The sequence below is a fragment of the Nipponia nippon genome, unplaced genomic scaffold (genome assembly GCF_047370975.1).
Source record: "Nipponia nippon isolate SJK-2023a ecotype South Korea unplaced genomic scaffold, ASM4737097v1 scaffold_5, whole genome shotgun sequence".
Taxonomy (NCBI): domain Eukaryota; kingdom Metazoa; phylum Chordata; class Aves; order Pelecaniformes; family Threskiornithidae; genus Nipponia; species Nipponia nippon.
In genome coordinates, this window is record NW_028262369.1 from 66,054,579 (window position 1) to 66,171,147 (window position 116,569).

The 116,569-nt window shown below is 40.6% G+C and overlaps 2 protein-coding genes across 13 annotated transcripts; one reads left to right on the top strand and one right to left on the bottom strand.

Moving 5' to 3' along the window:
- Positions 1-17,149: 17,149 nt before the first annotated feature.
- Positions 17,150-85,991, top strand: GLS (glutaminase). Of its 10 annotated transcripts, XM_087731950.1 has the most exons (18): positions 17,151-17,518; positions 25,918-26,014; positions 26,504-26,625; positions 32,317-32,446; positions 33,182-33,261; positions 35,252-35,415; positions 42,375-42,433; positions 50,106-50,138; positions 50,412-50,470; positions 51,592-51,658; positions 52,203-52,253; positions 54,664-54,840; positions 55,982-56,113; positions 58,466-58,558; positions 80,964-81,025; positions 82,003-82,079; positions 82,256-82,319; positions 82,667-85,991. In XM_087731950.1, exons 1-18 carry the CDS (start codon positions 17,178-17,180, stop codon positions 82,821-82,823), a joined length of 1,965 nt encoding a protein of 654 aa, XP_087588076.1. In that variant the 5' UTR covers positions 17,151-17,177; the 3' UTR covers positions 82,824-85,991. The 10 variants fall into 10 exon arrangements, with proteins under 10 accessions (XP_087588077.1, XP_087588079.1, XP_087588076.1 ...); XM_087731951.1 differs by lacking the exon at positions 54,664-54,840 and having other exon boundaries at positions 17,150-17,518; XM_087731954.1 differs by lacking the exons at positions 17,151-17,518; positions 35,252-35,415.
- Positions 85,992-86,889: 898 nt separating this feature from the next.
- On the bottom strand, positions 86,890-114,461 carry STAT1 (signal transducer and activator of transcription 1). Of its 3 annotated transcripts, XM_087731947.1 has the most exons (25): positions 114,306-114,420; positions 113,739-113,873; positions 110,757-110,885; positions 109,966-110,110; positions 108,596-108,694; positions 106,592-106,687; positions 105,773-105,851; positions 104,499-104,590; positions 103,719-103,870; positions 103,285-103,443; positions 102,096-102,188; positions 101,543-101,602; positions 100,635-100,664; positions 100,457-100,550; positions 99,524-99,565; positions 98,929-99,012; positions 98,287-98,385; positions 97,657-97,792; positions 95,639-95,694; positions 94,422-94,516; positions 91,961-92,100; positions 90,422-90,607; positions 89,722-89,797; positions 89,156-89,258; positions 86,890-88,567 (listed from the first exon to the last, which is right to left on the bottom strand). In XM_087731947.1, exons 3-25 carry the CDS (start codon positions 110,882-110,884, stop codon positions 88,544-88,546), a joined length of 2,268 nt encoding a protein of 755 aa, XP_087588073.1. In that variant the 5' UTR covers position 110,885; positions 113,739-113,873; positions 114,306-114,420; the 3' UTR covers positions 86,890-88,543. The 3 variants fall into 3 exon arrangements, with proteins under 3 accessions (XP_087588073.1, XP_087588074.1, XP_087588075.1); XM_087731948.1 differs by lacking the exon at positions 113,739-113,873 and having other exon boundaries at positions 114,306-114,461; XM_087731949.1 differs by lacking the exons at positions 113,739-113,873; positions 114,306-114,420 and adding an exon at positions 113,413-113,565.
- Between the last annotated feature and the right edge of the window lie 2,108 nt (positions 114,462-116,569).

Here is a 116,569-nt window from a genome sequence, read left to right on the forward strand (position 1 = left end):
GGGGTGTGGGGTGGGGTTTTTTAAATGGTGAAGTCAGCTGCCATTTAGCAAAGGAAAAGAGAGGAATTCTGTTTTTTTTCTTTCCAGTTTGATACTGGTACAATGGATACTAGAGCGCAGGTCTATTTTCGCAATGAAGACTAAAGACTAAGGGAATAGCTAAGCCCAGCTGAGCCCGGAGCTTTGCCTTATAAGGGAACTGCCAGAAAGCACAGTTCTCCGGCAAGCCTCTCCTCGGCAGAGAAATCCAGAAAGCAACGCGGTGATGTGTCAGAAAGGAGGTTGCAGGGATGGCCAGAAAAACAACGCTCCTTTAAATAACTTTGCAAAACTTCAGCGTGAAGGGAGCCAGTGGCTTCCTTCTGAAGAGTGGTGTGTGCAGTCATGCCAAAGAAACATCCACAAGTTTGCCTGAACAGGAGCCTCCTTTGTAACAGCCAGTGCAGAGAGTCTCTGTTGCAGACTGGCACTTCAGCTGACTTCTCCTCAGCTGGAAGCTATAAACAACTTCTGGACTACCAGGCACTTTCAGCTGGATGGAGAGAGCTCCTTCCCCTGGTTTAGGAAACGTTCCTGGCTGTAGCTCCTGGTTGTCACCCTGTCCCCCACTCCGAGCTGTCCTCTCTGATTCCTGGGGCAGATCATTCACGCTGCGGTTCATAAGAGCCTCGTCAGTCTGCGTGCGTGCCCGAGCAGCCCGCAGGTTTTGACAGGGGAAATCGGGCCAATAGGTCCTCTTTTTGTGCCACAGGTCCCTTCCTGAGTTAATGTGGTGCTAGAGAGACAGCAGACGTGCTTTGCAAAGACTGCTGGCTTAGCAACGAAGGTAATACGTTTTTCTAATTAAAAGGATAAGTGGTTATGAAATGTTCCTGAAACCTCAATGTAAATAGACATCGACAGTACCGGTTTTGTTTGAAGTGTAATCAATCTAAATAGATCTGCTAATGTCTGCCACGTCAGCCATGTGACTCCCCTGGGTTTTGGCATCTCGGCTGCGAGGCAGCGGTTGCAGAGGGCTCGCTGGGACGGGGCAGGATGAAATGCAGCCTTGGTGGGAAAGTATAAGGTCTTCTTTGTACAGAAGGCAGTCTCCCAAAGCAGAGCATCGTGGCAATACTCCAGCCCCCAGCTCTGCTCGTGCTTCCTCCAGTGCAGTGACTGCAGGCTAGTAAAAATGTACTATCAGACAGAAACTGAATTTGCAAACAAGCAGATGTGGGGAAGTTCCCTTGCTCGTTTTAGAAAAGAAGGGCCAAAACTGAGAAACCGCCCCCAGCTTGCCGTGTGGGGACTGTCACCCAACAGAAGAGCTTCTCCTTATCATACCTGGTGTTGAGCCCAACTTTGAAGACCGCAGCGCAGAGACCTCCCAACGCTTTGGGAATTCAGCAGTTACCCTGAATGCTTCAAACACTCAATCGGTCCCTCTGCTTTGGAGTTAAACGGATCCTTCCTGAAGGGGAGAGGCACCTCTGAGGAAGGTGTTTATTGCAGATCATCAGAGATGCTCCGAACCTGGTTACGACTTTTGAGGGAGCAGGTTCAGCTCCCGAATACACCTTGAGGGCAAGTGGTCGTGTAACTACGTGAAACCTGCTTGTGAGAGCACTCGCGTACCACCTGCTGCCGCTGCTGTTACTGAGTATGGGTGATGTTGCTGTGTCACATAGCCATAAAGCTGGGATAATTTTTAGGTGGTAATGATAAAAAGCTGGTGTTATTAAATGAAAGCTACAGCTCCCCTCACTAAAGGATCGACAGTATAAAATGGTAAAAAAATATATATATACTGCTGTGCATGGAAAAACTTTATTTGTGCAGAAACATCTGATATCCAAGAGCTCAATTAGGTCTGATGAATGAGCTTAAAGTTACACTTCAAGAGCGGTCTTCAGAAGCGCAAGGATGTTTCCCCGTGTTAAATACGCACATACGTAAGTGGCTTTGCAGAGGTCTGAAACATCACCCGCTGAGCACAGGTGCCAGAATATTACACCTTGCCAAAAACTCTTAACAAGTTTTAGCAAAAACCTAAACCCTAGGAATAATTAAGAATAATAAATCCTTTTTCACAATGTTGCTTCTATTAGCACTGTACAAATTTGAATTTAAGTAAGTTAAATCAATCCCTATCTTATCCCCCTCAGTACTTAGTGCAGTGTCCTTTCTCCCAGTGGCCCTGCTTCACTGTGTGCTGGTATTTAACCTCCTGAGTGGGAGCAAACCACACCAGAGCCTGTCAGATCTAGAAACACGATGAGGTACCTGTCCCTCAGGAAAGTTAAACCTGTGCACTTCCATCTCAGGCTGGAGTTAATAATTGATCTTCCTCAGATGTAAGCTACATGCTTCTGAGAAAATAAAACCAAACATACATTCCTGTCCCTGTGTGTGAACGTGAACTGCTAATGAGTAACTTCAGCACATAGTTCAGGAAACAGGGTATAAGCTCTTTTGTATGGGCCTTGGTTAAAACCCCTCAGCTTTGCCTCTTGAAAGTATTGCAGCGTCTAGAAGAGTATTCTTGAGCATCTTTTTTCTAACCTGTGATTTTGTGTGTGCTTTTCCTAACCACTCTTCTTTACCTGGCGTCTATCCCTAAATGCATAATGTAGCTTTTTGGAGTGGATGTGGTCATACAGATGTCTTGTTCCAGGCGTACAGTATGACTTGCCTGTGACTCACAGGCTCGTCTGGGCTGATTTTCCACTCACCTCGTGCTCTTTCAAACAGCAGCCTCTGCCAGGGTGATGGTGGCAGCCGTTTGTGCTGTCCTTTCGAGTGTCGCAGCTGTGCGGGCTGGGATCTGCTAGCTGCATTGCTGGCAGAAAGCAACAGCCGATGTGCCTCTGGTGCCCACCAGAGATGCTAAATGCCTCAGGCAGCAAGCTCCTCGGTGTGCTGGTCTCTAAACACTTGGAAAACACTTAGCAGGTAGCGCTGCTGCTGCTTGCAGCAGGCCCAGGGCAGCCACTGCACCGGCTGCAGCACTAACCTGATAGCGAGGATGGTCAAAAGGTCCTGCTGGTAGCACCGCTCCTGCAGCCGGCCTCAAAACCGACCAGGGTTTGCAGCATGTAGTGAGCACTATGTCCGGTAGCCTCATGGCTTAGCATCTCTCTTGGCTTAACACAGCCTTCATAGGCATGCATGACCTCTGCAATGGTATGAAACAGCCCTGGCATTTTGCAGCGCTTTATCCAGCGTGATGGGATGACAGCTTTTAGCTAGAAGTTGAAATGTGTGATATATTTTCTTTCACGGCAGAAGAAAAACCCCAGCTGTTCTTGAGCTGCTGGTCATCAGAACCTAATGCTGTAGAATACACCTTACCCTGACACAGAAAACGTTAAGACTATTTCTTGCTCTGTTCTTCATGAAAAAAAAATTATTTTTGAGCACCCATCTTAAACATCTGTCTGTATGGTCAACAGACTTCTCAACCACAGTGGCAATTCCTTTTTGCATCTGGAAAGATGTACTGTGCGTGATCTGTGCCACTGTACTCTCATTATAGCTACCTGCCCATTAGCATAATCCTTTCGTTGTCATTACATTGACAAATTACAGGCTGGGTGCTGTTGCACACTCCAGCGAGGCAGTTTTCCTTCCAGACATGGCATTTGTTCCTCCAGGTTAACTGGCAGCGCCTGTTTGGAAGGGACAGAGGCACGCCTGGCAAGCTGGGGGGATTCCTGTCCCACCTTGCTTCTGCTTCTTTCATCTGTCAGTTCCATGTCCTTGTTCCTGAAACAGCGTGTCTTCCCTCTGGTGGTTTTTTCATGTTTAAGTTTAGCCAAAATTCAGAGGGCTCAGGCCTGACTTTAGTCTGAGGACTATAATTTTCACATGTACTTGCATGGTTTCTTTTTCGTTGCTTTCTTTTTCCCCTGCTCATGAACCCCTCTGCTCCATCTCCTGCCAGAAGATCTACTGCATCTGAATTTTCTGCCTGCCTTTCTCTCTGATTAATGTACCCCATCACTTTTATGTGTGTCTTCAGTGCCTGCTTTCCCAGCTGACTCCAGGCAGCTGCTGCAGGCTGTGGCTTTAGCTCCGGTACCTGCCAGCCTGAGCAGAAATGGTGGCTGTGAATGAGAATGGTGGCTTTGACTGAGCACCCATTTGATGGAGTGACGCTCGGCAATATCCTCGTGCTGTCAGGGTGCCAGTCATGTCTCCAGTGCTTTGACTGTCTGTTCAAGCAGTAGATTCAGAGGGTGTAATGGTACAGATCGTGAATGAAATCTGTATTACCTGATGGGCCTGACTCCACAGTGCTGTGTCGATCACGCATTTATCTTAGTGTTTCGTGAATACATCTGTTGTCTAAGTCTAGCTAAGATCTGCACACATACCGGTATTTAAGCAGGGACTTGAGAGAGTATAGGTCAGTTAGCTGACCTGGGTCATAAGTCTTTATTTTTGGTGTAGGTAGGTGTATTTTGGCTGTGTTGATACAGACTTCTCCATCTGGACAGCTTTGCAAGTGATGTTTGTGATATAAATCTTGTCCAGTGCTGCCACTCTAGGAGGTGATGACGAATGGCAAGATGGGCAAGCTGCTGCACATATGTCTTCTGGTGGCTTTACTGTCTTATATGTTCTGTAGGGCAACACTGACTCTGGGCAGCAAGAAAGCAGAAGGAACCTCCCTCGATGCTGCCAAACCACATGAGTTATGCCGGACACACGCAGTATCAGGGGGTGACTCACAGGATGATATGTCAGCTATGTGACCTTCTGAGCTGGGGCTCGGAGCCAACTGGAGAGCACGAACTAGCTTGCTCAAGATAACTCGTGCTTGCTTTGTTATTGTCGTCCACTCTTCAGTACTGTGGCTGATGTCGCCTGCATGCCCCAAAGCGGCTGATGAAGCACTTGACCGCTGGTAGTCCTCTCAGCAGGGCTCCGGTAGCGAAAGAAACACGGGGGGTGAGGGGGCATTCACCTCCAGATGAACAAAAAAGGATCTCTTCCACTTGCCCTGCGTCAGAGCTCTTGTGATGATTTAGCATACCCAAAAATGCAAGTGGTTAGTAACACCATCCGTATTATTGCAAACACTTTCCAGACAGAAGACATTGCATTTGTGGTGCTCCGGCTATAGTATTATAGTCTCTTTTATCATGCGCCTTTATTGGGGCAGGGAAAGCTTGCTTTGTATGGTTGCAGCACTACTGGATTGATGAAAGCCCCCACTTCATTCATCTTCAGCTCCTTGCAAGTGCTGATGGCTGTCGGCCAGGGTGCAAAAGATGGCTGCAAGGTGAGAGCAATTGCAGCGCTCTTTGCCGGCAGCATCTAGGAAGGATGTTTTTGTGGTGAGGAGGAGCCAGGCACAGGTATATGGACCCTGGCTGTGCACACCTCAGAACATGGAGGGGAAGCCTTGCATGGGTCTGTTTTAATCCTTAGGGTTTAGAGCCAAATAGCTGCATGGGTTTGCAACAAGCCTGTCAGTCCTGTATGCAGGAAGGCTGCCCAGAAGTGCGGAAACATGCCAGTAACTCTTATTTCAAGTGCCTGGATAGGTCATGTCCATGGTGTAACTGACTGAGGCGTGCTCCCGCTCGCTTGCGTATCCTCCCTGTGTCCGACCGAACACTGCCGTGGGCATCTGGGAAATCCTTTCCACTGAGTCAGAGAAGGGACCCTGTTGTGTAATACGGGGTTTGCACTGTACCATGGCTTCCACACGGGATTAGGACAGCATCTGCACTTTCCCTGAATTAATCTCCAAGTATGCTAGTGGGGCTGCGGCAGCCAGCCTTCATCGGGGTGTCCCTGACAGTGTAAAATGAATTAAAGGGACACCGAAGCCCCGCTTTGCAGGGACGTGCAAGGGCCACAGAACTCGCCAGGGAGAGGCAGCAGGCTCCAGCTTACAGCTGCTACCAATCATCTCCATTTCCTGGATAATGGGTGTTCATTTCCTTCCAGATTTTACTTGCCTGGGAACGCAGTAACATCTGTTCCTCCAGGTTTCATGAAAGACGAACTTCTTCATGGCAGAAAAGGCTTTTAAAGGCCTTTCCCCCCGCCCCCCCCCCCCCCCCGAATAGTTGCTTTAAGCAAGGTTTAGGTCTAAAAGACAATTATAAAAATGATTAGCTTGCCTCTGTGTTTGGCCATTTACTACACAATTTCTGCTCCTCCTTGCTCACAACACCAGCCCCAGCTCCAAAAGCCCATCTTCCCCGGTGTTCAGTGCAGCACGCAGAGCACCGATGGCTGCATCTGTGCCAGGAGCAGTCCTCCCATGCGCTGCCTCTTGTCGCACAAAAGCTGAACAGATTGGCAGTGCCGCTAAAATGTACTCTGTTGTAGCCAGTTCTGCTGAGGATGCATAAAATGCTACGGAAAGAAACCTTTCCCATGCAAAGGTACATTCAATCCGCTGCACTAATATGATTAGAATCTGAAAACATTCACAACAGTGAGAGTAAAGAGATTATTTGCTTAGTAAAAAATATCTCTTTAAGTGGTCGTTCTTCTGTGTAAGCTTGCACTTAGAGTTCTGGATTTTACAGGACCGCTTATGGAACATAGATTCCCCCCCCCCCAATAAAACCAAAACTAATTAGCTTCCTTAAAAATACTACATACCTCATGGCTACCATTAACCTCATTCCTGATCACTTTTCTCCTCTCGTCACTTTATTACTATATGGTAAAAAAGTATGTAACTCTTTAGGGAGGAAGAGTGAAGTAGTTAAGAATAATTTAGTCTCGTGCAGCCCAATTCTAAAGACTTTCAAGCACCTAGCTCTCTTACTGTCTTCAGTGGAAGCCTAGCATCTCCTGCAGCTTCTTGACACTTTGAGGAAGGTATTGTACAAACGACCTCTCTCTTTGGGCATCACCTGGCGTTTCAACAACCTTTCCCAGACCTCTGCACACACACAAGCCGTGACCCAGTGGTCTGACTGTTTCCTAGATCATCCCCTCCTGCTCGAGACAGAGCGCCCTGCCATCCCTCTGCCCACTCCACTTCGAGATAATGTGTAACAGGCTGCCAGACCGTTTGGAAATAATCTTCTCCATCCATTTGCAGCTCCAATCTGAAAGCTTCTGAGAGTTGAAGGTTAAGCAGTTCAAGTTCCAGCTGGAATAAGCAGGCTGACTTTATACATGAACTCTGAAAAACGCATTCAAAAGTTACACCTGTAACTTTTGCGGCACAGCTGCCTATTACCCATGCCCTTGAACTCAGAAGACCAGTAGGTAACAGAGGTAGAGAGAAACTAGCTTTGTCCTGCTATGGGCAGGCTGAAGCCAGCCTGCTCTGCTGCTGCTCTTTTTGGAGCACAAAGTTGCCAATGTTGAGTTTCAGCAGTACTCAACAGGCTCACGACTGTCCGTCTGGGTGACACCATCTGGTGACTACACTGCTTCTACCCTTCATCTCATGCGTGCAATGCTCTTCTGATTTTTAAGATGAAAGTCCCAACATGCCAATACATGTTGCCTAAACATTAGAAGCGTACAGGGGACAGAAATAAGCAAGTGAGAAAGCACAGCCATAGCACTATTAAAGGTGCTCACTTTCTTTCTCCTCCATGTAATGTTTCAAAGACTGCGTTGGAGCCAATTGTGTGCCATCTATTCAGGGATGCAAAAAAATGCTAGCAATCTTTTTTTAGATCTCCTGTGTGGGAAGAGCACCGTTCCTCGTGGTTTTCCCAAACAATCGCTTAAGCTCATGGTAATCCTGAGCAGGGCTGAATGCCATTCGGCTGGGGTGTGTCGGGCATCCAGAACTGGGCCAAATCCTTGGGAAACCATCAACAGCGTTCCACCGCACACATCCCTCAGCTTTTCCCAGAAGTACAAGGTCATTGGACTGAGCTGGTGGATGTATCAGTTCATTAACTTCATAAGTTAATGGTTCTCGTTATGCGAATTAGTATTGAGACGTAAATTAACCTTTTCCCTGTTAGCTGTTAAAATAAAGGGTATAATCTCTATATTCAGGATGTTTGTAGAAGTTTATTACTCACTAGCATGTGGATTTTGAATTATTATTTCCAGTTCTAGTAATCATTAACAACTACTGGTAGTTTAAGAATTACTTTTTATTTCAAAGGGTAGAATTTATTTGGCTTTACACCAAGGTAGATTAAGTAAGCCACACCGAGCAGTTATTACCTTTCCCTTCAATCATACTGCTGTATGAAGAGGCAATACATTCTACTGCTTGTGCTTTTTCAACTCTGAATTTCACCTTTAATATTAATAAAATATGTTGGCATATCAAACAATGTAACTAATAGGTAAAGCAGAACAAAATGAGTCACTATTGAAACTATTATTTTAGATCTTGCTTTCTTTAATAAAGTGCAGCAGTCAGAAGACAAAGAGGTGCAACTTAGAAGATAGACAACCAGCGGAAAAACTTGCAGAAATGTACAAGGTGAGATAAACTGGAGCTGAATGAAAGAACTGCATCAGAATACACATAATGAAAGTCCAAGAAATAAACCAAATTAACTTCTTGATTAAACATGACTAATAGGAAGACAGGTGCCCTGTCTTGAGAGTTTGTAATTCTGCCGCAGACACGATGCAGTAAGTCAAAGCTGGGGAGGAAACAGAAAGGTGTCTGGGTGATGTTTTCCTAACCATAGATACGTGAATAATTACATCTGTCTGTTCTGCATGCCTTCTGGCCCAAAATACTCGACATAGTTCATTTTTCATTCATCCTCCCTAACACAGCTTGATTCTGGTCTTGTTTCTCAGACTTTGTTTTAGCAGAGCTGATCCTCAAGTGTCTAATGAGAGTTTAGTCTAACGCAGCATATATAGCAAAGAGCCTGAAGACCAAAAAAAAAAAAATTGTGTCAAATGGGCTACTGGTAGGGTCTATTAGATTTGTTCTCAAATTGGGCCCATGATGTCTTGGGTGACTACTGTAGGGTATTACAAGGTTATTTTGTGTGCAAGTATGTGAATAAGGGATGTTCTAGTAATTCCAGAACTGCTTATATTTCCTCCTAAAATCAATATAACTATATTATCCAGACAGACAACTGGTTTGGCGTCATGCTTTATTATAGGGATATCTAATTGCCTGAAGGTCTGCTTGTTGATCGAGCTACCAAATGAAACTTTATCTAAATATTCAAAATATTCAAGCACTTGGTCATCGTTTAAAAATTGCCTGTGACAGGAAGGCTGTGAAGTCTGTTGTCCGACAACATCCCTTTCCTGTGGTACAAGGCCAAGTATACAGAGAGAAACAAAATGATCAAAATTTCCTGGCTACTGCTCTTCCTTTGAGCCATCCTATGGCACATCTAATTCAAAGCTCCTCAAGACGCGTTTCACAGATTTATTATGTTAAACTCCTTTCTCAAAGAGACTTATCACTCATCAATTTTTAACCCAGGTTGTCTCACTCACGCAGTTTACAGCATGACCCAATTCAATAGCTGTCTCAGAACAACTGTGAGGGGGTGACAAGCCACGGCATGTGCGTGGGAACGACTGACTTTGCCACCAGAGATCATGTAATGTTAGAAACGCTCCAAATTTCAACAGCACACCCCAGTCAGTCGAGGCAAAATCCCACATAATTGGGTCTAATACTGCTATGGAAACTATGCTGAGGGCTAAAAATACTATTTAAAAAGCAGAGTTTCTTTTCTTGTGAGTTTTTCCATCAACTCCTGACTTCAGTGAGAGTTGTTTCAAGCCCTCTCTGAAAAGATGGAGCATTATGGAGCAGTTAAAGATGATGTGAAGATGTTGTGTGACAGCAGTTAACTCTAAAGAAGCACAAATCTTGTGCTTTCACAAATGTTTACAATGCCCAAAAAATACCTTACAAGAATTTTGAATGTTTGTCTTCTTGGAAGTTAGGATGAACATACGCATATTTAAGCACTTAACTAGCTATTAGAAAAACACATGCTTAATCCAGGATAATTTACAACCTTGATTGCTCTATTTTTTTAATCTTTGAATCCAGTTTCGCAAATCTCCAGTCCCCACTGGCCTACTGTTGTGGAACTGTTCAAAAGTCCTTGTCTAAATACTAAATACCCTTGGAGTGTGATGGTACATTGTGTGCTACTGGAAGTGCTGCTGGTAGCATGTCCGCAATCACCAGCAACACGTAGGCTCGCCCACTGGTACCAAGAGTATCTGCTTTTGTTATGCTCCCTTGTCTCCTTCCTTTCACCTCCTGAAGAAAGTTAGGTGTTTATAAAGAGAGAATTAGATAGGGCAGGGGAAAAAAAAATCTTTCAAGGCTACATCCTTCAAGAATTAAAAAACATTGGATGTTTTCCCATTAGTCTTTATGGGACCGTTTGGTTTTAAGTCAACAGGAGACTTAAACAGTCTTGCAACTTGCAAGGAGACTTGCAACTCATGGTGGTTGCAAAGGAAGGCCGAGCCCTAAATCACCTGAAGCGTCCATTCCTCTCCCCTCAGTGCAGCAACAGAAATGAGAAGGTGCCAAAAATATCCGGACAGAAAGAAACACGTGGTTTTGCTGATTAGTTTGCCATTTCAGAGGTAGTGGGGTTTTGTTGGTGCTAGCATTATTCCCTATGCTAGATCGGAGTGGTTTCTCTGTAGTCCAGAGGAGCCTTCTGGAGGTCAGAGACTTTTAAACTGTTTGGATTACCACTTCTGATGAGACAGTTTACATTGCAGTCTGACTGCTTGTTTTGCTTATTGATTTTACCTTGTTTTGCTTTGTTGTTCTCCAGGATCAGTAGCCCTGCTCCTAAGCCTGGGTGTCCCTGTAAGCTTAAGCTTCTACATGGCCACAAGTAATTTCAACCTCAATCCATGAAAGGGCAAAACCAGACGTGTGAGAGAGGGTTTTTCCTGCATGGGACCATTAAATGGGATTCACTTGTGTGTCTTTGCCTGAAAGACTGCATCTCTCTAAGTGCCTTTTTGAAAGGCGCTGGAATTCAGAGGTGAAAGCAACCAGCTTGGGAGGAGGTGTGGCTGCAGCGCACTGTTATCTCCACCACTTCAGGGCTGGGGTGGCACATGCAGATGTTAACCATCAGCCAGCAAGCGCCCAGCACTGCGTAGCTTTTTATGGGACGAGCCAGCTTGTGTTCAGCCTAAGTGCTCTGCAGGCAGCAATTTTACGTGTCCGTTCTCAAAAGCAGATGGAAGTGAGTTCATGGACTCACCCGAGCTCCCAGGCTCTCTTATGCACGCTCAGCGCAGACATCTGGGCTACAACGGCACAGCCAGATGATGTTGTTGCTTGTTTCTATTTGCTAGCACAAGGTTACCATGGCTAATATTTGAGGATCGGGAACATGAACAGAAGATCCAAGTTTGCTCCCACTCCCTGGCCTGCTGTAGTATCAAGACCTGGACTGCAGTTTCGCAGGTGTCATCAGAATTAAGCATTAAATATAATTGTGGGTGGAATGCGTGAGGTTTGTAACGCTATGATTTAGTTATATTATAGCACAAATAATATGCAGTGTGCTGGATGCAGCGGGGGATGCTTCTCTGGTAGGTAAGCTGTTGGCTTCTGAAGGTGAATGTTCTGATGTGTAAAGAATTTTGCATCTGAAAAGCCCTATAACTGGTAATGTGCATGAGGAACGATGGTGCTCTCTCACTGGTGAAGATGAAAGAAAACGTGTTAACAAATAGAGTAACAGGAAAAAATTGTGACTAGCACACTGAACAATTAAGACCATAATTCAGAAATTGCAACGCAATTTGTCCATGTAGTTGCGAAAGAAGTTTTGTCCCCCATCTGTCTGGTAACATGGGTGCAACATATGAATGCAGAAGAATCAAGGTTACCTGCAGGTTGAATTTTAATATTAGAGCTAGCGTCACTTTATTATTTGGGCATATAGAATGCACATATTCAACTGGTTTCCCTTTGGAAGTTACAGACAGAAAAGGCCTAGCAATTGATGGTTTTAGTGCATAATTGCACGCCATAGAACATAAGTGCATTGTTCATTTGTATTTTAAATAAATCTAGTTCCTTTTTTCCCCCTTTAATACTCATCTCTCTTCATAATTTAATTTCAAGGCAGTTAACAAAGGAAGCCGATACTGAAAACAAAGCCATGGGGTAAGGAAGTGACCAAGACACCCCATCAATGCCAAGAGTGGGGAATAAACTTTGTTTCCCGAGACTCTATTCCCGTGCAGTGATTTTCAGTGGCAGCCAATCTTCCCCAATACTCAGGTTAGGAAATGAGTCAAAAGAGAAGGATTTTAAATATTATTGTTTTGCAAAGATTTGGTTTTGCATTTTAACCATCTTCGTTTCCGTTTATTCAAAATCAAATGGCAATTCTATGACTTTTATGGATTTCTTTGACTTCATCCCTTGACTTGGTATGAATCTTTGCATTCTCAAGAAAACTACTTCTCTTATTTGCTTACTCTGTCATGTACACTAAAAAACATAATATATCGTCTCTTAATCATGCTAGGAATGTTCCAGGCCCTTGTCGTCTCTCTTCATGCCAGTCTCAGCAAATCCTCCAAATATTTTTATTGCTTTCCTTTGAATTAATTTCTCTCTGCCCATATTCACCTGGAATGAGAGTGATGAGAAATGAGCTATGGTCTCACTAATGCACTATACAGGGAAGATTATTTTGAATTTTTGCGATTGCTTGTCACTTGAGGTCACTCCCTCAACTATTACCTTCCAGGTAAATAATTCCTCTGAATATTCTCCTCCTCGCTGGATTTCTGAGCTATTACGCCTAAACATTTAAACCTTCATTTTCTTAGATTAAATAGTAACTTTATTTACTGCTTATGCTTCTGTGCTCAGAGGAAGCTGTTCCCTATCCTCTGTGTAATCCAGCGGGGAATGTTTTTTGTGACTGAGCACCTTTCATTTGCATTGATATCAAAATGTTACCCAAATGTGCAGCAAGTTAGCCTCACAAAAGAAAAAACTATTTTTAGGAGCTGCGGCTAGAATCAGTAGGAATACTCGAATAGAGTCAAAATTGCAGTGTCTGGTCCTCAGTTCTCTTTTGGAAAGCATTGCCCAGCAACAAATGAAATGGAGCCAACATAACCATTTAAAATAGCAAAGTAAACAGTTCATGTCGTAGTCAAGATAATCCTTAATTTCTGCTGCTTATCTGAGATCTGCCCTGCCGATCTGATGGGAGGATTTAGCCTTCCTGAAAGCTGTTATCAGTGTATCTGCTTGAACTGGGAAGACCTCTTTCCACCTGCTTTTCAGAGCTCTTTCTCCTAGAAGATTAACACTGCTATGCCCCTTTTAGAAAGAAAAACCTCTGAAATATGGATTATTTTTAGAGGGTTACACTAGGAGTATTTTGCTACAATTCAGCTTAAGGGAAATACTTAAAAAATAATGCCTATTTAAAAGACCCACTTTTTTTTTCTTTACTGAAGAACCATGTTGTCTTAAATTCTTAATTTTTGTCTTACAAAAATACATGTGTAGTTGTGGAAATTAAAAAGAGAATCATTGCCCTATGGTTACTGCCAGTTGTGTAACAAATATCAAATAAAAGCTATGGGGAATTTTAATTTCAAAGTTCTTTGCGCTATGTTGGAAACCATTTTTGTAATTTTCTGTTTCTCTTGGGATACTGGGTGAAACGCAGAATGGCAGAGCAGATGGCCTGTCTTTTATTTCCAAAGAGATGAGTAATATCACTCTGTTCAAGAGGGAAGTCTAAAGGGGGTTTCACTGAGGTATGGGAAAGGGGAAAGCCCAGTCTAACACCTGGATCAAAACAAAAATCAGTTTAACAGGTTTAATGTGTAACACTTTTCACAAGCAAATGGATGTATTTCTGATGTTATCTTTACTGCATGTCTTCTGGCTTATTTTAAAAGTAAAAAAAAAAATCGTCTTTAAATTAAGACTCTCTGGTATACCTGTGCCTTTGGGAGGAGGGGAGAGAATCGCTGGGTGAAACTTCTCAGGCTTAGTCATAGTAGGAGCAAGGAGTGATGGCCTGAAATATGCAGCAAAAGTTCTCAGAATAGGGAATGAGTCACTATTGCCCTTGAACTTTGTGAATCCGAAACTATATTTATCATTTTGCATTGTTCCTGAGCTGTATATTTGTAGTTCCACGCGCAGAGCAACTTGCCTTTTCTGCCCTCAAGAGCTAAAACGCACAGAAGGGAATTTTCAGGGAGAGAAGCTGAGGATTAATTTCTTGTGGTGAGTTTTAAGACACAGCTTTATTGAAGAATACTTGTGTTGGGAGATTACTGACGCGAAGGTGATACTAAAAGGTTAAATAAAGGAATAAGGCAATAGCATACAAAGTAAAAAAAAAAAAAAGGAAATGAGTAAAATTAAAGAGTTCATGTAGGGTCGAGAGTATGTAACACGGGGTACTGTCATAAGAGGCAAATATTTTTGTTAACGTAGTACTTTTTGCTTTTCCTTCTCACCACCTTATTTGCAACGTTTTGAACAGAAACCAGACTGCTAAAAGGAAAGATCCAGATCATTACGTTTTGCATTCTTCCTCTTCTTCCCCCTCTGCAGTGTAAGGGATGAATTAGACAAGTTTTTGAACCGGGTCAGTTGCTAAACAGCTGGCTTGTGAAAGATAAAATACCACCTTGGCACCAAAAATCAGCGGGGAATCTTGTAAGTGTCTGCAGAACTGTGTGCTCAATTAGTGACCGACGAATGCACATACTGGAAACGCACTTGCTGTCTCTGGTCTTATAGCAGCCGCCCCTCCAGAGAGCATGGAAAAGGTGCTTGAGAGACTTCTATCTTTAGAGTATTTTATATAACAGAATTCAAAAAATGAGAAATATTGAGTGGCAGGATAAAAGGGGCAGTTATCGGCTTGCCAAAAAGACTTAGCAAATGGAAATCCAGAATCAGTTCCAGGAAATATAATAGGTAACGTAATAAGTATGTGAGAACTGTAAGTACTTTGCATTTTTGTATGTGAAGTAACTGTAGCCCAGGATTACACATCCCACACTGATATTTCAAGTTCCTTGTTCAGTGGGAAGGAAAACCACTGGTGTGGCGAGGCTCGTTTTATAGGCATAGATCCTCAGCTATCTTTAAATCGCCTTCCAAAAACTCTCATGGTTGTTGTGGCAATTCATTAGCAAAAGGAACTCCTGTGGGCATTTGTGCTGTGGTATAAGTATAAGCAAAGGCTACTCTCAATGTCTATTTGTAGTGATTATCTCAAACTCGGAGCGCATGGAAAACAGGTAACAAAAACCCCTCTGTTTTACGTGGTTCTTTAAGAGCAATTTACTATGCCTAGACAGCTGAAACTTCCAATCTAGGGGGTGGTGGAAAATAAAATATCAGTATCTTCAGGGTAAAACATTTCCAATAAAGTGTGCAGCAAGATCGTTCTAACTCAGAACTATTTCTCCACCCCCACCTCCCACAAACATAATAAACATACCAAAAGAAATAAACCTCGATGCATGGGGAAATTGTTCAGAAGGAAATTTAGCAGTAATAGACTCAGAACTCCAGAAGTATTTACGTTTTTGCTCAGAAAATTACGATTCCTGAAGTGAGAAAGCTAGCGGCAATTTAAATACTGGTTTCCATGTTGGCATTACCGATGAAGTAGGATGACAACAGTTCTCCTCTTCCACTGTTACCCATAATGGATACAATTTACTAATATAGATTTGTACTCATCTAGGACAAATTTAGCAATTGGTTACGTGAGCGAAGAGCGGCACCAAGTAACTGCAAAATCCCTGACTTCCAAGATGCTGTATACGGGCAAGCAGCATGTCGGGATGTTGTGACAGAAGCTTAAGTATACGTAAGGAGCGACATTTACACCTTGCGCTTGAAGCCCTACAGTTATTCTCTGCTACTCCTTCCACTTTGGCCTTTAGCATTGCATTCCCATGGGTTGCTGGTTCCCAAACCCAGACCTGTAGATAAGCAGTAGCAACATTTTCACACTCTGATTAAATGTTTGATGATGTGACCATGAAGAACAGCCGCGCCCAATTCACATAGGCATCCAGGTGTTTTACTTCTTGTGCCTTTTTTTTTTTTTTGTTTTTTTATAAGTTGTACACTTTGGCCTCCGCAGCAAGTTCTGGCAGCGAGCCGCGCAGTTACATTTTTATTGCAAGTGCACGGAAACCCACGAGCAGACCTGCGCGTTAACAGCAGCATTTGGCCCAAAGACTTTGGGGACCGCTCTTCCCGTTAAGGGTATACCTAACGCGCTTTCGTCTCCCGAGGCCTCTCCTACAGTGGAACGGGAGGTGGCTAACGCAGGCCCGGGGGTGGCTAACGCAGGCCCGGGGGCGGCCGTACCGCCCGGGCGGCTCCGAGGCGGGAGCACCCTGCCCGCACCGCTCCAGCCCGCATCCGCGACCGATTTCATAGTTAAAAACATGAAATTTTTAAAAAAAAAAAAAAAAAAAAAAAAAAAGAACTCGCCTGTATCCATGGCAACCTAAACCCGACACCGCCGAAGCCCAACCCGTTTCTAACCCCTCCACAGGTCGCAGAGGGAGGGGAGCGCCGCCGGCAGCGTTTCTACCGCCCCGGGGCCCGCGGGGACCCCCGGGCGCGCCCGGCGCCGCCCCGCAGGTGCCAGCCTCGCCCCGCGCCCCCTCCCCGCCGCCGCCGGGCCACGGCCCGGGCCCTCCCGCGCTGCCGGCCCGGGGGCGCCGCTCACTCAAGCTTTCCCCCCGCAGGAGCCGGGGCCGACAGAAAATGGAGGCGGCGGGAAGGGCGGGGTGACCTCGCTGCGGACGGCGGCCCCGGCCCGCTACGTGCCGCCGCCCCGCCGCTCCCCTCAGCCCGCCGCCGCCCGGCCCTGCGGCGGATCCGCCCGCGGGGGGCGCTGCTCGGCGCCGCTCGCGCCCCGCCGCCGGCGGGTGGTACCGGTACCGGTACCGGCCCCCCGGCCTCGCCCGCCCCCGCCGCCCGCGGGCCCCCGCGCGCACCCCCCTCCCCCCCCGCTGCGCCGCCGGCCTCGCGCGCCGAGACCCCAGCGGCCCGCGGGCGGCTCGTCCCGCGCCGGGGGCGTGGCCCGGCAGAAGTGGCGTCCCTGCTGGCCAATGAACACGCCGCGTGCCTGACAGTTACGCGGCCGCCGCCAATCGGGCGTGGGGGGGCGGGCGCGGCGGGGCGCGAGCGGCGCCGCAGGCCGCCGGCTGGGGCAGTCGGCGGAGGGAAGTGGCGCAGCATGATGCGGCTGTGGCGCTCGGCGCTGCTGCGGGAGCTGCTGCTGCTCGGCCCGCCGGGGGCGGCCGGCGGCGGCGGCCCGGGTCCCGGCGCCGGCCCCAGGCGCCTCCCGCCGCCGCTGGCCGCCTTCGGCGTGAGCCCGTCCGCCTCCCGCCGCGGCCCGGGGCTGCCGCCGCCTTCGGCGCGGGGTTTGTGCACTCGCTCGGAGGGAGCCTTGGAGGAGCCGGGGAAGGGGGCGCAGGCGCCGCCGCCGCCCCCCGGCGAGCCCCCCGCCGACAGCGGCCACAACAATAACCACGGCGGCGGCAAGGAGCTGGCCGGAGGCGGCGGCGGGGGGGAGAAGTGAGTGCGAGGGGGGCGGCGGGGGCGTGCCGGGGCGCGGGCGGCGGCGGCGGGGCCGGGCCGGGCCGGGTTGCGCCGGGCGGCGGGGGATGCGGAGGCGCCATGTGAGCGCCGCCTTCCCCTTCGCACGCGTGGTGCCTGCGGAAGGGGGCCGGGCCGGGCCGCCCCGGGCGGGGCGCGGGGGCCGCCGGGCCGCTTCCCCGGCAGGTGCGAGGGCCGGGCCGCTGCTCGGTGCAGGCATCGCCGCTCCCGGGGGCGAGGGGGCTCCGGCGGCGGCGAGCTGGGGTCTGTCACGGCCGCGCCCCGGGCGCGGGGCGGGGCGCGCTGCGGGCCCGGCGGCCGCCTACCCCCGGCTGGGTGCGCGGGGCGCCCGGCCGGTGCCGCGGGTGGTGAAAGGCGGGCTGGAGAGGGGGAGGGGAGCGCAGACGCGAGGCGTGGGGAGCTCGTGTGCCTCGGGGCTGCCCGCGCCGCTGCCGGCGTCCCCTCCGCGCCTTGAGCTGCCGCTTGGCTCGGGGTCCCTCCCACGTCAGGCTGCGTGCGTGTGGGGGGGGCTTGTGTTGTGGCTCAGAGGAGGCAGCCTGCACTAGTGTGTCTTTTCTAGCGCTGCTACTTGCATAAAACATTTTCCAAGAGAAGTGGAGGCTGTGTCATCTTACATTAATTATTAAAGGCAACGTACGTGGTGTATAGTTCTGCCTTGGAAGTTTTGCGGCACTGTCTTCTCCACGTCTCTATCTAGTGCAGTTAGCGATAGATGTTACCACCAGTTAGTGGTGTGTACAAATGTTCATAGGTGCTGCGGGATGTGTCCCTGTGCCAGGAGGTCCTGGTTTGTGCCAGAGCGACAAAGGTACCTGCAGGTAATAGAATGATAAGACTGTATATGCGTAGGAAGTTAACACTGCTTCACTTAGAACCTGAAATATTCTTAAAAGACTTGGTCAGGGACAGGTGTATCAGCTCCAGTCTGTGTCCCTGGTAATGACTAGTAACGGATGCCAGGGATAGAGTGTAATGACGAGGTAAATGGATTGATGGTTCTCCTTAGCACTCTGCTCTGTTAGGCCCCAGCTTTATGCAGGTCTTGAAAAAGCCTTGTTCATTTCCCACCTCCCCATCTGACAGTTTCCCCATTGCTTGTTTAAACCTGGGTATGCTTAGTATCTGTGATAGCCTTTTATGAGAAGTTTGACAGCTTAACTGCAAGCCCCATGAAGATCCATCTCCTTTGCATGTGTTCGGAACATGCCCTTTGGCTTTCCTGTAGGCAGCCTCTCTGTCTTCTTTGCGCTCCTTATGGGGCAGTATAATTAAAATCTAAAGCCAAGCTGCTTTCCCAGGCTTTGCCATGCTTATTACCTAGATGAAAAAAAGCAAAAGACAAAGGAAATAAGGCCAAGAAAGGAGTACCTTGCTTTAACACTGAGCAAAGTCTTTGTTAGCCTAATGCCAAGTGGAAGCTTGGAGAAGATTCTACAAGGCCAGTCATGAAGGCTTCAGCCCTTAGCTTGTTAATAGTTCTGCTTTTGAGTTGTGGTTTTTGTTGTGTTTTGTTTTTTTAGCATGAACTTGTACTCCTTTGACATGGCACATGGGGAAAGAAGCTGTCGTCTTGTTCTTCTCCCCTTTCTCCCACCAAGTGTCTTAGCTGCTCAGCTTGGTTCACACCTTTTGTTCCAATGGGATATAGTCTTCCTTAAAGGCATCACTTAAATTTCTTCTGTCAAACGCCTTAAAAAATGCATGCATGTCAAGCTATATAACCATATACAATATAATACACAATCATGTGTGTATTATTATTATATTTATACTATTGTTCAATCATGTGTGTATTATTATTATATTTATACTATTGTTCAACATATATGAAGTCTCCTCTTTGAATTAGCTCTATACATAATGTTTTGGAACAAAATATTATTCAGCTGTGGCTCAAGAGGTGTGGTTTATAAAGGTTGTACTTCCGTTTTCAATGAGAAATACAGACAGTACCATTAAAAACTTCGGAAAAAGCAGTATGCCAACTGTGAGGGGTTTTTCAGGATGTTGAAAAGGTGATTTAGTAAAGAGGTAATATTTTCTTAAACTGGGCTTTTATAACAACTTCCTACAGCTAGCATCAGTTAGGGAAATCCTGTAATTTCTAATATGTCTGGTAAGGCTATGTAGTCACAAACCAGTTGTATGCTTTTAATAATTCTTGGCTTTTGACGAAAGGATGTATTTGAAAGTCGGATGCTCTTTGAGCCTTACTGCAAAATGAACAAGGAACAATTATATAAAACATACAGCATACAGTTATGAACGAGGAAAAAGCTAGAAACAGTTTCTTTTCAGCTCAGGCTGTGCAGGAATTCCTGGTGGCACATTAGCCAGGCTGCTGGATGCTTTCGTTCTTATTTTTCTTAATGCAGAATTATGAAAATCTTCCTTAAGCATTTGTAAATGGTAATGTGGAAATCATTGCTATATTAGGACAGAGTACAGGATTCAGAAGAAAAGTGAAGTTCTTCAAAAGGCAGGTTTCCGGACTAAATTGACAACCAGGCTAAGTCAGAGTAGTCTGTGTGTTCTGCCGATTCCAGCACTTTGCCATCCAGCAGTATGTAACATTTGAGTTGTGTTTGGCAGAGGGTTTGTGGACCCAACTGGGAAGACAATAGTCCTTTTCACGCTTTCTTTTTTGTTTGTTTTGGGGGATTATTTTTTTCTATTTGGTTGTAAGGTCATGGTTCTAGGATACTGCAGTAACCTACAGTGTCAAAAGACAACACTAAGATTTTCTTGCTTGTTTGCTTGCTTAACAGTCCTCGTGTCCAGAGAGTAGGAGTTGTGAAAGCCTAAAATGTTTTGTGCAAAGACTGTACAGAAATTTAGAACAGTTTAATTCCTCATAGAAGGAATAAATTATGAGGTCTTGTCGCTGATGAAATAACTAGTATCCCATTGCATAACCTGATCCCCTTGTGAATTTTTTCCTAAACATCTTCCACCACCTCCTTATCCCTCCTATCCAGCCTTCACTACCTGAAACTTAATGTATTTTGGAAAGGAAAAATATTTGAGCTTAAACTGAGAGTGGTCATAGACTGATAGTTTTGATTAATGAAGGCTGTGGATTAAAACGCAGTCATATCTATGTTCATGCTTAAATACTTAAAACACAACAACCCAGTACAGTCCTAAATAATACACTTGTGTAATATTTAGTAGTGTTTACTTCTACTTTCAGTATAAGTGTGCATTGTTCTTCTTACATCTTATGCTGAACAGTAGTAGGATCAAACATAGTTTGTCTTAGTATAAGCTATTTCTAAATTACAAATTCTAAATTAAGGTGAGAGGGAGGAGCAAAATGTGAGCAACCCTGCTTTTTAAAGTACAGCTAAATTGCGATAGTGATGGGTACTAGTATATGGAATATAGCAAAATGGTTAATGGAAGTCTTTTGGTGGTTTTTTTTGTTTTTTTTCTGTTTGTTTGTTTTTGTTTTTTTTTTTTTTTTTTATGACAAGTGCGTGGTGGCGCTCCTTTTTAAGGACAGGGATCAATTCTAGAGATACCTTTTAAAATTCATTTTGCTTTTGTGCCCAGGCCAGATTCCAGAGGAATAACTGTATAGTAACCAGGCAGTGGTTCATCTCACTGTTACTCCTGTCGGAGTGTGGATATGATACTCACAGATGCAAGAAACTGTTAGAAGTGAGCTTTCATTAGACCTTTCATAAGATTTTTGAAGCAACAGTTCTTCTTTTTACCATAAACACTTTGATATTTACTAGAACATGTCTATCTTTGGTCTAAGCTTATAAATATGTAGTTTTGTCTGAATCTTGGTAAGTTCTCAGGTAAATGGTTACCCACCACTGTTAATGGAGTCAGTGTCTAACTATGCAAGTGGACAAAAGTAGTTATTTAGTGATGTGACCGGTGTTTATGTCTTTTAGTTGGAGATCAGTTATCTGTAGTATGGTGACAACTTCTTCATGATGTCTGTTTTAGATAGAGTGGCTACCAGCTGTGGGTTGCAGCCCTTGCAGCTTTCATAGAATCATAGAATAGTTTGGGTTGGAAAGGACCTTTAAAGGTCATCTAGTCCTATTGCCCTTGCAATGAGCAGGACATCTTCAACTAGATCAGGTTGCTCAGAGCCCCGTCCAGCCTGACCTTGAATGTTTCCAGGGATGGGGCATCTATCACCTCTCTGGGCAACCCGTTTCAGTGGTTCACCACCTCATCGTAACAAATTTCTTCCTTAGATCTAGTCTAAATCTACTCTCTTTTAGTTTAAAACCATTACCCCTTGTCCTATTACAACAGGTCCTGGTAAAAAGTTTGTCCCCATCTTTCTTATAAGCCCCCTTTAAGTACTGAAAGGCTGCAATAAGGTCTCCCCGCAGCCTTCTCTTCTCCAAGCTGAACAACCCCATCTCTCAGCCTTTCCTCATATGAGGGGTGTTCCATCCCTCTGATCATTTTTGTGTCCCTCCTCTGGACCCTCCCCAACAGGTCCATGTCCTTACCGTGCTGAGGACCCCAGAGCTGGATGCAGCACTCCAGGTGGGGTCTCACCAGAATGGAGTAGAGGGGCAGAATCACCTCCCTCGACCTGCTGGCCACGCTTCTTTTGATGCAGCCCAGGATACGGCTGGCTTTCTGGGCTGTGAGAGCACATTGCCAGCTCATGTCCAGCTTTTCATCTATCAGTACCCCCAAGTCCTTCTCCTCAGGGCTGCTTTCAATCCCTTCATCCCCCAGCCTGTATTGGTACTGGGGATTGCCCTGAGTCAGGCGCAGGACCTTGCACTTGTCCTTGCTGAAGCTCATGAGGTTCACACAGGCCCATTTCTCCAGTCTGTCCAGGTCCCTCTGGATGGCATCCTATCCCTCAGGTGTGTCAGCTGCACCGCTCAGCTTGGTGTCATCTGCAAACTTGCTGTGAGGGTACACTCGATCCTACTGTCTGTGTCATTGATGAAGATATTGAACAGTACTGGTCCCAGTATGGACCCCTGAGAGACCGTTGTTTGTGACAGTTGTTGTGACCTCGTATTTTTGACTGGTGTTTTATGGTTAATAATGAGCCTGAAACTATTATTAGCAGTAGCATATCTTTATATCTTTTGTTGTTCTGTAAATCCTGTTCTGCATTTTGCCAGTTACACCTTGAAGTACAAAGTAGGAACGTTTCACTGTATTTGAAATCTAGTCTCTTTTATGTTGTAGAAATTATAATTCAGCTTTTGTTAAAATGAAATCCTCCGTGGAATCTGGTATAAGCATTGTACTGATGGAAGAGGAAGAGCTGAAGGAAGAAATGATATGAACCTCAAAGTCCTTGTGCTTGGAATTCCTGCATTCTGTTTTTCTTGATATTTAAAGAGCAGTGTGGAGCATCTGCCAGTATTCTGGTCCACAGAGTACCGCTGAAGAAGTCTTAGTTGTGTAATAGTCTGGTGCTTTTTTTTTTTTTTTTAAGAATGGAAATAAGTATCAAAAGACATTATTCATGAAATGGAATAAACTGGAATTTCCATTTTAATTCAACTGTGGAAATTGCAAGTTCCCTGACTTGAAAAACAGCTCTTTACAAAGTGTGCTGAACAGCACTATCTTGCTAAGTGTGCTCATGGTGCCAAAACGTAGCTTTTAAGTTAAGCAAACATTAGTTACTGACATCACTGACCTGATAAACTGCAGAGCAAGCCTTTCCACCTCTGTTTAGCTGATAAACTTTATCAAAAGATGGACTATTTGACAAAGAGCAATTTTCTGTAAATATATTGAATGCCATCCTCTTTGCTTTGGCAGTCAGTGAAGATCCATTGTTAAATTAGGCTGACTGACCCAATATTGAGCAGCAGCAGATGTGAAAGATATGGAAGCTATGTCAAGAGAGAATTTATGCCGTGAAAGGTCACATCTCTTCAATAGATTAAAATCTTATGAAGAGGCAGGTAAAAATCTTGGTCAAATGTCTGAAGTTTTTTTTCCTGCACCTTTCAAGATAGAAATTCCATATTTGGAACAGCTGTAAAATTCTGAGTAGTAGCTCAGAAACTTGTAATTAAATAGGTCATCAGTTAAAATTTCTCAATGTGTTTGCTGGCTTGTTTTGTCAAAATGAAATACGGAAGTTTCTTCTGTCAGACCATCAGCAGTCCAGTAACAAGTCTTGTAGCAGGGACATTCCTTAAAACATGAAATCTCGACGCTTTGGGGAACTTAGTTACATGCTCTCTGTAAATGGGGAAAATGTAAGGGTGTAGACTATGTAACTCAGCATAGCTTTAAAAAACAAAGTATGTAACTGCAGAGTTAGGATGCAGATAGAGGATGAAGCTTTAATGGGCATGTTAGTAGTTCTGGTTCTGTTGGCTTGACTGGGAATACTGTTCCCAAAAGATTGAAAGCGCAATGTGCTGCGTGGAAGACTTGAATTTTCTTTAGGAAAAAGGGCGTTCAGTAATTTGCTTGGGGTAGTTGCAGGCGTTTGTCTTGGTTGAATTGCCAGCCTGTCTGTGCATTAGTCAGCCAGCATCATTTAAAAAAAAAAAAATCCAGACTGGAAGACAAGGAAAGTTCTGTTGGCTTACAAAGCTGTCTTCTGTTCTTAGTATGTAAGTACAGGGTTTTAAGTAAATTGGAAAATGAGAAGTGAGATTTTTACTACTGCTTTTCACTGCTAGTTATGAGGAAAGGAGGGAGGCGAGTGCAATCTAAAGGTTGCCTTAAAAGGGTATTTGGATATAATCAGATTTTTATTAAAAATAATCATAAATCTGGCCTGTTGTTGAGCTAGAGTAAGCTAGTATTGGGAGAGGAGGGGAAGATTAAGTCAGTCTGTAAGACTGCATTGGCCTACCTAGCGTCTGTGCTTAGTGGTAGTATTTTATTTTCGTATTTATAACCCTGAGTACTGATATTCAAAGAATTACTAATGTTGTGAAAACTTTCATGGCTAGAATTTAGACCTGCTTTTGTACACATGTGCATACATGTATAAAAATAGGTGAATTGCCACTGAGCATTCTCATTTGGGGCAATAACTTTTATGTATTACAGTATAGTAAGAAAGTATGGCCAATATTATTAGATTATAAGATTGAGCTTTAAAATTGATGGCTAAAATAATGTCAGACTACATACTCTGCATTTTAGTTAGTTTGTGTCTACATATACTAGAGAACTGTTTTGTTTTGGTTTTATTTATTTTTCTTGTTGATCATCAGAAGGTTAGCTTTCTCTAAACTGACTTTGTCTAGAAACAAACCTAAGCACTTCAGGGGACTAAAAGAATTGATCCGAAGCCCTTTGCTGTCATTGCCTGGAGCAGTTTGGAAGTGCACATTCCAGCTGCATGCTACAATGCTGTACTTACAGGGGAAACATAAAGAACTGAGTACAGACTTGTGCTCCTGCTTGCTGCAGGGTGCTTTGGAATATCAAGGAAAAGCGAAACTCAGGTTAAACCTTCAGACAACTTCCAAAGGCTTTGAGGGAAAGCTGTCAGTATTACAGCTTTCTCTCTTGGAAGGACTCTTGATGCTTAATCTGGTAGGTTTCCTTCACATTTCATTTAAAATGGAGGTGTAAGTTACCAAAAAATGCAGGCATACAGGAAGCATATCACAGAAAAAAATAGTTAACACATGGAATACTTAGAGAGCCAGTGTATTTACATTGAGAAACATAGTGACCATTAAAGATGTATCTACACTGCACATTAACTTACTCTATGAAGTACGTACGATGAGAGTTACTGCTTCTGGTGCCTGAGGTGGTTCGGGTTACTGTACTGTGCCGCAGGTGGCTTTGCTTGCTTTCACGGTAACTGTTGTGGCTTACATAAGCTTCTAGAAGGAAAGGGCTTTAGGACTCTTTCTAGGAGTTCCTAAAAACAGGACTGTTTTGAAGAAAATAATACACATTCATCATCTCTTTACTTTCTCTCGCCTATGGAACCATTGGGTCAATCTACTCTTTACAGCTTTATTATGAGGCCCGTAGGGCTTTGAGTCTTAAAAATACTTTATCCTCTGTGCAAGTAACATGTCTACCCTGTAACATCAAGAAGAGGGAAACGTGATGAATCTGCTACAAAAAATTTCTAAATATAATCTTAGCAATAAATGAATGTCAGTAAAAATATGACTATGTTGCAGTTAAGTGTTTGCTATTATAAAGTATACGTATGCTACTTTTAATATTACCATTTTTTTTCTATTTAAAGCTGAATTAAGCTTTGTGTTCACTGATAAAAGTGTTCTTTGAAATGAATGGTAGCAGTTATATTGATGGTGAAAATGTGTTTTCTTGCAAACAATGCAAAATGTGTATGAATAAAAATATGCGCTAAACTAATCTATGCATGTATTCTTTTTTTTTTCCTCCAGTAAAATGAAGCAAGGTCTCCTTCCTAGCTTAGAAGATCTACTTTTCTATACTATTGCAGAAGGACAAGAAAAAATACCAGTTCATAAATTCATAACAGTAAGTTTACTGTTCCAGAATGCTGTATGAAAGCTAACTACTACAAGGTTTCTTTAACATTGTTAATGCAAGAATACAAAGCAAAGAATGTTATACATGGTTAGCTGCAGCAAGGAATGTAACTATATTCCACCCCGCCCCCTTCTATAATTAAGAGAATGAGTGTACTAGTATTGTTAGTCACTTCTTTGCTGTGCAAAAGAGTATGCTTGAAAGCACCTGTGTCTATGGCAGGGCTGGGTAGTATTTGCCCTTGTGTAAAATGTAGTTGAACCACTGTGGATTTCAAATTACATTAATCCTTTGACATCAGACGCAGCCAAAATGGCAGAAGGGAATGGCAAAAGGATCAATAAGGTGTCAAAATGTCTTTGTGTTGATAATGCAGTGGCAGATGTCTCTTATCTTGATAAATGAGACTGAGCAGTAGAGAACTTGCTTGTAATAGCATATTTTTTCATTTTAGTAATTATTGTTTTATTGTAATAGGCACTCAAATCTACAGGATTACGTACATCTGATCCCCGATTGAAAGAGTGCATGGATATGTTAAGACTGACCCTTCAAACAACTTCAGATGGTGTTATGCTGGACAAAGACCTTTTTAAAAAGTAAACTTTCTGTCAATAATGTAACTGCATAATTCTGAATGAATGTTGTCTGTGTGTTACTGACTGCTGTATTAGGAGAGATGTATATAAATCAATGTGTAATTAGAAGAGGAGTCAAACACACACTCCTACTGATGCTATTTTCATAAGAGTTTGTGCTCTGGTTTCATGCAGCAGATAGACTGTGTGATCTCCAGAAGAGTTTAATGTATCAGTGTTGTTTGCATGTGTATCTGACCCCATACTGCAACTGTCGGTGGGGTGCCAAATTAATTGATGCAGCGTGGAGTATTTAGTATGCGTACATAAAACTTCTCTTTCACTGCATCACCAGTTTTTAATCTGAAGTTCAGGATGCTGCTTCTGTGTAGTGAGATGTTCAGAGTATGTATGTAGTTAATTTTAAAAGTGAATGTATGAAAAATAGAGTGAAGTTAAATTTCAAGATATGTAGAGATGAGAGCAGTTAGGACTGTAGACACTGCTTTGGTTTGGTTTGGAAGATTTATGTGCCATATTTTAGTGATACTTTTTTTTTTTTAAGAAAAGCCTGTGGTCAGTTAGCTGAACAATATAAGCACTGTTCAGGTTGTCTTCAGTTCATTCCAAGCACCTTCCTTTGCTCCCCTACTTCTGGTTTTTGTATGCCAAAAGGTTGGAAGTTTAGAGGCTCTTAAATCTTGAAATGAAATTTGTAGACTATTTTTGAGTCTATATTTTTATTCCATTTATAGGGTAAATGACATAATATTTAAAACTTGATTCTTTCATGAAGAGTATACTTTTGTCAAAATTGGTACATTTTTGTTGTTCTGTAGCATTTTTTGAATTTGTGAGCTAATGCTGTTTAGTACTATTTCTTCCAGTTACAATTTAAAAAAAAAAAGGTGTACTTACATATATAATTGCATATATATTATATGCATAAATATATAAAATATAGTATACAGTATATGCTTATACTGTATTATGTATTTACATAGTTTATATAAATATAAACATAAAGTATATATGTTATATTTTTAAATATATATAAACATTTTTAGAAGTACATTGAGAAAAAACAAATGTCTGTGTGTGACAAAATAACAAAGCAGTCAACTCCTTAATCAAATGTGGGATACTTCTTAAAGGTACAACATGGACTAACTTTATTCCTGTGTTTAAGTTCAAGACCAGGTCTTCACTGGTTATTTGTCAGCACAGTAAAAATTCTAAATTGTCAGAGTCAGAAACCTTCCTGGGTGTATGGTTGGATTGGAAAGTAAATGCTTTTGATATTATGCATTACATTTATACTAGAAGGCTTCTTTGTAGTAGTAAACTATTAATTATGTTTTAGGCAAGGGCTCTATATTTAAAAAAAAGGCAAGTGATTGCTAATTAGAGGGCGGAAGATCAGCCTGTGTTCTACGTCGTATGTCTAGCATTTGATCCTCTGTTAGGGGTGTGGTTGTTACTGTGGTAAATTGTCGAAAGCTTACATGGTTGCTTCTTGTGTAGGAAGAGTTTTGAATGTAAAGACTATACGGAGGGTGGAGAGGTGAATCTCTTTTCACACAGCAGATTTTCCTTCGCAGCAGCAGGTGTTGACCTTTTTTATAAATTAAAAACCCCCAAACTTCAGTTATCTCTTCCTCCTAGGCACACTGCATTTGCTGTGTAGAGACTTGCACAAGGTTCCTGTACTTCTTGTTCTTCTCCAGGTGTTTTAAGGTGTGAAATATAATAATGTATCTACTCGGCTGTACTTACTTCAGGACTTTGAAGCTTCAGTTCGCTAAATGTAGAAGTCAGTGGTGTAATTCTCCCGTCGAATTTGAATCTAAAACTTATCAATAAAGTATTAAGGATCAGTGACGTGGCGTAGTGATAGCATAAGCTTGACTAAATCAATTAAGTTCAGTAGAAATGACCTGTAAAATATTTTAGTTCATGCGTCTGTACTGTCCGTCTTTGTAACAGAAGTTTCAACACCTTTTTAGTGGTTCTAAACATTAGACTCCAATTTGACTAAAATGGGTTTATTTTGAAGATTTTTTGCTTTACAGTGTTCTCCACTTAAATAAAAATTTGGAAAAAATCTCCATGTTACAGGCAGATCAACTTGGGTTTTTAATCTCTCATCTCCAGAGCTTCTTGAATTGAAGGCTTCACTGGTGTGCATTTCGGAGAGAGTGCTTGACAAATTTCTTGAATTAGTTGTTCATGTTACATCTATATAACATAACACGTGGTCTTTGTAGCATGAACAATACCTCGCCGAGAACACCCTGCTTACTGAAAGCAGCACAGCATGCTAGTTAGCTTGCTATATGAATTTTTTTCTTTTCTCTTTTTTGGTACGCTAGCTATGGTACTACTTAATAAAGTAGTAGTAGTACCGTATAACTATTGTTAAATGAAACTTAGGCAACTTAACAAATATAGAAGATTGTACACGCTGATCTTCCTCATGAAGTGTGTGCATTTTGACATACCCTATTTTTTAGATCTGTTTCTACAATATTGTAGCTAATTTGTAGAAAAAAATTGTAATACTCTTTGTAAGAAACCCTCCTACTTGCCAATCTATTGCTGGATCTCAAATGGAGTTATCTGCTTGCTTCCGAGTGGCTCTGCTGCTCTCTCAATCTAGGTAGCAAATCCCGAGGAAAACTTTCATTTTAGATATGCTTAATCAAGGTATTAATAAATGTTTTCATCCTATTTGTTTGATCAATTAGAAAGCTTTTGACAGAAGATGTAGGGGACTTCCACTATGTTATAATATTAATACCTCATTTGTCAAAGTAATGTCACTGTTTTTTTTCTAAAATGTCTAAATATATTGAACACTTCTACAAACCTAGTTTTGCTAGTTGTAAATGGAGTTTCACATTGCTTTCTGTGATGCTTATACTGTAGCTTTTTAAACAGGAAAAAAAAGCTGTACATTCAGCTATATAGATAGCCTAACAGTTTTTCAGAACTTGTGAGAGTTCAGACTGTATTTTTAGCAGGTGTCTACTTCGTGTAGGGCAGCAATAATCAGCAAGCTGAGCCAGAACTTGAAAAAGAATGGATAAATGTAACAAGTTGTATGGTAAAGGAAACAAAGTGATCCTAACTTTTATGCTAGAGACCAAAGATTCAGTTTCCAAAAAACCCCCCAAACTGTTAACTTTCACTGAAAGTCACTGTAGATCACAAGACTTGCATCCTAATCTTCTTAACCCAAATGTATTAGGGAAGTTTTATAGTTTGAAAAGACGTGTTTTCAAAGGGGGGAAGAAGTTTTTGGATTGGGATTTGGCAAGACAGAATTTTTTAGGGTGAGATTATAAAGTTTGGAGAAATGGAAGCATTTGAGGTGGGAATTTTTTAGTGTTTTGACTGTAGAAAGATTTTTATTTGTCAATATATTCATTTACTTAAATTATTCCATGTGATCTTTTTCTAGTGCTCTACTTCTCCTGAGCCTCAGACCATTTGTCTCTGAAGGGCTATCTGGAACATAAACCAGTTAGAAACGCCGGTGGGGAGGAGATGCCAGTTGCAGAATATTAGAGTCTGTCAAGGCTAGTGTCCTCTGTTGACTGAAAATATTACTGCCCCATTAATTGGAGCTTACTAAGACCCCTGTCGTTTTGTCCATGCAGTAATTGTTCCAAATGCTCATCTAGATTAATTGAACCCCCATATTTAATGTCTGTGAATTCATATGATTTGCCTGGGTTAAGGAGTACCAGGATAAATATCCAGACACTGACCTTGGCAGAAGTCTGGGAACAATAACTTCTTGCAGAAATAGGTAATGTCCTTAACCAGCATAGCTATTTCTGCAATTAGTTTCAATCATGAGCTTAAAATGATTCAATTACTGAAGTGAGCATCCTAGACTTGGTGTGAATTGGTAAGTGCATAAATGCACTTCTTGTTTCAGAAGCGTAGTGTGGTATCAGAGGACTGTATTTCGGTGCATACTGCCTTCTTGTTGTTTTCCACACTCTGTATTTTTTTTTTTCTTACAAGAGTTACTTCTTAATGCTGTCCAAGTGATTCAGACAACATAGAAGTGTACCTGAAGGTTAAACCTAGTGCATATGTGTGTTGTTATTCCTTCAGCACACGTAGCTGCCATAACCATTATTAGTTACTTTTGAAAAGGAGTTGTTGCACCTGGAGTAGGTAACTGTAATTGGAGGATGCATGGAGAAAAAAAACCAACAAAACAACAAAAAAAAAAACCCACAAAAAAACCCCAAACAAACAAACAGAATTTTTTGCAAGAAATGTAAAAAAGGAGTGAATAAGCATGACAAATTACAAAGCAGCTTATTGCTCAGACAGAGCAATTCTTAAGATGCCAGTGTGTACAACAGAAACTTCTCTACTGTTTCACTTTCACTCTTGGAGAGTAGTGCCTTCCAGCATTTGAAATGGTTGTCAGCTGAATTTGCGATAAAGTCTCCTAAGTACAAAGGGGTTCAAACTGAAGCTTTAAAAAAAAAAAAAGAGAGGAGGATTCAAAGGGAAGATAATTGTGTCTGTTTACTGGTCTTCATGAAACTTCATTTTGAACTGATAATGACTTTTAATAATAGGATTATTGGACGTATCTATTCCAAGTGAAAGCATTTCCCTAAAAACTGATGTTTTACTTAAGTCTTTGTTGGAAGGGTATGTGCTCCTTTGTAATACGGGCCTAGATGTTCTCAACTTACCATTTGTCTGAATTAACAGTTTGTTTCTGCATAGTATGAACGTGCTAATGAAATTTTGTTTGGTGTTGAACTTCCCTTTCTCTTCCTTGCACTGGGATAGGGCTGTTAATACCCTTTATCAGGTCGTATTTCAACTGACCTGATAATGCCTCCCAGTTCCCACCCCTGCTCCTGCTCACCCCCCACCCACAGGCACACCACTTTAAGCAGCATGTCTCAGCTTGTGTTTTGACCTTTCCATTCTGTTTCTCCTAGATAAGTCCTTTCCTTTTTACCGTATCAGTTTTTTAAATGTACCAGAGGGGCTGATGTTCAGAGGGTGTGGGCGATATGTTGTGGATTAAGAGGCAGCAAAGATTGCTTAACTGGTGATAGCTTGAAGCAAGAGACTTGCAGTACTGCTCACAGTTACCTTTTGTTTAGTTTAGATGATGTTATCGAGTACTTCCACAGGGTTTTGCTCTTACTAGAGTGGAAACTCATTCCAGTTTGCTCTGTTGGCAGTGTTCTTGTTCAGTTCATGGTGAAACCAGTTGAAAGTGAGAGAAATCGACCCTGAACCTCAGAAGTCCGATCTAACTCTGAAATTAGGACTTATTTGGACAAGGGCTGGGTTAGATGGCTGTCACATGTCTTGGTCCTAAGAAATGGGTGGCTTAGATCCCTTTTGCAAGCTTAGATGCTACTCAAAGGCAAAATTAACAGTACCTTGCAGTACAACCTTACAATTGAAACTTCAAATAAGAGCTTTAAATAAAAAGGCTTAAAAACAAATAGAATTAAACAATTTTAAATATTTTTAAGAATTATTTATAACTTAATAGAGTGGAAAATGGAAAAGTCTTTCTAATAAAGATCTGTTCTTGTAGGCATATAACTTCAAGGGACTGATGATCCTTATTTAAATAGCATGTAATTGCTGCTTAATTAGGCTTTTTGACAGTACTTTGCCAAAATACTAATAAACTTTTTTAACTTTTTACAGGTGTGTACAAAGTAATATTGTGTTGCTTACTCAAGCATTCAGGAGGAAGTTTGTCATTCCAGATTTTATGTCGTTTACTTCACATATTGATGAGTTATATGAAAGTGCTAAAAAACAATCTGGAGGAAAGGTAACCTGTTTGTAAATTCAACTTCAAACTTCTATAGATTTCTCGATATTAACCAAATGTATTTGTTCAGTAGACAGATTTGTCATCACGTTTTTAGCAAAATGTTAAACGGATATCTTGATAAAATAGTTTTGGAAGTTCAATTATATCTGCAACTTACAAACCGTGTTAGAAATAAAGCTCCTTACCTGTAATGATCTTTTACAATTTTGAGGTTACAAAGAGAAAATAGTGTTCTTTCTTTATTTTACATAAACTATAAAACTGCTGTATAATTTGTCAGACTGAACTTAGTCCATAAAAGAATTATCCTACTCTACATGACTGTCTGGGTTGTGTGACAGAAGTAGTTGTCAACACCATACCTATGTTAGTAATTAAAGTTTATTCTAGTGGTTATTTTCAATAAATTAATTGAAAAACCCCAAAGTTTGTTGCAAGCTAAAATTTTATATGATTTGAAAATGCTAAATCTGCCTTAACATAGAACAGAGGTTCCTCAGAATGTGCTGAAGCTTGTACTTTCATTGAAAAAATATTTTATTTGATAATGATCTAGTGAATATAATAACTCGTAATGAAGTTTTAGGTATGCTAGGTGATTATTAGTGGAATAATTCAGTTGTAACTTGTGTATCCTTTTTATTGGTATTTATTTTAATTAACATAGGTTAACATATAGTTGAATATTTTGGATGTTGTAATGTCTCTGGTTTTCATTTCACATTGTGATAGGTTGCTGACTATATTCCACAACTGGCCAAGTTCAGCCCTGATTTGTGGGGTGTGTCACTTTGCACAGTGGATGGACAGAGGTATATTCTAACTTCTAGATTTTATTGTTTCAATTATTTAAACTATCTGACATACTGCAAGGAGCAGGGAGTTGGACTCGATGATCCTTATGAGTCCCTTCCAACTTGAGATATTCTATGATATACAGCACTTCATGATATCTCATGGTTTAATGAAGAAGCTTTGTTGGAGTTGTTTAAGAAGTGAAATCCACTTGGTTATCTTTCTTAACATTTTTTCAGCTTCTCTGTTGAAGCTGAATTGTTTTGCTATGTTTATAAAATATAGTTTAAATAGTATTTGTAAATACTATATTTAAAGCTAGATTATATTGTGCTTATGATCCAAACACAGTAATGAAGGTGTGGGTAATTTCAGTGATTACCAAAGGACAAGATAGAGACAATGCTTGCATAGTGTTAATCTGTGGAAGTTGAAGAGCTTTGCCTAATAGTACCCATGCTTCAAGCTATAGTATTTTTTCTGTAAGACATGATGTGCTTAAAAACTAGTTCCTTTTCTGCATTTCAGTGTTCTTACTGTAGCATTATTATATGATCACTATAGGTCACTGAAAAAATTCAGACCCGTATTTTTTCAAAAGAAAATGAAGATGTGAAACTGGACAGAACTTAACATGACTTTGCTTTTCAGGTTTATTCAACTTTCTCCTGTAAGGGTGTATATAGGTCTTAGATATAGCTAGAGTGATTTTATTTTTATTCAATAGTGACTCAGTGTAGCAGAGACAGTTAATGAGCCCAAATGTAAAGGAGTATCTCACACCATCTAGCTGAGAAGTAAGGTGAAGTATTCTGCGTCCACCTTTGCGACTAGACAATGTGAGATACTCATCAGCTTGTGTGTCTCTGCGGTTTTGCAGTTTGATATAGCCATACTGCATATTCTGAGTACCATAATTCTTAGGTATTTGGCGTGTCCCAAGTGAATGGGGCGTTCTTGAGAGAGCATCAGACTTGCTTATGGTGACTGTGGTGTGGCGATCATTTTAATGTGATCTGTTATGATCTGTATGTTTGTTTCTTATTAGCTATATGCTTTATAATCTCTAGAGGAAGAGCTGTACAAGTGAGTTGAAGCATTTTTCAGCTCCCTGCTTAAGTGTCTGAAATATAATCTAGTCATAGTAAAACAGCTTTAAAAGTAAAAATGTTCTCCCCTTTGAATATTCTAAATTAGCATTTTGTTTTGGGTATTATAACATGTACTAATGAAAGTTTTTATAATACTGATTTTTGTAATGTTTAATGTTGTGTAATGTTAGTTTTTGTAATGCCAAAATAGTTTTGTGAGTTTCTCTGAAACGTTCTCACATTTTCTGCAAAGAAAATAAGGAAATACACTTCTGATTTTGCCATCGGACATGTGGTTGCTTGGAGCCTTTTGCTCTAGATGAGGCATATACTGCTTGTATGAGTCATTCTTTGATGCAGTCTGACTTGGATGTTGAAAGTAAACTTGCCAAAAGATAGCATTTAATAATTGTCATAAAATACCTATGCCATTATCAAAGGGAATGTAAATACAGCTATTTAATTATTGCCCTCAAATTCCAAAACTGAATTGAATCTCATCTTTGTTCACATAGACATAAATGTGTATAGTGGCTATATGCAGGTCATACCCTGCTCAATTGCAAACCGCATACTCAACAGGGCAAGTGTGATGCTAGAGCTCTGAGGTGATTTTTTTTTTTCCCCCCCTCTCTGGTACAAACCCGTTTCTGAACTTGCTTTTATTTTGTTACATCTGTAGTAATCGTCAGTGTGACTTTGTTATGCTTAGCTTATGGAGGCAATTGTTAAAACCTTTAAATCTTTCTGTTCTGTTCTTCCAAATGAGACTCAATAATAGTAATATACTTTGGGTTTTTTGGGTGTTTCTGTTAATGGTCCTAGTAGGTTGAAGAATAAATGAAGCGTTTAACACTCTACTTACCACAGCTGGCAAACGGGAATTTTCAAACCTCTTCATCTGTGTTTTTCCCAGGCATTCTGTTGGCGATACCAAAGTTCCATTTTGTCTTCAGTCCTGTGTAAAGCCTTTGAAATATGCTATTGCTGTTAATGATCTTGGCACAGAGTATGTGCACAGATATGTTGGTAAAGAACCTAGTGGATTAAGATTCAACAAATTGTTCCTGAATGAAGATGGTAAGAGAGATATAATATTTAATAATGCAAATACTCAAATTTAGAAAATTATAAGACAAGCTATAGTTTTTTCAGTCTTTTCATTTTACTGTATCGTCTTCAGTCTTATTAGACAGTGTTCCAAAATATTTTGCCATCCTTTGTCACTCATTTTTGCCTAACTTAGAATGCTAGTAAAAGTTGCTTTATTACTTCTGTTCTGTTTGCTAGTATCCAGCTGTAGGAAAAAACAAAGAATTTTGATAATGCAGGTATTTTAAATGTATATTGATTTAGTTGAATTGGTAGCAAGTGTTCCTTAATCATGCCTTCTGTAAAATGATGGTGAAAGAATCAAAGACGTTGAATTATCTTAAGAAACGTGTATATCCCTTCCCTTCTCAGCCCTCTGAGAAGCAGGTGCTGGTGCCAAAGACCAGCGCGGGCTGGTTTCCAGAAGGTGAAATTGAACGTATCTTCCCACACATTATTCTAAACTGAATTTTGCTACTGATGCAAAACAATGTTTTTATTTTATTGTTTTCCTGTGGCAGGGGTGCTTTAGCAAGAATTTGTCATGCAGTACTTACTTACCTAGATTATTTCTTTTTCATATTATATTAATTCTCAAGCATGAAAATCTTTTATTTTTAAAAACATCATGGCAAAAATCTGAGAAGGATGACTCATGTAGCCTTAGAGGAAATACTAGATGTTATCTCTGAAACACAAATGTTTCTTCTAGCAGATCCTTCCCAGTAAGAGAACAGACAATGTTTCTGTTGCCATGGTATTGCAATTAATATTTAATTAGCAGCGTAAGGCTTGAACGATATTTTTGTCAAGGACTGTATTGAATTCTGACTTAAATATCTGTATTATTAATACAGAAATGATACATAATTACATTTAGTACATACCTTAAGGTCATCATTCCAAACTTAGAAATAAAATAGATCTTGACAATTTATGTCGTCTTTTTTTATTATGTTAGTAAGTGGTAATGAAATACCAACATGCCTATATATTTCCAACAGGGAATTAAGCATTTTGTCAAGCTTTGCTGTCTTGCTTTGGCTTTCCTAGTTTTTCCAAATACAGTGTCGTGCAGTGTGACGAAGACTACCTTCCATATCCGAAGAAGGCTTTCATATAGAAAAAGTTTTGATGGTGCTGAAAATTGCCCATTTTTTCCTTTGGATCAATACAGATGCTCTGTTTTTATTTTTAATGAAATGACAAAGTATAGTAGTTACTTTCTTCTTTTTGTTGCTACTTTTAAAGTTGAGCTATGAGAGAAGAAGAATTGTTAGGCTGTGGTCTTTTGTTATATTACTGTTAGACTTTAAGAGTGTTTTAAGACTGTTATGCAATAAAGGAATTGGGATGATTTAAAGTTTGACCAGTTTGCGAGAAATTAATAGGACTAATTCACATGATAGAAATTTTAAGCATGTGCTTGTGTGGCTGATATAACTGACACAAGAAAAATGTTAGAACTAACCTGAACAGCCTTTTATCTATACAGTCCTTAAACAAAAGACTAAACCAGGATGTAGTACTAAAGAGGAACATTTCAGTTATAGGGAGAGAAAAGGAAGTTGAGTTTCTGCGAGTGAAGGAGGGAGGAGGAGGAGGGAAGAAGGGATTACACTTCACCTGTAGCATAAAGTTTGGATATGCAGAGTATTTGGCAGTTTGAACATACATAACTACTTTGAAGATCATATTTGAAAATAAATATATCTAATATAGATATTTAATCTATTTGCTTTCTAATTATTCTGATATAGTTGAATTTCATGTTTGTAATCAGGATTTTATGAAGTGAGATGCTGGTATTTGAAAACTGGTTAGATAAACATCTGAAGGTATTTTTTATACCTGCTACATTAAAGATTCCTAAAACGGTGTTTTTTCATTTCTTTGTTTACTAGTATTGAGATTCGAGCTGGAAAGGATGGAGAGTATTACAGGACAATTTTAAATCATAGCTGAAGATGCCAACTTGTAATAAAAAAGTATGACTAAGAATCATGTACATTTTGAGTAAGATCTGTGCTGTGCAATGGAAATTTGGAAACTTCTGCAGCCTTGTGAATATTCAATTTTAAAACTTTTTTTTATCAAAGGGAACATATGGCCTATTGAACAATTCAGATTTTTGGAGGAGTAAAGCAATTCCCATGTTAATTAAAACCAGCTTCTTCGAGTTGATGGAAGTAGATCAGGAATGTTGCATAGTAAAATGTGTCTGAAATAGGCATCATCAGGAATAATTTTCATGGCCATGGAGCAGTTTGCAGGTGTTTTCATGCCTGTTGAGTTAATGATGCAACATGTCTGACAATACCTATATTATTATATACAGGTATATAATTATTATATATATTATTATATATATAATATACTGTATGTATTATATACAGTTAGTATCTGTCATTCATACATGAGACTTTCTCTTGGTGATAATTATTTGTAGAATTAGTCCAGTAATGTGTTTGTAGAACTCAGTCCAGTAATAAATGTTGCATTGTAGTTGAGTGAAGGATTGCCAGGAAACTGTTCATTGTGCTGAAGGATTTTGTTAACTAAAGATGAAATTCTTTAAGTTTTTGTGTTGGACACACAGATTTTGATGTCATTTCAGAACAAACTTGCCATGATTAACTGTTCTGTGTATTGAAATGTCTGTACTGTGTATGTGTGGCAACCTCTGCTTTCTGTGCTCAAAGCCTGCAAGCCAGTGATACAAGAGAGGCCTAAGGCCAATGATGGACCAAAAAGGTCAGAAGAACTGGCAGAGGAAAAGCACTGTAATTTGAGCTTATTAGGGGAGAGGTCTAGTTTGCATATGGCATAATTGCATGGCAGGTTGCTGGAGCAATCGTGCTAATTGTCAAGCAGTTTTGAGGTATTAAAAGAATACATATTTTTCACCATTCAGTAGTGCTATCCAGTGGAGAGATTTTTAGGTAACTAAATGAATTATATTTTCTTTTCTTTTGAATTTAGATATACCTGTTAAATATATTGCAGTTCTCTATGTAAAAGGCTGTTCTAGACAAGTATCTCCTTCCCACAGGAAAAACAGAGCACTGTAGCAGATATGGATGTATTTACTACTCAGAGGCTGTTAGGTGGGTTGTTTATGCAAGAGGCAAATCATTGAATCAGTCCTAGACTTAATCAGGGCACCCCGGTTAAAGTTGAAGGGTTATTATGACTTGTGCTTTTCATTAAGGATAAAACCATGAATTTACTCCAAAGTTTAATGACATGATACATCAATATAAGAGACTTGCATAGAGGGTGCGTAAAAGAATTTTTTTCTTTCTTTTCAGTTTGAGCATATCGTTGCCTTTATTTGATTATGTAGAGAGAGTTTATGTGTGTGCGTTTGTTTTTAGTGATGTGTGTCAGTTAGCTTTGTGGAGTTTGATACCTCTTTCTAAAGATTAATAGATGAGTTTGTTCACCTCTTTGGCAAACTGTTGCAATTATAGTAGCAATCTTCATTCCTTGTCATTGTACAGTGTAGAGTCCCCTTGCTGATGGCACCCACTGTGATGTAAATCAGTAGTTGCTGCCACTGTAGAAGGAGATGTACGTATGACTTTCCTTAAAAATTAATGTAGTGTCAGAGCCTGTACATTCCCAAGAGGTGAAAAAATACCTGGGAATAGAAGTATTATTGGCAGGAATGGAAGACGTGTCGTCTTTGAAATTAGCAGGAATCTTTCAGAATCTAACATTTTATTTAGGCATCCTGGCCCTTAGAAAAGGCCAGTATATCTTAAGTCTGTGGAGAGGTTCCTCATTATAGAGTAGTTCAGTTGGAAGGGATCTACAACAATCATCTAGTCCAACTGCCTGACCACTTTGGGGCTGACTAAAAGTTCAAGCATATTATTAAGGGCAATGTCCAAAAGCCTCTTGGACACTGACAGGCTTGGGGCATCAATCACCTCTCAAGAAGCCTGTAGCTATTGTGGCAAGATAGAAGGGTTATCTGTCAATTACAGATATCTGTGTATGGGAATTGTTTGGATAGCATTATCTGGTGCTATCCAGATAATAGTGAAAGTTGCTTTCCTGGGATCTGGATACCCTGACAGTGTTTATTCTGCTTAGAAGAGGCAGCGATGGATTAATGGAAGGTGTCCTACTCAGCTCTGATTTGCTGGTGTTAGGCAGCAGTAGGAGAGACCCTTCAAGAAGAGCTTTTGTTAGTGTGTGGTAAGCCGGACTGCTGTACCTCTCCTTAGCTGTTAAGGCTCCAACAATGATTATTCCTTGTTGACTTGTCAAGGAGGGAACAAAACACAACTACGTTTCAGAAGCACGTTCAGGAAAGTTCATGTTTCCTTTCATCAGAAGGTTCTTGCCATTTTTCATGTGAGGTCAGCACATGGTGGTGTGTACGTTGTAAAGTGGCCAGAACTGCTACGTGTAGTTTGAGATGTTAAGCAGTGAGAGACAGGAATCTTCAGAGTAGAGGAAAAGGTAGCCAAGAATGCCTTGTGACATTGAAGGTAAGTGGTGACATCTTCAAGGAAATGAGATGCAATAGAATTTCTGAGAGGATATTCTCTTGTGTGGACTTACCACACTGATAAGCTTTGAGTTGCTGAATGCTAAATAAACATTACACATCCTTTTTATTCAAATACACATGTGAATGTGGGGTTTGGGAATTTTTTTTTCTTCATACTGCGTGGCAGATTGAAACCACAGAGATGTGCAGAAGAACTAAGAGCAAACCATTTATAAAAATACTTTTAGAATGGGTTGTATATGATTAAGTCGTTAACATGTTTATGGACTAGAATGGTACCTGATGTTGATGAGAGGAAGCGGGGAAAAAAGAGAAGCGTACCTAGAGCAAGAAACAAGGGTGACAGTGTGTTCTCGTCATGCATGAGGCTAATGTTGTGTTGGACTATGTGTCCAGAGTTGGGATCCCCAGTTCAAGGAGAATATTGAAAAACTGGGAAGGGCTCTGGTGGAGGGGTGCCAACGTGCTGTGGGGTCCAGGGCACAGAACTCCCAAGGAGCAGTTGAAAGGGGACTTATGGGCTCCCCTGGGAGCCACTTAAAACTCTTGAAGAGCAATTGGAAAGGTGAAGATTTGTGTAACTCTTCTTGGTAGTGGCAGATGATGTAACAAGGGCCAGTGGCCCCACACGGTGGCTTGGGAGGTGCAGGTTGGATGTTAGGGTAAACTTGTCATCTAGGAGGAATGGGATGCCTAGAGGGGCAGAGGATTTGCCATGTTTGGAGGTTTTCAAGACTCAGCTGACCTGATGCAACCTTGGCAGTAGCCTTGCTTTGAGTGGGAGGGTGGACGGGATGACCTCCAGATGTCCGTTCTGACCAGCAGTCTGTGATGCTGTGAATAGTCATTTGACTTGTAACATCTTTGACTGGTGTTCAGGTTTTTGGTCCCTAAGAAAAGATACAGTTAGGAAGCTATGGAAATGCTACATTTTTGCTACTTAGAATCTGGTGGTTTTAATCAAAAGTCAAATATATTTGACCCAGGTTACTTGAGTTATTGACTTGTGTAGAACAGGATGTTTGATATAGGTGGATCTTCAGTACAATCAGATGAAATGAGAACAAGTCATGAAGTGTTGCAGAGACATAAGGAATGGCACTAACAACTTTAAAAATAGTATATAGAGATTAAGTTTGTTTTTTAGGGGAGCTTCCCTTTTTTGGACAGAAGGTATTGGTCTTACTTTTTCACTAAAAGAATAACTTGATTTTTTTTTTTTTTTTAGTTCCTTTTAGTATTGACTTTCTGAAAAATGCTAAAAGGAACTTGAGATGGTTAGCTTTTGGAGATTCTCTGATAGTCATAGATGGCTAAGTGCCATTGACCATGTCCAATGTAATTTTCATGGGAAAATAGGTGTATGTGTATGTACTGTGAATATCAGCCTAATCGCCAAAAAACCAATCATCTCAAGTTCCTTTTAGGGTGCGTGTGTGTGTATTGTATATAAAAATAGTGAACACTTAGTGTGTTTTTTTTTTAAATTAATATTTTTTCAAATTTGGAGATAAAGTAACAGCAAATAAAAAAGCCGAACTGTCACAATATTAATGTATAGAGAATTGGTTGAGGTTTTCAGATGACAGAACCCTCAAAAATCAGCATCCTAATTGGAAGGCACAGCAAAAATCTTAGTTAAAAAGATAACTGTAGGAGGTAGATGTTGATGAATGAAAACTTGTATTTGGGAAAAGTAGACAGCTGATAAGGAAAGCTTTTTCGGAAAAAGAAGAAAAAAAAGGTGATTCATTCACATGAGCAGCCAAGAATGACTGGGAATGCAGAAATACTCTTAATGTGGAGATTAGTGATAAAAAGAAAAACTTAACTGTAGCAGGTATATGCAAGTCAATTATAAAGTAAGTTAAATTGTAGTGAGGATGAGTAAATTGTTATTTGTATTTCAGCAGCTGCCAGTAGAAACCTCTGAACCTCTGATTCTTAAAAAAAATCAGGATTTTGTATTTATGTACAGCCATAAGGAAATTCAAGAACTGGAATTCTCTTACTTCAAAGGACTTGTCTGAACACTTAAAATGACTGCAACTTGGTAACTTGGAGAAAAATTGGAAAGTCCCTTAGGGGTTGTTCCAGTTGCAAATGTTGCATTGATCAAATCTTGGAACACTGGAGAGGACTGAAAATTTTCGTGAGAAGAAATGATGCCAAACTGATTAATTTACGGGGCTGTTAAGTAGCATTAGGCTGAGTTGTTCTAACCTGTAAAATACTTTGCTCAGAATTATGAGAAATTGTGTACAATGTTGGATTACAGTATATTTAATTTAGGATTATATTCCATAATCATAGCTTTAAGTCATACATTAATATTTATCATTTTTCACTTAAACACTTGACTGGTTTTGTTTGACACATGTGTCTTGGGATATATTTGTAACTGAAAACTCTTATTTCACAGACAGGCCTCATAACCCCATGGTGAATGCTGGAGCAATTGTGATCACGTCTTTAATCAAGGTAAAAAGTTCATTTTTAGTTTCTCTCAGAGTATTTTAATAGAACATAGAAAAAGTATTTTGTACAGATTATGAACTGTTTTCATTTTATGTGTGCAATATCTGATGGCAGTTTACTCATTAGCAGGTAGACAAGGTCTGATGTTTTAGAAATAGTAACACTTCCAAACAAATGCAATATTAGACTAGCAATTTTTAAAAAGTAACAGCGTAGCTGAAAGACTCCCTTTTTCCTTAGTGTTTTTACCTCTATTTTGTTTCCTTCTTTAGCTGCACAACACTTGATATTCTCTTGAGAGAATTGCCTCATACTTGTTAAATGCTAAGAGTATGTCCTCAGGAATATACTTTACAGCAGTCAGAAATATGTTTCTGAATGTCTAATGCTCTTATATAGCATAAAGTTACAAGAGTATTTCTTGCTGTGCAGAAGAAATGAAGATAATATAATTTGTACAGGAGCAATGCAGCTATATTCGCACATCAGTTTTAGTACTGAATTTGTCCACTATTAACATACTGTACAACTAAATTATGTGTAACTTCTATGTTATGTAGTTTCTGTTGGAGTGTTAAATGTGCTTAAAGCGTATTTGGAAACAGTTACCCGTATTTTGCTGAGCAAACCATAACTGAATAATGACTTAACATCTTTAGTCCATGATCTTGCGACTTTTGGAAAGCTGTATTTTATTTTTCCTTAAATAGCTGTATATATCTCTTGAAATTGTAAATGGCGTAAATTCCATGTAATGCTAATGTTTGCCAGATACTTGACTTGTATTTTCTGCCTTTTTTTTGGTAGCCCCCAGTACAAAAAGCTACTTTTTTTTTTTTTTTTTTAAGAGTACCTGCTTAGAACATGTCAGTCCCCTGGAGTTTTGAAGTAGAAAACTTAACACTGTTACTTCAGAGGTCTAAAAATCTTACTTGCAGCCTTTGTCTTGGTTATGTTTCAAAGTCCATTAGCTACAGTGTGTTTCCTACCGCCTATTTCCAAATTGTTGATTTTAAAATTACTTAGATCATGATTTTCTGTTATTTTATATTTAAAGAAGGTGTAAGAACTCCTGCTTAAAGACATTTATCTTTAATAGCTGTAGGTGAAAGAAAATGGCCTTAAGTATGACAGGTAAATTTATTCACATTTAATATTTTTTTAAAGGTTGACTGAGCATTGAAATTCACTTGGATAACAGTGAATTTTAAAACCTGACTTAACACATTTGTCTGAACTGTCAAAATGTTAGTCCTACTACAACATGCCCTACTGGTCATAAGGCAAAACACAAGCATGTGCCTCTTGCAGAAGGCACATAGTTCTTGATAAATTGTGTACTTCTAAATAGATAACATGGATTTGTTTACTGCATGCAACTGTGATATTTGTTAGAAGGCTGGGGGATTGTTTTTGCTGTTTGTTTTTTTTAATTTTTATTTATTTTTTTTGCTGTAATGTTCTTATGAAGAGTATTGCATTGCACTGATGTTTTTGCATGTGGTAACTGCACGTCTAATGGACGCATATCATACTTATCACACTCCATTATTTGTTTTCAGTGTGATTAAAATGTGGATTATTTATGTACTGCTTCCACTAAGATACCATTTATCATTTGAATAACTAACCAAACTAAACATATTCTGAAGAAAATTACATAGAGGGTCACAGGTACAAAGTTACTTAATAGTTGTATTTTTTGTGAAATAACTTCTTTACAATCTGCAACTTAATAATATTCCTACTAACTATTCAGTGATTAAAGTAATTCACATTTATATTTGATCTAATCTAAGACTGACTTTTTTCTGGAAAAGGTGGCTTCATTAACCCATGTTTAGCCCTCACTTCCTCTACATTCATTCTGTTTATTTAAGGTGTTACTTGCGTAACTTGATGACTGTGTATGGCTCCTAGAGCCCAAGAAAATTAAGGGATTATTAAACGTGGTCGAATTTACCATGTATGACAGACTTATCTAATGATAGCGTGTTGATAGCTATGGAGAGATTGTTGCTGTATTACGGTGTTAAGAATGCTTTTACCTCCTTTGATATTCATTATTGTATCTCTTTCAGAGAAATTGATGTAAGAAGTCTTTCAAAATTTACATACATTGTACTGAATTTAGTAGTTGTTAGCATGCATGATCTTGTGCACAACTGCCCTTAGAATCTGACATAAATTATGATTACTTGTGGATACGAGATGATGCTTCGAGTAATCTTTTTGTCAGAATATGTACTATTTTAACATTTTTAGGGGGGAAAAAAGGGTTCTTAACATCACATACCCAGTTCTGACTGCCTTAAGAGATTGCTTTATGCACCTTGGAACAGAGCATAGACCTAAACTGTAATGTTATGTTTAGTCCTTGCTATTCATAATAATAAATAACAAAGTGTGTGTGCATGTTAAGTTGTGTGTTTGTTTAGCTTACTTAGGCATGACTCTTTCATACTTCTGCCAGCTTAAATGATTCTCCTACTCTCATGTGCTTGGAGCTACGATGTATTTACGTTTTGGTGCCTTAACTCGCGGCTCTGTTCTAACTGTGCTTGCATTACACTCCACAGACTGTTCCAGCGATTTAAAGCATGTATCTACAATAAAGTGCTTTAGCAAAAGGACATCCTGTGGGCCAGTTTTAATGAAATAAAATTTTCGAAAAACCCTAAGGACCTTTTCCCTTGCTTGTAATTGTACAGCCATTTGCCTTTATTACTAGCTATATAAATTACATAGTTATAACAACTTTCAAATAATTGTTATCAAAAGAAAATTGTAGTGGCAATTATAGGAGTTTGTAGAAAAGTGATATTCGATAAAATGGTAAATCCTTCCATGAATCCAAGGAAATACAGGTGCTTGAAAGAAGATTCAGCTCCTGTACAGATTTAGTACAGATTCAGTGCTCTGTAACCACGCAGCTTTTTGTACATCACATTGACCGGGAAAAGTCTTCATTGCCTGTAGTATGGATAGATCTTAATGCTTTGATCTGTTGTTTTCTCTTAAACTTTAAACTCAATACTCGAAGTGTGTCAACTCCAGGAATATGAGTGGTTGTGTCAGCCACTGCCCACTTCCATATATCTTTACTGACTGGGGAGGGTAGTGCGTTAGAGGTGCAAATAAGATGAAGGGTCCAGAGTGAAGCACATAGAAGGCAGCAGATGGCTGTGGAAGGAATCACCGGAGGACAAGAGATTAATCTTAAGTCATTTTTATTGTATGCTTCAAGATTCCATCTGTAGATAAAAGCTTTCCTAGTATAACAGCAAAGGTTTCAGCAAATACAGTGTATGTAAATCCTGTAAGTGCTGACAACCACAGGCGGAACCTTACACAGACAGTGAAGATAGACTTGAATGCTCGGTGAAGGGAGGTGTTCTATGGTATGAATTAATGTGGGAAGCATTTAGATACATTGTGGGGGCATAGCAACATTCATTAGTCCTTGCAAAAAATTTGGTGGACAAGAAAATGAAAATGCTGCTCTTACTGCCCCTGAAAAAAACTTAATTCAATGAAGGCTTTTCTTTTTTTGCACAAAACATAAAGAGGTGTATCCAGTACACTTGAGAGCTTTCTAAATATGCTGATAAGTCATAAAATAAATGAGGCAAAGCATGGTGGAAAAACCTGTCCAGCTGTGCCAAGGGTCTGTTTGCTGTCAGGATACAGTTATTAGGAAACCTATACAGTTATGGTCTAATACTGGAGGGGTGGGAAAATCCACAGCTTGTTGGGTTTATTTGGCAATATGGTTACAATAAATAGTACAGATTTAGTTTAATTGCTCTATGCTACCCACTCCAGTTATCCTTCCTCATAGACTGATGTGTAAATGTACATGCATACCACTTTAAAACATGTGTTGGTGTTGTGATCTTCTCTGCCAGATACTTGTCTTTATTTTGGTGAAGTTTCCTCTCCTCCCGGCTTATTCATTTTCTTGTAGTAACTAATTTTGGATAGAATGTACGTACATGTTATTCTGCACTTGCTTTTTATTATAACTCAAATGCATTGGATGTTATTTGACATAGAATACGTAGCGGTGATATTTGAAATGACATGTTTTCAGTGGTCACATATGCAAGTATTTAATACCTGAAGGACACAAAAATAATTCTTACAAGTATTTGAAATAGTAATAGTATTGGTCTTAGTGGGTCAAATACTGTCTGTGACAGTGTGCTCTCAAGTATTTCAGAGCTGAAAATGGCACGCTAAGCAATCAAGACACCAGTTCTCGCAGAACAGGCCCAGATTAACAAATAAAATTAAAAATGTGTGTAAGTACAGAAAACTAAAATAAAGACATTAATAGTTAAGTTAATGTAAAATGCACAAATGTAAAAAATGTTTTCTTGCACGCTGACATAATGTTACGATTTTTTTTCCCCCCTGGATGTTTTCATCACAGTATAGTGTTAGGTTATAAATTTGGCTTAAAAAAATTCCAGAAATTAATTTTTAAATAATCTTCTGTTATTAGAAGATTACAAACTTCTCATGATCCAGATGTTTTTATTACCTTGGCCTAGATTCAAAATTGAAAAAGTATTTTAACAAGAGACACATGGTAAGAGCTTATGTGGTCTAATCGTGTAAACACTGAATGTTGATCAATAAGAAGTGGCTAATATTAACTACTTTTCTAATAAATATTCCCTAATTTTGTTGTTGCAAGCTCTGGTAAGTATCCATGGGTCTCTTCTTTCTTCTGTACATGTAGGCATGCAACCTATGCAACTGCTTATATTTTTCTAGTGGAAATACAAATAATAAAAACACCTTGTTTAAAAAAAAAAGGGGGGGGGGAAGATCACTAAAACCTGACACAGTCAAAAAATTCAAATTTATGATCGACAGCTGTAGTGTCCATTGTGGTTTTACGTGTTTACAAAATTGCATTGAGCTGTCTTCTGCAAGTTTGAATTTTCTGCCTATTAAACCGCTTCAATCTTAACATTTTCAATTTCATTTTGTATTCATTTAGAAGTGTTTTTTCATATGTATATACACACAAGCATGTATACAGTAGGTGTGTATATGAACATATGTTCCAGTAAATGTACTAAGTGTTTTGTGGAGTTAGTGCATGGAACGTTTCTTTTGATGTTCTAGACAGATGAATTGCATCTGAACTTAAATAAAAATGCTTTTTAAGAAATATTGTCACAGTGCCCCCAGCCTCATAGGCTTATACAATAAACCTAAAAATAAGAAGCACTTGTGCAAGAACAGAAGTTTTCTTGTCTCTTATATTTGTTTAAATTATTATGGAAAAGCTGCTCAGTATTCTGAATGTTAGGATTTTATATTTGCAATTGAATTTTAATCACAGAATGTGTGTTGCCTCTGTGTCTCTTCAGCTTTTTAGGAGGAGCAGCATACCTCTGTCAGGTGCTGAAAGAGGGAAACTAATAGGTTATGTTTTTTAGTCATGATGTGTATGGAAGTGAAGTTTTCTATTTTAGTTACGCGTTATGTTAAATCCCTACTGAGGTCTTGGTCGTTTGATTACTTAGGCAAATATCTTAGGTATACGAGCAGTCTAATTTCAGAAACAATGCTTTTGTGTTTGATATAAAGTACCTATACAAGTGTGTGGAACATCAAGGACTAACCGCGTCATCTGAGTTAGTATACAGAAGATTTTCTTCCCAAAATATGAGATTAGATGTAAATTTTAAAAAGAAATCTTTTTTATAATAAGTTGATGTGGAAAAAGTTTGCATTGAGTCTTTTGCCCACCAATTTTATATGCTGCTAGTAAAGCCAGGTTTTTGTTGAAGGGCTAGGAATTTTTTTTCAACTGAGAAAAAAAAAAAAGTGAAGTGTTATGTATTTATATTTTTGCAGAAAGCATGATCCCTTTCTCCCTCTTTCTTTTTTTAACAAAAGAACTTGTTTCAATTTATTATACATGTCTAACCATACAATTATCAATGCAGCATCCCATAACTAATGCTGACCCACTTTCCCAGAAAAAGATGTTCATTGTGCATTTGAAAGGTTGAAAAGGTTTTTGTGGTTTAAATGTTGTTACATATTTTACAGCATTAGGATCTATGGAATATTTTGACAACTGCAACAGTTCAATGAAGTTGGTAATTTCTTCTTTTAATTATTTTTCATTGAACAGATTTGGAGTTAAATTTTTAAGACTTGTGTTCTGGTATATTATACAGGAACATTTTGATGAAATGTATCATGATTTTTTTTTTTTTTTTTATCTTATTGCAAATTAGCTAGAGACTATTGCCTTTAAGAGTAAGGTTATTAGCCTTTAAGCATAAGGTAACCACTGGCGCATAATTTTGACAAAACAGTGTGGTGTTCCTTTCAGCTAGTGATCGTACGTGTATGACTGCACATCCTCTTGTAGATGAGCTGATGCATGGGCTTCAAAGATTTATCTGCAACACCCTAATCCACATACAGAGACTGGCTTTACGCATTTCATTAAGTAAAATACTGGTTGATATAAAGCTTCAGTTTTTTCCACTTCCTTCCCCATTCCCATACTAAACACAGTGCAAGTAGTGTCTTGAATTGTTTGAGATATGTTAAACAGAGTTTTGTTATCTGAATAGAGTATCTTGAATACTAAAATTATTTATAAAAACATCTTCTCCAGATACCTTGTTTCCACTTGTGTATGTGATGCCATTGTTTTTTAAGCTTCCTCAAAAAATTCTACTTGGCTACTTCCAAAAAATTAAAAACTCCCCCCCAATAGACCATGCGCTATTATTTACCTCCCACCCCTCTTTCAGTGTCTTGCTATAGGAATTTGTGAAAGGTCGCCTGTCAGAGACCTGTAAAGGATTAATACATCTTTAACTGGCAGCTACTAAATTTGAGAATGTTCCTAAACAGGGGGGGAAAGCCCCAAAATAACACCACTTGTCCTCCCTGAAAAAACAAACCAACCCCAACCCTAAGAATTAAGTTTCACTAGCATCCTTATTAAGTTGGATTTAGATTTTTCTTTATATCGTTAGCACAATGATGTACTGTACTCTATGATGTGAAATTCTATTTTTCTAACTGTTTAATAGGTAGGACATTAATCAGATATTAATCAAATCAGATTTTTTTTTTTATTAAATACAATTATTTTCATAGTAAGGTATAACACTTTATTTTAAGTCTTCAATCTAAATTCTTAGTATGGGCACTAGCCATGGAAATATTTTAACTTCAGTAGCCTGAACTTTCCTATGCTCAGCTCTGTTGGTAATATAAGAATACTTTTGGGTTACTAATCTATAAAAAGTTAGTGTTTTCATTATAATTGTCCTGATTGTAGTTACTTTTGTATTTTTTTGCTTTAACTACTACATTTACTTATGCAAAACATGTAAAGTTGAATAGAGAGCACTTAAAATAAAGCATACCTTTTTCAGTTTAAAATAATTTCCAACACGCAGGTGTTTGATAAGACTCTTGTAGGATTATTTAGTTTAAATGATAATTAAAGATTTACTTATCTAATACTTTAATTTTTTCATTAATATATGAAATGATTGTAGTACCTTATTCTTAATTAGCCTCATACTTTAGTTATATGCATTAAAAATCCTAATACTGTTAAGTGAACTAACTTCTTTCTTATGTTAACAATTTTTGTAAATTATTTTTTCTTTTCTTGCAGCAAGGAGCAAATAATGCAGAAAAATTTGACTACGTAAGTTAATGTTATAATATTCCTTTTTAAACTAAAGTCAGTGGTAAAACTCTCAAGATGGCAAGGGAATTGCAAGTGAGATTTTAGTAATTTCAAATGTTTTGTCTTTTTATGTGTACTTGGTTGTTTAAACATTTAGTGATTCGGATTGCATTTGTAAAATTGCGTTACACCATTCAGGGTAAGGCTGGATTGAAAGTTCATCAGCTATAACTTTTTAATGTCTGGAAATGTTAGCATGCTTTCCCCCCCCTTCCTCTCTGTCTCTAACAGGTGATGCAATTCATGAATAAAATGGCTGGTAATGAGTATGTTGGATTCAGTAATGCTACGTAAGTACTTTTTATTTACTTAATGAAGTTAGACAGAAAATGCCTCTACTGGTAATTGGCATATTGAGCTTATGGCAAGGTTTAGTTATTTACACTGAAACCATCATTTCATCCGTAATATTAGAGGGTGTCTTTTGGCTTAAAATTTACAAGAACTGAAGTTGTGCATATCTGGCATCAATGTGGCTAAATCTGACATAAAAGTGTTGGTCTTTGAAATTTCATTATTCTGTCTTAGTGCTTTGTTGGTGCTATGGCAGTGAGAGCTGTAAGTGCAACTCTTACATTCCTGGCATTCATATCAAAAATTAAACTCTGCATGTTGATGGCTGCATATCAAATGTTCAGAAAGCATACTTTACACAACTGGGACTCTTTATGCTTTTTTATTTTGCATATTTAAATTCTTTTCTGAAACAATTCCTTCCATTAACTCAATATATAGCATTCCAAAAATCTTGAGAGCTTTTTGAGGCAGCACTGGGAAAATTGTAAAGATTCCATATAGCAGTTGCTTCCAGGTTGCTAGTTGGCATGCACGTGCAGAGAAGCGGAACGAAGTAACTAGTGTTTTTCCTGAGCTTTGTTAATGTAAAAGAGTTTATCATGGAAGGAACCAGACAGGAGAGAATTACCTGCCCTTGTATCCATACAGATTCCTCCTTTAGGCTTCATCCTGAACTTTATCATCATGATAAACAGTGTAGCCATCAGTCTGATCCCTATTTGACCTGCAACGTCATCCTCAGATTCCTCTCTAGCTCGGTCAGTGTTGTCAGGGAATGACCCTTTCACTACAGCTTGTTGTGGGATCTTTCTTTCCACTACGGCCTTTTTAGAAACGCTTCTAAGAGCAGGATCTTACACTTCTTTGCCTTGTCGCCAAGTCAGCTTATGTACCTGTAGGTAACCAGTACTGCGTGTATTCGGATGTCAAAGCTGATGCACTGCAATGGGGTGTACTGGGCTGAGCTTCTATGGCAATTTCTGTCCCGTTATTAGAATGTTTGTGTTCAGAAGTAATGTATCCTTTACATGCAGTTTTATTGAATTACGTTATGCATCTCTCAAGTTCAGTGTTTTTTGAGTTTTGACGCGTTGTTCTGTCTCTTTATTTTAAGGTTCCAGTCCGAAAGAGAGAGTGGCGATAGAAACTTTGCAATTGGCTATTACTTGAAAGAAAAAAAGGTTGATCTCTTTTGTTCATTGTATTTTGAAGGCTGTGTGGTGGGGGTTTCTTATAGTCTGTGAAGATTTTTAATTTATTTAATGTACAGTATGGCGTAAATTAATACTGTGTGTGTTTTTGTACTGTTACTCAAAATTCTGTCATTTAGAAAGTGTGATACTTATGTCGTTCTAATAGAATACCTGTAATCTTTTTTCTGTCATAGCCATGACAATTTGTTTTATTTGTCATAAAATGCATAATCTGTGCTGTACAGATGACTTTATAAAACTCCGAGATGTATTTTGCAGTTTGATTTAAAGATGTTAAAAGCTGTACTGAAAAATATTTTAATACCCATCTTATTGACCTCACTACACTGTTATTTTTAAATCTGATGTGATTTAATATTTCTACTTGTTACATTTAAATAAATACTTAATTTTAAATCTGCCTAATGCTTAATGTGCTGGCAAGAATATAGCTTAATTTATGGCTCTCTGAAAGTGATATTTTAAAAAAATAATCATAATTTTACCTAAAGACTCTACTTTTCTTCCTCAGTGCTTTCCTGAAGGCACGGATATGGTTGCTATACTAGACTTCTATTTTCAGGTAACTGACTTTAAAATTGAGACTCATTATAGACTTAGAATTGCCATTATAAGCAGTAGAAGCGGATTTGATCATGGATATGAAGGCTTTAATGGCTTGTAGTTAAACTTGTCAGCTTCTGTTAAACTCTGTCTGGAAATGCATGATGTACATTTGAAGTATCCAGATTTGCTTTAGTTTAGGTGATGTACTTAGGTGTCTTCATTGCTGATGCAAACTAGTAATAGTCTTTAAAGCACTAGTAGTTAGAAGCTTAAAATGTCTTGTATTACTTCAGTGAGTTTGACAAAATATTTCTGTTTCTTTGGGTTGCTGCTCTTTATTGTACTGTGAAGTACTTTAAACTCTGTGTGTAACTAAACTAGTGTATGCATGCTCTATTGTAAGGTCAAGGGTAGTGTTATAAATGAAATAATATGAATGTCTCCTTTTTGTTTGATTCAGTACAACAAAGAATCTAGTCATACATTCTCCCCTCCTCCATTTTTTTCTTTCACTTTCAGCAAGTTATTTGCAACTGTCACAAAATGAGAACTTGGCAAGTGTGAGGTATTTCCTCAGTAAGGGTTTCCTAATGTTAAAACATTCACAACTCAGCTCCGCTGCATGTAGCTCTCAAGAGGCAGTTCAAGTTGTGTTACTGATTCAGTCCATCTGGGATAGTTTAAAAAAAAAAATCCATAGTTCTCAAAATGAATCTGTTTTTGTTTCACGAGACTTGGTTTTACTTATGCGAATTATAAACAATATTTTTTTAAATGCAAATTTTATCTGAGTTTTCTGTATTGGGGTGCACCTGCTCTAATCTTTAAATCGAATAACTGTTTATGAAGTAAGGTGTATGTGATTAGCCTTAGTTGACCTCTTGTTGAGTTGGAAACTAGGTACAAGCTAATAGTCTACTCCGAACTTCTGTTATTACAGAACAAAACTGATAATTTATTTGAATTTATTGTTTAAACATGCTTTTTAAATGCTTCCTATCCCACTGCCCAAGTCCCGATACGCTTCTGAGTGCAAAGCTATTCATAAGTTAAGAAATGACAAAACTAACTTTTCTGATGTATTTTAATTTGGCCTCATTTTCATGCATTATGATCTCTAATTTCATGACTATGTGTTATTCTTTTTTTTTTTTTTTCCTTGCAAAATCCCCTTCTTACTCCATACTCGGAAAAAGGGCAGCTCATAAAGGAGTGGCAATTCTGTTTTCTTTTCTTCTTACTGTATAATGCTTACTTTCACACATTCAGATTCTACTTAAAAGTCTAGTTGTTTATTTTCTTCGGGTTTTCTGTAATGCTCCTTCCTCCCTTGTGTAATGGGGAACTTTCTGAACAGGAGTAAACTTATCTTCCTGTTGTCTCTGTAATGTGAGGATGGATTATTCTCCTTTTAGGGAGCCGAGGTACAAAATGCAGGTGCTTAAACTGAGAACCTAGAAACACTTTTTTTTTTTTTCAAAGTAGGTGATATTATGTAATACTTCATATGTTTAAAACACAGTTGCCATTTTAGATGCGTCTCTGACAATCTCTTGGTTTGCAACTCCAGTTGATTGGACTAGGATGTATTGAGTTTGGCACCCGGAAAATAAGAATTCCAGGTAGTAACTACTCATGCAAACTTGGCTTAGGTAACTTCATGAAGTATCATGTAATGACTGTTTGGCAAAAGCAAGAATACAAGCACTAGTTTGTTTACTTTTCAGAGTAGCATTTCAGCTTCAGGTTGAAACCAGCTTATCTTTTGGTTTCTGCAGAAATGAGGCAGCATCAGGTGATGGCATCATATCACATTTCCTGATGTGTCATCAAAGTATGTATAGTCTGTACTGAAGCAGGGATCCTGGGAGAAACTATTGTGTGGTTGTATCATTAATATATCAAAAAGCATATATGAGAGAAAGGTGAAATAAGGCTGCATCAGTAGGAAGTGCTGGCATTAAGACTTGCATGTGCTAGAGTTTGCAGCTTTAAAATGTACTTTTAACAGATGTGTGTGGTCTTCTAAGGCTTAAGAAACAGCCACACAAAACAAACTCAAATTGAAAAAAAACCAGTCATTCTGTGGCTTTGCCATTTAAGCAGATGCAAAATACTGAGATCATTTTCCAGACCTCTTCCTCAAAGGAACTTAAGGGGGGGCGGGGGGAGGAATCAAGCAGACACACTAGCCTATGTAAAATACTATCCCAAACTAATGAGAGGGCTTACAGACACTGTTGCTGGGATCTTCGTAGTAGGAAGATTCAGACTATATTAATTGATGCTAATTGCGTCACCAGTAACAAACGTTATGCTACAGGTTATTTTATGAAATGTTATTCCTGTAGAGACCTATTGTTCCTGCTATAGTTGGCCTTACTGTGCTGGAAGTATCCTTATAATCTCAATTTCTTTTTCATAAGCTTTGCTCAATAGAAGTAACGTGTGAATCGGCAAGTGTGATGGCAGCAACTCTGGCTAATGGTGGCTTTTGCCCTATCACTGGTGAAAGAGTACTGAGTCCTGAAGCAGTCCGGAATACCTTGAGTTTAATGCATTCCTGTGGCATGTATGACTTTTCAGGGCAGTTTGCCTTCCATGTGAGTAGTTTTCAGTTATTAATTATAGCTGACCAGGAAGATTAATCTGTGCTATTGTTTTCCATGTTCCAGGGCTTGCTTACTTCTGGGGGAGGGGGTGTTACATGAAATTTTTCAGAAATTGAACGCACCATGTGGGAAAACCTCATCTAGAATTCATGGCACTACTAGTACCCCATACCTTATAGTACTTACTATTCTCTGCCACTTCACATGTGGGAATCCTTTTCATGTTGAAACATAAATACTGTTCCTTAAGAAAGGCTGTTCATGAGAGGAACAGGTGATTGATGCAGATGTAACTGGAAGGAGCATAACTGAAGAAATCCTGCTATATGGTAGTAAAGGGTAGCAGAAAGCCTTTGCAGACAATTGCTTTTTCTTTATTGGCTCAGGCTGTTTCATTGATTAACCTCGTGTTGTAAAAGTGGCTGTCGTACACAGCATATGTACCATGCTTCTATTTTCCAGCAGTATGTTTCTTATAAGTAAGTATTTCAAGATGTACTGCATCTTATTTGTGTTTTCAGCATCTTTCAGCGTTTTTAGTTTTTCCTCATTGCGTACATGTAAAACCGATTATGATGCTTTATGTGACCTAAAAGTTTTTGCTTACAGAGCTATGGAGATATGTGACATATTAGTTCCTGTTGGAAAAAAGCAATACCTTTATCCAGATTGTAAATAAGTAGGTTATTGTATAACTTTATGGACAGACTCTTCTGTTTTCTTGGGTTTTTGGTTTTTACCTTTTCCAGTCAAGGTTTTTTTTTTTAGGTATATAGCTGTGTGCTACTGCCTTGTTGCAAACTGTTCATGACAGATACACTTGTGTGCTCCTGCTTAGTCATAATTGTTTTTTTATAATAGATTTGAATTATCTTTTTCACTGTATTACTGACTCTCTGTTTTACTGAGAGGAAATAACTTTATAATCGTGTACCTCGGATTGCCACAAGTTGTGCTTCAGGTTATTGTCTGTCTAAAAAGAGATAAGTAATAATGCTTTCCCAGCTTAAAATGCTTTCCAGTTGTACATGTTATAAATGTTGCATAATAATCTTCAGTAAAATGCTAACGCATTGTGTTACCATAGTGAAGAATGTTTGCAGAGGACAGTAATTCTCTAATTATTCTATAGGTTGGCCTTCCTGCAAAGTCTGGAGTTGCTGGTGGGATTCTCCTGGTTGTTCCTAATGTCATGGGCTTGATGTGCTGGTCACCTCCTTTGGACAAGATGGGCAACAGTGTTAAAGGAATTCACTTTTGTCATGTAAGCAGCATTGCCTTTAGTGGTTTGGTTTTTGGGTTTTTTGTGGGTTTTTTTGGTTTTTTTGTTGGTGGTTTGGTTGATTTTTTTTTTTTTTCCTTTTGCAGCTAATGTTTACTGAGCTGCAGTTAGTATAGCTGAGATCTAAGTGAACTAAATAGTTATTCATTACTCTTCCACACATAGCAAGTTTCATCTGATCCAAGGGTGAAAGTCTAAGAAGAGGCATTTGCATTTTAGTAATAAATAACACTAATTCAGTGAGCATTAAGAAAATATGATGCCAGAAACACTGGAGAAGTTTATTGCGGAAAACCTTTGAAAAGGAACACTTCATGAAGTAATGAAAGAGCTGGTCTCTTGTATGCTGCATTAGAAGCTGTAGAGCTCTATAGACTTCTTTTCCTCTGCAGTCATAAAGTAAACAATTTTAAAAACATTGGAAATGCAACTCTTATTAGAATCTTTTTCTTTTATTGTAATGAAATATGGCTGTTCTGATGTATTTTTTTTTAAACTAATTTTTGTAAACAGTCTGTCATAAAACATGTCTTCATAGATCAGACCCAGTTGTTGGGCAAGCTCTTCTTAGCTTCATCTCTTGCTTTTGAAAGGGCTGCGGAGAGTCTGATAGCAGCGTTAGAAGCAGGAGAGATTTTAGAGTACTACGTAATGATTAACAAAGATGTTTTGTGGGAGAGGAGAATGTACAAAATGTTGTCTGCCTCTTTCATTTTTTTCCCTAAAACCCCCTTGTAACACTGATTAATTATAAATGAGGGGGGGGGAAAAGTCTCAAAAAAGAGAATAGTAGGCTATCTAGAGCCCCATAGGAAATGTAAGATTAGTGGTAATGCTTTGGAAGTTGAAGGCATCACTAGGCTCTTTCTCCTGCCTCCCCCCCCCCCTTTTTTTTTTTTAAAGTAGTGATGATAGTTAAGCTGCAGTGATACTAGTTTGGATGGACTTCAGTTCCTAGGGTGAATGCTTGTATGACTAGTCTTCACTTAGCTTAACAGCAGCATGGGATTTACAGTATGAAAGTTCATGTGGATGAGCAGCAGTTAAAACTTTTCATACTTCTATTTATCTAACATCTGTACAGGTGTAAATTAAGCGTACTAAGAAGTTACTAATTCTAGTTTAAATACTTTAAAGTTTCATATGAAATAGTCTTGTACTTGATAATTTAAATATAAAATCATAGAACAATAGGTAGGAGGATTTACTGCGTTTATTCTGTGTTATAATGAGACCTAAAACCTGATAGGTGATCATGGCATACAAGTGGATGCTGGGTTGCATCAAAAAGGGCATCACCAGCAGAGATAAAAAAGTCATTATCTCACTCTACTCAGTGCTTGTCAGGCCACACCTGGAATACTGTGTACAGTTCTGGTCCCCGTTATACAAAAAAGATGTGGACAGGCTGGAGGGGGTCCAGAGAAGGGCCACCAAGATGATCAAGGGTCTGGGAAGCCTGCCGTATGAGGATAGGCTGAGAGAGCTGGGCTTGTTCAGCCTTGAGAAAAGGAGGCTTAGAGGTGATCTCATCACCATGTACCAGTACTTAAAGGGGAGCTACAAAGAAGACGGAGACTCCCTTTTTACAAGGAGTTACATGGTGACGACAAGGGGTAACGGGTACAAGTTACTTCCAGGGAGATTCCGATTGGACACGAGAGGGTAAATTTTTCACAATGAGAACAGTCAATCATTGGAATAATCTCCCCAGGGAAGTGGTTGACTCTGCTACGCTGGACATGTTTAAGACTCAGCTGGACATGGTGCTGGGCCATCTCGTCTAGATTGTGCTAGAAAGGTTGGACCAGGTGATCCTTGAGGTCCCTTCCAACCTGGTATTCTATGATTCTATGAAGTGACATGAATGTAACATTTGCTTCTAAAAATACAACAACGTAGCAAAGTTTTGTAATAATAACCTTTCATGTTGTAATTCAGACTGAATTAAAATCCATTTCGTCACACATTTTCTCATTTCATCCTTTTGATTGAAGTTTTATGTACTAGACTAGCCCACACTATTCTTCCTGTTCCTGAAATATTTCATACAGCTAGAATAGAAGTATATTAAAATAGATATTTTGCAAATTGCTACTTGTTTTATACTTCTTTAAAAAGGAGTTTAAAGGTGTTAGTAGAACTTATTCGCATCATTGTATTATGTTCAAAGGGCCTTACAGACATTGGTATCGATTTATTAAATAAGCTTCTCTTACTACTGGTTTAAGTTACTGGGATATGATGTAAAACATAAGTGGTAGTATTATTATAATCTCATATGCATTGGACTGTCATACGCAAATAATAATTATGTTCACTAAATATTTGCAGGATCTGGTTTCTTTGTGCAATTTCCATAACTACGATAATTTGAGACACTTTGCAAAAAAGCTTGATCCTCGCAGAGAAGGTGGTGATCAGCGGGTAAGTTGATATGTGTGTTTAGTGAGTATTGCTTGTAGACATCAGAAGAAACACAGAGAGTTCTTCTCTAAATGCAAAACTGCTCAATGACATGTATTGCATCAAAGCTTTCAGATAAACTAGTTAGTTTACATTATTAGTGGACACTTACCTGGGTGGACCACACTATTACAGGGTTTTGTACAGTAGAATTTCATATTAGATTTGTAAGTCCATTCCATGCAGTTCATTTCCCTTGCTAGAGTAAGTATACGGTATCTGATATAAGTTGCAAGGAGTACTGTACTGTACTGGTTGCCTTTAATAAAGATTTGACCAGCTGGTGGGCTTAGCCTTTCTGTTCTGTGCTGCAGCGTGTGAGATTTACGTTTAGCATTTTTTCACAGTGATATGTCTGAGACCACGTGACTTGCTGAGAGTCGCACAGGCAGTGAATTCAGGTGTTACAGTGCTGTAGACAAGTGCCTGTTACTAAGGAAGCGGTATAAGCAATTTCTGGGAATGAACTGAATCCCACTCCAGCTACATGTACGAAAAATAAAAGTGTCAGGGTACTCGAGATAATAAAAGCAAAGATGTTTTCCTTACCATTGAAATCTTCATGCCTTAGTTAAAACATCAACAGGAGAACATACAGTAGAATGATTTTTAAAGTGCTTCTATTTGCATGTATACATCTGAAAAATACCCAATTTGGAATTTGATTTTTTTATAACTGGAAAAAAGAAAGTAACAGTTTATGTGAAGAGGTGAAAAACATGAGTCTGTTAGCATTGACTGCAAGTGTGGCTTTTTTTTCCTTCAAATACACTAATAAATAATGTATGTTGCTTGAACAACTAGCATTCCTTTGGACCAATGGACTATGAGAATCTCCAGCAAGAACTTGCTTTAAAAGAAACAGTATGGAAAAAAGTGTCACCTGAATCAAACGAGGACATCTCCAGAACCGTAGTGTATAGAATGGAAGGTCGGGGAGAGCAAAACTAAGCACATGGGTTCTAGCTTCATTAAATTCTTCATTTTAAAAAACCTCAAGCATCTCTAGATTTAACTTCGATTTGAATATTGTTTGCCTGGTGTTTCATTTATATATACATTTTGTGTGAATTCTGTATGCTATACCAAAAAGACTGTCAAAGTTCAAGGAGGGGGGAAAAAAGCACATGCAAACAACAAAAACCAAAACTGTTAACTGACTTTTGTAGTTACTTAAAACACACTTACTTTAAAAAAAAAAGAAAAAGGTAAAGCTGAATGTTTTCAAAGATATACCAATTTTGTGTATATCTGTTTATTTTTGTTTATATCTGAGAATTTTAAGTAAATTAACTTCAGAGCTAAGGAAGAGCTTACAATGTGTCCTCTGATCAGGGTCAGCATGTAAAGATAGAAGAATTTTAATTAAAATATAAAGTAAAATAGTGTCAGCAAAATACAGCAAATTCATGAGAATCTCCAAATAATTGTATATTAAGTGGAGATTTTTAATATGAGCTTTCACATTGCTTTGAACAGAAGTGGATCCTTTGGATATGCCATGCTAGTGAAGATTTTATATATTTTTTTTTTTTTTAATCAGACCTTTAATAATTATTAATGCTAACATTTAAATAAAAAGAGCAAAAATGGCTGGGGAGGACTGGGAAACGGGAGGGGGGGAAAAACCTGCCTGTTTTGCAAGTTAACTAATGCAGCAGAAAGACTTCTTACCAAACTGTTTTGAGTGTCTTGCTAGCTGCTTGTCCTGCCAGCTGGTAGTTATGACTCAGAAGTCTGCCTTACTAATAATGCTGAGCTCCACCCTAGAGAGGAATGTAAGCAATCTTGGGTTTAGAGTGGTAACCAACCGAGGAGTGAGCAGGAAACAGATTCAGAGCAAAGCAGATAGGTAGATATTATTAAAACTGTTTACAATTAACTTATTTTTTAACTGCTAATGTGTGTGCATGTTCACATATAAGACCAGAGGTTTCATTTACTTACAAATATTTTAAAGTTGTTATTAATTGCTACTTTTTGAAATGATAGTGAGTTTGCACCTCTGTCAGCTTGCTGAAACAGGACTTGCATCCTTCTACAGGCAACCGCATCTGTTCATCTGCATAATTTGATAATTTTGAGTATTTTGAAATGGTGTATGTAAGCTTCGAATAGGCTCAGTAGGCAATGCTGGACAGAGGGCACAGACTTGCTAAATTCTTGACACTTGTAGCTATTAGAGTCTTAATAATGCTAAAAATCTTAGAAAATTATTCTCTATTTTTATAAAGTTTTCCCCTTTAAAAGCTTGCAGATCATTTGATATATCCCACCCCCTGTACACGTCATGCAGAATCCTATTTATAAAACTGTTGAAAACTTGTCCAAGTAATGATAAATGGTATGAGCTCGTTGTGAATGATAAACGTTATCAGCTTGTTGAGTATTGTAAGAGACAATGCCAGATAATTCCGAGGTAACACCTCCACCCCTTCTCCCTGCCCCCTCCCTCAAGTTTATCTAAAGCTCCAAAGTGCATTCATGTGTGAGTTTTGCATAAGGGGAGAGTTAGGTTTTTCCTGCCCCTTTTTTGACCCATCTGGGTGTTTGTGAATTCAGGAAGATGCATAAAGCAAAGCTGATGTTCTCTGAGGAAGCAAGCTGTTCTTAATTACTCTGCTTAGATATTGTTAGTTTTGCATAAACATTTGAAATAAGCTCTGACTAAACCGTGAATAATCTTCGTCTAGCAGTGTATTGTGAAAGGATGGGCTTCTGTCCTTGAAGCCTAGGATTAAAATGTTTAAGTAAAACAATACAGAACATCAATTTTCAGTGAATTTGAAGTCCTACTGCGATGAAGAGGTAAATTTGTGGTGCACATGTCAGTAATAAAAGTCATAAATTGCTGAATAATAGCTGTTTTATAATCTTATCACTGATGATAAGGTTAGGTTTGTCAGTGCTTGTCTTGAAAATAAAGTAAAATAAGTCAAGGCAAAATCTTGAATGATAAAACCTCTCACCTGTTTGAGGATTTTACAGTAAACTAGTAGTTACAGAGACATGACAAGTATTCAGATCTTGCAAAACGACATGTCTTTATCTGAAATACCCTTAGTTTCAAGTGGGAACGTAATGTGTCTGTGCTGCTAATGAAAAGTATTTGCAGTGATGACATGTTACCTGTTCAATTACTGATTTAATTAAAAAAGAAAAATGTATGATGCAGGATTTGCTTGATCTAATTCTACACACGTTATTTTCTGATTTTTTAGTACTATTTGAAGCTAATGCTAAAAATGTGGTTCAAGATGGAAAATTGTTCCATCTGAGTTTCAACTTGAAAATAAAAACCTTTACCGTAGTTATGTTTGTCAGTTACGTACAAAACTTGTGGTAGAGTCAAGTCCTGCATGGGAAGTATAAAATTAATGAAACTACTAGATCTTTAATATGCATAATAAGAATGTTTAGGGTACCGCTTACACAATCTTTACTTTAGGTATATATATATTACAGTTCTGTAATATATGCTTTTGAAGCCTGTCTCAATTTACGCCAGCCTCTAGTTAGGAGGGGTCAGGAGGAGACTCCTTTGGACCAATTATTTTGTAACTTGCCTACACTCAGTTTCTTGTTGTGGCCTGCCATGTCTGCAGATGGCTCTTGTTCACGGCAGGGTACACAGATAGCTGGGACCATAGTTAGGTCTGCCATGACGACTTACCCATGCCTGCGTTATGTTTGGTGAGCGGGTCTGAAAGAATGCGGTGATAGAGGCTAGTCATTGAATGTTTGAAGTCTGCAACGGTTTTAGTGTTCCCCTGTGCTACAGTAATAGCAATTCTTGATATTCAAGCATTTTAGCTGTTTGTTTGTTTTTCTTTGTCAGCATCATTAACATTTCATTAGAAATGTAAATGCTTTTTAAAATTTTATTTTAGCGTTTGTGTTGTACTTTTTGGCTCAGTTGTTAAGTTACCTGTCTCGTTTTCCATTTTTCATTTGCATTGTATGTTATTTATGTATCTCGATTTCCAGCATGCTTATTTTTGTATTGTTTAATAAATTTATTTTAAGCTGATTTTTATTGTATTTTTTTCTCTCAATGGAGAACAGATTTGTTCGAACACATTTTTGAGACTGAAGTGAGATAGTGAGCACTCCATCCTAAGAAAGATGAAGTTCTGGAAAAGTAGGTGGAGTAAGCAGATTTAGTTAAACCAGTCATTGAAAACCTTCCGAAGATTTCTTAAACATTTTGTAGAATAATTAATTATTTTTCTCTTTGAACTGTTATTTTAGAAAATTGAAAGCAAAAATCAAAGTAGCAAAACTTTCTCACCTTGACTTTTCTAATAAAAATGTCATGGTGCAGGAGGATATTAATGTCACTGTGTATTTGTGTGGTTTTGAAGATACTAATGGTCACTTGGAAAAATATGTGGTTAATAGTACCAGTGCCAGGGTAGTAACTGTTGATCATGAGCATTATGAAGTGAAAAACAGAGCTTGTAATAAATCATGCATAGCAAGGAAGGTGGTCCAAAACCCACATCCTTGTAGTACCAGCAGTGGGGTCTGAACAATGGTTAGTTGAATCTGGGTTCCTAGCAAAGCACTTGCTCTTTGTCACAGGCTTGCTTTTTTTTTTTTTCCCCGTGAAAATTTATTCAAGATGCTAAACAGTAGATGTATTTATAATGTGATGTTTCAGAGGCAAGATTTTGTCACTAGAGACATGCCCATACTGAGGATGGCCATAATTATTAATTTAGCTTTTCTGTAGATTGATTTATAAACTGCAGTTATGCATACTATGTTTTTAAAATTAGTTGTATATTCATTGTAAATAAAATATCGCATATCAAAAGAGTTTATTCTCTAAAAGTCTCAGAGCTGAGGATAGGTAGAATAGTAGATACAAAGAGAGAACCACAGGTGATTTACTGTAGAATTATTTTGGCTCTTATATTTTGATTATCATTGTGCATTTGTGTCAAAAGACCCGTGGGTGGGTAGCTGAATAAAAAGGCAACGGAGTCAGAAGAGGGTGGGCGGAGGGGGGATAGAGTATGTTGTTTTTTCATTGGTCTTATTTCTCTTGGTCTTGATACATACATGTCATTGATGCAGAGTAGTTAGCTGTGAGCGAAGTAATTAATTATGAGTTTCATAATTTATATATAATGTCTTAGTATCCTAAACATTGTTTGTAGGCTTCTAGTATTTTTTTTTTAATTTTGTTTAAATATTTCTGTAGTTTTGTGCTGGGAGTTCAGAAGCAGTTATTCCAGTGAAAGAAGAACAGACTTTTTTCAGCGGAGTTCTTACTCGGCTGACTAAATACACCTGATTTGTCTTTAGTGCAGAGTCTCTTTGAGGAATTTGAATGTCACAAATGCCTAGAGTAGTTGCAGGGATGGCAAGAGGCCTTAAATCAGGTAGCATCTGAACTAAAACTCGATTATTTATTTCATCATGCTGGTATCTTGTCTTGTCCACACTCCTTGTCCTGCCTAGAAAACACATGACGAAGCAGTGAGCGTAATGACATGCTTTTAACGGATGGGTCATGCACAGCCCTCGTTTCTCTCAGGCATTTATGTCCTAGTATGTTGAATATTTGTTGCAGTCTAAATTATTAAACTACCTGCTTTGAATCAAGTGTGCCTTCCAATTCACTATTTGCTCCTTCTAGAGAATATTGTGTGCAAAATAGAAATGTCCCGTTTCATTTTGCTTTTCGTGCAAGTATAAGTTAATTTTATTATTGGCTTCTAATACTGCTTTATGCAGACATTTGAATATCACTTGAACACTTAGCATTTAAAAATTTTTGCGAGACTCAAGTGGCACGGCTCTGCACATAGTTCAGTTGCTTCTGAAAATGCACATGCATTTCTTCTGTGCGCAGCAGGCCTTACATAATGGTTACATCTGAAGCTGCAGTTCCAGTAAATAAAGCCCTACAATAGAGTTTAGGCTTGCGGGGGTATGGTGGTGGAGGCAAGTTGTTGTTTTTTGTTTTGGTTTTTTTGTTTGTTTGTTTTTTTTCCCATCAGTTTAAGTAGTTTAAACAGCATTTAATTTAGGTAAATGAAGCTGATATGGATGCATGATCTGTAGTAAGGGTGTTAGAGTTAACTGGACCGTGCAGATTTTTAAAAAGGGAGAGACAAGCATGTTTACACGTTGGGAGAATAACAGACACCGGCACCTTGGCACCAAGGCTGATGAGGAAACAGGGTTGAGGGGAAAAGGAAAGAATTTTAGAATGCTTTTCTACCCTCAAAAATGTTCCAGCCAGCTCTGCTTTCATGTATTTCATTTATGCAGCGGGCACGCGGGGGAGCCTATCTGTGCCAAGGTAACGCTTTCTGTTTTAGCTGCTGCTGCGCTCCGATTTTGACCTAGCTGGCACATAGCTGGTGCCTTCTGTAGCGTCGTCCGCACGCTCTCCAGATACCAGTTATGCTTGCAGAAGGCAAAAGCTGTCTTCTGCATATCTTCTTTCCAGATTTCCTCTGATGCCTTTGTCTGATCAGTTACAGCAGATCTTCTCAGGTTAAGTAGCGCTGTTTTGTGAACTATGGGCAGTTGGCAGTGCTTCTCCTGTTAGAGATCAGTGTACATTAATTTCATTATTATTTGGTCAGACTTGGAGTAAAGGCTGGCTTCCCCCACCCCTGTATTTGCACCTCTGTTAATCTGTTTGGCATCATGATTTCTCAGTGAAATTGTTTGAATTTGATTCTTAATTTTACATTGTGGAATATCCTGGAAATCTGAAGTAATTGTTCTGATACAGTCAACAAATACCTGTTATTTTCTTTGGAAGGTTCTTTAATAGCTAAGTGCTATTGTTAAGTAGGCTTTTCACTTGAGTTGCTGAATAGCTGGTATACAGAATTTGAAGTATTCCTGTGCACACTGTAAATTGGGAATTTATCTTCATACTGTTTCTTTTTTTTAAATTGGGTCAATTTTACTTAGCTGGGTGCGATCATCGTAACCCATTTGTATGAAGTGCAGGAGATCTAGTGACTGTAAGTAACTTAAGAATGAAAACATGAGGTCGTAGAGCTTGGAAGGGATCTCTGGAGATGTAGTCCAGCCTCTGCTCAAAGCAGGATCTAAAATCAGTTAGATCATGTTGCTCAGGGACTTCGCTGGTCAAGTGTTGAAAACGTCCAAGGATGGGGTTTCTGTAACCTCACGGGGTAACCCATCCTGGTGCTTTACCACTCCCATCGTGAAGAATCTTCTCCCAACCTCCAGTTGAAATTTTCCCTTTCTGCAGCTTGTGATGGTGACTCCTGTCTTTTTACCGTGCATGATGAGCTTACCATCATGTGGAAATCTGGCCTTTAGGGAATCCTAGAAGCAGCGTAGTTAAAAATGGCTTTTGGTCAGCAATAACTAACTTCTTCACCTACCACTGTATTTCCCTACTGGACCCTAAATATTTTCTTTCCATCATGTCATTGAAACTAAAGTGATTTAAGGATTTGAAAACGCTATGTTCCCTTTATTTTTCTATTAAAGAGTAACAGGCTAAATGCAAACACGGAAATATGTTACTTGCTGAGGGACAGCATGTTACTGTAGGACACCTTGTGATCAGAGCGCTTATCAAAACAATGAACTGAGGACACAAGTGGAGTGATAGGAAGAGATAATGTTGCTTGCTTCCTGTTGATGTCATTCACGAGTCCAGCTTTTTCCTTGAGGCAGGCAACTTTATTGTTTGTTCAGGAATTACTCATTCAAAATCAGTTTTTTTGGACTGGTAGACCTGGTTTTGGTTATATGTGTAGCTTTGGCTTTCTGTATGGTAAGTGCATTTCACACTCTTTTTTAAAGGACTTGTCTTTTAAACTTCTCCAACCTGTAATTGTTTCAAAACAACTAATTAAATGTAATCTCAGTCCGAGAATAAACTGTTCTGATCAGATGTGTTTAAAAAAGAAAAAAAAAATCCAGCCAACCAACCAACCAAAAAAACCCACACCCGTGCCATTGCAGAAAAGGATTAAAAATTATGGTTGACGACATGGAGAAGCAGGCTAAAACAGCTGAGTCCATTTTGCCCCATGTACCAAAGGCTGATGGGGAATAATATGACTGTTCCCAGGGTTTGGAGATAAAACCGTGGAGGTGGAAGACCTATTTAAGCTAATAAATATTTCCAATGCCAGGAAAGCAGGTACTGAATGAATAGTCTAAAAATTAGAAGAAGGTTTCTAGAAACTTGTTCCTAATAGCTCAGAAACAATCCTCCCAACAAGAGTGCAGATTTCTGGTAAGATTTCCTCTATTCTGCTTTCAGTCTGTAGGGTGTAGTCAGTCTCTTGCTTGTAGAGTTTCAGTAAATATCTTTTGAGAACATCCTTCTTTATTTTGGGAATAATTCCAGCTCCGAGTCCTGTAGTTAGGAGTGAACTGTCATTCATAAATTGCAAAGTATCTACAGCCCGGAAAGCGGGAGCATTACTCGGGTTGTGTGGATATCAGTCATAGTCAATAGGCAGTCCTTGAAAAGGCAGACGTTCTTTTGTCCTGTCTGCTTAATACAGCCAGCGTCAGTAAAGCACCCATCAGCATTCTACTTTGTTCGTGTGGCTATCGTTGATCCCAGTCCTTTGGTCCCAAATCTTGCAGTGTTAGTAATGTCTGTATCCACTGCTTCAAAGGCTCTTGTTTTTTTTCCTGCGTCCAGAGTCAACTGGTCAGTGTTGATTCCCCTTGTTAAGATTTCTGTATATATTCAGTATGCTTTTTGTTGCAGAAGTGTTTGCAGGGGTTAGCCTATGAAAGGACTGAACAGGAACTACTAAAGTCCGTATCATGAGATGATGACGACCCTAAGATTCCTGTAACAGTTTTCTGCAAGAATTATTATTTTATCATTTTGGAACTTCCAGTCATCATCATTTCCCAAGAAAACATTATTTCATTGCTGATAAGAAATGCTGAAAAACTTGGACAGCAGAGTAAGTTAAAGCCTTTGAGAGGGTCATTCAGTTTTTTCCACATAACTTTTATGCTTTGGACATGGCAGCAAGATTCAAGTATTTCCATCTAAAATACTGATGGCAAATGCATACCACCTAAAACTGAAAATTTGTCTAGTCTTCATCTTCTGACTTGAAGGGTGAAAGTCTTTATGCCTCTTTGCCTTAAATGTTTCACTTGATCTAGTAAACTTCTTGTTGAAATAATTTGTCTACCTACTATTCCGTTGTCATACTGTTCATGGCAAACAACGCAGCAGTAACATCTTCGGTCATCAGGACAGGAGCCAGGTCGGATTTTTCTGTTACTTCCTCTTGTTAAGTCATGGTTCTCTGGAACTGCTTGATTCACTATAGTTACTTTAACTTGGTTTTCCTTATTAGGTCTTCAAAAGTTTTGCTCACTGGCATGATTTATGAGTTTATGAATGTCTGTGAAAGGTTTTTAAAAAAAAAAAAAAGTATGTGGAATCAGCCAACTTTAGGTCTTAAGTCTAGTGAAAGATGAGTAAATTTTCACTTCATACTTTGGGAGTTTTGTCAGTGATATGCTTAATTCTGTTGTCTCCAAAAGTAAAAAGTGTGTTAATTCATTGATACCAGATGTTGTCAGAAACAGCAGGTGGAACCAGCATGACCACGCCCATTGTAATCTAGTCAAGGCAGTTTAGGTATTCAAGTTTCTCTCCTCTTCCCAGTATTCTTACCTTTTCAAATCAACATAATCATCCCAAAACAAAGGTCATGGGTATGAGGCAAAGGATAAGAGATCTGTAAGTAATTGTGAGTAGCGCTTGAGATTAGCTGCTCTTCTACCAGACTCGTCTATTTGCCCAACCACTCCTGTGCACGGGGAGGGAAGGTCTCCAGTCACTACGTCATCATCTAAGCCCTGGTGAAGTTTCAGCATTAGTTACTGAAGGCTTTCTGTGTAGAAAAATTTAGGATCATCTGAGTTCTTCAGGGGTATCTATGACAGAGCAGTATTGGCTGTGTCCATCCTAGTACCTGTTCTTAATATTGCATACCATAGTTGTGTATAAGGGAATCTTGAGGCCTTTTTGCAGGAATTGTCTTCCAGCTAGAGAAGTTTCTGTTCCTGGGATCTTGTAATCTAATACTGATGGAGTCGATAGCTGTGAATCTTGAGCTCTGACTTATGTGTTCTTTTTTCTGTGTACCCCTGGAACGAGTTCATCTTTAATGGTGGTTTTCTCTGCTAGAAGGGGAAAGACACCACCAGTCGTGCACTGCTCCTCCCCCAGTTTTTCCCGCCTGAGAGGCTGAGTACCTCCTGCCCCTAATGATGGTACAGGAAGGGAGAAACTGCTCCATCCATGAACCCTGTACATTATTGTGATACTACATACTTTTTTCTAGATAAAAATGGGTTTGAGTGCCCTGGTTCGGGGGGTGAGGCTTGTATGCAGGGGTTCAACTAAGCTTCAGTTTGTGTGACCCACTCTCTACCTCTGGAGCTCAAGTTCTGGAGTCGGTATCGGTGAAGGGTTGATTCCTCTGCCTCCACTGGGGCAGGCAGTGGTGGGAGTGTGGGAGTCGAGAAACATGGCTGGCCAAACCAGCCTCGGCTTACCCCGTGGGGTTTACACATCTCAGGAGTGGAATAGATGGGCGCAGTCTTTCTGAAAGAATCTCAGTTACTGAAGGTAAGTAGATGTTTCACTTAATCTAGTGAATATTTTGTTTAATTAGTTAGCTCTTAATTAATTTTAATTAAATAGTCTTATCTGTAATTTAAACAGAATCAGTTGACTAATACTTTAGAATTAATCAATAACCAGAAGAACTGTTAAGAAGAAGTCATTGCAAATTCACAGTGTTTGTTGTCGTGAAATAAGGTCTCTGCTTCCATAGCTTGCTGTCTTCAAGGACAGTTCTCTTACTGTCTTTCAGGCCTTTGAGCAAAAACATAGTATGAAGTAGACTATTACTTACGCATTCACAAACTATATTGGAAATACGTAGTGTTTTAGATTTCCTTTACAAGATGCTAAATCTCAGTTATCATTTAAAAGTGAGAAGAATGAAATGTAATAATCTCTGAGCTTGCAGTGGCTGAATTAGTTGTAGAACTGAGCTCAGTCCTATCTATGACTCTTGCTTTTTTTTTCAATATGAGTTAAAGGATATTTTTTTGACTCCTTGAAGAGCTTGTGCCTCCTGCCTGTTAGTATTTAAGACAAATTAGCCTTTTCACAGGTAGAGAGTGTGTTTTGAGGAATACCAGCAAGACAGACTCTTTCCAGAACTGTGTGTCCACTTGATGATCATCTTACGAGCAAGAGGTTGGTATTGGAAGAGGTGAATTCTGGTTTAGTTTGTCTTTCATAGCTCCAAATGTGATTGGAAGAAGAGGTGACCTTCTGCTCCCAATTACAGCTTCCTGGGTCCTTGTTAGGCTTTTAAAATTTTATGCAAAATGGTATGGTAACAGACCAGAAAAGATGGACAAAAAGTTATGGTATTGTGCTAGCTTGTAGTAAGTATAATTTTTAATGCTTTTAAATACCTAGATTATTTTGAAGTATTCTGATGAGAAAAGGACTTTGGGCAGAGGTGGGCAAAGCCAATCCATTTACTGTAAAATGCAGTATTGATACTCTATTTCAGGTAGGCATACTTTAGACTTTTTGACCTCTTCCTAGCAGGTTTGACTCTGAAGGAAATGTGAATGGTGGAAATCCATTCAAAACTAGTGGGTGAGTAGGGGCAGAGAGAGAGAGAGACACCATCTCTGCTCAGCCTGCACCTCCAGGAAGGCTGCCCTTTTCCTTTTGCAACTTCAGCTTATACACTATCCAGTAAAGGAGACTGACAGTTGTTCTCAGGGTGAAGGAAGGGCTTTATGATATTTTTTTTTTCCTGCTGTCAAGAGAAATCTTCAATGCATGTATTCGGTTTAAATAAATGTTTCTTATATTCAGCTACATGCACAACTTCTGTGACAGGTACTAAAACTGAGCTACCAGTACAAGCTTGTTTGTATCTTAGTGCTTCTATGTCTGAACTGAACCTAGTCAAAACTCTTTGCCCAGTTTTCAGACTTTTAAAGGGACACTTTTAGGACCATAGAATTGTGTTGTCAGTACCTACCTCTCAATTTAAAGATGTACGAAGTCAGAAGAAGAAATGACCAGCTTTATTCCAATAGATTGGATTTGAATTTGAAACAAGTTTAAAAGTTGAATTGCAATAAGAAGACATTTAAAATCATACTGGGATTTTGACTAGCTTGATATACAATTGGAAAAAAAAAATCTCAGGATGGCATAATTTTTTCTGCTGAATTGATCTGTTTGTTAGCAAACAGTAACACTTGTCTCGTCACTTTTTCCACCTTCCTCCTTGCTCTGTCTGAAGTGCAGTCTGATGCTGAGGTGAGAGGCAGTAGCCCTTCGAGGGCTCCTCTTGAAATTCTCTCTCGTACGCTTACCTGCTGACTGAGCAGCCGCTCATTTCCCATAGCCTACCTAGCTGCTCCTAGCAGCTGCTGGCCGCTGCCATCCTGACCTCTAGTGAGATCAATAATTTAAAGGTCAAAAGGACCTTTTAACTTACAAAATTACCCAGCACATCTGTATCATTTTTAATAAAGTCTAAATTAATGAAAAAAGCAGTAATATTACCTAAAATAACGCATTCCTTGTGTTCCTGTGTAATCAGCTCAACTACCAGATGCAGTGGGGGTCTGTACGTAGGTTACGGAGCACTGGAACAGGGCTTTGTCGCGGTCATAAATGCAGTTAACTCATCCAAGCGATTGCAGGCTGAAAGCTGTTGGTGCTGTGCTGCCGTCTGATACAGCCAAGGGGAGACTGAGGAGCTCCTCTGTGAACCTGGGTAAATAACTACCTGGCTTGCTGGCTTGCCTGAGGTTTTTGCAGCTACAGCAGTACAGTTGGTTTAAAGCTGCTTTGGGTATGTATATGTGAAAATACAGCCTCTTGTGTGGCTGCAGTCTAGATGTAACTCATGAGAGAAGAAGCTTTCAGTATATACATGAATTGTGTTTGAACATGACTGCTAAAAACTGTAGGGCAGTTACCGAGGAATAAATAAGCGTTTTATGAGGGTTAGTTTTTGACCAACGGCACAAGCTATGTGAATAATTGCTGTGCAAGCAGCATTTCAAGTTCATTCCACCAGGGAGACTCCAAAAATAAACTCCATGGTAGCAGCTCTGAAAGTTACTGTTGCAGCTTTGACTCCAAAAATAAATGCTGCGCCCACCGCTTGTAAAACTAATGGAGCTGGGTATCATCCTTCGTCCTGAGCTGCGGAGAGGAGCTTGCACCATCTAGAGGAAAAGAAATGATAGTTGGTGCAGTAGAAAATGGACTGGAGAAAAAAAATTGAGAAAGTCTTGTTTCCTGCGGTAGTTTCAAAACACAGAAGAGTAAATATTTGCATCTGCTGGAGTTATTTTTGCACTTTGTTCAAATTACATGAGGAAACAAGGATCAGTAGTGCAGAAAATAGGCTAAAGAGGTGGGGGGAAAAGTCCTGAAGAAGAAATGAAAGTTTTATGGAACAGCTAGCCTTGTTTGTGTATTCAAATATAGGATCCTGTATGTCATTAATGTGTGTAAGTGTATGCATTAATTTATTCACATATCCTCTAATTATTTATAGTATCATGGGAACAAATACTTTCCCAGGAATTCTAACTTGACGAACTTTTTGTGAGCCTTGTGTTCATTTAATGTCGGGCAAGAAGCTCCGCTAGAGGCAGTCGGCGTTAGGTTGCTGTAGAGGTCGGCGTGGTCCGTTGATCACTCTTGCTCAAGCCAAAACGCTTATTTTTGCATGCTTCAGAAGGTTATTTAGAGAAACTATCTTTTTTTATGTAACTGTTAGTTTTCTGTAGAATAAGGTAATGTTGTAATCTAGAGGCTGCTTAGAGTGCCTTTATGGACTGTCTATTCCTAGAAATACTCTGGGGCAGAACCTCACCAGGTGAGCTCTGAGACCGCTTCAGAGCCGGCCCTCGCCTGGATGGCACCTAAACTAGTCTGGGATTCACCGAGTGAAACACCACGCTTAAGTCCGGGCGTTGTATCCCGGCCGGCTGCTTGCGCTGGCGTGGGGCACGCGGGCAAGCACGGAGGTTCACATCTCGGCTGTGAAACGGAGGTGATGCTGAGCCGAGTTTGGAGAGCTCTGCGTGAGGGGTGTCACGCGTGCGCTTCTCCAGCGCTGACCGTGTGGGCGTCTAAATATCGGTTTCAGTCCTTCAAAAATGCTGGATGTTGCAGAGATCTGTTTGTGCCAGACCGAAAACTAGCCATTTTAAAAGCTTTAAGAAACTTCAGTGGGAGGACAGAGTAATAGTTCGGTGCTTTTGACAAACCCATATTTGTTTAGGGTTCAGTCTTAATTTTTACTTTTAAAAGTAAATGTTTTTCTTACCTGTAGGAAGTAACTTTCACTTTATTTCAGGAGAAACAAAGCAGAAGCTCAGTTGCAAAGATACACTGACTTTCAACGGAGATTTCTTTCCTTAGAAAATACAGCTTAATTTAATACTGAAGAATGGTATTTTTAAGGAAACCTGTGCCTCTCTTTTAGGCTTAAACAGTGATTTTTCCACACTAGCCTTGTCAGCGGGCCCTGGAGAGCAGGTTCCAGTTTATTGCAAACTAATTGTAAATATAAAAATGGCCAGTTTTTAAAAGAAGCAGTCCTGTCAGGTCTCTGAATGTACAGGCACGTGCATTCCTCTCCGAGATTAGTCTCTGGTTTATTTTTGTCCTTTTAGAGACTACTTGCATTCTCTGTTTTATTTTGGAGTTCAAACTTCAAAATTAATTTCGAGCAGTTTTTGTCTGAATTTTGTTTTGAAACCTTTCATGCAGGGAGAAAGTCATCTATAGGCTATGCTTCAGCATAGTTGAATTACCAGTTCAGTGTGTAAAAACTGGGTGACTGAATCCTTTCATTTGTGCTCTAGATTCACTTTTTCTGTGGTTTTTTTCGTGGTGTGTTTTTGTTCTTTTCTTTTTAATAGGTCACCACTGCTGTTTCAGAATTTATATTGGCATCTTTTAAATTACAGGAATTTTTTTCCACTGATAAAACAAGCATCTAAAAATCTGTAATTTTTCCAGAGAGCAGGAAGAATGAGTTGCTTTTGCTACGCAGTCAGTGACCCTCATCACGGGATCAGCTTTAGGGAAGGTGGCAGAACAGCGCTACTGCGAAGTCAACCTTATGTTGGTTTTGGAGCTTTTGTTACCTTGTGCTGCCCCTCTTGGCTTATGTAAACTCTTCGCTCCTGCGTTACTTATCAGTACGTGGTTGTTTGCAAGGGTCGGGAGAATAGGAAGACTTTATAGTAGTCGGCCTCTTCCCAGTATGAAACGTTAATCCTTGTTCACTAGGCAAACGCTCACCTTAGATGGCTTAAAAATCTATTTTTTGAATTTCGGCGTTAATCCGGCGCTGAGCCGGATTAGCGAAGCCGTGTGCTGCTGACAATGGGCGCGGAAGCTCCGCACGCACGGCAGCGGCTGCGGGCGGCCCAGCGTCTCTTGGCGAGCGGGGCCTTTGCCTGTGTGTCCGGGGTGCTCGTGTGACCCAGCTGCCAAATGGGTGGCTTTCAGCAGGGCGAGGAGAGGCTGTGTAAGAGAAATTACCGAGCACTTTGCGCTCTCATCTTTCTCCTGGTCGTAATAATGTGTTGCCAGGATCCGCAGTTTCGAAATAACACCTGTCAGACTTTTCATATAAATAGGGGAATTGTGCTGCGTCAGCCTCGGTTGTCGGTGCGGGTGCCAAAGGAAGGTAGCCAAGGTATCATAAATGCAGATCAACTGTGCTGCAGTGTTAGGAGGTTTTAGTGGTGTGGAGAACTGTGCCTCAGAGACTTTTCCAGAGCAGTCGGTCTAATTTCTCCAGTGTATTCTGCACTGGTGAAGAGCTGCAGAGCTTTAGTCCCATTTCAGTGCAGCTCTCCTGCTGCTGGGAGCATTTGTCAGGAGACTGGGTGGTATCATGCACCAGGAGTCTTGCTTTCATCTGGGACCCGCTCTGAGATCCCAGAGCCTCAGGGACCTGGGCTCGGTATGACGGTTGCTTGTTGTTAGGTAAGTCGTGAGCTGCGAGAGCAGAAGTTTATATCCTGATTTATCTCCACGCCTTTGTGCTGTGCTGGGGAGCATTTAAAAACTTTGTTCTTCAAGCCAGTTAGCCAGGAGGGCAGGGTTCCCAAAAGGAAATGTTGCGTCCCATTTTAAGCACAAAAAATGACACGTGAGAAAAGAAAGTGGTGGCCTTTTTTCTCAGCTAGCTCTACTATCTCTTCCTCCCCCCCCGCCATGTTGTATTTGAAAGTCTTCTGTCACCACACTGGGTCTGGTGCATAGTAAAGTTCAGATACGGCAAAGTTCTTGAGAACCAATGTGCATTCAAGCAACCTTTTTGTCCCAATATTTTGAACATCTTTTTTGAAGGCTAACCTGTGGCATTGTCCCTAAATATCATGTAAAGAGCATTGGAAAGATTAGGGGGTTTTGCTTGTTTATCCTTGTTTGTATTGCCTTTAGCAGTACCGTTTTCAACTATTGGGTGTGACTGCATTCTTCGGCCACCTGGAGAAACAGTAAAGTTGGAAGTAATGTTTTTTAGACTGTACATTCTGTAATGTTTTCAAAGAAATTGGGGGAGGGGGTGGTCTCAGGAAGCAGGACACAGTAGGAAATTAAAATCCAGACTCGGTGACCTTTTTAGCTAAGAGCTTCTCATGGAATTAATCCAGCCCTGAGCGAAATTAATTTTTTCTAAAGGATTTGCTTTCTTTGCATGCACAGCTGTTTGACTTTTTCTCTCCCGACCCAAGCAGAGCACGGAGCAGAGTCTCGCCCTGCCATGCTGGCGTCACTGCAGCGATAGCAGCGCAGGACAGACAGCCCCGTAGCGGCAGGGACACGCGGGCCGGTACAGAGCACGGGGCTGGTACAGCCAGCTGCTTGGGCTTGGTTCCTGCTTGAGGTTTGGTTGTTTTATAATAAGGCTGAAGCATGTGAGCCAGTGGGCAGAAGGTGCTGGGTCGCTCTGCGCTCGCCACGAGACTGTAGCAGTTCGTTTCCATCTCTGGGCCTCGGTTTCCCATCTTAGAGCTGACAACGATAGCAGCTTGCTCTCTGTGAAGCGTTTGGAGAGATCTTCTGTTGATAAGCATTAGCGCAAGGCAGTGATACACATGCTGTTCTTCTACGTTAAAAAAAAATCCTCTAAATGGGTCTGTGTTGAGAGAAGTGATTCTCATCTCAGTCTTCTATGGGGATTTGCTACAAGCCATCATGAGACTAAGACTATTTAAATAAGTCTTCTCGTGTGGGCTGGATTTGGGTGTGCAGCTCAACTAGGAAAAACTATTTTGTTACAAATACTCCACCAAGGCCGTTCCCACGTACCAGCCCAGCCTTTCAGATCAACTAGATGGGTTGAAATTTCACTTCCGATGAGTAACTTCAGCATATTAATACTGAAGTTTAAACTTAGGTTTTCACTAGGTTTTTCAGGTTGGTACACTGAGAAATTGAAAAACAAACCAAAAACTCTCATGTCTTACCAAAGTATTTGACCACGTGTGTTACGGAGACATGGGGGACAGTGGGGTACGTGCTGGGCATGTGCTCCCTGAAACACTGAGGCAGCCCTTGTGCTTTGCCACGCTTCCTCCGTTCATGTGCCGTTGGCTTCACATCTGAATCCTGCTGCTTGAAGGAGACTTCTTTGAAGCTTTTAGCACAGTCAGGCTTAGGAGATATTTAAAACAGCTGCAACGTGAAGACTTTGAACTGGGAGTCACTTCAACGCTCAGTTTTCCTTTGTAACTTTCAATGCCGTGTCTCACTTGGTTTGTGCTTTTGGGGTTTTGGGTTGGTGTGTTTTCCTTTTTTTTTTTCTTTCTTTCCCCCTTTTAGGCCCCTGTGTTTATCTGAAATGTCTGCCGCAGCGGTGCGACTTCCTGCCGCTCCGAACTCCGAGTGCCTCCTTCCTTTAATTTGACCTCGGTGTAGTTCTTCAGCAACAACAGTCTTGATTTTTTTTTTTTTTTCTTTCTTGTGCTGCTCACAGTCTTACCCATGGGCTCGCAGAACGGTTAGTTGGAAAGGACCTCTGGAGGTCGTGGTCACTTGGCCACCTCCGATGTGAAGCAGGACCATTGCCAGCACTAGACTGAGTTGGTTGTAGCTTCATCCAGCTGAGTGTGAGACCTCTAACACATCTTAACCTGAAGGTGAAAATACAAGGTGTGTGGTCTGATCTTTAATGCTGGGTGACACAGATGTTCCCGAGGAACCTTTCCTTGCTCGTTTCACCACCTGGATAACAAGGATTATATCCAGCATCCGGGGAAAAAGTGTTTGTGTACAACGGCGGTTTCATTGTAGCCAAGTCAGTAGAGCTCTGTATTTCTGGCATAGAAACAAGAGAGCTGTTAAGTTAATCCGGTGCAGCGCATGCGGGTTTTACCTCCCATTTGATGTAAGGTGGAACAGTTTTTGCTCAGGGTTTGATACTGCTATATAGCTGTATGGAAATGTTCAATCCAACTCAGATATAGCGAAGGGACTCCATCCCTTCTCCTTTCATTAAAATTTTCATAGTTAAGGAATTCTGTGCAGTAGAAAAAGGTAATTCATGGCTGTCGGGTTGAAGGTAAACTTTCTGTTCCTGTTTCTGAAGATGAGGGAAAAATTGCGTTCATCAGTGCAGTTAACAGAAACACCAGCACTCAATATGACATGTTGCAGAAGATAATGAGCCGCTCGGTGCGAAACTCATTGACAGAGGCTCTAAACACTTAAATTAGTTGCCTTGTGCCCTACTTAGTTTGAATGGATACAGCTCATCTGTCATCTTCAGTATTTTTTTTTTCCCTCCCCTACAGTTAAAAACCCCACAATCACAGGTTTGCTGCTCCCACTTCAGAGTTTCTTTGGCTCTTGATTTTTGCAACGAACCTGTTACTTGCTAGGCTAGTAAGCTGCGAGTTTTGAGAATTTTTACTTGCATTTTTGAAGTCTTGATTGTGCTTGATTTTTATGGTGGGATTTTGTGCAGATACAAAGCTTCTGACAGCAAGTTATTTTCATATAATAGCTTTTTCTTGGTGTAAATGATAACCTCTTATGTAATGGCTTAGTATATATGTTACTTAGATTAATATTCTCTCAAAAACTAAGGGATGTTCCAGAAGATGCTCATGGAAACTGTATATTCTTACTTTGAATTAAAAATGTATTTTGTATTTGCAGATTTTTAAATTTTATTCTTGAATTCACTTTTTATGTCCATTTTTGTTGTTTATGGCTGCCGCCTTAGAAATTTCACTTCATACTTTTAATTTTTTTGGCCTGGACTATGCTGCTGATGGAGTAGGATGCAGTTACAGAGTCACGGTGTGTTTTGTTGCTAGCAAATCCAACCTAATTATCCCATAAAATCATTAAAGCCTCACTGGAAATGGGGGCAGGTAGCCCTAGGGGAGGGTTGTTTCAGCTATGATGGCTACACTGTATCTGCTTTTTTCCAGCTTGAGTTCATTCCTGACCAGTTTTGGATAATTATTCTGCTAATAATTCTCCTGCTAATTTGTTTGTCTCCTGCTTTTTATGTCCTATTGCCTTTACTGTTTTACAGGGAGCAGTCATATTTCCTTTCAAATTTCCTTTTTCTGAGCTAAACAAGCAAGAGATTTTTTTTTTTTTTCTTTTTGCCTGGACTTGTATTTCTTTTTGTTTTGATCTGTCAAGAAGTTCAGTTTTATAATAATGCGACCTTGGATTTTACATTGTTTTCCTTAAGAAAGGAGTGGCTTTAACCTCTCCCAGATTGCTGAGAGATGTGGCCTAAGATTATTATGTTGGAAAGCCTCAGGAATCTCCAAATTGGATTTTGTCATGTCATTATAGAAAATGAAAATGTCTTCTTAGCAAAAGGTTCAGCTGAATCCAGAGGGATTCTTGGCCCCAGCTGCGCTTGGAAAGTTGTTTTTTGTAAGGAAAGAATGTGTGTTATTTTTATTTTATTATTTTAATACACATTTGCATTTCCCAGAAATGTAAAGAAGCCCAGCCAAAATGATCAGTTGCCTCTGAAATGGTTTTTATTAAGGGCAGAATGACCTTTGCTCATGCTAGATCCTGAAAAAGGGAGAGTATTCAGCACCCGCAGGACCTGAAATGTCTGAATGCAACCAGCCCAGTCTGCCTGCAGGGCACCTGCAGTAGGGCAATGCTCCGCTTCTCTCTCAGCAAGGAAGACTCCTGAATCATCCTGATGAAATTTAGAGGTTATCGAACTAAATTCCCCTTTCATGCTTGAGTTTAAGTACAGTCTGCAGCCCAGTGTCTATAGAAGATGTCCATTCTTTTAGGAGGTTTTAATATTTTGGTGTGACTGTGATGTCTTCTATTGAAAGCCTAATGAGATCGCTCTTGGGTGTTTGCTGCCCTTAACTGGTCTCGGTGAAGCAAGTGATGCTGTCTCCATGACAGCTGCAAGTTTATCACAGAACCGATGAGACACGGCATCCCTGCGGGGTGTTTGTAGCAGCTTATTCCCGTGGTCCCGTAACTGCTGTACCGAGCCGGGGGCTGGAGGGAAGGCGAGCCCGGCTGCGGGGCGCAGGGGCGGCCTGGGGAGCAGGGAGAAAAAAGGCCGTAGGGCTGGGTGGGCTCAGCCAGGGACGGCTGGCTCTGCATCCAGAGCAATGCCCGTGCTCGTGTGCTGTAGGATTCTTGGGTGCTGTTTTTTTGTTTGTTTGTTTTTCGGAAGCTTTAAACAAAAAACTCTTCATGGGAGGAACAGAATTACTTCAGGCCTGTGCTCTCTAAAGCTTGTGAGGAGGGTCTGGGAAATGCTCTCAGGTTTGCCACAGTTAAAGGTGACCCAGGTGCTTTGAGGTCAGCACTGCGAGAGCCCAGGGGCCCAGCCTTTGGAGCTGGAGTCAGGTTTAGAAGCAGCCTGGGGGATACTGAGCCTCCTGGGAAAGGATGGAGACCTGCAGATCCTGCCGAGCAGGTCTCACACTTGCCGTGCAAGGCTCCCAAGCCTGATGAGCCTCGTAGTGCAAACTGAAAAGGAGCTGCACGAGTTTGTGGATACCAGAGTAAGGAGCGTGGCTCTGTTTCCATCTTGGCTCTGTTTCCTTTTGCTTCAGTCTCTTTTTGCGTCAGTGCATATTTGAGGTGTAAAAAATAACAAGCAGTTCTGCTGCTTCGGTTTACAAGAGGCGCAGATGTGGGCTCATCTGTGGCCCTGTGAAAATATGCCAGTGTTTTTGCAGAAATCTGTGGGAGACTTGCTTGTGGGCGGTGCTTTTTTTTGTTTTGTTTCTCCTCCTTGTTGTGGAAGGTCAATGCAGCATCAGTTTTCTCCTTTATCTCTGTTACTTGGCTGGTAGCAGAGGCAGAACTTTGTAGACTCAAAGCAACACAGCATTTAGAAAGTTTACTGGAAAATGCTGTGAAATGGTGCCTAAAAGTGGCCGTATCAGTTTATGAAAGAAGCCGAGGTGGGATGCGTAAAACCATCTGTCTCGTTGGGTTTTGGCTCTTGTTAAAACTTTTAGAGTTGTTATAGCCAGGATGTGTTAAAAATGTGCATGGGATGAAGCTGGTAGCCTAACAGTATGGTTTCTTATTCATTAATACAGCTGAGAAATGCACTAGTTACCTGAGACTTTACCTATGTTATTTGACCTAAAAAGATCCTACTTTTGTCGGCCTTGAAAGCTTGCTTTTCTTACAGTGGTTCATTATGTGATAGAATTGCTTAAAATTGTTTATTTGAAGAAACCCCCTATATTAGACGCATGCAAGAAAAATTTGATACAAAGCAAAACTGGTACCATTTCTTATCTTCTGCTAACGTAGGATTTCTCTTAGTATTAGGAGTCTCCTCTGGTTTAAAAAAGAAAATAAAACAAAAAAACAACCAAAAAACCCAAACAAAACTTACTTTTCCAGAATTAGTTTGTCTTACAAGGTGTTTATCGTTTGTGAATTGTGCAAAGTGATGCTGTCTTTGTAATTCAGTACTCAGTATCGTGTTTGATACTTTGTCCATACAGCAAGGCTCATTTTTTTTTTTACCACAGTAGAATAGAAATGCACGTTTTATGGTTCTTTTACTGTCCTTATGACTTCAGCCTTGGAAAGACAGACATGCAAGTACTGGTAGCAAACCAAGCCGGAACAAATTCTTCCAGTGTTTTACACTATACTGCAAAATGTGGCCAGAGAAGCGGATAAAATTAACAGGTTCATAAGCACTGGACCAACTGGCCACGCTGGGCTTTTCTGGGTTTTCCGTTTGTTTTCTTTTTGAGGAAAGAAGCTAAATAAACTGGCCTTCATCTCTCTCTGTAGGTGAAGTCTGTGATAAATCTGCTGTTTGCTGCCTACACGGGGGATGTGTCTGCGCTCCGGAGGTAAAAATCAGTGCGGGGCTGGGAATAGGAAAGCTGCTTGTTTGGTACCTGCTGTTGTTGTTTACTTGTGAATATGCACTGTGTTCATGTTGGGGGCATCCGAGCTGCACTGGAGATTGAATGCGTTCACCCAAAAACCAACCAACCAAAAACCCCCAAACCTAACCATCAAAAAGATACCCTCACGCTATCCTGAAATCCCATTGTTTTCCCTTTCTTTGGATCGTACTGAAATAAATTTCCCTAACCGGTCGTTTTATAGTGATGGCAGAAAATCCTAGCTGCGCTCTAGCCTGCTTTATCTTTCAATTCTGAAACTGCCACAAAAAATCAGGCTGGAAAATGCACACTGTTGTCGGAGAGGTTAGGAAATCTAGCATTGCTTTCTAAATCTGGAGTAGAATCTGGCAACTTTTAAAGTAATAATAGGGAGAGACTAAATAAACGTGTTAATGTGGCTAGAATATACCTGAATACAGTTAGTGGCTGGAAGAATGAGTATAGCTTAGCTCTGCTGTCCTGGAGCACCGCAGCGTGGTGAGAGATCTCTCCCAATACCATAACGCTGTTCAAGATTTTTCAGACTTGGGAGTCCTTCCTGAGTTTTCTCAGCTGGCATAAATTTACTTTGCCTTATATGACTTAGCTTGTCCCTGTTAGATTTTTTTAAATCAGATGTTTTGACTGTTACGAACCCTGCAAAGACATTTTAATTTTATTTTTCTTTATAACAACTAGAGATCAGAAAGAAAATTAGGCCCCTACCTTATTTTTAGAGCCGAAGCAGTAAGGGCCCCTTTTGTTGTAACTGAAGGTACGATGTGCTCTTGATACCGTTTATATCCTCTTGCAGCAGACGTTTCATCATTTCAGCATAAGGGTATTGTTCCATGCTAGTTTTGTAACTTGTTTTAATTATGTCAGACTTCTCTGTAATTGTGAGGGGTTTTGGGGTGGTTTTTTTTTTTTTTTTTTAGATTTGCTCTGTCAGGAATGGATATGGAACAAAGAGACTATGACTCACGAACAGCCCTGCATGTAGCAGCTGCAGAAGGTAATGTCTCTTCATATGTGATTTGCTATCTGTTAAGGGAGAGCGGTCAGTTTTCTTTACTGTATCTTCACTCTCTATATATGCATGCCTGCTTTCTAAAATTTTGTATGTATATATATATATATATGCATAGATACATATAAACACGTACACTCACAGTCCTGCTTTTCTCACAGGACATGTGGACGTTGTTAAATTTCTACTGGAAGCATGCAAAGTGAATCCTTTCCCCAAAGACAGGTGAGTGCCTTTATTGCCAGTTTGGAGGAGAGAGGCTCTAACAGCATCTCTCTCGCCCCCGTGAGGAGAGGTGTCACATAAGAGTGGAATGCACTGAGCCAGTACACTGAAGAAGGACCAGGATCCTACTGGTTCTCTGTAGGTTCTGCAGAGCAAACAGGAGTAAAAAAATGATGAACCATTAAAACCATAATTTAAAAGGTTATGCTCAGCTTATGAAGTATTTTCACAGTTACTGAACTTAGTGTGATCTGTGTGCTTAATTTTTATTTAAAGCACTAGATTTTTGGTGCTTTTGGCTCTGTACTTACCTGCTGATCTTAAAAATACTGTGCTCCTTCCTGTAGGTGGAATAACACTCCTATGGATGAAGCTTTACATTTTGGACACCATGATGTTTTTAAAATTCTTCAAGAATATCAGGTCCAATACACGCCATCAGAGGATTCCAACAACGGAAAGGAGAACCGAACGGTTCATAAAAATCTAGATGGCTTACTATAATCATCTTCAGCTAGATCCTAAGAATCAAATCACTTACCTATTTAATTGTGGTATATACATAAGTAATGAAGAGCGTGTGTGTTTCTATCTGATAGTGGTATATATTTTACAGAAGTCTCTGTTACTTCAGTGTTATGTTACAGGAGTTTCTATACGCACAGAACAAATCCAATCTCTCTCAAAAGAAACAAAACCAACTAAGAATCTCCCTCCATAATGTGAGCAATATTACCTCATGCTGCATATAATTGATGTATAAAAATATTTAGCTGTTGTTGGCTTTACTGTGCACTACTTAATTTATTTTTGTGTTCCATGTGAACTCTAGTCTGTGGTCAGGAATTTTTCTGCTGATTTTTTGTTTCTATAGCCCTCTGTTTCCAGTATGGCCAAGGTGAGCCAGAGTACTGTCAGGTATGAGCGTCAGTGAGGTTTTTCAAAAGCTGAGGATGCTGATGCAGATTTAGGCTGGGTGTGTTAAGTAAGGATCTGCACTTACCTTTGGGGAAAAAATAATAAAAAAAAAAAACCTTCCACACAACCTTGTTTACATAATAGTAATATCAACAGAGTATATAGGTGACAGTTGTCAATGGTCTAGGCTTGTTCTTAGAGATAGTCTTGTCAGGGAATCTGTTCCAAGGTTTGTTTGACCAAATGGCATAGGGGAATGTGACTTGTAACATCAGTGTTTAGTGGGTTTGTTGGTTTGTTTCGGAAGTGTTTCTTTCAGTTCCCTTTGTCTCGCCGCCTCCTCTCTCTCCGTGTTCAGCTGCTAAAGTACTTCCCCGTCACCGGGGCAAGTGGGTGCTTCTGCTCTATGCAGTCGTGTTCCTTGCAGGTATATTTGCACTACAGCAAGCCTTGACGAGCTGCAAAACCCCCCTTTTGGGGCTCACGTGTGGGGTTCTTGGTGGTTGCACCAAGGAATGGAAGTATGTGAATGGCGAAGTACTAAACCAAATAATACATGTAAATCTGACTTAGTTTAGGCTTGTAAGAAGGAACACGGGTGGAGTGAAACAGCTTTAATGAGCATGGAGCCAAACAAAGCATGAGCAGAGCAGGAGATAAGCCAAATTTTTGGGTATGTTCTCTTCTTGCACTACCATCAACCAGGGAGCAGGATAATGCGTCAGCGGGATTCCGTTGGTGTAGGGCAGTTGCTCAGCATCAGGAGCACAAGCAGGCGATGCCTTTTCTGGTGAATGGTGGCATTTCTTGTCTTGCCACTGAGGCCAGCTTGGCACGTGCCCCATCGTGGGAAATGTAGATATTTGTTGTTTGCAGAAGTACCATGTTACGACACTTCCCTGTCCCATGTGCAATTGCTTCTGCCAATGCTGTGGCATAAAACCTCGGAAGTGAATGGTCACTTAAAGGTAAGAGTTCGATATTCACAAAACACCACAGTTGTTGGACGTAGGCAAGGATTTTAGCACAAGAATTTTAGGCAAGAATCGTTTAGCACATGGAAAAGGAGATGGTGCTTGAGAGTTGCATATATGGCTGTTTTTATCCTAGCATATAGTGCACAAGTCATTCGTAGATCTCAAAGTTCAAATTTTCTCTGTTTAGGCACCAAAATCCTCCTGAAATAATACCCGTATTATTTCTGAATGGCCCAAGCACTTTATAAAGATGATCTGAACCATGTTATCCTCCTTTTGCAAATGGGTGCACTAAGGCATGGAGAGAAGCAGCTTCTCCAGAGTGACCCAGCAGGTCAGTGTAGTTGAGAATAAATCCTGTCGAGTTCCTGTACAGTCTCTCGTCGATACGCCATACTGCCTCCCTGTAGGGAGGACAAATTGCATGGAAAAGTGCTTGATACTCATCACAAGCAGTGACCGTCTTCATGATGATGAAATCTTGGAAGAGTCTGAAAGTCTAAAGCCCTGAAATCACATTTTGAAGCTGGCTGGCATGGTTATCAAACACTTTTTCTCAAGAATCTTACTGTTCTTAAGCTTCCTTTTCCTTCTTTTTTTTCTGAAGATCAGCTGTTTTTCTGAAGGCTTTTAACCTGTTCTTTTCACGTCCTGTGTCCCAGCCACCTCAGTTCTAATCACAAAGTAAACGAAACGGCCTCTGGCTCTTCACTGAGCCACGTCGGTGACAGAGTAGCACCAGGCCTCTTCTCTGCTGCACCGCGAACTAAATTCCAACGTGTTGTCTCTGGCAACAGATCTGTCAGCTTTAGTGTAGAGGAACATTTTCAGATGGACTCTAGTTTAGTATTCTGTATCTCAGCGCTAGTCTTGACTTCTTCCATATTTTTTTTTTTTCCTATTAAAACATATCCTTCAGCTTCTCGGAAAAATACCTGATTTAGCTTTATTTAACTGAAATTTGCATTGCTCAAACTGGCATTTTTAAAAGACAAGTATAATATTGCATAATACACGTATATACAAAAAAACCAAAAGAAGGCATTTGAACTGAGTTAACATTAAAGATCATGGCTGTCCCTAAACTTAACGCTTTCCTGAATCATACTGAGTGCTTTTAGCCAGTCTTCGCTTCAGTGCATTTTTGCTGGTTAGTTTTAGTATTTTCTCGTTGTGAGAAGATGCATTATTTTGTAACGTCCAATTCAGCGATGCAGCTATTTAGACATGGCGTTATTTATAAATATAAATATATGCAGTACATTGGTTTGGCTGTTCATCATTCATGACACTGACACGTAGATTTCTACCGTAAATAGCTTTTGGTTATCTTATCAAATGCTGACTTCCTTATGCTCCAAAGAGGATTCCCCCACTCCTTTGTTTTTATGTCATATATGTTTCTTCTGTATCACAACCTAAAATCGTTACGCTAACTTAATGCTTTGTACTCGGAAATATTGTGATAGTCTTAGCATTAATTAGCCTATCTTTGTGAACAAAATGTATCGTACCAGATTTTTTTGCTTCCGAGCTGGACTATCAGTGACTATACTTATTGGCAGTGTACTTCTGGTCATTGTAAGTGACTGGGCTGATCTTGACTTTTAGATTCTGTATTGTGGGGAATGGACAGTGATGAATGTATTTCTAGCAGTTTCCCATGAATGAATCTAAACTTGAGCTGTACTGGTTCTGAAAAGGAAAGTTATTTATTTTAAGAAATAAAATCCAGATAGTGTTGCTTTTTACAGCATAATAAATGGAAATACCATGATGATGATGGTGGTGTTTTTTATTGGTTGTCTATGTGACTGATGTTGAAATAAGCCTTCAGTCAGGGGGAAGGCTGTCCAGGAAGAACTGCTCTGGTCATTTCCATTGTGCAAATCTTAGAAGAAATGAGAATGAGTTTATCTGATCTAGCTGCCCTTCCCCCCCCCCCCCCCCCTTCTCTCTCTTCTCTTCTCTTCTCTTCTTCCCCCCTTCTCTTTAAAAAAACAAAACAAAACAAAAAAACCAAACCAACAAAAAACACAACAACAAAAAAAAAACCAAACCCCAAACCTGTACTTCCAGAGTTGTGTCCTTTCACTGGTTGCTTTTTATTAATGCTAGGATTCTGAAGTGGACGGGCCACATGCCCTCAACAGCTCTAGCCTTTCTCTTGCCTACTCTTCACTCCTGCTGTCCTTCATCTCACCAACAGTTTCTTTCCTTTTATTGTGCTTCTGGCTGTGTAGTTAATAGAAAAGCCTGACAAGTGTGACACAAGGGATTGTATCACTTCATAGCTCCAGAGAAAAATGATGCACCAGTGGGCCAGCTTCATAGCTCACAAAGTTCAGCTATAGATCAGTTATCCTACTGATCGGCTCAAATTAGAAATTCAAGTTGAGTTTATTGAAGTTTGGTTGGGGAAGAAAAAAAAAAAATCAGTGATGTGATACTAGCAATAATAAAAACAAAATAAATGCTAACAACCACCTCCGAAGAACTCTGTAATGCAGACTGACCTGCAACAATGCAGTGAATTAAAAACATCTCTTTTCCCTTAGGCTTCACAGCTGTTCAGTTGCATGAACAAGTTTAAAATGAGATATATAGTAAACTACTGGCAGACACATCATCTTTAAAGTAGAAGTAGCCAGAAAACAAGAGAAAGGACGAAAGTGTCACGTGACAGTTCCATTTATTTAAAATGGCAAAAGAATATTCCATTGGGGGGAAAAACATTACTTTTGGAACTACTGGCCGTGTAAAGACAAAGCCATAAATAAGGCCATTGCTTTAAATCTCACAAGAAAATGTCACCCTGGTTGATAACACCTGAAGTATAAGAGTAATGAAAACAAACTGCTGCATACAAGACCATGAGTACAAGGTGTGGCTGAAGAAACAAATACTTGATTTTTGCATTACAATGAAGATACACATTCAGCTAGTTCTAATAGGCTAGAAGCATTAAGTCACCAGTTGTGATGTTCTCTAGCACTGTTAACCTCAGTAACCCAGAGCACCAAAAATAAGTCGGTTTAGCAGTGCTTTCCATTTAAATATGTATGGTACATGCTCTAGGTCCTTTAAATTTTCTTTCTCTTGAGCTTTTGCAGGAGGCACATCACTCTTCCTGGGCACAACACACTAAATTGAACCAGTCATTTATTTTCTAAGCAGCAGCTGGTGGATCTAGCGTTTCTGAGTGGTAGAGAAGTTGCTCTGCAATCCCTGTGAGTCACACTGGCTACCGCTGCCCTCCCAGGCACAGCTGCATATCCTGTGGCCATTACTCAGTATAAACTGCACTTCATCACTTTCCTGTGCCTTATCCCTAATTGCAAAAACCACTTCCCTATCAAAGCCTGTAGGGTCTTCTAGCTATTCAAATCAACAGTTAAATACATGCTCTGGTTCATAGTGCATGAGAAAATTAAGTTCCATTCCACCTGTTATAACCTAAATGGGGCATGTATTATTGTAAAAGGTATGAGTGACCAGATCCTCACCTTGGTAGATCAAACACAGTGAGTAAAATCATACTCCGGCCCCTTTTGTGCTCTTTAAGAGTAGGTTCTTGTTTTGTCCGATACTGCTGCTAGACAGCATGATTGCAGTCTGTAGAGGCTTAGTCTTGATTGTACACATTGAGTTGCAAGCTCAGCATGTGCCAATCCAGCTTTAAGGTGGTGTCCTAAGAAGATTGTGCTAAACATCCTACACAAGAAGGCCAAGCAAAAATGAAATGCAGATAACATTTTTGGTTTATATTCTCTCGGTATGCTATACCCTTAGAAAAACCAGGACAAACTTCAGCAGCACATGGATTCAGTGTGGCATACACCTGCAGAGTGTTTCTCTTCTCCTGTCTGTGATGCAGATGAGAATTCAAAGCTGTGAAAGTTCTTCAGAAGTAGTTACGCAGAAGGTGCAAGCTTTCTGAACAGAACCTCTGCAAAAGAACTAGCTTTCCTTCGAAGCCTTCTACGTACAGCCAATTGTTTTAAACGTTAAATTTAACTAACTCCCTCAAACAAAAAATGCATGTTTCTCCCATCACTGTTGCTGAGGACCTCTCATTCCTATCCTCCTGTCTTCCTCCACTCTGGCATGGTATCTCACTAACTGGAAACTCTAAAAGAACCTCCAAACAAAAAAAGCGCATGTAAGGAGGCTACTCAGACTGCTGTTTATATTCCCATTAGTTAAAAATTGCTACTGGACCTTCAGGTTGAGAAACCAAAGAATTGAAGCATGTCACCAAGTCTTGACTGCAGAGCAGGATGCATAAGCTAATCAGCTGTGTTAATGATGCAGTAGAAAGCTCAACCTTTAAGTTGAATATGCTGAACACATCTGCAAGAAGAAAAGTAAATGTCAATTAAACAAGCGAAGTAAAGCCCTAATACTCTAGTCTTTGCTAACCACAGAGCATAACCAGGTCCTCCCCAAATAGCACCAGATTCACATCTTAGGATCAAATTACCATGGGGGGGAAAAAAAAAGCCAAGCTTTAATTTGGGATTTTTTCCTCAAGGACACCCTGAAAGGATGACACTGCTCTGTCAACAGGCAGCACCTCACCAGCATTGGCAGGGCAACACTTCCAAGCTGCACACCTGCTGTAGCTTCCCTCCCGACCCCAGACCTGGCGGGAAGGACTACAGCGTTCCTCCTTCCTCCCTTCCTGGCTTCCCTCCCCCTGCAAGATACACACTGGCAGCTTTGCTCTCCTGTTCTTCACCCCTATCTCCACAAACAAGTGGAAAGAACAGCTGGTAGCAATCCCAGTCTAACTCTGGATTCCCAGCTTTTCCTACGCATTTGAAGTTCTGAAGTGTTAGCTTGCGTTAAAAGTGTCTGATGTATGTTTGAAGGGAAAAAAAAGGAAAAAAGCAAGTTCCAGCTCAACCTGCCCGCAAAAGGCTGGTTTGTAATACATACCACAGTATCAATCTCCGCTGGGCCCACCATCCTAGACACCTCATCAAATTCTTCAGGAGACATTGGGAGCAGATTTTCTGGAGACTGGAGCCTGGAAGGGTGGCTAATAGAAGAAGAGCAGGGACAAACCTTCACTAAAGAACCGAGGCACAGCTGGGCTACCATATCTGGCTCTCAGTCCAGAAGCGCCACTAATGAGGTCTCTTGTTAAGAAGACCTAGCCTGTGAGAAATACACCGTGCTTTGCAAAGCCAGCATGGCTTTAAATGAAAACTGGGACTACTCGGTGATTTACATTCTAATCAAACAAGTCCAACAAGTCTTCAAGAACTTGCTTTTCAAGAAATAATTTGCTAGTACAATTACCAGCATGTTTCTAGGGTTTTATACCTAAAAATGGTGTTTCAAACACAGCGCTGCGTGAATGATGTGATCAGCTCCTCAAGGAGAAAGAAACCAAAGATTTGACGGGGGCACCTACACTTTAAATACTGTGAAGAGACATGAACTACAGCTAAAAAGTTATCATCAGTTCCTACAAATCCAGCATTTCTGTGGAAACTTACACTTCAGATACAGAGATTAACTCAGTCTTGATGTAGCCATTTCCCTTGGGACAATCCAAATCCATAGGCTCTGGTGCTTCAAGGAGAAAAAATTAAAAAAAGAAAAGGTTGAGTTTCTTTCAGCAAGTTTACTTCACATTGCCATCTTTATTGTACCAAAAATAAAGCCTGTGACCCAGATAATGTGCAAGTCTCTCTCTCATGCATTTTACAGCACTATGATTAATTTATTCCATTTTTTTAGTCAGATTTTCCTTTTTGCTTTTCCCCTATAGAAAATGGGGAATAAAACCTCCCCTAAAGTTTGATGTAGCTGCATCAATACATCCTGCCAGGCCCACACAGCCAGGATCAGTCCTGTGTAATAGTCAAATATGAGTCATGGCTCCAGCTGTTAGTGGGAACCTACATCTCTGGAATATCTCACAGCTCACATGAAAGCTGAATTAGAGGGCAGCAACAATTACGTTTTCAGTTTTTGATCTGACTAGATCTCATGTTGTGCCTCTTTAAAAACAGCCCTTTTCTTAACTTACTAAAGCTTAGGTGCCTGTTCTCACCTTTCAGCTGAGCAGCACTCAAGCATGGGTTAGGCTGCCAAGACACTCAGTCCAACTTCTATGCCACAAATTATACAGTGCCCAAGTACCTCAAGAAGAAACATCACACTTACGCTGTATGAGCCATTTATAGCACTCACCCTCCTTAGGCCTGGAGTAGTATTTGCCAAAGGCATTGTCTTTGGGTATGTCTGGGTACAGAAATCTCAGTGGATTTTCAGGAATGTTTTCAGCTGCCATCACTTTGTAGTTGCGAATGATATCAGGGAAAGTAACAGCAGAGAGTTCCTTCTTGGTGTATGGCTCTACCGAATGGAACTGGGGCTCTGCAGATGAGAGAAGCAGAGACTCTTAAAGGTGGTTTCAAAGCTTTTTCTGAAACTGCCCAGAAAAGCTGGAGCCACTTCCACAAATTCAGTGGTCATATGAGCAAAAGGCTTACCTGGATGACATCTACTGTGCTGCAGGTAAATATTTAACAACTGTCAAAGGGAACACAATTGTTTTGTGGGGTAGGAAGGCATATGGGGGAAAGTGTACAGCAATGGCTCTTGGTGTATTTTGTACTCAGAATGGTTGGGGTGACCTGTCTGGAAATTAACTGTAACATTTCATTAACTAATTAAAGTCATGCTACCTTTTCAACCTTCTTCCAAATGATGTCATTCAAACTCTATTGCCTATTAGGAAGTTTGAGCCTAACATACCACCTGGGGCTCTTATGAATCATAAAGAGAGACAGATAAACCCTCACTGAATGATCCAAATACTACTGCCGTTCTTTGTTCAATTTTTGGATGCCTCGGGTAGGAAGGCAACAAAGGGGAAGAAGTCATTCAAGTACATTCAGCAGTTTCTCTTTGAGCTGTTGTAGGTCTTGGGCTCATCCATATGAAGTGTCAACAGCTGCAGCATCCTAGCAGGTGGGGCTGATTTAAGTAGTATGAGAAGGGAAGAACCCTGATTGGATACAAGGGAGATGATTATATCTTTTTGCAGCTTTTAAGTCTCTAGGCTTCCTTAAAAGAGGGTGAGAGAGTAGTCCAGCTAAGTGAAGAACCAAGCTCTTCATCTGTACTCCTTCTGGAAACAGAAGGAAGGAGAACTGCTATGAAAATGAAGTAAGTGAATATATGGTTTGCTTGGGCAGAATGTGGGAAGGAAGGAAAAAATGTGTTGAACCATAAGTTAAAGAAAGCTGTTTAAGAAAGGAGTGTTGCACACAAGGTGAAGTAGTGGGAGAAAACAATAGTACAGAGGGCTTGAATGTGGCTGTAGTGAGCTTCTCCTGGGAGAGAAATCTCTGATGGGGAAGGTGATATAGGTTTGGAGGGAGATGCAGATATATATACTAAAGGTGTCTTGCTAAGAGAGACCCTGAGGAGGCGGGGGAGGCAGCCTAGGCAGTTTGTCCTCAACAAACTACCAGGCCAGAAGCAGTACCTGGGAAGTGTTATTAACCCTAGCTGAAGCCTTGAACAAGCCACTGTGTGGCTTATGAACTACACCAAGTAAGGTATGTATCTGCTATGGCTTGTGGCCTCTTGCTTGTAAGGGTGGGGACTGCTAGCATGAAGGATTGCATTGGTTCTCAGTGTGAAAGAGAAGAGCATAAAGAGTTCTTGTTCTGATGTAAGCTTATATTTTGAAGTCAAAGATGTCCTCTGTTATTGACTTACCATTTTGAGATCCTTCTACCCAAGTGAATGTGATTGCTCCCTCTCTGCTGCTTTCACTGAATCTTAGTAAAAATGTTCCTGGACTCTGATCCTTCAATAAAGCACGTTCTTTCTCTTTACTGATGAAACCCATGATACAGCTGTAATGTTGAAAAGAAAAAGCTGAGTTTACTCCTCAACATAAAATCTAAGCTGTGCTGGGCTAGCTAGGAAAACTAAAAAGCTAAAGTACTTGTAAAAGCCTCACAGAAGGCTTTGTCCTGTGAATAGCTAGGAAGTTAGCAGTAGGACTGACAGGCTGGAGCTGCCCTGTGGAAGCCATGAATCACCACAGCTTCCCTCAGCACTCCTCCTTTTGACTGGTGGCTTATACAATCATTTTTCTGAGCTCGGAATAAAAGAGATTGTCTTTTGCTTTCAGAACTCTGCTGTGGAAGCAGAACTAAAGTTGTATGTGTGCAATATGGTCAGGTCCCAGCTAGCAGTTTTAACTTCAAAAGTATACTAAGGAACGGTTGTTTTCCCTCTTTGGCTGATGAAACAAACTTTGTCAGCTACTAGATTGCATCATACAGATGTGGGGTTTGTTTTATTCCTTGTGCACATTTTCTAGATGAGCTGTTAAGCTTGTGTGACTCCAACCCCCCAAATAAACTATGCTTAGCAAATGTTGTTATGCAGGCAAGGAGGCCAGTGTGGTAATTTTAAGAAATGGATTGGTCTGAATAGGTACTGCGGAGGGAGTTGTACAAGCCAGCACTAGGGCATAACCTGGTTAAGCCCCACCTGCTTTTTGAAAAGGTCAGAATTTCTTTGCACTGTTGCTTATTCCTCAAAATACTCTATCAATAATGAAGTTTTGAGTACTACTCAGAAAGTACTACTACTACTCTCTTTCTGTGCATTAAGTTAGGGAGAGTGCTTTTTGCACAAAAACTACTAAATAATCATGATTTTGCTTAGAAATTTCAGGTGCTCTAAGCTGCCCTGTTTTATGGGTTTTGTGGGTTTTTGAGTGTGTGGTGTGTGTTTTTGTTTTTTGGTTTTTTGTTGTTGTGTTTTTTTTTTTTTTTTTTAAATGGCATGCTTTAGGTAACAAATCTGTTTGGTAGCAAATGTGCTGTGTATAATGACAGTCTCTAGCCTTCCCATCCCTCAAGTATTAAGAAAGGCAAGTGTTCTTGAGGCTGTAATGCCTATTCTTTTGTATACAAGGGGAATCTGTATCCTAATGAATACTATAGATTTGCCTCTTTCCCACTCAAGTATCTTTGCAGTTTGCAAGAGTTTTCCTTTCAGTTTCCCTTTTTGCCTTTCTAGAGTCTCTGGTTTTGACTACATTCAGGATTTAATGTGCACCTCTTCCTTCTGTTAAACCTTAAACAGGGGATCACTCTCATAACGGAGAGCAATGAGTAATGCTATTCAAGACTGTATACTATCAAAGCCACATGCAAAAACAATCCTGTAAGCACACAGCCACACTGAGGCGGAACACCAAATGGGAGAGAACTGCAACTCTGCTTCAGTAATGGTGGCAAAAGATCCTGCTGCGCTGGTGTCCACTTAGCTAAGAAATATGTAGGTTTTAGGCAGTGAAACAGGCTTGTACTATAAAGGGCTTCAACAGAACTTATCTGGAGCTAGGGGGTAATAATTTGAAGCCTGCTGCTGAATATAGCAAGACAGAGCAATCCTGCTGTTGTAGATCCCGGAGACTTGTGGGATACTGGGATGTTCCACTGTGACCGCGCTATTGACAGGGTGTTTTAATGTGTCTAAACCTAAAATGGAGGATTGTGACCTTGGCTGAACTTGTTTCTGGCAGCAATTACTTCTGAAATCGGCAATATCAGAATCAAAAGTTTACTAACCAGTATTAAAGGGCAAATGGAACTGGTTTTCCATCTGGGAAAGTCTTACTAACAATACTCCATTAAAATCAGCAAAGACTAATGTCTGGACTCATAGTGCAGATAGTGAAGTTCAGAGTCTGGCTGCTGCCACCTAGAGGAGGCTCAGAATGTTTGCTGTGGGAAGGTTTTTTAAGTTTGGGGTTTTTTTTGTAGGGTTTCTTTTAAGACGGATGATCACTTCATGACTTATACTTTTTAGTTTAGTCTTCCCTGTCAAACAAAAAAGAGTCTCTCTTCTAGGGTGCAGAAAGAACCTACTTACAGTGGGAGCAGAGGCAAAAAAAAAATTTAATGTTCAAAGCACTGCTCTGTGACTTAAATGGGACAACTTGGTTATCTGATGCTTTTGCTTTAAGCAATTGCCTCATTAGAGACTTCCTCACTATTAGAATTCATTTGCCTTGGATTTTTCTGGCTGCAAGTTCCACTTTATTGGATCCAAGGTATCTGCACAAACAACTTCACAACCTGAGGATGCAACTGCTAGCCTAAATGAAAGGTCTGAGGCAATGACCATATCTGTGTTAACTTCACTCAGGTCTTACCCATCATTCCAGAGACACAGGAGGTGTTTCTTAATAAGCTCCAGGATTCCCTCAATCCACAGCCAAAAGGGGAAATTTTTATCATTTATATTTTCCTGAAATTCAGAATATGGAAAGGCAGGGGTGAGAGAGGGGAGAACAGGGACAACGGAACGTGAGTTTTGTTAAGTGGAGAAGAAGCAAGCTCTCAATCCTGCCAGCATCTACTTGTTCTTGCATTTTTTCTCCTCTTTTTCTTCTTTCCCACCATCCCTGTATTCTCTTATTTTTCTTCCTCTTTCTGCTTCTCTACTCTAGAAGGACAGAAACTATTGGGAATGAAGCATGTACTGAACCATAAGGCAAGAGGCCGTGCGAGAGAAATGCCTGCCTGAGCCTACAGTACCCACAAACACGTGATCCATCACCTCTCATGTAACAGCACTGGTCTAAGAGCAGAGAAGAGGCTCTGTTTCCTGCCTGGGCACTGTCCTTCTTGGAGCTCTTGGACATACAAACCATCCCATGGGGCTTTCAACCAGGCTGGCTAGCAGAACAGCTTAGAGACACTTTCTGTTCAGGCTTGGATTTCAATTCCTCGTGAGACACTCATATTAATGAACTTGACCGCTTGTAGGTCACCAGAGCTTTGCTCTTTCCCTGGAGTCTGCTCCTCTCTGCTGTCATCTCCTGCTTATCTATACTAGTTTAGGGTCTAAAGCCAAAGAAAGTGTGAAAAGTCCTCCTGTCTTGCGGCAGCCAGGGTTAAGAAATCTCATGATGTAGCTTTCTGCTATCATGCTGACCCTCTTGGCTGCCCTGTGCTAATCCTCACACTAATCCGGTTGTCCCTGGTCTGGGAAACGTCCGTCACTATGACAGAGAACTGCTCATCTTGCTGGGCTTTTTTGACACTTTCTCTAATAGTTAAAATGGAGAACAATTCTATTAATAGCAATTGCATTAATAATAATGATGATGCTGTGTTTAAAAGATGCATTTTTCTATATAGTTTACATGGCTCAAAAGCAATCTCAAAATTATCTACTCCTTTCTGTTACAAGCCCTTTTTCCTCCTGCTGCTGCTACTTTAACCTCACCAGCAAAACCTCCCATGACTATGTAAGCTGTAGAATAATTAGGGTACACTATAGAAAAAGAAAGCACCCTGAAAAAAAACCCACCCAAAACAAGACAAAGCTCCCTCTTCCATCTCAATTTTTAAACTGAGTTCATACCTTGCAGAATCTTGTCCAAGGAATAAGGCCATCGTGAGATCCGCCGCTTGTTGGCCCTGAAGAGAATAAATTGACTTCAGTCATGTTTCATAAGTTACTTTGTTAAGACTGAAAGGGAAGTACTTATAGCACCAAGTTCTGAGTGTTTATTTACAACTCTGAGCTGTTGGACTAAGAAAAGAAACGCAAGGCTGCAGTATTTTCACGGCTAGTGCAGGGAGAGCTTGCAGAGTTCCCCTCTGGAGAAGTTCACTGCATGAGAATGACCAAATGTATTTAATCAGACCTTTTGTCATGGAAACAAATTCATTCTGACACTTTGTATGCTGTGCTACACCTAACACTTGCCAGTTTCAAAACGCTTCCAGGAAGGGGACTGAAGTCTTGCCTATCTCTTCACCAGCAAAACAAGAAAACTATAACCCGTAAGCTTTTCTGCAGGAGCTCAGGAGACCCTACACCATCGTTCTGAGATTAAGCACTTTCCTGTCTCAATTCTAGTGACTTGTAGGCTTTTGCTCCAGAAACTCTTGACTCCTAGGTCTGCCCCAACCACAGACTCATCTCATTCCTGTTGCAATCATTCCCCCCCCTTCCTAGTTTTTATGTCAACAGCATTTCATAACCACATCAAAACCACAAAGAAAATCCTATGCTGTGACTACAGTAGCTACAGCTTTGCAGACCCTGACTGTATTCAGAGCCAAATTCTTTACACACAGATCATGCTATGGATTTCAATAAAGTCAGAAATATGCTGCTTTTCCCTCATCTCTCTAAAAATACACTGGGTTAGTCAGCTTGTTTCTGATGCTGCTAGTGTTGGAGACCAAAATTCTGTCAACTTTCACATCACAAAAACAGTGAGTGAGTTGTATCCTGGCACCCTGTTAGATTCTGTGTCCCCTTGCACTAAGGAATCCTGAATACATAGTGTTTCAGCTACCTGGATTTTTTCAGTAGTGAAATACTTCTAGCTGTAGAGACAAGATTTAAATAGCATCCCTACTGTTACCAGAGCTTGACAAAGAATCTCTGAAGTTCTGAAATGCAAGTTGACCAACATGCCAGTGGTCACTTTGTCTTCATGACGGTTAACTAGACTAATAAAAATTATTCTCCTTGCAGAATTCTGAAAAGCAATCTATTAAATCACAAGCTTTTTATCAAACCTTTATGTCCTAGGGAAATTGGAGGAAGGGAATTAGAGACTGGAATGCTGTACTTACCACCTAGACCCACTAATGTCAAAACTCTTTAAATATAAACACTTCCTGAAACTTAAGGATTAGTGGAATATACTGAATTAACAGTATTTTTATCTACGAGTCTACTATGCAAACTCAGTATCTGTGTCAAGTGCCCTGCCTATCAGGCAAACTAACAAGGAATCTGGAAAACAAAACTCATGGCTGATTAGGTTTTCACTAAGGACTCTTGTCTGGGAGATGTTCAATTTGATATCCTTTAATAACTTCATCATGTTTGCACTTTGATATTGCAACTGTGTTTATGCAGGTAGAGTAAACCCCCACTGCCATTGGTGGCATGCATGAAGCTAAAAGTAATGGAGATGGATTTAAAAAAAAAAAAAAAACAAACAAAAACAAACAAAAAGACAAAACAAAAAACAAAACCACCCCCAAAACAAAACTAAAAAATGCCAAGAAACAGCCACCTCAAAGACTGACTAAACATGTGTGTTACTGCAGTAGCTCTTCAAAAGGCAGAAGTAGCCCAAATCTGTGCTGCCCTAATGCATAGAACTCCTAAGTTAGAACTGCAGGTTTTTTTATGACCTGGCATTCATTCGCAAATTTTACCCTATTGAAAACTGGAAAGCACTTCATTGCTATAAAGTGATATTGTATGATGGGGGGGGGGGGGGGGCAAGGTGTGAGGGGGAATGAAAACTTAAAATAGATTGCAGAAAAGATGTAGAATTAGCTTCAATTCAAACAGGTTATCTGCTTGTTCAGTAGAACCAAAAGGTTTAAAGTAATGGAAGCAGACCATACCAAGTAGCTTCTCTCCCAGCATGCTCAGTTGATCTGCATTAAGTCCTCTCTTTGTTACGGAAGAAAACTGCCAACTCAGAACTTCAGAAAGTTTAGACCACTTTGCATAAGGTGGATTCAGAAAGAAGGACAAGTTCTAAAATGGAAGGGAAAAATACAATCTACAGTTAATAAACATTAATTTTGGAATGCCACTTGAATTTACACAAGTGTATTGCCAAAACAGAATGCAGATTTAAGAATCGACGTCAGCTTGAGACAACTCTGGAATAGCAGGCTGCTGTTCTGACAGGCACTCTTTAGCAGGAAAAGCAATCTCTGGGACTCTTCTTCGGACATGTCTTCTCCCAGTGGGTAGAATTCCTAGATTACTCAAGTGCACTGTATTTGAATTCCTGAACGTTTATTTGGCTTCTTACTGTGTACTGTATATACTGAATACAATGTATAATATCCTTATGATTGCTCTGTTTAGGATAGGGAAGTAAAGTTGCTGTACCTCCCCCCCCCCCCCCCCCATCTGAAAGCCATCAAGTCACCTGCATGGAAAAAAATACAGCAGACAGTTGTATACAGGCAATGCTTGAAAATTATACATAGTATTTCTGATACTTTTTTCTTTGCAAATACCTTGGGATCAGTAGACAGCATGTTGAACCATAAGATAGAAGCCCATCCACTTGGAAGCTGGCTCACGTTTGAGATGACAACAATGGGAAGGGATGTGGTCTGAAAGGAACACAAAAGCAAAAGTCAGTCTATCCTGTACCCCTGCTGCAGTTCTCCTCTAGATTACCCACAAACACATTTCTGTTGTAATTCCTTGCTGGCATGGTCTTAACACTTTCACTTGAAGTTTGTATGTAGGGGAGAAAGTGTCAGTATGATGAAGTACTAGAAAGATTCAGGTGATTTTTGTTTGATAAAGACTTCCATTTAATGTTGGTTATGATAGCACTGATAGTAACAGAGTTCATAGCATATTGCTTCTGAAATAAATGGAAAACTGATACCTAGAGAGCTTAAAACACAGGGTTCATTATTGGATACTTTGCAAAGCACATCTACTCTTATTTACCCAGAGATTTGACAGCATTCTCACTCTATGTGTATGTACAGAGATGATGTGAAGTGTCATTCACATATTTTGAAATAACTGAACGTGTTTGATATCCAAGTACTTCAAAAAAAATAAAAAAAGAGGAAGTTTAGATTGCCAGTATGAGTGACATACAGGAATTTAAGTCCATCTCTGTTTCATCTAAGACATACCTCTAGGTCTACTACCAAGCCAGGCTGGCACAGCTGCGTCTCAAAACTCAGAGAGTGAAGTTCTTCTGTTACAATGAGAGGACCCTTTAAAGAAAAACAATAGTAATAAAAAAAAAAAAAACACCTTTCAGGGATGGTGAAAATTGCTTGGGGGAAGCTAAGGGGATTTATCATGGGGAGAAACCTTCTCTGCCCAAGGTTATTTGCTCTAGGCCTCAGAAAGAGTTTACAGGTCAAAGTCAAGTGACAGTGCTAACTTCCTAAAACTGCCTGTTAGAATGGGTACTCTCTAGGGACGGCGTTGGGTTTTTTTTGGCTCCTACCCCAAAGCCACAGGAAAAATCTGTCTTTGCCAGAAAGTCCTGTTAAAGCTAGGTACCAACAAGGGAGAGTCCAGAGGGACGCCATTCTGGCACTAGTTCTCATTTGCGGACACCTCCTACATGGATCTTTTCCTAGAAACACTGAACTCCTCTCCTATTGATCTGTCATCCTCTGTGTTTCTTCATGGCACTGAGCAGAGCATTGTCTTAAATGCCCGAATGCCTTTTTAGTGTTATGCAAAGGCTTTACAAACAAGGTTAGTGCTACTTACCTCATTTGTTCTGCATCCTGCATTTTTCTGTTCTTTCAGTTGCTGCAAATGAACAAAAACCCCTGTCATTCATTTACCTTGGCCACAAATGAAAGCTGTAGGGGATGCAAATGTTTGTATGGTCTAGTTGCTCAACTGTATGCAAACTTGCTGCACTAGTGTCTGGTCCTATTTGGTTCTAAGCTGTGGAAGCCAAAAAGATTAAACTATAAGTAACTACTACTCTTTTACAAACCATTCATCTGTGAAAACAGATATTGCACCCTTATGATGTAATACCTTTATGTAAGAGGCCTTATAAGAACAGAAGCAGTGTGAAATTAGGAAATATCAGATGAAATACTGGTTTATCAAAGTACCCCTCTGAATAGGACAATACACTCCAGTGTCTGTTCTGGATGATGATAAGAGAATTCTTTGTTCACTGGTTCAGGACTTGCATCTTTCCTTTCCTGTTGTAATGACGAAACCAATCTGATTTATCTCTCAATCTGCAGATCAAAAGTGTTGTACAGTCTGCTGAAGGCACTGAATTTCTTGCAGCTGCTCCCTCCTAGACAATTTTCCTCTTCCAGTTTCAAAGGTCTTTAGACTACTCCAAGCTTTCTACCTATGGGCCTTCCGCTGAAAGACCCAAAACAGCATTTCTAGGATTCTTTTACTTTCTCCTCCAAAGAATTTATTGCAACATAAGCTGTATGGCAGCAAATACTCTTATTTGCCTTTCTGGCCCTATTTCAGTGACAAAAACAATAGCATTTCAATTGAAACAGACCAAAGATTTCTGAAAGGGAAGATGAGATGTTCACAGTTCCTCTTATACAAAAGTAAACAAAGATCTCTGTAACAAAAGCAATTTGTCTCCTTCCTACCACACCCTCTACCCACACAATTAAATGCATGTGTCAATAAAAGAAAAAAAAAATCCCCTACCAAGTGCCTGAATTCTGCTGCTAGACTTCCATTAGTAGATTCTTCCATGTTCATTACTTTCGTGTTTGTTCCCAAAATATTAAATTTCCTGAACCTTCACAAAGAGAGAGAAAAGAATTGAGTCTCAGATTCATTGAAAGAACCCAATATTAATATACCAAACAGTAATGCCACGTACCCTTTGACTGAGTTCTTCTCACTTACATCTCTGTCAAAAAAAAAAAAAAAAAAAAAAAAGAAAAGACAAAATAAAAATTTTTTAAATATTCTACCACGGACACAGAAAATGTAGGTGTGCGTTTTAGTAGCTGACTGAGAACTGGTAAAATGCTTCTGTGAAATCTTTTATGCAAAAGAGGAGGCAACTGGTTCAAGCAGTCAAAATAAATATAGTGCTACACAGGCTATCTTTTACTGAGGCGTAAATTTTGCTGTGGGGGCTTTACAGTCAAAGCAAGTCCTTTCTTTTACTACATAGGCTTTAACTCTTGCTCTGAGGAAAAAAAATTATACAGTACTGTCATTCTGAATCTGCTTTCAAACCATACAACTTCTTGAATAAATTGCTGCATCACTTGAATCTGTTTTCCCACCACTCTGGATTTTACTAAGTTGCATTATATCTGCTGTGCTTCTCAAAGCCTCAGGTCCCACATCCATGTAAGAATTTCTTTTCCTTTTCCCCATTCCATGCAAGTTTCTGGACCCCAGAGCTGCTTCAAGTGAACCGAATGCCCCCTTAAAGACTCGAATAGGAAGACAAAAACTTGCCTGCTTTCTTAAAAGCACAGCCCCTTTTCATGACCTTACAACCACTGTCGTTATGTTGGAGAGCATGTTACATTTTTTTTCTATGCCCTTAGAGTAAATGCTGAGGCCTTCTGTACTTTGTGATATGTCTCTAATGGCAGAGAGAGATTTAGAGCAAGGGCATGGGTAAGAAAAAGGGAGGCTGTACCTGCTGCCATGGAGAACCAGCCTGCTCCTGGCCAACTCAACACTTTAAAATATGACTGCCTTTTGTATTTCTGAACATGGGGGCTGCTTACCGTTAACATACACAGGGATGAGAAAAAGGCAACATACTTATCAAATAAAACTTTCACTTTCAAGTTGTAGTTCAATTCCTGCAATTTCACCAGCAATCTAGAAAGAGAAGGTTTTTTTAAAAATTACTCCAATTGCAAAAGACAGGTTCTCTTCTATTGCACTGCTTATCATAGGTATATTTAAGCTGCACAACTCAGGGTCAAGTATAGGCTCCAAGCTTGCTTCATACAAGATAGCACAGATGCAGTGACAGGATAAATTAGCAAGGCCTATAGACACTGATCCTGTGTCCTGATTTAGAGAGGAAACTAGATGGGCAAACAAGTTATTCTTTTGCATGACAAAGTGGACTGTATGTTCTGCTGTTTGGTTGTTTCTTGTATACTCAATGCCCCCCCCCCACTTCTGGTAAAAGCTAAATGCAAGTTAAACTTTGCTAGAAGATGCCCCCCTGCCACATGGCACTGTCCTCTTCCTACTGACGTCGGCACTTAGGCTATACTGTAAGATGTGCAATCCTCTCAGCTGTAGGAAGCCAATGACATGAAAAACTTGCCACAAAACGAGAAGGGGGAAGGGGAAAACATACCTCAGCTTTACAGTAAACTGTACTCCAGTCTTCAGGACTAATGGTCTCTGAGGATGTGTTGGCATGCAAGGCTGCCTCTCTACCACAAAGGAGCTATGGAAAGAACAGATTAAAGGCACTTTGATTTATCAATGTTGTCTTTGAGGAATAAGAAATTACATCAAAAGTGAAATTTAAAAGAATGGTGTTTTAACAGTAGTACTGTACACTTTATTCATTCAGTTTCCATCTATAGAGAGGTCTGTGCGTTGGTTTCTTCCACTTGCATCAATGGGGCTAGAAATATTGCAAGTATGAAGTGATTTTGTAAGGCTTGGCTCTTCTTAAATACACTGATGGCTTGGGGAAGGAGAGTGCTACCTCAGGCTTCCCTAAAACCAAACAGCATGTAAACACTGTGATGTAACTAGCGTAATCCGTGTAATCCAAGTGAGGATTGTTGCTTTGTTTGCCATTCCCAGCGCTTGCTAAATTCTTACGGTTACAGTGCTGTGAGACAGTGCTATGTAACAACACACAGAGCCTGAGAGCTAGGTAAGCCAGCTGGGGATTTGATGAGGGCTAGCTAACCCCATGAAGCAAACTCCTGAGGCTAACCTGTTCTGATGCACCCCAAACTGTTGCCATCTTGGGCACTGTTTGTGTAGCACTGTGCTGCACAGACATCAATTATTAAGTATTTCTATTGTTACCGAGTCCTAGGCAGCATGAAGACTTTTCCTTCCACGATACTCACAGGCAAGATAACTGAACAGCAGCTTACAGATAATTAAACAGCAGCTGGACTTCTACAGTTCTTTCTTGTTGCTTTCACTTCACTGAAAAGCAGTACCTGTGTTTTCCAATTGAAGATTAGTGGTCAAAGTGGGACTCTGGAAACCTTGGGTTCTAGCCCCCCGTATGGGGTGTTACCTACTGTATCTGAGCCCCTGCTCTTATCTGCTGGGTTCAAGCCTTCTGCAGCATGAATTTTTTTCTGATCACAAACCCTTTCCATGGGCCTAAACCTGTGGAAACCCTAGAAAGGGTAAATCTCAAAAACGGTCATTTAGTTTAATGTCTGTCACAAACTTAGGAAAACCTCAGAAAACGCAAAGTTAGCGGGCAGGAAATATTGAGGGAACAGAAGGGAAGGTGCTTTCCATCTGTTTATTCACACAAACACAAAAAGACCATTCTTGTCTGTTACCTCTGGATGAGTTGTTTGAAAAGACTGTATGTTCGGTCCTGTAGAACTTGTTTATTTTTTGTGATGGGATCAGGGTCATAGGTGAACTTCTGTTCCAGTTCCTCAAGCTTTTTGAGCTGCTGACGAACTTGCTGTAGACTTTCAGCAACAATGGTAAACCTACAATTACACAATCTTGTTACTTTTAGCATGTGTTTATGTTGTAGTAATGCTGACATACCAGCCAAGTGACTGTCCCTAAAGACTAGGCAGTGCACAGAGAACACTTCTTCCTCATTGGAAAAGTGGTGAGGTAATAAAATCAATGACATGGAGTTATGCTGTCACAGAATGAAAATGCGTAATATAAATAATCACTATATTTCAAAGATCTGGTGTTCCTTCATAACATACTTCAAGTTCCCATCCAATGCAGTCCTTGAGTAGAGACCTACCAGTTCTGCAGCTGGTCAAGACAGGCGTTGGGTGGGCCACCAATGCATGCAGTCTGTTGCCTGTGTTTCCACTCCACCAGCTCCTCATTAATAAGAGCACTCTGTGTGTGCTCTGTGGTGTTCAGCAGCTGTACTATCTTGTTTACCACTTCCTATAGAGAATATTAAATTACCCTGTTTATTAAAAATACTTTATACAGGAATACTGTTTTAGCTAATGCTATCTGTCTTGCAAAACTCTGCAAGGACCTCAGAGTAATAGTTCCTGTCAACAGAGGATGTTTTCTAAAAACACCTGCTGCTTTTTAGCTGGAGTATTTGCTAGATTAAGTGGAGAAACAATGGAGAAACAAAGCATATTCAGTATCACTGAATTCTGAAGAGCCAGTGTCTCACATCCATGTATGTCCCAAGCGTACATGTGGGATGACCCAGTACTTGCTGTAGATTTGAGCACTGCAATGAGAGTGAGCACGTTTAACGTAGCAGCAAATCTTCTAATCGGTGTTTTCCACAAGAACATGACTATTGATATGACATCTTTTCCCTCTCATTGTTCTTTTAGCTTTACCTGACAGAGTCTGATAAAGGTTGCTAAAAGAGAAATAAAACCGCTTACAGAGATTCTAGATTTTCAGTCAGGATGGAAAGAATGAAATCTTAGTTCAACTGACAGTAGTAGAGAAGTTTTCATTTATACAATTTATGTCAACCCAATGAAAATGAACATGTGTTCAAAATGAGGTGCTGTTTGCTTCTGAAAGAAAACTTGAGTGCTACCTTTCTCTTGAGGTCAAGTGATAAAAACATCTTCTTGAGATTCATCTGTTCTTTCTTGTATTCCTCCTGCGACATACCATTGGACTCATGCTCTGTAAAATAAGTCCAAATTGTGAAGGTGAGGCTGAAGGAGTGCTGAAGTATGGGTGGGGGAAACACTGGGGGGACGAGGGGAGCTGCCTGGCTAATGCCAAATGAAGTATATCTTTAAAGCTTAAGGGAGGAAATAGTTACCGCCTCCTAGATTTTTTTGATTCCTCCTTCCCCCCTCCTGAAAGGACAGAGCCTATACTTAAAGGCCTAATGCAAGGAAAAGCCACTATCCCAGTGAAGTAATGGAGATGTGAGTTTGCTTGCTTTTTAGAGCAAGAACCTGATTTCAAAAAATGATTATATGTGTAAATGATTATATTGTATAAAGATACACACTGAGCAATTTCTCATGCTGACTTCAGACACAAAACATTCATATTACTTAACCGAGCAACAGAAGTAAACTGTTTTTCAAGGGAGGATGTTTACAGCCTCCTGAGGGTAGCCCAAGCTGACAGATCCTACACAGTCGCCCTAGCTACTACCTCTGCTGCCTACTGACCTTAAGTTAGAGGTTCCCGTCTGCCTCACGGAAGCACTACCTGCCCCCAAGTACAAAGAGCAAGATCATGGCTCAATGCTCCCCTTAGCATCTTCTGAACATGTCCCTCTTCTAAGGGACAGTCAACTGCCAATTTGTGTTGGAAACTGAAGCCTTTTCTAGAACAAAGTAGTCAAAAAGAGAGACAGATCTATATAACGAAACCAGTGTGGACTATGGCTGCATGTGCTTCCCTCAGTACACGAGAGCCTACAAAACTTGAAGTGGGAAGGCATTTGTGAAATACAAGATGGCAAAGAGAAGCCTAAACCTAACAATTTAGGTGTATGGTTGAACAGTCACAGAGTCTATTGGGTTTGCTATTTCTAGTAGCAATGGAACATAAAGGACAAAGGAATGCTGCGTTAACAAAGAGGCTCTCTTACTTGTAAGAACAGACAGATGCAGAGAATGCATTTTCAGGAATTTGGGTTTCAGCGTAAAGCAGAAATAATGAAGGAGGGACATTATCAAAGCAGAATTAATAAAGGAGGGACATTATCAAAGCAGAATTAATAAAGAAGGGACATTACCAGTAAGTTTGGCTGCATATCGTTAGGTTTAGTTTGCTGACATAAGACAGCAGAGTTTACTCTTACAAACTATATGCGATAGGGTATGTCCTTGATAAATTACTCACCTCTATTCTGCAAGGTTTTACATTTAAAGTCATATTCATCTTGCATATCCTCTAATGTCTTGATGTCTTGCTCCACGTCCTATAAAGCACAAATGAAAGTGACCACAATTATTCAATACTTTCAGGTAATGCAAGGCTACTTCTGATTAGGAACTGCCTGGTACCAGCCCTTTACAGAGGTGAAGTCCAGTTTTGTAGCAATGCCTTTTCCTGGAACTCCCTAACAGGACATATCCCTAAACTTAATCACCTTCTACTCACTCTCCCTCTCTCTTCTCAGCTAACTAAAATCTGTTAATTATAAAATTTGGAAAAGCCCTCATTGTCTAGCCATATAATTTCACAGCGTTTAGGAGAACCTAGGCTACAGTGGAAAAATTTGGAACAGCAGACAGCATTTTAAACTTTCAAATTCTTAGGTACTGTTTGGAGAAAAGCTTTCTATCACGACAGTATTTAAGACAATAAACATCTATATGCTAAATGAAAATCTATCTTCTACTTAAGAACAAATTGGTTAGTATATGATTTCTTACAAATTTTTCCTCAGTTGCTAGTATTTCAGATGAGTAAAATGTGTTTGTTGCTAAAATTTAAGCACAAGAAATGTGATCTTGCTAAACCAGTCAAATCCCAATCTGTATTAGGGTGCTACTGACAAATAATTACTTTCTATTTTCAGACAATCACTGGTTGTAGACTTGAAACCCAAACCATTACCTTATTTTTGTTTGTAATTTTAGAAAGTCTTATGTACTGAAAGCTTTTAAATGTCTGTGAATCAACAAATGCTACTTCAAACAGATACACTATACTTACTATAACACTGTTTTTTATAGCCTTAACTTTCGCATCAAGCTCCTTCTGTTTGTCCAGCATCCCAATCACAGTGTTCTGTATGCCCCCTACTTCCATCTGAGGAAAGCAAGCAGAACAACAAAAGTCAAACCAGAGTGACCCATGACACACATACTTTATTCATTAATGTAAGTTAGTGGCTTTTGTTGACAAACAACTTGATGAAGCATAACTTGTTCTGATATATCATACTAAGGTTTTATAACATAAAACCAAGTTTAGATGAATTTGCAAGAAACAAGGGAGGATTAAAAATGCCTGTTGTGTAGTGATGCTGCATTTTTCAGCATAGCACTATAAAGCTATAAACATATTCTGTTTTCTCTCTGAACAAATCCATTCTTTTGTTTCCTTGTCTTCTAAATGTATTTCAAGAAAACAACCACCCTGAAGGCTGGATGACATCTACATCAACTATTAGGTTCATCCATACAGGATATGGGGAGAAATGGGCTAAGAGCAAGAACAGGATAGGTCTGTGTACAGGCAAATGGGGTAACTTGGTATGCAATTTCTTTCTTACAGGGCATTCAAGCACCTTTTAGATCTCTGTATAATTTCTTTGAAAGCTGACCTCAATATCACTCAGGAAGTTTATTGCATGACATGACTCAGGGAGAGTTGCAGTAATGTGAAAGAGGATTTTCCATTCCATACATTAACAGTACTAGTGGTGTTAGAAACTTGCTGTTCCTCCATGTGGGACAGTCTCAAGTATGCACTGTTGCTCTGATTAATGCTTCAACTTAAGCTAAAGTCATCTAAAGTATTGGTAAACTGTCAAAGGTCCCCCATTCATAGACTTAAGTCAGACTATTAAGGCAATCTGAACATACTCTAACATTCAGGATTCTTCTTTGGTTTTTACGATGCTTATAATTGTGCTTGCTCTGCATTTTATCTTGTCAGCTTTGGGAAATGAGAATGTTTTACCAGAAAGCAGAGGTAGGGCATGCTATTGTATCTAGTGCCAACAGTAAGTACAGGAGGACTTATTTTCCTTTCTGATAACACAAGTACATTGTATGTTGGAAAGGCAGTTGTGAGTGCTTTGTCATGTGCCAGAACAGAAACTGAACAGCTGCCCTGCAGCTACAAGGGCTCTGTCAGAGTCACATTTTTAGAGGACCTGTTTTGGACACAGTTGCATTAGGCCCTTTGTTGAGTGTTCTTCCCACTCTACCAACGAGCATTTAAAAACTTGCCCTAAAGGGAAGTATTTCAGTATTGGAGCTTAACATCCTTGGTCAGTCATCACTTTACTGTTACACAAGTGGATTACATCTAGCTGTATAGTTTGCGTGCCCTTCCCAACTTTAGAATTTTTTTATTGCAAAACAGTTCTCCTTGCAAAGGAAAAACCAAAAAGATGAAAAGTCAGAAAACAGATGAGGAAGGATAAGAATATGGCTTTACTTATGGTTCAGAGGAAGGAAGTGGGCTTCATTTAAAAAAGAAAAATAGAAAGAAATACTTGGAGATAATCAGGGAGAACGATGCATCATTTTCCCAGAGGGGGAAGTCCAGAGAAGCACCAAGGCTCAGCTGCTTAATACAGAGTAAATTCCAGGAGTAAAATGCAGAATAAAAAAGCTAAAATCTTGCTGGAGAAATAAGGCAAGCATTATTTATTAAGTTGTAATAAAATCTGATAAGCACATCAGGCTATACTACAGAAGCATTAAAAAAAAAACAAAAAACAAAAAAACAACCAGCGTAGCTTTTGCATCACTCGAGCAATAAAAATTGCTTCCTGGCCATTTCCCCTCCAAATGCTTCATACAGCACAAACAAGCCACACTGTCCAGCTGGTACCAATCAGTGTTCACTCTTAAAGACAGAAGAAACATATTGTTGGGCAGGGAGAGGACAGCCTGTTTCTTCTTTTGGTTGTCTTCCACTCCTTCTGTCCCAAATAATAGGAAAGGGTAGATATAACTGCAGTAGACATTCCAAGACTGTTACCTGATTTGACAACTGGGCACTGTTCAGTATTTTCCTCTCTTCTTTCAGACAGTTGTAGATGATCATTGCCATGTGTATTGGGTCTTCTTGGAAGTTATCCTATATATTAGAGACAGTCTGCTGTTAAAGTTCATAGCCATAATTTCTTGTCCTTCAGTAAACCAATTGGCAAAAACCTTAGTGGGTGACTGTGAGCCTCGGGGCACGCATTGGTCGTTGCATGCTCCAAGACTACAGGGAGTGTGACAGCTGCAACCACCTCCAAGAACGAGGTTCTATTTTCGTTCATTAGTGTGTGAAGAGATGGGACTTGGCACAAAATAACAGGAAAGGGCCAGACATATTACTGGGAGAAGTGAGATACTACCCTACAGTCCTAGAGAGAGCCTCTCTTCAGAGCCACCCTCCCACACCTTTGAAGTATAGCAGCTGGCTTTGAAGGGCGGCTGTTTTAGTTTGACTGGTACAGCTCTTGCTCAGTGATATAAAGGAGATATATTAGCTGCCACTTATGAACACACAGTCGAGGCTGGATATAAATTCAACCTTGTTGTTTTACATGCATACAAAGTTGAAACATGCTTTGGATTGAGTACTGCCCTGCTCTGCCCAGGATGGTGCTGCCCCAGGTGGTCGCTGAGCTGTACCAGCCTTCTTGACTGATCTTTCATTGCTGATCTATAGTTACTATCAGATAAGTACAGCCTGGTCATGTTCTCTTCTCCTCAGAAAACAGTCCCCTAGTCACCGACTTCTGATGAGGAGAAGCTAGCTGTGCGGGAAATAGGCTGTGGAGAAGGTGACTCTATGGAAGACCCTCTGTCATAGAGGGGAGGACTGACTAATGAAAGTAATTAAGTCCACTAAGAATATGTTCTGCACTACCACTCTACTGATTGCTTTGGCCCTTTTCTTTGTCAGTACAATATGATGCACAGAAGTGCTGTCTAACGACAAGTCCTTTGCTATTAACTGTAGTTCTGCAGTTACATGGGAAGGATTTCTTCCCCCATGTTTCTTCTGCATCAGAAGCTTATTAGTACACTGAGGAAACCAGCTGGGGAAGGGCTGGAGTAAGTGAAACTACATTTGAGTAAGTGTTCCAAATAGCTACAGTAAACACCATACAAATGACAACTTTCTTCTTCCTAGAGTTCTCGGAAACTGTAACTGTACTGGTAATGAAACTAACTTTCTAACTGTAGTCAATTAAAACAAAAAAGGATCAACATTTGAATTCTGGCTTTTAAATTAGGATTCTGACACACTCTCTGTGAAAATCCCTGATGGCAGGGTAGTTTACTTAGAGGCATCCCATCGCACTACTGAAGCAATTCAAGCAAATGTATAGGCATATACCCCAGGCATACCTGAAGATTACGTTTGCTTTTCCTTATGTTGTGTTGCAGTAGAAAGTTGTTTTCTATCAAGAATCTACTAAATTGATCATCAAGCTGTGACAGCAGGTCATGGAATAACACCGTAGCAAAAGATACGTTGTTGGCTGCATGTTCCCTAGAATGATTTAAGGCATGCTTGTGTTAAATACACTTTCAATACAGCATTCAAGAAATGCATACAGGAGTAATTTATTTTTAATCCCCAACTCCAGTTGTAGTATACACAAACAGTAAGAATTACCTTCAAATGTAAGCCAGTTTCATTCTCTCAACTTTGACTTTACTTTCCATGATACAGAAATGTTGTTTTTATCTGTATTATTCTTGCCACATTCTGTGCAACTTCATTTACTCATTCCATGCACATCAAGAAGCTAAAAGTGAACCTGATGCATGTGCATGTTGACCCACTCTTCTAAAAGAAGACACTCCACAGATACCTTGGCAAAAGTTCAAAGTCTGCAAACAGTGAGAGACAGCTGCCAAGGCAGTAACTGATCGGTCTTAAAACAGCTGCTTTTGTTACAGACCAACCGAGGGAAATATGAGATAGTACACCTATTACTCTAGGTGTCAGGCCCCTCTAGAAAGCCCTGAAGAGGGGCAGGAACACAGGCTATAGCACTCACACAGCTACTGAAGCGTCCTACCAGCAAAGGTTCACCTAGCAGCTTGCTTCCCCAGTATTCTTCTGCTGCCCGTAACCGCATGTATGAGAACACTGCGTATCACACAACCTGAAGGCAAATTTCTATGCTTACCAATCCTGGTTTTCCAGCCACTGTGCCAGGTACTGCCTGATCTCCATAGGAAAGCTGTCATCGTATAGCTGGTGAACTTGCTCCAAAAACTTGGAATCAAGTTGCTGTAGCTGATACCACTGAGTCATCCTGGGGGGGGGGGGAGGAATCAGTGTAAATGTTTAAGTAGTATTTGGACTGAACTGGTGAAAAGTAACTCATTTAAAGTTTTCATGAACACTGGTAAAATTGGAGGAGTAGGAAGGAAAAAAAAATTATTTCCAGCTGTAACAGTTTTACAAATTTAATAATGAAAACTGAATACAACTTCTCTGCTTGTTTTAATTAAAAAAAAATTAAAATTGCAAGTTAAAAGAAAGTGCACTATTTCATGAAAAATAACTCAAAGCTAAATCACCCTTCCCTCTGAAAACTTGCCTTCCCCCCCCCCCCCCCCCGAACCCCTTTTCACAGCATTTAGGGTACTGGTAGTGCTACCACTATCTTGCTTAGTAGGAATATGGGAATGAGGACCTGTGTGTTTGACACCTGTACTCTTCAGGATCGAGATCCTATATGTGGAGTTTCACCTTTTGTTGGTGCAGATGTATTCCCCATCACGAAGATCATGAGTGGAAAATCCAAAGAAGCCTCTACGGGCTGTTTTCAGGTGCTATTTGTGTCCCCACTTGCCTGCTCTGAAAATGGACTAGATATCAAGTTACTTTAAATGGAGAGGTATTGGAAAGATGTTTTTTCTACTATATGCTTTAGGTTCCATGATCAAATTTTCAGGCTAAATTCCAGTAATGTGTGCAGCAGACACAGGTTAGTTAAAATGAACTAATATGACTGACAGAAGCTATGCTGTACAATAACACTTGTATGACAAAGTGGCCAATATATGTTCTGATATACTGTCTCTGCAGTCTCCTCACTGGGCTGCAGGTTAGCATCTTGTAGTGGAAATAGCATGCTAAGACATGTCCAAGGAACAGTCCAGGCTGAGAACATGGGTTGTGAGATCCAAGTCCACTCGCATCTGCAACTTTTAAAAAAGGGTGGTAGGACCGATCCAAGGAACAGGGCAGCACTGTAGTGAAGGACTATCTTATATATGGCCTTCTGCCAAATCCCATTAGTGTTTGTATGCCAGTTTGCTCAGCTGCTGAGTGGCATATGTTATCATAGAATCGTCAAGGTTGGAAAAGACCCTTAAGATCATCAAAAGTCCAACTGTTAACCTATCACTGCCAAGTCCATCTATACCATGTCTTCAAGCACCGTATTGATCCGTTCTTTAAATACCTCCAGGGATGGAGACTCAACCACTTCCCTGGGCAGCCTGTTCCAATGCTTGACCACTCTCTCCGTGAAGAAGTTTTTCCTAATGTCTAACCTAAACTTCCCCTGGTGCAGCTTGAGGCCGCTTCCTCTCGTCCTGTCACTCGTTACTAGGGAGAAGAGACCGACCCCCACCTCGCTACAACCTCCTTTCAGGTAGTTGTAGAGAGCAATAAGGTCTCCCCTCAGCCTCCTCTTCTCCAGGCTAAACAACCCCAGTTCCCTCAGCCGCTCCTCATAAGACTTGTGCTGTAGACCCTTCACCAGCTTTGTTGCCCTCCTCTGGACACGCTCCAGCACCTCGATGTCCTTCTTGTAGTGAGGGGCCCAAAACCGAACACAGTACTCGAGGTGTGGCCTCACCAGTGCTGAGTACAGGGGCACTATCACCTCCCTGGTCCTGCTGGCCACACTATTCTTGATACAGAATGTGTGAGAAGCAAATGAGTTAAAAATGCTGTTATGTTTAAAGTGAGGGCTTTGAGGATTTTGATGTGCATGGGATTCAGATTACAGGTAACATGGCATTTGAGTGTGCTGTAGTGGCACCACGGCAAACAGTTAAGCATGACATTGGCGAGGAAAACTGGAAGAATCTATCTAAATGCATTAAGTTAGTCTGTTTGGTGTCGTTCCCCCTGCCCCCCAGTACTTAAATGAAGCTGTATCCAGGCTTCCTGTGTCTTAAAGCAACTAGACTGGGAAAGAGCAGAGAACCATCCAAATGGCCAGTTACAGAGCAATATGATAATGCAGCAAACGCCAATCCTTGGGGATGCAAGCAGGGAAACACTGAAAGAGTGGGAAGTCAGCACCTTCTGTGGAACACGTGTTAGAGACCCCAATACTGGGACACAGGGCTCAGCCTGCCATTGACAAGCTGACAAGTGAAGCGGTGTAGGATGGAAAACCCCATTTGCTGTTCTGCCTTCCCTTGGGCAAGGGCAATAGGATGGCAGTCCTTATGCATCTCTGGAGAAAGGGGGTGTTATCCACAGCTGTGCGGGTCCCTGTGCCTCGGTAACACCCGTGCTCGGGGGTGTCCTCCACGGCTAAGCTCGCACTCCTTCCTGGCTGCACTCTAACTACGCCTAGCCCCGCCATTCTTCATGTCAGTCCCGACTTCCCGGGTGATCGCCGCCAAACCACGCGAGGGCAGCTCGGGAGCAAAGGGCGGGGGACAGCCCTCCCTGCCGCCTGGGACCTCGCACGCCTTCCCCCGCCACCGCGGCTCGACGGGCCCCCGTGTCGTGCCGTGTCCACCCCGGCCCCCAGGCCAGCCCCGGCCGTTGGGCGCCGTTAGCCCCCGCCCGCGCGCGCCGCCTGCACTTACACGTGGGACGAGGCTGCGCTTCGGCTCCGCGCGGCGACCCTCGCTTGCGCCGAGAAATACCCGCACAGTCGCCGGGCGGGGGGGGCTGGCGGCAGGGCCAATCGGAGCCCAGCCCCCGCGGCCTCGGCCAATGGGCGCGCGGCGGCGCCGGGCTGCCCCGCCCACAGCCCGTTCCCTTCCGCGTGGGGGCGGCGGGGTATTCCCGCCGGGGCGCCCCCCCCCCCCCCCCCGCGGCCACCCGCGAGGGGCCGCTCCGGCTCCCGGCCCGGCCGCGGCAGCTGCGCAGGGGTTGCAGGCGGGAGCGCCGCAGGTATAGCGTATTGCACCTGTTAAGAAATGGCTGCCCAGCAGCGCGGCGGTGCTTGGCCGTAGCAGGCAAAGCAGAAACAGGGTGAGCGCCGTCCCCGGGGATAGGCCTCCGTTTCTGTCGGCTTCTGGCGCTGCCGGGCAGCGTGAAAAGTCTGTGAGGGAACGTGCAGCTGTCGAGAGGGGCTCAAAGGTGTGCAAGAAGTAGGGTCTGTGAGGGGGTGTAACGGGTGACAGAAAAGCGGGGGCTGCTGGCAGGGCGGGGGCGATGCCGTGGCGGTGTCCCCGCCGGCGGGGCGGGGACCCTGTCAGGAACGGAGGCCGTTAGCAGACGGCTCCCGTTGCCCCAGGAGGAAAGATGCTGAAGTGTAAAGCTCAGCGGGCCACCTCCAGGCAGCAGCCAAGGGCGGCGAGCTGGCCAGCGCGGGGCCAGCCTGAGGAAGCGAGAGGTGTAGTAACGCTGGGCATTCGCCCCGCTGCCTCATCCCCTGAGGGGCGGTTACTGCGCCGCCCTGCAGCTCCCAGTGCTGCCGGCGCCGCCCCCCCCCCCCCCCCCCATCGAAGGCAGCCGCCGTGCCTCCCCTCACCTCTCGGGTAAGGCTCCCGGAGCCTTTTCCAGCGACCAGCCCCACGGCGCCTGCGGGTGCCGGCTGCCGGCCGCGGCGGGGAGCCGCCAGCCCGGCCGGGCCTCGGTGCGGCGGGAGGGGGCGCGCCGAGGCGGGAACAGCCGCGCCGCGTGACTTCGGGGAAAGGGCCGACTGAGGGGAAGGCGAAAGCGAAAGTGGCGGCGGCCGGGCCCCCCCCCCGCCTGGCCGCACGCCTGGCCGCAGGCATGCCCGCCGCCGCAGCGTCCCCGCTCTGCCCGCGGAGCCGTCGGCCTCAGCGGCGAGAGGGGCCGCTGCGGGCCCCGGGCGGTGGCTGGTACCTGGCCGCTGGCGCGGCGGTGCCAACCGCCCGGCCTGGCCCGGCTCTCCCTACCTAGGTAGCAGCGGCTTGTTTTCCTCATCGTCACGGTTTGGGGGGGGGGGTTTAAAGCACTGGAGGTTAAAAGTCGTTCTGAACTGTAAGCAATGGGAAGCGACCTGCTTTTCGCCGTTGCAGTAAGAAAATCTCCCGCTTTTCAACTGCTGTTGGTGAAATACTCAGCCAGCCTGGTGACAGGCCGGCTCTGGAAAGCAGTAGCAGGGGCATGGAAGCCTGAAGGTAGTTATTGTCTCAACCGTCCGCATTGCGTGCATGGCAGAAAGGCGTGCAAGTGCATTAAAGGATTGTACAAACACAGTTGTTAGTTTATGAATTGTAACCCAGATTTCCATCAAAGTTACAGAAACTTCAAGAACGCTGATAAACTGCAGGCAGCTGAGCGTTTTAATCGTTGCTGGCATTTTCTTAGTTGAGAATTTTCTTGCCACTGAGTATCTTTTGATAATTCCTTCATGTAATCTTTCTTGTAACAGCCTTATTTCCTAGCACACTTACTGCTGCTTGGACACGCGCGGTCTTGTTTGTTCTTGTCTCACGTATGAAGTGTTGACAAAGACCAGAAGAGTTAAAGTCCAGGCTTTGGTGCAGGTCTCCAGGATACTTGGATCCTTTTCGGTATCCTTTGTATCCCCCTCTCTCCTCAGATGGAAGAGACAATTCTTAGTCCATAGAAGAAACAAGCATATAGAAGGTCTATTTGGTAAACTTCGTGGTATGAAACGCCTACCGAGTAGCAGAAACGAATGTGGCTATAAATAAAAGCTATAGTAGAAGGTAACTGACAGTTTTTACATTTCTTTAATTAAAATCATTATGGGGATGCAGCAAGATACAAAACACCGAAAAATTACGTTATTTTTTTCTTTTCCCCTGTTATTTTTCACTTTGCTGCTGCAAGACACAGTGAAAGCACAAGCACAGTTAGGAAAAGTACTTAAAAGCAGATGTTTCATTTCTTCTGGCAGTATCTGAGGCATCCCTTTCAGTGTGTTTTTCTCTTCTCCTCCCCTCCCCCCCCCCATCATTTTACTAGAGAACCCTATTCTTACTCATAGTGGCATAAGGACAAAATTCTCACTTTTTTATGGAAGGAGGCTTGAGCTGTATACATTTATCTTATAGAAAATCACAGAATCCTAGAAGCATTAAGGTTGGAAAGGACCTCTGAGATTGAGCCCAACTGTTAATGTAACTGCCTGGTCCGCTTCTAAACCATGTCCCTAAGCACCACAGCCACGTTTTTTGAATACTTCCAGGGACTGTGATTGCACCACTTCCCTGGGCAGTCTGTTCCAATGCCTGACCACTCTCTCCGTGAAGAAGTTTTTCCTAATATCCAATCTAAACCTCTCCTGGTGCAACTTGAGGCCGTTTCCTCTCGTCCTATCACTCATTACTTGGTAGAAGAGACCGACCCCCATCTTGCTACAACCTCCTTTCAGGTAGTTGTAGAGAGCGATAAGGTCTCCCCTCAGCCTCCTCTTCTCCAGGCTAAACAACCCCAGCTCCCTCAGCTGCTCCTCATAAGACTTGTGCTCTAGACCCTTCACCAACTTCGTTGCCCTCCTTTGGACACGCTCCAGCACCTCGATGTCCTTCTTGTAGTGAGGGGCCCAAAACCGAACACAGTACTTGAGGTGTGGCCTCACCAGTGCCGAGTACAGGGGCGCTATCACCTCCCTGGTCCTGCTGACCATGCTATTCCTAATGACTCCAATGTTCCTTTAAAGCAGCAAACTGATTTGAAGTCATATGCCTTTCAATTAAATGTTAAACCTACCCCTTGCAAAATCTGTTTTAAAACAATAGTAGAAACTGTAATGCCCAAACCTGATCCACAATGCTATTCAGTAGCATGAAATATATT

Bases quoted from the DNA above. Each gene is read 5' to 3' on its own strand.
- GLS (XM_087731950.1), top strand. From the start codon at position 17,178: ATGATGCGGCTGTGGCGCTCGGCGCTGCTGCGGGAGCTGCTGCTGCTC. The intron at 17,519-25,917 runs GTGAGTGCGAGG...TTTTTCCTCCAG, and splicing joins GGCGGCGGCGGGGGGGAGAA to TAAAATGAAGCAAGGTCTCC. The intron at 82,320-82,666 runs GTGAGTGCCTTT...TCCTTCCTGTAG, and splicing joins AATCCTTTCCCCAAAGACAG to GTGGAATAACACTCCTATGG.
- STAT1 (XM_087731948.1), bottom strand. From the start codon at position 110,884: ATGACTCAGTGGTATCAGCTACAGCAACTTGATTCCAAGTTTTTGGAG. The intron at 105,852-106,591 runs GTAAGTATAGTG...TGTGCTTTATAG, and splicing joins CTATAAAAAACAGTGTTATA to GACGTGGAGCAAGACATCAA. The intron at 101,603-102,095 runs GTATGTTTTCCC...TTCTCTTTCTAG, and splicing joins CAGTTTACTGTAAAGCTGAG to ATTGCTGGTGAAATTGCAGG.